At 34.9% G+C, this 144,179-nt stretch overlaps 2 protein-coding genes across 9 annotated transcripts; both read right to left on the bottom strand.

The window, feature by feature from the left end:
• Positions 1–24,585: 24,585 nt before the first annotated feature.
• On the bottom strand, positions 24,586–38,441 carry FASLG (Fas ligand). Of its 2 annotated transcripts, none has more exons than XM_031936906.1 (5): positions 38,220–38,441; positions 35,562–35,635; positions 34,762–34,807; positions 27,460–27,513; positions 24,586–25,832 (listed from the first exon to the last, which is right to left on the bottom strand). In XM_031936906.1, the coding sequence occupies exons 1-5, from the start codon at positions 38,305–38,307 to the stop codon at positions 25,438–25,440; spliced, it is 657 nt and encodes a 218-aa protein (XP_031792766.1). In that variant the 5' UTR covers positions 38,308–38,441; the 3' UTR covers positions 24,586–25,437. The 2 variants fall into 2 exon arrangements, with proteins under 2 accessions (XP_031792766.1, XP_003767469.1); XM_003767421.4 differs by having other exon boundaries at positions 35,562–36,245; positions 38,220–38,301.
• Positions 38,442–53,130: 14,689 nt separating this feature from the next.
• Positions 53,131–143,316, bottom strand: SUCO (SUN domain containing ossification factor). Of its 7 annotated transcripts, none has more exons than XM_031936901.1 (24): positions 142,894–143,316; positions 109,118–109,226; positions 107,125–107,235; positions 97,137–97,291; positions 95,180–95,356; positions 94,892–95,033; positions 92,037–92,160; positions 90,537–90,661; positions 88,709–88,776; positions 83,984–84,091; positions 83,046–83,151; positions 80,865–80,885; positions 80,552–80,607; positions 79,986–80,077; positions 77,195–77,260; positions 73,713–73,787; positions 71,698–71,782; positions 68,728–69,909; positions 66,179–66,266; positions 63,261–63,365; positions 61,280–61,434; positions 58,350–58,441; positions 55,682–55,737; positions 54,795–55,238 (listed from the first exon to the last, which is right to left on the bottom strand). In XM_031936901.1, exons 1-24 carry the CDS (start codon positions 142,953–142,955, stop codon positions 54,795–54,797), a joined length of 3,804 nt encoding a protein of 1,267 aa, XP_031792761.1. In that variant the 5' UTR covers positions 142,956–143,316. The 7 variants fall into 7 exon arrangements, with proteins under 7 accessions (XP_031792765.1, XP_031792761.1, XP_031792759.1 ...); XM_031936899.1 differs by having other exon boundaries at positions 55,682–55,734; positions 142,894–143,040; XM_031936903.1 differs by lacking the exon at positions 54,795–55,238 and adding an exon at positions 57,330–57,431 and having other exon boundaries at positions 142,894–143,040.
• Between the last annotated feature and the right edge of the window lie 863 nt (positions 143,317–144,179).

The raw sequence follows: 144,179 nt of genomic DNA, 5'->3' as shown, positions 1-144,179 counted from the left end.
TGCAAATGTTTCAAAAAAAATTGATAGAAGCCCCAAGAAGTATCCCCCAAAAGTGCCAAACTTGTGAGTGAAGATGCAAAAGAGTATAGAAAAACACCTCATCTTTTACAACTGCCATCCTGAAGACATCAAATAGAAGTTGGATCTTTTTTTTTTTTACTAGAAACAACAGAATTAAAATATATTATTGATCAGGTGGGAGGGAATAGAAAAGATGGAGAGACTATGGCTCTCTCAGTGATAATGTGTTGGTATGTTTATTACCAAGAACTTTATAAACAGAAATAGAGCATAGAAATGTTCTACTCTTTCTGGTCACAGGGGAATAGCTACCCCAATCCCTCCTCTGTCCCAAATCCATTGCTAATATACATAATTGTCACCACCCTTTGGGAAGGGAGGGATTGTAAAATAAAAAATGTTCACAAAAATATTTGTTTCCCCTACTTAATTAACAGTATAGTGTCATTATTGGTATTTTATAGAATCCCATGGATTATCAGTCACACTTAATTAGCTTTTTAAAATAGGTACTTACTAAATTAGGATAGTGAGAAGTTGGTATAAACTCTTTACAAAATTGCTGGATTGAAAAATGAGTACCACATAAGAACAGTTAATGATGTATTTTCATTTGAATTTGCATGAGCTATGCATGAGTTATGAGTTTCCGGGAGTTCAAATCACTTTCTCTAGAAGATCATAGGATTACAAATTTAGAACCAGAAAGGACTTCAGAGATCATTCAGCCCAATCACTTCATCTTTCATCTTTCAGATAAGAACACTGGGAGCTAGAGGTGGGAGCTAAAGAGATAAACTTACCTAAGACCCCACAAATACCTTAGGTAAAGGCCAGAGTCAAGTTTCAATTGTACCATGTTGCCTCTATACTAAAATAGCATTTGAGATAATAGGATCACTATTTTAAAGCTGAGACGAAATACGTCATTGAATCCACCATCCCCTATTTAAAGAGGAAAACAAATTCAGAAACTATGAGTACTTTGGCCAAAGTCACACAGATAGAGGGAACACTGCCCTGATGGCAGAGCCAGTGCTCTTTCCATTTGAATGGCATGCTTCTAAAGAGCTTTCCTCATCATTATAGCCAATATTTACATATGACTTTAAAATTTACAACGTTTTAAAATACATTATCTCATTTCTCATTAAATCATGTGTTTCTCATAATGATCAAAGAAGGAAGATGATGTATCATAAACTCAAAATTTATAGTTAATTTAGTGAGTTTCATAAAAGTTAAATAGAATGTTCAAAATCACATGATTAAAAAGATAGAACATGAATCCAAATTTTGTGATTTATAGTGAGATAAGAAATGAGGAGAAATATGCAGATGACTCTTTTATTTCTTTTCATCATGATGAAATTTTCCATGGCTTTTTCCCCTTGTGGAAGGTTATGAGGGTGACCATGGCTAGGACTCCCCATCATGGTGCTCTGAGTTAGGATCACCATAATGCATGATTAACTGTCCCAACTGTATGTGGCATACTATTTAGTGAAGGAGATAGGATGTGATTTCGTTGAAAAACAGATTGAATGAGCAAAAAAACTTCATAACATGAGGGAAATAAATGGTTCTTTTATCATAGTCACCAGGAAACCTATGATCCTCTTATCCCATGTGATAGCAAGAGGCAGATAGGGTTGTAAGCCAGTGGGATTTAATATTTAAACAGGGACTTACACTTTAGTGCTCAGAAACTTGAAAAAAAAAAAGAATACAAAGATGAGTATTGAGAAGAATTTTAGGAGAAATCGCTGTAGGGTTTAGCAGGGAAAAAGAATAATATTATAGAGAGAAAAGGGTTAGCATGGTGTCATGAGGAATGTGGGTGGGGGAGAGACCACTTTGGAAACACCACATTTGGAATCAAAAAGACCCAGGTTCAAGTTTTCTTTCTATCATGTGCTATGTGACCTTCAGAAACACAACCCAATTTTTCTAATATTTCAGTTTCCTCATCTTCAAAATATGAATGTACTACCTCTGTTCACAAAATTTTTATGAGGTTCAAATAGGAAGATGTAAAAGTGCTATGGAAAATATAGATGTCAGCTACAAACTGATTGAAATCCAGGCAAGTCTTCTTCTCTTGCTCACTGCTTTCTGAACTTGAATCCTCTAGAGTCTCCTGGATATGAATGTATGAATTTCGTAAACACCCTCAGCAGGAAGGAAAAGCTTGCCTGATTCTTCTTGGCCATGCCCACTACAATCCTGTTTGACAATTTAAAATTTGTAGTCTCTTTGAATATAGGTAGAGTAGGTAGAAGCTGGATCTGTTTCTATCTATATGTGTGTGTAAGATGCTAAGACTGGTCCAACTTAAAAGGAGATTTGAATAGGATAAAGGGGATAAAGCTAGAGTTCATTCCACTCATGAAACTCACTAGAAATCAACAGTATGCAAATAATAGAGTATATGTTAGCTCTACCATATGTAAGCCTGTTATGAAATATAACATAAATATACATGTGATTCATGTACAGTCTATGTTATATTAAGTACCAAAACTGTTAGTGTGACCAATGAATTTTGCAGAAAATATGTTCATCTACACCCTAGAGGTGTATACAAAAGGCAAATGTTTCTACAACAGTCCTCTTGCTTTGGACTCAATGTTTCATAATGTTAATTAGAGAGTGATAAAAATGCTCTGTCTAGCGATATCCTTAGAGATAATACAGTTAGCATGGAGAGGTCCTGGAATTCTTCATTCTTTCCAGGGTAATAATCTCCTTAAATAACATTCTTAAGAACCTAATACTGATCTAAATAAATTCTGGGATGGGAAGTCAGACACTGACTGACTTCCATATTTTCTTGGCTACCATGGAAACCTTCTGGATTCTGATTGTGTAGGTGTGATGACTGCATTAGCACCCAGGATACCTTAGAATCAGCCAGAGTCAGGATAAGCAAAAGTCCTTAGTCTTTATTCTTGGTCTTTAGGGGTAGAAGTGAAGGGGATGGAAGCAGGATCTCTGCAACCTCCTTCTTCCTCATCTACTACCAAAGTGACCCTGGCTAGTCTTACTCCACCCCCTAGTCTCGCCTACAATTCTCTGTATGCACCAATCATTGAGCCAGCACAGGATAGTGGGAAGGGCCATTTTCCAAGCATATGTCCATAGAGTATTGTCCAATCAGTAGTTAGCCTCAAGTGCTCAGCTGTCCTGCTGATCTCAGTGTATGGACTCAAGAGTTTCAGCCCTCTACAGGTAGGCCTGTGTATTCCAGACAATCAGTCACCACTAGGTTCATGTTCATGTTCTTCTAATCTCCTTCCAGAGACAAGATTTTTATGCATCTCAGTGTAAAGGTTTATTTTCCTTCTTCCCCTGTGCTTCAAGTAATTAGTTTGAGGCAGTAGTATATTCCTCTTGGCCTAGGTATTCAAAATATTATGAAAGGATATCATAGCTATGAATCCTACTCCACTTTCTACTCCTAACCACCAATAGTAAGATTTCTTGAAAAGCTGTTTACTTTCTTTTCTCATGGTTGATGTTAAAGATATACATATTGAACTGGGTTTGACATTAAGATTGCACATTGGAAGGGTAGGGAAGATTGATTCAGGGCTATACAATTTATTTGTCCTGAATATGTGCTCTCTAGACTCCAGGCTCTTGTATATCCTTTGCTGTGATAATTTTATATATCCCACATTACAGATATTTTCATGTTCTCCATGATAACCAGGTTTCTGAGATTAGGCTCTATAAGGCAGGGAATTATCTCTATTAACATCAGTTTTTTTTTTTTTTCTGGCTGGTAATATATGTTGAATTCATAATTGGCCAAACTGGCTACACTTTTCCAGATAACCAGTTGAGCATTTGTCAGGTTATAGGTTAGTAGTTTATTGTCCATCCCTAGTTGAAATCAAGCTACAAATAGGAAACCTGAGAGCCTTATAGTGACAACACCTTCAAGGTTAAGAACTATAGTTTGTGGAAATGAGTGTGTCTTTTATATCAAATTGCTGGCCTGGTACAAAAGTGTCCTTGGAAACCTAAGCTAGAATAGTATGACAAAAATGACTTGCTAAACCAACAAAAACAATATAACAACTCTCTCAAATCTCAACCTATTATCAATGTCATAAGAAAGAGGAATTATTTTGCTGCTTAGTCATATGCATCACCATCTCTCCTAAAGAGATTAAATATGGCTGGCAAATTAAAGAGAGCCAAAGCAAAATATTTTATTAATTGCTTGTTGTACATGAGTGAGAAGAAGACATTTGACTTCCTGAAAAACCACACTAAACAGCTCCTTCATCTTGGGGAATCTTCCTGCAGTGATACCAAAATGTTACTGATTTTTATCAATATTTAGCATATATATGCACCAAATGGCACGACAAGCTTCTAGAGAGCAGAAACCATTTTTGTTGTTGTTGTTGTTTGTTTGTTGGTAGATTGGTTTGATTTTTTAAAAGTATTTGTTTCCTTTGTATCCCCAACATTTTGGAGTATGTATAGTGCATAGAAGATCCTTAACAAATGCTGATTGACTTGACTTGATATAAAATTATTTTTTAATACTTAAAAACCCTTGCTTCATCTCTTCCAGAAATTCTAACTGAACTTATGCCCAAGCTTTGTTTTTCTCTGAGGATTTCATAAAGTCTAGATGGTTTGGAAACATTCTCTTCTGAGTTTATGTCTTAAAAGTCCTTGTCACCTTAATAGTTCTTTATGATAGGATTCATTTTGTTTATTCATTCTTCTTGCTGCTCTTTCTGATGTACTTAGAGAAAGCTAATAGATAGTTAAAGATATGACAATGGATGTTAGATCTGAATAAGTAGGTCTGAGAATCATAAAGAGATATAATAATTGAATTCATGTGAATTGCTAAGATTATCAGGCAAATAATATGATCAAGCAATATTTATTAAGTATAAAGCACCAAAGATCCAAAAGAAGCAAAAGATAGTCTCTGCCCTCAAAAAAGATTACACTCTAATGGTGGAGACATAAATATATATAAAGCAAGCTATATACAAGTGAAATGAGAAATCATTAACAGAGGAAAGGCCAGTGAAGTCTTCTTGCAAAATGTGGTCTTTTAGTTAGACTTAAGGGGAGGTCAGTAATTGATAAAAGAGGAGGGAGAATATTCCAGGCATTAGGGACAGTCAGAAAAAATGCCCAGAGCCAAGAAATGGAGTGTCTTGCTCTTGGGATAGCCCTGAGGTCAATATCACTAGATCAAAGAGTACCCATTGGGTAGTGAGGTGTAAGAACACTGAAAAGACAGAAGAGGACTGTATTATGAAAGTTGTCAAACTCTGAAAATAAATGATCAAACAGTCATAGAGGTTATGCAACTGCTGTTAGCTATGAAAAATAGCAAAACTCCCAGAAGTAAAATCCCAACTGTTAACTCTGAAAAATGAAATAAAAATAAAACCAAATTGCTAGCAGTGGTTATAAGCAGAAAGCATTTTTGAAAAGAGAATTTCACTGGAGAATGGAAATTAGAAACTAGTGCCAGGGGCCAAATCTTGATACATATACTAGTGACTAGCCAAAACAAACAAACAAACAAAACAGGCAATGAGCTTAGCCACAGCAATGAGGGGATAATAATAATATGGCAAGTTTGCCTGCTGGGCTATTTGACTAGAACAGGTATTAGTCTGTAGATGCTTGTCTGAGCTCAGGTACCACCTGGGGCTAGTGTGGAAAAAATTCTAAATTTTTAGAAGTTTAATCTAATCTAATTAAATTTAATCTAATTAAATCTAAATTTAGAAAAAATAGTAGGAGAGAGACAGAGAGAGAGAGAAGTGATTAGAAAAGGGTGATCTTGGTATGAGAATCCTGGCAAGGGCTTTGAACAATATACACAGCATTTTGAATTTAAATCTGGTAGTAATAGGAAGTAGAGGAAAATGGCTGAATGGAGGATAAATTGAAGGGAGGAGAAACTTGAGGCAGACAGACACAACAACAAGCTGTTGTAATAATCTAGGGAGTGAAGTAATGAGGCCCTGTATTGAAGTGTTGGCAGTCTCAGAGGAAAGAAGAGGATATACTTAAGAGATGTTGCAAAGATAAAATCAATAGACTTTGACAACATATTGGATATGGGGAAGGGGAATAAGAAAGAATGAGGAGTCCAGTAATATAAAGTGAGAAGAGAGCCTAGGACGTACTTGAAGAACATAAATGAAAGTGACTTCGTTGAAAATCTAGCAAAGGAGACTGAGTCAGACAGGTAGGAGGAGATTCAGGAGAAATCAGCGTTATGAAAATTTAGAGAGAAAAGATCAAGAACAAGAGAGTGAGTGACAATGGCGACAGCTGAAGCAAGAACAAGAGAAGGAATATTATGAAGGAATTGAATAAATTGGGCAATTAAATCACTGGTTACTAGTGGAGAGAGTACTTTCAATTGAATAATGAAATCAGAAGCCATATTATAGAGACTTAAGAATAGATTAAGAGGAAAGAAAATGGAGGCACTGATTATAGAATACCTTCCATTCCATAGAATGGAAGAGAGATATAGGGCAATAGCTATTGAGATGGACAGGATTTTGTTATTGAGGATTTTTTTTGGGGGGGGGAGGGTCATTATTGTTTTTGATGGGGAGAGACTTAAATATCTGTAGGCAGAAGGGATATAATCTATTGTTTGACGATTGGTGAAAAAAAGTAGAGATCATAGATGGGGCAATCTTCCAAAAGATAGAATAGAGCAGGATCACTTGTCCATGTGAGAGGTTAGCTTCTGACAAGAATGTGAGAAACTGGGGAAGATGGAGATATTAATAGATGAATGTTGTGATATAAGAAGGAAAGGATAAGGGGAAGCTCAAATGGTCTTATTTTTTCAATGAAATATAAGGCAAAGTATTTGAGTGTTTTGAGAGTAGGAGAGGACTACAGAAGGTTGAAAGAAGGATGAAAAAGTTGGAATAAGTGTGTTAAGGTGAATACTATTGTACTGTAGAAATGACAATCAAGTTGAATTTTAGAAAAACATGGAAAAATTTGCATGAAATAATGCAGAATTAACAATCAGAATGAAGAGAATAATAAAAGCATACAATAAAAGCCATATTGATTGAAGAGTAACTGCATGACAAAGCTCTTCTGAGTAATATGGATATTCAGATCAACTAAAAAAGAGCTGTGAAAGAAGATGCTATCCAATAAACTGGGAAAATATTTTTACAGTCAAAGGTTCTGATAAAGGCCTTTTAAAATATAGAGATTTGACAATTTATAAAAATCAAGCCATTTCCAATTAAAATGGTCAAAGGATAAAAAGACAACCCGATGAGGGAATTGAAATATTTCTAGCCATATGAAAGATGCCAAGCTTTATTAATCAGAAATGCAAATTAAGACAACTCTGGACCCTACACACCTGTCAGACTGGCTAGAATGACAGGGAAAGATATCGGAATGTTGGAAGGGATGAGAAAACAAGGAACTAATAATTGTTGGTGGAATCCAATAATTCTGAGAAAATTTGGCTATGTCAGGTTATCAAACTGTATACCCTTTTATCCAGCAGTGTTACTACTGGGCTTATATCCCAAAGAATCATAAAAAGGAAAAGGGACCTGTATGTACACCAATTGGCAGCCCTCTTTGTATGGCCAGAAACTGGAAACGAATGGATGCCCATCAATTGGAGAATTAATAAATTGTGGTATATGTTTAGGAATATTATTGTTCTGTGAAAACCAAGGAGATTTCAGAAAGGCCTGGAGAACTTAAAAACTGATGCTGGAGGAACAGGGGCCCAGAGATCTTATATACTTCAAATACTATATAATGACCAATTCCATGGACCTGGATCCTCAGCAATGGATCAACAAACATTTTGGAAATTGGAACCCTAAAGAAGAAATTGAATTAAAATCATTACATTAATTCCCAATCCCTATTTTTGCCCCCTGCATTTTGGATTTCCTTCAAATAATTGTAAATATTTCCAAGTCACTTTTTTGTAAAAAATAACTTTTGGTCATTATTTATTGTGTATCTAATTTATATTTTAATATATTTAATATCTATTTCATCCCCATCTAGGGGGGGTTGGGAGGAAGGAGGGGAAAAATTGGAACAAGAGGTTTGGCAATTGTCAATGCTGTAAAGTTACCCATACATATAACCTGTAAATAAAAGGCTATTAAAATAAATTTTAAAAAAACTATATCTTGAAATTTCTGGGAAAAAAAAGAAAGAAGATGCTATCTAGATGCAGAAGAAGAATTTTTATCTGGGACTATTATTGAATGGTTTCATATATATATGTGTTAATTTTTAAATTTGACCCTCTAGGCAGGTTGGGGAGAAAAAGAAAACAGAATTCAAAAGTAACCGAAAGAAATTTAAAATTAAAAAAGGTGTGATGAATGGAATACTGAACCAATTACTGTTGTTGTTGTGTCCAACTCTTTGTGACCCTGTGGACCATACTGTCCATTGGGTTTCTTGAAAAAGATCTGGGGGAATTTCCATCTCAGGGGACTGAGACACACAGAGATTAAATGTCTTATCCAGGATCATGGAGCTAGAAAGTGTTTGAGACTGACTGAACTCAGGTCTTCCTAATTCCAACCCCGGTCCTCTATCCACTGAGCCACTTAATTGTCTTAGTGAGCCATATAGGGAGATATGAAAGCATTGCCTTCCTAAGGTGAGGGCCTGATTCAGGTTGTATAATAATAAATGTGCAGTGGTCCCACTCATCACGGTTTTGTAATTTTCTCTGGCCTCGTAATTCAAGACTGAGGCCTGACTGATTAGGACAAAGGATCTAGGAAGATGAAGACAGGGTAGAGTTCAAGTGGTTATCCAAGGAGTCAAGATGACGAAGGGAAGGAATTCAAGGGTGATGGTGTGACAAAAGAACTGAGAAACAAAGCATTTGTGAAATCCAAAAACAGGTTTTGGGGAATTTTGAGGCAGAAGGATAGGTCAAATAACAACAGACTGATCAGATATGGGAATTTCAGAGTTTCAGGAACATGGAAGTGAAATTCTTATGAGTGATGGCAAGATGAAGTGTATAACTATCTCTGTGTAGCTAAGATTGTGTAGAGAAGTAAGTCAGTAGAAATAAGTGAGCACCAATTTGTCTGTTGAATTCCCCAAGAATGAGGGCAGGAGTCATTTCAAAGGGAAATGATGAGATCATCAAAGGGGACTATAGAGACTATTCCAGTACAAAGATTTAAGTGTCAATCACATTCAGGGAAACAGACATGGATAATGCCTCAAAAGAGATTGAAAAGCAATCATCAGAGAGGTAGAATAATGTCACAGAATTCAATGGAAGAGAGAGTCTCCAAAAGAGGGAGTGGTATTTTTGCAGATATAATCTAGAGTTGGGATTTGGTAAAAAGTAATAAAACAAGGGATCAGGAGATATGGAAAAGATATGACTGAATTTATCAATTATAGGGTCAAGACTGTGAAGGGAGTTTTGTCCAGGGGTCTTGATTAATAAATATTTGATGTCCATGTATCCAGGTCCAAGCTAAATTCATACCAACCTCAAGCCTCATAATTTCACTTCAAAATGACAGGGTCTGATGCATACTTAGTAAGCACTTGATGAATGCTTACTGATTTTACAAATGAGGGAGCCAAAACTGGCAGAGATTAAGTGACATGCTCAGGATTACACAACTAGCAAATATCTGAAGTAGAATTTCAATTCATGTCTCTGTGACTCCAAATCCAGAGCTCTAATCACTTTGGACCTATCATTAGAAATCCCAGGTCTTCTGAAAGCAAAAGTAATAAGAAATCTTCCCTTCAGGGACAAAAAACCAAGGAGCTGAATGTTGTAAAATTGGGCAACACAGCATCTGTATCACAGGATTATTGTCAAGATGAAATAATAAAGTATGTGTAAAGCCTTTTATAAACCTTAAAGCTTTCTATCAGTGATGATGAGCAGATATGAAGTTGGATAGAGAACTGATAAAAGCTAGTTCACCCACCTCCTCTTTCCAGAAACAATCTTTCCACAGCTCTATCAAAAAGTTTGAAGGATCTGATCCAACAGTCCAATAATATTTAGGAATAAATGAAAATGAACCCGTTAACTCTTGTGAAACTCTTCTGAATGGATCTCATGCCCCTACAATGTTTTGTGATGGTAAGTACCACTCAGAAAGCTGACTGTAGTTTACTCAGCTATAGAATGAAAGGATTGGACCAGTCTCTAAAGTCCATTGTTTAAAGGATTGAAAAGAGTTGAAGAAGTCTTCATACATCTCCAGCATTTCTTAGAAGTCAATACATCTGTTGCCCTTTACCTTCTCGTTCTTCTAATGTCCTCCCCACCCCAACCTCAATTATGCACAGTTTGAGAGTGACTGATTTCTGTTGCTCACACATTAGAATTCTGTTTAACACCTCTGCAACTCAGTTTTCAGTATCTAGGTCAGATTAAAGCTTTTTACTCAGTGATCTGTACCACAAATGGGTTTGTTTGACAAGAATACCAGAATACATAATTTTCTATTTTGCTAAAACCATAGAGATTGATTGAGGTGAGAAATGAACATCTACTTGTCCTCCTTTGCCTCTTGGGGTCTCCCATTTCCCAGCCACAACCAACTTTAACATCTTCTTCCAGGAAACAAGCTACTTTTCACCATTAATGTATAAGATGAGAATGGAGTAAAATATATAGCCTTGTACCAACCTATACGACCCAAAGAAAGAAAAAATTTTAAAGACACTGACTTATGGAAACTCACGTCTGTCAACCAGTCCCTTTCCTTGGCAAGAATTCCCATCTGTATGTGAGATGAAGTGCCTCATTCATGGAAACATTTGGATCTAGTACTTTAGACAGGTACTTTATACATTTATCTTTGAAGTGGTTTTAGTGTTCAAAGAGGACCCAGGGTATAAGAGCCAGGCTTTTCTAACTCTTCTGTGGCAAGCAGTGGTGGAGGAGGGGGGATCCCCTTGGGTGGCTAATAATTCATAAGGAAATAATAATTTCAATGAAGTTAAATCTATGTATTTAGCATTAAAAATATGGATAAACATAAGTATTATGTATCAAGAAATTAAACATGGTTATTAACAACTTAACATTTAGATGGTACTTTAAGGTTTTCCAAAAAATTTGCACATTTTATCTCATTTAATCTTAAGAACAACCTTAGGAGGTAAGTGTCATTATTATTCCTGTTTTATAGGTGAGGAAACTGAGCTGAGAGACATTAAGGGATTTAGGTATACATAGCTACTAAGTTTCTGAATAGGGTTCAAACTCAACTCTATTTTTATTTAAAGGACTGTTCACTTTTACCAGCGAGATCCTTTAATGTTTATATCCACATGTATACACACAATGAAGCAGTTTTCTGTCTCATTGCCTGCTACCTATCTTTCTCTCAGAATTTTCCATATCATGTATACCAAAAAGATGTTATAATGTGAAACCAAGTAGCCTCTAGGAATTAAGGGAAACTGTCAGAAGTTAAACTAATGTGAAATATTCTGGCAGGATCTTTTGAATGTAAACCTCCTCTCCCTTTTACTGTTGTTACCTACAATCCCCTTAACATTTTCTAGAATATAGTAATAGTTTAATATTTTAATCATTAATTCACAGCCTAATACATGTATTAGTTGTGTGATCCTAGGCAAGTCTTAAATCCATCTGTCTCAGTTTCCTTAGCTGTAAAATGGAAATAATAATAGCACCTACTTCCCAGTGAGAGCAGCTCAAGGGTTTTGTCAAGGAGAAAGTATGACACAGGACAAGCAGAAACTTCGATTAATGAAGTTCATTTATTGATATGAGAGCCAGGGCTTATATACCTTTTTTGCTAGTGTTGCAATAACACCAGGTGTTTCTAAGTTACATAATGGATATTCCACTGTTACATTATAGCTGAACATTAACATTAAACAGTAACTAGCAAAAACAATCTCTGTACCACAACAGAATCATAACTTTAGTTTATGATGCTTTGTTCCTGTTCCATGCATTCATCATCAAAGTTATATTGAATTTATATCAAACATGTTTTCCTGATGCTTGCATGTTCACATAGGTATCTTCCAGATTAATTACATCTTTGTGCTAGGAGCACTTGTTTGATTTACTAGATCAACATGTCCTATTCTCAACCTTGGCTGTGGAGGAGTGGTGAACCTGCTGCACATCAATCTATAGAGTATGCTAACCCCTCCATAGTTTTTTAGAAGATCTGCTTGTTGCTAGCCCTCGACATCCCAAGATTGTTGTGAGGATCAAATAAGATAATAATTATAAAGTGCTTTGTGAGCCTTAAAGGACTATAAAAAACTAGGCTAGTTTTTATTACTATCAGCCCTGTTTGTAGTGGCTAGAAACTGGAAAATAAATGGATGCCCATCAATTAGAGAATGGTTGGGTAAATTGTAGTATATGAATGTTATGGAATATTATTGTTCTGTAAGAAATGACCAGCAGGATGAATACAGAGAGGATTGGAGAGACTTACATGAACTGATGCTGAGTGAAATGAGCAGAACAACCAGGAGATCATTATATCCCTCAACAACGATACTGTATGAGGATGTATTCTGATGGAAGTGGATTTCTTCAACAAAGAGAAAATCTAACTCAGTTTCTAATTATCAAGGATGGACAGAAGCAGCTACCCCAAAAGAAAAAACACTGGAAAATGAATGTAAACTGTTTGCATTTTTGGTTTTCTTCCTGGGTTATTTCTACCTTCTGAATCCAATTCTCCCTGTGCAACAAGAGAACTCTTCGGTTCTGCACACATATATTGTATCTAGGATATACTGTGACACATTTAATATGTATAGGACTGCTTGCCATCTGGGGGAGGGGGTGGAAGGAGGGAGGGGAAAAATCGGAACAGAAGTGAGTGCAAGGGATAATGTTATAAAAAATTACCCTGACATGGGTTCTGGCAATAAAAAGTTATAATTGTTAAAAAAAAAATTACACAAAGAGGAAAAAAAAGTGGTAACAATAGTAGTAAAAGTAACTGCACTACTAATAATAGGAGAAATAGTAGTAGTAGTAGTACTGGAAGTAGTAATAATAATAGTAAAAATAGTTGTATCAATAATAATAGGACTAGTGCTAATATTAGAAGATATAAATATTATGTAATATGTAAATTATAATTTGTAAATTGTAAAAAATATGTAAAATGTAATATGTAAATATTAGAAGATGTAAAAACAACTTTGTCAGCCTACTTCAAAGCTAAATGTACTATACTGAACTTCTTAATATTTGCTATATGCTATAAGAAGGAAGGAGTAATTACCAAAAAGGATTATGATTTAACAGCATTGAGTTGTAAGGATAGTTCCAAAAAGGTTAAAGATAGTCGCCCACTTCCACAGCATTTTCAAGTATACAATATATTCTCCTCACAATTGAGAATGGTAGGGTATTATTCCCATTTCACAGATGATAAAATTGAGACTGTGGGAAGTCAAATTACTTATCTAAAATAGTATAGATAATAAGCAGCATAGCCAGGAATTAAAGCCAGAATTCTTGACTTCAAATTCAATATTCTTTCCACAATAAAATATGGTCTTTCTGAGATAGATAAAAGCTATTTATTCCTCATCTATACTGTGCTAAGCTTTAAAAATATCTCATTTTCATCTTTATGATAGCCTTGGAGAATTGGTACTGTTATTAGTCCTACTTTACAGATGAGGAAACTGAGGCAGACAGTGCTTAGGTGAATTGCTCAGGACTACACTGGCCAGGTTGTATTCGAGTCTAACTCTAAGTTCTTGACTGTATCCACTGTGATGAATAATACTAATGTGAAGATTGTTGGAAGATACTACACATAATAAAATAGATTTGTTAAAAATATGTTTGATGCAAAAAATTTAACAAACTTTTATTGATCAACTACAATGCTAGACACTTGAGGGAATACAAAATTCAAAATAAGGTATCCCTTGCCTTCATGAAAGGTTTGAGGAAAGTGCTTGATAAACCTGAAATCACAGTGAGAGAAGTGCTTCATAAACCGGAATGCATCACAGAGAGAGTTGTTACTATGAATACGGCAATATTCACAAATTGACTATAAAATTGACTATATATTTACAAACAGGAAATGAGTAGATACCAATAAGTAGATACCAATCAATTTTCCTTCTACGGTCAGATCATTGATTTGTTAGAGCAAAGATCAGACTCAAATCAGATAAGAACAAAGAAGATGAGGGATAAAAACTATGATATGCAATTAAAACAGGCCCAATATAATACATTTTTACCAAGTGGTTAACACCAAAAATAAAAAAAAATGTGATATGAATAAAGCAAAATGTATTGACAGACAACCTGATAATTTATCATAAAAATGTAAATCAAATTCCAGAATATCAGAAGAGCCTAGAAATTTCAAACAGCAGTAACTTGATCTCCTTGCCAAGGAGAGAAATAAAGCAGCTAGGGAAATGCTATACAAATTTTTATTTGGGAGGATGGTAGAAGATGCTAAGAAGGGTTATTTCATAAACCAGAATATACTGACTGTGTATATTAGGATTAAATTAAGTACAGAAAAATAAAAAGATGAAAAATAGAAAGGATCTGTTCTTTTCAATAACTGTTTTCTGCATCAATGAAAGTAGAGCCACTATGTTTAGAATTTAAGATCAAAGTCTCCAGTGTACTATATAAGCAAATAGAAATGGAACCAGAGCTCAGAAACTAAATGAGTGATTGATACAGAGCAAGTTTATATACAGGAGGTCTGAGGTAAAGGAAATATAATTTTGAGGGTATTCAGGAATAAATTCTCAAGCTTAAGAGGTATGGGTATTCTTTATGTATACATATGTTAGCCTTTTTTATTTTTTTTATTCTGAGCTTAAAAAAAACAACAAATATTTTCACAATATTAGACTAGGAAAAGGTGATTGTACATGAAACTGTAACATATGTCTTCACCTTGAGAATTTATACTGTGCACTGTGTAGAATATGGGTGAGGATTAGGGGGAAGGTAGAGGAAAAAAAGGGAGGTTACGATATCCTTATTGTTTTTCAGGGCAATTTTCTACAATTCTACTCCCACCTCCACTCTCCCTAGATCTATGTTTAGTTTTGGAGGAACTAGATACTAGAAAGGACCTAAGTGACCAGAATGGTGGAGGACCTTAACACAATGCCATCAATTGTAGGATCGGTTAAAGGAATTGGATATGCTTAGGAGGCCCATTAACTTCTTAGTATCTAATCAGGTCGATCAATGGTCAAACATGGAGTTGCTTCTGTCCGCTAGAGACAAATAAGAACAATGAAATGTTGTGAGTGATCTTTTCACAAAACAAGATGGAAGAGGTGCTATGGGATCTGGAGATAAAAATGATAATTCTCATGGAGTTATTGGAAGGATCAAGTGAGATGAATCATGTGAAATGCATGATAACCTGAAAGCATTATGCATTAGCCATGGCTAACACTGGAAATGAATCCATGGTATTCTGGTTTTCTAAAAAGGGAAGTATAAATTAGTGAGTTTGCTGTCTATTTCTGGAAAAATTCTAAAATGCACCACTACAGGTCTATTTTGTATGCTAAGCTAATGCACTGAAAAATACAAATGGAATAAAATAAAAGATTTTTGTCAGTCTAATGCTGAGACTAAATCTAATTAGATGAAATGTCATGAGGGTAGATGTAAATTCTTACACTTGACATTAAAAAATCAACAGGAATATACTGCATGGAAGAATCATTACTAATCACAAATTCATTTGAAAAATACCTAAAAATTTTAGTGGAGTTCAAATTCAATGTCTTCAAGATGATATAGAACCCCAAAAAGTTAATGTAATCTTAGGCTACCTCAGTGAAAATATTGTATACAAAATGAAAAATGTAATCCTGACAAATATATTCTGCCTTGATCATCCACATCTGGATCATTGGAAGGAAAACTTTTCCAATAAACAGAGGTGCCCTCAAATTGAATGTCTTTCATGAAAAATATGTAAATTCTTTATCATGGGAAGTACCTAAATGAGATCTGATGGCTTAGTCAGGGACTGTAAAAAGCATAGAGTAGAATGACCATGAAAGTCCCATCCATTTTGTGTGATTTTGTGGTTACTTGAGTAATTTAACAAAACGAAAATACTATAATCCTTATTCTGCCTTTCTATGTCACAAATATATGTGATATAGAGCAAATACATGCTTTTATGAATAAGTCAAATAAATAAAAATCTTCAAACCATGGTGGGAGGGGAAGCAGGGGAGAGAATTTAAGACCTGAACACTCAAGTTTTCAGTAACAGCTTTAATGAATGCTTTGTTTGCTAAGGTCCTAGGATTCAAGAGTGAGTGAATGTTTTCTAGGGAAGCAGATTTCTCCACTCACCATAGCTATACCTATCTTGAGATGAGAAACCAGATACCTTAGTTTTTTATCTTGGCCTTCACTCCATCCCACCCTTCGCTCTTCCCCATGTGAAAGGAGCAGAAATTCTATTTATGGGGAAAAAACCCTCAAGAATACAATGTGCATGCAGAAGTATTGTCAGACCCCGCCTCTACACACACACACACACACACACACACACACACACACACACACCACACACACACACACACAAGCACACACAGACACCACTGCCATTGTCACCATCACCACCATTACCATCACCACCATCTTCGTTTAATATTTCACTCAGACTTTTGTGGAAGGTTATTTCTATGAACTCAGGCAGGGAAAATCACATAATAATTTATTGTTCAGTCATTTCAGTCACATCCAACTCTTTGTGACCCGATGTGGGGTTTTCTTGGGAAAGATATGGGAGTGGTTTGCCATTGCCTTTGCCATTTCCTTCTCCAGCTCATTTTAAAGATGAGGCAAACAGTTCCAATAAACTTGTGATGGAGAGATTCATCTGCATCTAGAGAGAGGACTATAGGGACTGAATGTGGATCACAAGATAGTATTTTCACCTTTGTTGTTGTTTTCTTGCTTATTTTTTCTCTCTCATTTTTTCCCTTTTTGTGCATCTTGATAAGGGTAGAAATATGCTCATGTTTAAACTACATTTAATTACTTGCTGTCTAGGAGGGGGGGGGAAGAAGGAGAAAAATATGACACAAAGTTTTGTAAGGGTGAATGGTGAAAACTATCTTATGAAAAGCAAAAAAAAAAACTATTATAAAAAAAATAAAAATAAAGATGAGGCAAACTGTTAAGGAATTTACTAGTGATTTGAGCCAACATTTGAACCCAAAATGAGTCTTCCTAACCTTAACCTCAGTGGTCTATCTGGACCTAAAGTCAAAAGACTCTGAATTCAAATTCAGCCTCAGACACTTATTAGTTGTATGATTAATTAGTTAAATAGATGTAATAAGAGAAATGCCTTTGGGCATTCATGGCCTTTATATTTCCACCTAGGCTCCTATCAATGGATCTCATGAGCTCTTTTTATTGAAATCTTTTGTGTTTACATTGCCCTAAATCTTCCCATCCCTTTTGCTCTTAGAAAGTCATCTCATGTTTTTTTTTTTTTTTTAATTTTATTTGAAAAAATAAAGTAAGAAAAAAAGATAAGAAATACAAAACAAAGCAAAGCAAAACAAAAGAGAACTTTGTCATGTGCCCCACATAACATTAGGGTGGATTCAAAATATATAACAAATTATCAGAACAAGAAAAAAAAATATATATATATACTACACATATATACATATATTAGTAGAAGAAATTATATTCATGAATGTGCATTTTTCTTTACCTTCTTGTAAATTGTTCTTTGGTTCTCTGCCGCACACCTTTTTTACTTTATTCTCCCTCCCTCTGCTTCATCACCTCAACCACCCCCAACCAAGCTACAGTTAGAAAAGGTATATTTATGTGCATATACGTAGATATATACATACTTACACACATTTATAACGGCATACAGTTCACATACATACATGTCTTTCTGCTCCATAATTTGTCTTGCTATTTCTTAACCTCCTATCCAAGGATCCTTCCCTTGTCTTCTTTCCTCACCCTTTGGTTCCCCATCCGCCCCATCCTTCCTCCCTTATTTCTTTTTAGATTTTGGAGAGTACTATACCCTTCATAGTATGTGTGTAGCATTTTGCCCATTGAATCCATTCCCAATGTGAGTAGGTTTTCAGAACTCAGAGCTCTCCTCCCCTCTCTAATGCCTCTTTGTCTATTCTTCCTCTGTACCTCATTTGTATAACATGATTATTATTTTTACCTTAACTCTGCCAATCATTCTTTTGAGCTATCCTATTGTTGACGTAAATCTCAAACATGTCATAAATAATTTGTCCATGTTTAAATTAAGTTCCTTAAAATTGATCTTGCATATTGGCTCTTATATGTTAAATATCTTATATGTTAAATTTTCTATTAAATTACAATTTGGTTGATAGAAAGTTCTAAAAATCTTCAAGTTTGTTGAATGTCCATTTTTTCTCATTCAAAATTATAATTTTACTGGATATGATAATTTTGGCCCAGGCCCAGTTCTTCTGATTATCAATAAATATGATTCCAGAACCTGCGTGGTTTTTTTTTTTTTTTTTAAATTGTAGCTGCTGCTAAGTCTTGTACAATTCTAATAGTGGCTCTGGCATCTTTGAAGTGTTTTTTTTTTTTTCTTTTCACAAAATTTTATCTTTAATCTGGGGTTTTTTAAATTTCGGAATAATATTCCTGTATGTTTCCCACACAGGATCTTGTGATCTTTGTAATCAGTGGATTTTTTCTATTTCTACTTTCCCCTCATGTTCTATCACTCCAGGGCAATTTTCTTTGATTATTTTCTGTATTATTGTGTCAAGGTTTTCTTTCTGGTCACAACTTTCTGGCAGTCTAGTTATTCTTATGTTTTCTCTTTTTGATCTGTTCTCCAGATCTGATATTTTTCTTATGTTTCACATTCTTTATTTCCTCATTCTTTATAATCTGTTTTGTTATTTTTCAGTCTCTCATAGCTTCCCTGGCTTCCCTTGCCCAATTCTAATTTTCAAAGAATTATTTTCATTTTTGAGACTCTATACCTCCTTTTCTAATTGGGTAACTTTTTTTCATAATCTTCTTGCTTTTCTTGGATGGTTTTTATTTTTCTTTTTAGTTTTTCTTCAATGTCTCTCAGTTGTTTTTTTATTATTATTATTTTTTTAGTTCTATAAATTCTCTGGGCAGGGAGCTATATTTCATATTACTCTTTGGAGTAGAAGCTTTTTTTAAATTATTATTAAAATGTCTTTCTCTGAAGATAAACTACAATCTTCCCTGTTCCCATTCAATGGTGAAGTTCTTTCTTCTTTGTCATTTCATAGGATGGCGTCTCAAGTTTCTCTTCAGTTCTCCCCTCTGACCAGGAACCCCAGTCCAAGAGCTCCCGGCTCTTGCAAGTGCCCATAGCCAGCAGCATCTTTGCCCCGCTGCTTCTACACTCACAGTTGGTCCCTTCTCACTTAGGGTCACAATTCTGCAGCACAACTAGGTCTGATGTTTCCAATTAGCTGAGATTCCCTCAGTCTTCCAGAACTCAGGTCTGATTAGACAAACAGTCCGGAAGGTGAAAGTGTCTGTGGTTTCTGCTGGGGCTCCAGCCACACCTAGTCAGCCTGAGGGGTCCCCACTTGGTGTTTCTGCAGAGTTAGCCCGGAGGTGTTTGCACTTCACAAGGGTTTAATCCCTGCCTGGGGTCTTCAGATCCTGTTGGGGTGTACCTAGAGGATCCGGGTTCTGCCTCAAGTCTTCTTGATTTTTCACCAGTCTATGTTGACCCTGAAGCACAAATTTGTTCTACTTGTGGGGTAAATCTGGAGAGCTTGAAATTTACCAACTACTCCACCATTTTCCCAGAATCCTCCCCCGCCCCCATATCTTTTTAAAAGACTGTTTTTAAAGGAGGAAAAAAAAAAAAAGAGGAAGAAGAGAAAGAAAAGTCTCATGTTATCTTATTCAACTTCAAGGGTAACCATTGACTGTATCTGAACCTTGAGGTTTTAACCAGTGTTGCTCTTGCTGCTAATTAAAGCCCAAGTATTCAGGCCTTGAGCTCTTTTCACCAGGTATAGTTTAATACTTTAAAAAAAAAAAAATCTGATTTTAATTGTTCATAAAAATCTCTTTGTGTTATAGAAAGATTGCATATAGATTAAATGAGATAATACATGTAAAGTGCTTTAAAGATCTTAAAGCACTACATAAATACTAGCTGTTATTACTATTTTTGCTAGTTTTGTTAAACTACCCCCATGAGAAGGATTGAAGGAAAACTTTGTGTCAAAGAGGGTTGGTAAGCAAGCCAGGAAGAAGAGATGTGGCTGGTAGCTTTTGAGCTAATTTTTTTCCTGACTTAGTGTCAGTTTTCTTTTACACAGCCTTCTCTGCCCTCATCCTCCATCGCAGAAACCTAAGCTCCCTTCTCATCCTGGAACATCTTTCTAACCCTTTGCCCTCTACCACCAATCTCCTTCTCTTACTATGGAGTTACTGTCACGACTTTCATTTTGGGGAAGCCAAACTGACCATCCTTCATTCCCCTCTCAGCTCTGTTTCATACTATCTCAACTTTGCTACCCTGCCCCCCCCCCCCCCCCCCCCCCACCTCCCCATAAGGGTACTTTTTTTTCTCCTGCGAAAGAAATCCATGATGAAAAAAAAAATGGCTGAGAGCATTTGTTTTAGCTGAATAAATATCATGGATTCAGGTATATTCTGGTCTTCTCTTCTATCTAGCATGGGCTAAATCAGTCTCAGTTTACTCCTGAGTTTGTAGATCCTGAAGATAATGGAGTTCTAATTCTATTCTTTCATAATCATCTTGGCCCTACTTTACAATAAACCAAACCTCTTATCAGAAAAGGAAAAAAAAAAAAGGAACAAAATTGACTTAATCAGCTTTAGGGCCTACATAACATAGTGGGTAAAGGTAATATGGTACATTGCTCTTCATTAGATTGTCAGTACTCCTCATTAGACTGAGGACCATGGTATTTCTAAGAGATAATTTCCTAGCTAGTTCTATTCATTCTCACTCCAACCTTTCTCTGTACTTAGATATATTTCTACATTTTTAGTCCCCATTTCTTTCTGTCTCTGTTGTTTTGTTCCTGTCTGCCTCTGTCTCTCTCACTCTCTCACCCTCAGACATACCCCATTCCCCACCCCCTAGCCTCACATGAATAGCAAATGCTCACAGCAAATTTCCTCTACCTACACAGTTGTGGTTAAGTCAAAGCCTACTTTAGAGAGCATAAAAATTACCACTACTGGGGGGCTAAAAAAGGAGGTGGGTTTTTTGGTGGGGTTAATCTTGGGTGTGTTTTTCCTTCTTTGGTTTTTCTGATAAAATACAAGTTGCTGAATAGCTTTCTTTCATTATTCCATTTATTAATTTATTGCTTTGCAATGACAAGGAGTGATAAAAGAAAGAAAGAACAGGTGGAAGAATCAGGGTAAAGAGAAAGTTTGAGTAGCCTGGATAGCATGATATGTTCCCTGCCTTTGAATCACTGTTGGAGTGAGAGAAGATCCTTCAGGTTATAGTACAGGGCAAACTTTTCCTTTGTTGAAACTTGCTCTTCAGAGGGAGAAGGGAGGCAGTGTGATATAGTGGGAAGAAATCTTGATTTGGAATCAGAGGGCCTGGTTGCAAATCTTGCTTCTGCAACTTACATCACTTTTGGACAAGTCATTTAATCCCTGGGAAAGGTTTCATTCAGAAGGAAGGATTTTAGTAAGGCAAAAGACGGAGGTTGGGGGTTGGGGGAAATGGAGGGAAGAGACAGACAAGAAACAAAAATATGCAGAAAGAGACAGAGATTGAGAGAAGAAACAGACAGAGACAGACAGAAACAGAGACAAAAATTAAGAAACAGAAAGAAGGAAAGTTAGTTATGGGGAGCAAAGACCAGCAGGTAAAAGATGCCTGGAGTTGAGAGATGGGAGTTGTATGGGAAAAGCAAGGAGACCAGAGTCACTAGGTCAGAAGGTAGGAAGAAGCAAAGAATATGAAGACTGGAAACATAAGAGGGGCTCAGATTGCAAAGGGTTCCTTAACTCTGCCAAACCAAATGATGGTCCTAGAGAGTATGGACTATACTGAATAGGATGGTGACATGGTCAGACCCATGCTTAAGAAATGGAGAAAGACTTGAGATAGTTTCCTCAGAAGTTTTCCTCTCCCTCACCACACTCTTTTTTGGTAACTGGGATGTTGATGATATTTATAAGTTCATGTTGGATTTCTTCCCTGTCTGAAAGCCTTAATACCTTTATTTTCACAGATCACCAGTGAAAACTAGAAGATACCATCTAATTCAACCTACATTTGATCAAGAATCCCCTATCTTGCACAACCACTGGTCATTCCAGCTTCAATTAAAAACCTTTAGCAAGGAAAAATCTATCACCTGAAGCACCCAATTAAAATTCGTTTTGATAGTTCTAACTTTTAGGAAGTTTATTCTTTCTTTGAGCCAAAAATCTGCCTCTAGACAGCTTCTTATGGATTGCTTGTTGGATTGCTTAAATGTGTTCTCTAAGGCAAGTCAAGGCAGCTAAGTGACCCAAGGAGTAAAAACAATGGATTTCAAGTCAGGGAGGTATGGAGTTTGAGTGCCAATTCAAACATTTGCCAGTTGTGTGACCTTCAACATCTGCAAAAAGAAGGTAGTAACAGTACCTACTTTGAAGGGTTTTGTGAAGATGAAATGAGATAATGTATGTAAATGCTTTGCAGGCTCATAATATTATGTAAATGTTAGCTATTGTTATTAAACACAGAACAATTCTAATCCCTTCAAGTAATTAAAGAAAACATTCATGTCATCCATAAATCTTTCCATTTGCTTCTTTTTTGGCACAGTTACAGATCTTTGCCCATCCCAGTCCCCTTCCTATGGGAGCTTATCAGCTCATCTTAATACATGCTGTTCCAATTTGAATACAATGTTCCAGGTGTAAACTGAGCCAGGTAGAATACTGCAGGAATAACATGTGCTTTGGATGTCTCCTTTACTGGATCCTCTTCTAGATATTGCTAACTGGAGAGATTCTTCAGAGTTCTGACCTCTCTTCTCTTTATGCTACTTCACTTGGTGGTCTCATCAGTTCCCATGGATTTGATTAAGAATTTTAGAACTGATTGTGTGATATGGGAAACACTGGCACAGGCCAGCATGGAATGCCTTCATCAGAGAAGGTGCTGTGCTTCTTGAGCAAAGCAGAATTGAATTTGCAGGAGAAGAACTGCAAGATGCACAAAGTTAGAGAATCCACCCCAGCTGTTCAAAGGAACTCTGTGTCTGACCTGTGGCAGAATATTCTAAGCTCATATTGGTCTGATCAGCCATACTCGGACACATCTTAACTCCAATCTAATACAGTGATGTCATTTTGCTCCTTTTCAAGAACAACGACCATCAACTCCCAAGGATTTAATTGCCATCTTTATGTAGATGATTCTCAGATTTACCTAATCTGCCCTAACCTTTCTACTGACTTCTTATCTTATCTCTCCAATTCCCTTTCAGATGTTATAAACTGGATGTGCAGTAGACATCTTAAACTCAACACATCTAAATAGAATTCATTATCTTTCCCCTTAAACTCTTCTAGCCTCCTACCTTCCCTATTACTCTTATCTTTTATCCCCCTATATCTAATCTGTTGTCAAGAGCTATTGATTCCACCTTGTACAAGACTACAGAATTGGTAAGGCAAAAAAAAAAAATAAATAATAATTCAATAGGTTGCTACCCACAACTACTTATGGTCGAAATGATGGTTGAGGAACTATGTGCAAAGTAGTTAAAATGGTTCCACTTGCAGATGATACAATGGGAAGGGGAATCACCCATATCTGAAGATCTTTCTGATCCATTAATGGGGAAATTAAACTCTTCCTATTTAACATTACAAGTGTATGAAGCAACAAACATACCTGAATATGTTCACTGGTTACAAAGTAAGATATGTTTTTGAAACACAATTAGGAAAGGAAGATTTGTTATTTTGTTGATTTCTTCACAGCAAGAGAAATATGGATTTTTAAAAAATGAAAATTATATAATGATGAAGAATTTCACTGGACCCCACACTGACAGAGCTCCATTAAAGTCCAGATGAAACACAACCCGACAATCTATAATCTTGGCTACCTAGGATCTCTTGAATTAAAAAGTTCTGAGATCCAGTGGGCTAAGCCAACCTGGTATCTGCACCAAGTCTGGCATCAAGTTAGTCAGTCCCTGGAGGTAAGGGACCACCAGGTTGCCCCTGACCCAGATGAGAAACTGAGCAGGCAGAAACTCTTGTGAAGATGGAATTTGTGAACAGCCCCTTGACTCTCAATCTGGAAATAATGAGACTCAGTCTTAAAGAATATTATCCTAAGGAATAGGGAGCTATGGATTGTTGACAGATTAAAAGAGCTTTTTCTGATGAGTAAAATTCTACTTTCTACTCACTTCAAAATAATATTTCATGGCCATAATTATACTGAAAATAGTTTTTTTTTTATTAAAAGTATCTCTTAATAGAAAAACATGCACATATCATGTATAAATATTATGGAAACAGGACAAATAGCTTACATTAATTAAAATTTTCTGAAAACCACAAAACATCATGCTGTTGTAAACACTTTACTAATAAAATTAGCTCCTTCAGAAATTTCAAGATTCATCACTTAATGTTTTCCAAATTTTTCTGATAATTTATCAGAACTCAAGAGTCCTCATATGGCCCTCTGCTTAGAGAAAACCCAAGTAAGTATTTTATCTTTCATAGTGCTGGAATCAGCATACACACCTGTAAACACACAGCAACAATTGCACTGACATCCTTTCCATGTGGAATAAAAGATGGTTTCTCATGCAAGAACTTTCTTGTCCTCCTTGTCAATACAAACAAACAAACAAACAAAAAACCTATGCTCCTGGAAATGTATCTGAAAGTGTAGATACTTCAATATGGTAGGGACCCTTTTCACATACATGTGTACTTGTGCACATACACACAACCCCACTCATCCCTTGCCATTAACATTCAGGAATATTCAGATGAGGACCAGTTTCCTCTGAGGTAGCAAACTTATCCATGAAAGGTAAGTTTTAAATGTGCTTGTTACATGATTAAAAATCCAAAAGACAAGCCAAGGCTTTTCAGAACATTCTTGGTAGCCACTTGCTTCTATATCCTCACCCATACTCAATGGACTCCACTGGCTCATGGACCTTGGATGAAACCCAATGATTCTCATGGTCCACGATTCTTGTGGTATTCCCTTTGGCTCCAGACTGGCTCCTGAGCTCCTTATTAAGGCAATATCTTCGGCTGGACACCATAATAAAGCAGATCCTATCCTCTTTTCTTTAGTTTCCCTAGAGTTTATATAAGCCAAAAAATGTCTTGGATTCCTCAAAATTGACCAATGAAAATGAAGAGACGTTGACATACAAACTGTCGGCACTAGTGAGATTGAACACGGCCCCCAGGTAGCTGCTTTGGGCCCACATCTGCTTGGAAGTACAATAGTTCATCTTCATTTCTTCCATCAGTACCAAGTCTTTGGGATAGGTGGGATTCCTTTTATAAAGTATATGTTTAAGGGGCTGGTTGTCACACTTCTGGCCCCTGAAGTATACCTTGGAGTAGACAAAGTAAAGGCCAGTATCATTGATCACCAGACTGCGGTTCTTATATTTGACTCCAGAAATCAGGGTAAATCCATAGGTGTCCTCCCATTCGAGGGTCATGCCTTGTGATTTAGGCTTGCCTAGAATCAGAGAGGAGCTTTAAATGAGGGGCATTTGCACATCTGAGCACATTGCTTCCATATCCCAACTTGCTATAGCAAAAAGTCATCTCCAGAATCACTTAGAAATAGGAATATACCTTGGTGCAGTAGAAAGAATATGAGACTTAGAATTAGGAGATCCGGATTTGAGACTCTTGGCAAGTTACCTAAGCCTCAGTCCCTTTATCTGTGAAAGGAGGAGACTAAATAGGATGATTTTCAAGGTCTCCTCCAACCCTAGGAGTTTATGAGTTATTGACACAATATGAAATACAACAATGAATTCAATTCCTGAACCCACTGATAACTCCCTTTGTGACTTAGATTGAGTATACTTATTCATCCCCTCATTGTCTCAGAGTGCTAGTTTATAAATTGGAAGTAATACTAATACTCCTTTGTCAACTTCAGCAGGCTATCATAATTATAGATAGATAGATAAGTCTGTCTATCTATCTATCTATCTATCTATCTATCTATTTAATGATGAATCTGTAACTTGCTTTGATTCAAGGGTCAGGATGCCAAGACCCAAAAATAAAATGGCCCCAAAGGGGTGATGTACTAAGAAATATCCAAATTCCTAAATTACAGATTACTGAAGCTGGTTGAGTCTCTTAAACTCATATAGGCTAAGCGCCCATCTGATTCAGAGATCTTGTCAGCAATATAGGCTCTGAGACCGAAGGAACAAAATACTAGAGACTATGCTACTATACTAAGCTCCTACAGAGAACAAATAGTGGAGGGAGGATTTGAACCCTTGTTCTGTGACTCCAAATGGACTTTGCTATCTCTATAATGTATGCTGTCTCTGACACATGGTCATCCAGACTTTATATGAAGACTTTTTAAATTTATTTTTAAATTTTAAAAAAATTTTAGTAATGTCTTATGTTTCCAAATACATGCGAAAAATAGTTTTCATCATTCACCTTTATATAAAACCTTTTGCTCCAAATTTTTCTCCCTCTCTCCCCATTCCCATTCCCAAGACAGTAAGCAATCCAATATGGGTTAAGCATGTACAATTCTGATATGAACACTTTTAAAGGCAGATAGCATACTACTTTGTGAAAAATCCTTATTTATTATAGTTGTGGTAAATTTGCTCTAGGAACTCTATATTGATATCAAATCATTTGTATCCAGTTAATGATGACATTACTTAGTGATACAAGGAACATCCCTACCCCATGTCTGCCTTCCCCCTTGTTTGCTTTTACCCTATTTCTTTTGCCAGGTACTGCAGACTTGCTAGATGAGGTCATAGATTAGATCCCACCTCTTTGCAAATATAACCCAAAGTCAATGGCAAGACATTTAAGCCTAGACATTTTAAGGTTCTTTCTCATTCTATAGAAGAAATGACTAATCATAGCTTCCAAATAACTATAATTGGAAAATAAAACCATCTCTGTGTTTTTATAATAAGACACCAGAGTTTTTCAAAGGTATGTACAACCAATTCTGTGGGTTAATCAGGAAGGCTTTAGAAGCTAAGAAATTTGGGGGGAGTTCTCTTTCATCTAACTAGTTTGCCTGAGAAGCCCCTCCTTTCTGTCAATGGTTCCCCCTCTGCCCACCCTGTGCCCTTGTTACAAACCTGTTAGATGGGCTGCTTTCTTTAATGCCTTCATTTCCAATGTGTTGGGGTGACCTGTATTATTTTTTTAAAAGGAAAAAAAAGTTCTTAAGAATGACATGCAAATTAGTTCATTGGTACAAATATAAGCAGGGAATCACCACATGAAAAGAAACAATTTAGAATGAGCAAGAGGCAGATATGAGATCATGTGACTCTTCGTGGCATGGTATTTCAGCCACAGATAGCTAAGTATAAGTATATCAAATTATATGGAAAAATTTTAGGAAGATTAGGATTGATTAGGTTAGGAAGGAAAAGATGTGACAGAGGGAGGGAGTTGACTGAGATCATGTTGGTCATACATTGAAATGCTAGAGTATATAACATTGAAAAAGTTTTTAAAAATCACTACAATGACTAAGTAAGAATGTAGACATGCACAATAAAAGCATGAATGGAGGCTACCTTGGATGTGGTTAGTCTCCGAGATCTTCTCTGGTTTAGCATTCAGATGAATTTTATTGTAATAACATATGAGCTAAGGAATCCAGATCATTTCTCTCTACTCAACTATCCAGATTTTCTGCATTTCTTTTGCATATCTGTCAGTCATAAAAACCTATTCCTTCTGTGCTATATTTTGACTATCAAAAAAGTCTCACAATTCCCTCTACAATTATGCATATTATAGTCATGGAAATGACATAATCAAATTATCACAGCTAATTAATTGATTCAGGGAACTTTCCCTCCTCTTTAGTGGTGGTGACTATAGAAGCTCAACATGGTATTTCCTGACAGATAGATTCCTACATCAGTTGGTTTTCTTTGACTGTTTTTGACTGGTAGGAGTGAAGGAGGAAGAAGAGGAGGTGGAGGAGAAGATGAAAAGAGTATGACTGAGAAATCAGCTCAGATCAGTCAAGTTGTGGTGGTACAATGAGAATCAAACATGGTATAAGAAATTGCCCAACTAGGGGCAGCTAAGTGGTACAGTGGAATGACTAGATTTTTAAGAGATTATCATTTTGAGAACAAAAGATGGCACAATGGATAAAGCACCAACCCTAGAATTAGGAGGACCTCAGTTCAAATTCTATCTGAGATCAGGCCTCAGACACTTAATGCTTTCTAGCTATGTGATATTGGACAAGTTACTTAATCCTAATTGCCTCACACACAAAAAATGATGTTATCACTTTTTCTGGACCCTCAGTCCCCACTTATGACCATGAACAACCGAAAGCCAGTGAAGAGAAAAGCATTAACAAATTCTCAGAGAGCCATTTGCCCCTGCTCCAAGCACAGTCATTGTCAATGTGGCAACTGGTGTTGCTTATAAAATGCCTCATGGAGCTATTTTATATTTAACATGTGTATATCTTCTTTCTCACAATGGGCTTGTGAGTTCCTTGAGAACAGGGACCAATGTGCACATTTCTTACATGCAAGGAAAGAAGCCTTCCTGAGAGTCAGGAATCCTCTACTGGAGTCTCACCTCTGACACTACATTATATAACTTCTCTGAGCAATTTCCTCATCTACAAAAGTGGATTCCAATTCTTTTTCTCATTGGACATTGAGGAAATTGCTTTGCAAACTACAGAGTATTAAACAAAACAGTTGTTAGTATATAGAAGGGCTGGTTTAAAGCTTGTCTGTGATGATGGCATTCTGTCTGATATTGGACAAATCAATTAACTTTCCAGCTTGTCCTGCTTCCTCAACTCTAAAATGAAAGAATTGGACTAACCAGCCTTTAAACCTCTGATCCTAAGGCACAGCCTTCATGTCACCTTTTCTTATTCCATATCATTCTTCTTTAAGTTCTCTATGCTGCAGCCAAACTGGACCACTCTCCATCCCTCAAACACACCCTATGTTACCCGTGTTGCTCCCAACTCATGGAACATCCTTATTTTCCCTTCATCTGTTAAATTCCTAAAGCCAATTCAAATGCCACTTCCTCCATGAAGCTTTCTCTGACTTCTTCCTATTTACATTGAACTTACCCTTTATATAGTCCATAACACTTAATTTTAGACTTCTTAGATGCATTTGCCATAGTGTGTTGTATATGATTGCTTTCTCTGCTTATGTTTGATCATTCTACTAGACTATAACCTAAAGGAGAAGCATTTAGTTGGCATAGTGAATAGAGCACTGGGCTGGAATCAGGAAGGCATAAGTTCAAATCCTGCCTCAAATATTTCCTCGCTGTGTGACTCAAGATGTCCCTTAGCTCCTGTCTGCCTCAGTTTCCTCACCTATAAAAGAGGAATAATCATAAGTACAGGTTTCCCTAGGTTGTTGTGAAGCTATTGAGATATTTGTAAATTGTATGCTTTAAAAAGGATTTTATTACTACTTTTATCAATACTAATTAGTAGTATTATTATTATTACTAAAGATAGATCTTAACTAAACTTTCTATCTTGCCCAGTCTCAAATGTAATACTCTGGATGGAGAAAGAAGATACTTAATACATGATTTGGGGTATGTATCATTCATTGAAGGATTACAATAAATATTTAATGAATAAGGCAATTAATGAATAGGAATAAGAAATGGCTTTTTGACACTGGTAAAGACTGTTACATGTACATAAATGAGACTTTGATCCTACAGTTCACACTCTATGTGCCATTCACATTAGTAGCGATGACATTTTCTTTTAACTTGACAAGTGATGGAATTTGTCAAGTCTGCTCAAGAACACCTCTGCAGCAAAGTGCCCGAGTTAAATGGGAGCTATAGGACATACAGGTATATACTTGTATGTACCCTCTTGCTTTATCCATATATATATGCATACATACACATATGTATATAACATTCTAATGAACCTCTCATATTCCCCATTCCTACCTCAGTCCACCATATTGGAAGAAAACTAGGAAATATGCTATGCATTAGGAAAAGGGGAAGAAGAGAACAATCTTGTAGATAATTCATTTTAGTTTAAAGCAGTGACATTTTTAACTAATCAGTAGAGGAGAAAATGGGGAGAGAGTCCAGGAAAGCTTGCATTTTGGAAAGGTAGCAGAACCCCTAGTGGCTAAAGTTAGATGGGAGGGGTTAAAGAACCCAGGAGCAAATTCCTTAATGAAACTCATATAATTGGCACTCATGGGCCAGAGGGTACTTTTCTGCTAAACCTTGCAATTCATTTATATATATGATTATATCATCGGCATAAATGAGTCATGGTGATTTATGAATTTGAAGTGTTTTTTCAGTTTATTAGGGTCCTATACTCTGGTTTACTTGTATTGGGCATAAAAAACCAAGCCTATTGGTGACTTGTCTGTGATATGTCTGACCACCTTACATACTGGAAATTTATACTAAGTAGGTGATAAGGACTGAGAAGTAGAACTGATCATTTCAAATTATGAAACATCTTAATAATATTCATAGCAAGCTCCAGATAATATCTCGTCACTTATATAGCAGTTTACAAATAATCTCATTTGATCCTTTTGGGAAATAGATATTATTATTGTCACACCCTTTTTACAGATAAGGAAACAGAGGCTAAATGACTGGTTTAGCGTCATATAGTCATTAAATACTTGAGACTGGATTGGAGCTCAAGTTTTCCTGAATCCTAATCCAGTGCTCTATCCATTATACTACCTAGTTGCCTTCTTACAATTGCTATTAGTAATAACATTCCTCACTCCATATCAGTGTTTCATTGCAGTCTGGAGGTAGTCTTGCTTCTTCCAAGACTGAACCTGAAAAATAATTTCCACTATGTTCTATCTTGCTTACACAACTTCAAGTACAGACCTGGTGATAATCTGTATGTCTCATCAGGGAACCAGATGAGACCCATCACAAATTGGCCAGGGGATGACATTTTTCAGCTACTGCAATTCTATCTTAATTTTAAAAAAATTTTAATACACATTGCTTTTTGAATCATGTTGAAAGAGAAAAATCAGAGGAAAAGGGAAAAACCATGGGAGAGTTAAAAAAAAAACCAGAAAAAAGAAGTGAACATAGCATTTATTGATTTACATTCAATCTCCATAGTTCTTTGGATGCAGATGGCATTTCCTGTCCAAAGTCTATTGGGATTGCTTTTGATCAGTGAGCCACTAAGAACCAAGTCTTTTATTGCTGATCATCAAGCTACTACAAATCTCAAAGACCATATATTAAGTAGCTGAAAGGTTTTATTTTATGGTGATAGAAGAGGTAGCTGGACTGACTAAATCTCACATTGTGAAAGTTCAAAAATCAGTAATGAAGTATTGACTCTAATATTAGAAACTCATTTATTTATTGCTATATGTGATATGAAGCATCCTAAAGATGTTATCTTATTTGATTAAATGAGCCCTTTTTCTTAAGTCCTCTCAAAGTCTGGTTTGGTTCCCAGTCTGACTATATCATTTTTATTTCCTCCTTCATGGACAAAAATCAATCATCAATTAACCAATGAACCAGCAATATAAGCTGTTCCACCAAGAATTAGGAGCTTCTCAGAAAAGATCACTAAGATCCCTACATTTAGATTAGAGGTCTTCATAATACATATGTGTATTATGTGTACACACATGTGTATGTACAACACATACACATAAATACATGTACATGCAAATAATATACATAAATATAATGTCTTTATATTGATAACTGACTTTCAACATAATCAGTTTTCTTTGAAAACTATGGATTTTATGCACATAAAAAAATTATTTGCCTCAGTTTCCTCATTGTAAAATGATTTGAAGAAGGAGATAGCAAACTACTCTAGTATCTTTGTCAAGAAAACCCTAAATGGAGTCAGGAAGAGTGGAACATGCCTGAAACAACTACACATACTATTCTGAGAAGGGGTCAGTAGGACTCATCACCTTGCTAAACAGATCTATGACACAGAAATGATTAAGGCCCCTCTCCCAAGCTCATTTCCTGAATAGTTGAAGCACATATTTATTTATTTCCCTGATCCAGCCCCAATTGGAGATTGTAGAGGCTACTCTTCACAACCATATATGGCAGTTCATTGTGTGATTTCTACTTTGTGTAAGAAGATAATCCAATAGAGCCATCTACACCCAGAGAGAGAACTGTGGGAACTAAATGTGGCTCACAAGATAGCATTTTCACTTTTGTTGCTGTTTGTTTGAATTTTATTTTCTTTCTCATTTTTTCCTTTTTAATCTGATTTTTCTTGTGCAGCAAGATAGTTATATAAATATGTATGCCTATATTGGAGTTACTCATATTTTTATCATGTTTAACATATATTAGATTACTTGCCATCTAGGGGAGGGGATGGGGGAAAGGGGGGAGAATGGAACACAAGGTTTTGCAGTGATTAATGTTGAAAAATTATCCTTGCATATGTTTTGAAATAAAACACTTCAATAAAAAAATAAACAGAAGAAGAAATAGAAAAAAAAAAGTAGTAATCCAATGGACAAATAAATGACTCACTGTTTCTGATACCCAAGATCCAAGGAAAGCTCAATTCTAGCTATATTATTTACTTATTCTGAGCTTCAGAATTAACTCAATTTTCTATTTCCCAGTGGAAGCCTCTTGCTCTGATAGCTACTTGCTCACTTAGGAAAAGAAAAAGAAATGCTTCACAAGATTCATAATTACATTAGTGTTGGATGACCCCCCCCCCCCGCCCCCTTCAATCCAGATTCCACATAAGCCTTCTATGCCTTTGTAGATAATCCTTTCTGTGGCCAGAAACAATGCTATCACCCATGGACCAAAGCTCTGGTTATAAACTTTTCTATTCCTAATGAAGTTGATCTTCAGATGAAAGACATACAATCCATTATAGAGTCCATGTATGAATCCTTTCTACTTTTACAGGATCGCAAGATACTGTGCTCCATTGGCTTAAAGAATTAAGGATCGTTTCTATATCATATGTGGCATCCAAATAAGATGTTAGTGATTAACAGTGTAAGTTAAGGAAACAAAGTTCAAATTTCACAAAGCATTTTATAACTAAAAGACTGGGTTTAATGCAATATAAAATCCTTGTTTCACACCTCTCTGTTCTTCACATGTGTACCTATCTTATCTTTTCACTTACAATGCAATCTCTTTGAGAGAAGAGATCATAAAATCATAGATTTTGAATTGGAAATGACCTTGAAGAACATTTAGTTCAACTCCAATCTTGAGGAAACTGAGGCTCATAGTAATGAAGTAACTTGCACAAGATCACCTAAGTAGTAAACAGTACAATTAGGATTTGAACTGAAATTCTCTCCTTCTAAATCCAAAGTTCTTTCTGCAGTACCATGTCACCTGTCCATGATGCCATGTTGCTCAGATGTTTCAGTCTGCCCTAATACTTTCTTCAGAGATGTTTGTTGAGTTAAATAGAATTATTGTACTTCTAACTCTCTTCCCAACTCCCCCACATAATCCCATTCCTGTTTTATTAATACATAAGCCTACCATTACACATTTGCAATTATTAAGATCTGAATATTTAAAAACCCAGTTTAATTTGATCACTGATAACATGCTGTGTCACTAACTAGTTAGTAGAATATTAATGAATGTGTGGGTGTAAGACATGGCATAAAAGAATTAGTAAACATCTTTATACCTGGAAATGAAGGTAACCCAATCATAGAGTAATAGTGAAAAACAATAGATAAATTTCTCAAGAAGTACACTGATATCCACATGATACTTAAAGAATCAAATGGTCTATAAGTTATTGTAAAAGTATTATTTGGAAGAATTCTATGAAAGCCCATGATATCAAGGCATGGAGGTTTGGGAATCTACATACAGACTGACCCAAGTATCTAGTCATGGATTCAGTAAAGATTTAGTAACTGTCAACTAATCTCTAACACTGATTATAAGAGAAAGCATAATTGCCTCCAAAAACACACACACAGCCAAATCTTAGTCATCCTTGGAAATAGGAGGGAGTCTACCTACCTCTTCCAACATCTAGTTGATTTATAGCTATTAATAGAATTAACTCAAAAGGGAATTCAGATTGAGATTGTGTATATGTGCATGCATCCCAAAGTCAAATGTATTCTGAATTTTCGATACTTTTGTCTTATTCTACTTATTTATACCTTTCATTTGCAAAGACATTCAAGACTACAAATATGTAATCTAGTAATATGAGACTTAAAATAACCACAATGACCAGCAAAAGAGTTAGAAGTAGCCTGCAGTACGTAATCAGTAACTACCTCACAGAGAACAGAAAGGAAAGGGATGAAAAGAGAAGTTCTTTCATAAATTTGATTGCTTGCCCAGAATTTACATAGGATGCTTCATACACATGTATAAATATGACTCACCTATTTGTTGCTCAGGAGATGAAACTACCTCCCCATCGTTGATAGACTGGCAAAAGAAAATATATAAATGTAAGATGCATTTAGTCTAGCCAATAAAGGGGGGGGGTCTTTCTGTCAAGCCTTTAAAGTCCTAGTCAAAGATCTAAACAAATCTCATATCCTCTTCTTAACTACCATAGATTCAGAAAAGGTTAACATTCTTTGTGTCTCAGTTTTACTATTGGAAATGTCCTTGATCTGTTAAAATCAAAAGCTCCTAATTTCACATTCATGGATCTTGTTTCTATTTTTTTCTACACTAATAAGTAGCAGGCACTAAACTGCTTTTTTTTTTTTGGTTGGAATCTGATTCCAATTTGGCCCCTGATTCACTTTCTGATCAAAGAACAATTAAGTTCAGAACTGGAACCTCAGAGATCGTTTTGTCTAGCCTAGGACCTCCATCCCTCAAGTTTCATTTTGCCCCTTTTACGCCTCTGTCTCTCTGTCTGTAGAATGGGCTGATTAGTACTATCCACTTCACAGCAACCAGAAAAAAGGATCAGAAAGTACTTTGTGGAGCAACAGTGAGATAGTTGATGTGAGGAATATGGACAAAACAAAATCCTTTCAGGGCAAGGATAGGTAGTAATTCAATTGACCAAAATTCCTCAGGGAATGTCAAGCCAGGAGGACTCTGGAAGCTCATAGGAGTAAAATTGTCAAGATGGAAAGGAAAATGAGTTGTCTAAAAAGAAAGTGAGATAACTGATAGTTATCTCACATAGATAGCAATCAACTAAGAATTAGCTTAGGCTTACCTCTCTGAGTTTAGCTATCTCCTCCTGCAGGTGGAAAAGTTGAAACATTCCCATTCCCAGTCCAGCCAGGGCCACTAGAACCATAAAAAAGACCAGAAGAAGACAGAGACTTGTGTTGTTGGTCCTCTTCTTTACAGATGAGTAGGGTAGAAAAGGGGGAGAATGGGGTAGTGGTGGTGATGGAGGAGGAGGCGGAGGTGGCCTCCTCAGACCAGGGGATGGACAGGGAATAGTTGTCACTGGAGGAACACAGGGAGGGCTAGCCCTGCTGTCCACCCAGTAGATTTGAGGGTAGAGATAATTCAGGTTCTGCTGCATGTCAGACAAGTAATAAGTACCAGAGGACTGGTTCTTCTGGTGTAGAAGGCACTCTTCTCTTGCTTTTTGAAGAACCGATACTCCTTCAGTTGAAGTAAGGGATTCCTGCGGGGGCTGTTCGAAAGAAACTCAAGTCTATCTTTATATAGCCGCAGAAGCCCAGGGAAGCCTTCCTCTTGTTCTCAACATGTGCAGATTCTCTGAGACATATCTACTCTCTGAGGAAGCCTCAAGAAGCTTAGAACAAACCTCTAAGAGACATCTACTCTCTGAGGAAGCCTCAGGAAGCTTAGAACAAACCTCTGAGAGTTTCCACCCACAATCTTCTGACGTAAACTTTCAAAAGTCTCAGGCTTCTGTCCCTGCCTAGAGGAGAGAAAACTGGACTTAGCCCTTAGATCTTACCAGAGTAAATTTAAGTCAACAAGCATTTAGTAAACACCTCCTGGATACCAGGATTATTCACTGATAGATCACCTCTGGACATTCCAATTTTAATCTTGCACTTCCCCTGTAGGGAAGACTCTCCTATTCCCCTCCTCCAGATCTTTCTACATTATAGTAAATACCTGGTCATTTTGTCATGTGCCTAATTTTACATGCCTACATGGATGCTAGTAATGAGAACCACACACGTTACTTTTATTATCTAGAAATGTTAACTTTAAACTTTATTTGAACAAGTGTTAAACTTTTCGGGGTTTTAAAAACCCAGAGAGAAGAGAATATAAAGGAAAAGAACATGATTGATGGTGTCAAAGGCTGTAAAGAGATCAAGAAGGATTGGGATTGAGAAAAGTCTATTAGTTTTGGCAAGTAAGACTTGATCATTAGTAATTTTGGAATAAACAGTTTTGTCTGAATGATGAGGTCAGATCGCAGCATTAAGAAAATAATAAGAGGAAAAGAAGGGGAAGCACCAGTTAGAAACAGCTTCTTTAAGGAGTTTAGACACAAAACAAAGAAGAGTTATGAGGTGAAATACCAGGCCATCGATGGACAGTCTGAGTGAGGGTTTTTCAAGTATGTGAGAAACATGGAGTCAGTGGGGAAGCAGGCAGTAGAAAGGGAGAGACTGCAGATAAGTAAGAGAGGACATGCTGCTGGAGAAGACAATATGGAATGGGAACACTTGTATATACAGAGAAGTTTGCCATGGCAAGAAGGACCGCCTCATCAGGATAAATAGAGGTGAAGGACAGAGTGAGAGAAAGCATCTGAGTGGGTAAGATAATGATGAGGGGAAATCAGGAAGCTCTCTGTAAATGATCTCGACTTTTTCAGTGAAATAACATGAAGCAAGGCTTTCAGCTGAAAGAATAAAGGGGAAGGACAACCATGGGAGGTTTGAGAAAGGATGATAAAGTTTGAAAAAGCTATTGTAGTGGGTGGAATAGTCAGTTACGGATTAAAGGGATTGATTGCCTTGCTGCACTGGGGACCAAGCAGAGATTATGCAACAAATTTACAGTGGACCAAAACCAGCATGGTTTTATAATTTACTTCAAGTTTAATTATTCCAATTAGTAGCATATGAGTAGCAATGAAGGCAATGGGTGGTAGGAGTGATTCTGGAGAATTTATTAGTGAGAGGAGCAGCTGAATCATGAGGGAAGTCAGTTCTTAACTGGGCCAACACTGGCAGTCAGGTTCAGAACTAAATGGGCTATTATGTAACATTCTGCAGCAGCTTTAGAACATCCAGTCAATGCAATCCCTCAGTCCTTTGCAAGACATTAAGATGAGACCTATTTTAGAGCTGATCCAAAGGTTTATATATACTCTAAATTGGATGCAATAGGTTTGGCGCAAACCAAACCTATTGTGATTTGGTCCTGGAACCTTAGGAGAGCAAATGAAACTTTGTTTCCAGGAAGTTTTCAATGAATAGATAACCAAGAGTCCCAGAATCACACCAGTAAAAAACTAGTAGAAATGGAATGATGGGGGAGAATGGACTGGAGTGAAGAAGGTTGACTAGAAGGCTAGGATATAAACACAAAATTGAGATAATCCCTGCCCTCAAGAAGTTTATGATCTAAGTAATCTAGGAATTTTAATAGCTGATCATTGCAAAGGATGGGGAAAGAACAAATCACAATGTAATCTTGGAATGAACAGTAGTAGGGGTAATATTAAGTGGGCATTCACTCAGAACTTAGCAGATTCATTAGCTAGGTCAGTGAAAGTATTTATCTTTGAGGTTGCTTAATTATCTGATAAAAATTCAGTTTAGATCTGTACAATAAAAAATAGCACCAGAGTTGATTTTCCTAGGACTCATCTGATTCTATTTCATCCCTGTCACTATTTCCTTCTTCACTCTTCCTATCCACTCACCTGTGTTCATCCAGTTCCATAAAATCATCTCCACTCCTAGGGCCCTGAGGTCAACCAAAGTATCCCCACTTCTGGGATCTGGGATCATTGTTGCCTCCTTACATTTCTGCTTCTATTCCACTCTCCAAAGCTGCTGGCACCATGATCTGTAAGAAATCAAGGACACAGAGTTTAGCCTATCTTCTTCCTGGTCTACCCTGAAAAAAACTTCAATCCATTCTTTCCCTTGCAGGTATTTAAAATCAGTAGCAGGGCCTACTAACTAACTAACTAAAGAAGCCTGAGAGCTCCAAGGAAGAAGAAAAAGAAGAGATATTCTGGAAATGTGACCTGTTATGAAAGAATGCTGTCAATCACACCACCGTACAAATAGTACTAAGCAAGTGTGGGTGAATTCCATTTTAGCTTTGAGCATAAACTCAAGGGCAGCCAAAATGAGGAAGTGGTCAGACTCTCAAACAGGAAAGGTTTCCTCTAACAGAAGGTGTCCTGGTAATTGGAGCTAAGAGACATAAGCACAGGAGTCACTGGGCTCAGAGCAGTACCTTCTGAGCTCTGAAATGTCTGATTCCTTCCTATCGCCCCCTCAGAGTCTGTCAGTCAGTCAATAAACATTTGTTAAGTGTCTATCATGTGTCAGTCAGTGTGCTGAATAATGGGGATTTTTTTTTTTAAGTAAAAAGACAGTTCTCATCCTAAAGGAGTTCACAATCTAATGGGGGAAATATTAAGTTAACATGCCCTTCTTTTAACAAATAAAAAATCCATGGATTTCTCATAAACTGGGATATAGACCTAGAGCTCATTCAAGATGTAATTCTACTTAAAGTTCAGAGAACATTTTTATGTCCTGTTTTGTTTTGGGGTAATTAATCTTAGAAAATTGCTGGATCTTTATCCGGCCCACGTTCTCTAACCATGGGTGTCTCACAAACTTCTATCTTGGGCTCTTTCTCTTCTCCCTCAACACTATTTCATTTGGTGATCTCATAGGTTCCTATGGATTTAATCAACCGGCTCTCTGTTGATAATTTTCAAGTCACCTTAAATCCGGCTTTAACCTAGTGCTGACTGGCATTTCCAAACAATTCAAATTAGATGTCTCATAAACATCATAAATATAACAAGTCCCAAACTGAACTCATTATTCCCTAAACACTTCCCTGTCCCTACCTTACAGTTAAGGACACTACTATCCAGGCTCATTACCTTGGTGCTCTCCTTGTCTCCACTGCCACCACGCTGGTACAGACCCTCATCCCCTCATACCTGGACTACTGCAAAAGCCTGGTGGTTGGTTCCCCCTCCCCCTACAAATTTCTCTCCACTCCAGTCGATCTTCTACTCAGCCAACAAAGTGATCTTCCTCAAGTTTGAGTCTGACAATGTCACCTTTCCATAAACAAACTCAGTGGCTCCCCATCACCTCTGTAATCAAACTTAAAATACTGTCTGGTATTCAAAATCCTTCTTAATCTCAACCTACCAAGTACCCTACAATTCAGTAACATTGGTCTTATTCCTATTCCAACTCCCAACACCAGGAATTGTCACTATCTGTCCCCTATGCCTGAAATATACTCAGTCCTCATCTTTGCCTTCTGACTTCCCCGAGTTCCTTCAAGTACGTGCTAAAAGCTCCATTTACTGAGAGCCTCTCCCAATCTCCTTCAATTATAATGCTTCCTTTTATTGACTATTTCCAATTGATTCTATAAATAACAGAGTTATTTGCATAGTCTCCCCTTGTTTGTACGGGTTTATTTGCATAATCTTCCCCCATTTAGACTGTAAGTTTCTGACATAAGAATTTTTTATTTACTCTTTGTGTGTATGTGTGTGCATGTATATATATCTTCAGCACTAAGTACAATAAAGACACATATTAATTAGTTATTTAATAAGGACTTGTAGATTGACTAATAAGGACTTGGAGTTGTTCCAGGAGAAATTTCTTCTACAATGCCCACAGGTCAATGTCCAACTTTCAACAATATTACATATACAGCCTACTTCATGGAAATAATGAATCCCCTGAAGGGTCAAATCATTATAATTTGTACTATATACATTCATTGAACTGGACTCAAGTATTCAAATTTTATCTAATTACAAATTCAGGAGACAGGACTACTCAGCTGTAGATTATACCAGAACAAGACCCATAAGCTCTATTAGATGTACCTAGCATCTAGTGTTTCTTTACTAGGAAACTAGAAAAAAAAAGTTTGCATGGTGTATTAATCATAACAACTTATTTATGGCCTATGACATGAGTATTCAAAACCTGTGTTGAGGAAATAGAATTTTTATGTGTAAAACAATTATACCTAGTAGTAAGCCCTTAATATTTGTTGCAGGCACGAAAGGACATTCAAATGTACCCTTAAACATGCTATGTGGACAAAAGGCTTCAGTGAGGTAAGGGAAGAAGAAAAGTAGCAGGTCAAAGCCCATAGCTTCCTAAGGGGAAAAAAGGCCCTACTAAAATATCAAACATCAGTCCCCACGGTTAAGAAAGTCTGTTTCCCACCTACTAACCTTCCACTGGGTTGTAATATGAGAACATGAAACCCCTCCTGACCACCTTTCTCCACTATCAACTCCCACCATGTTTCTCAGTTCTTCAGGAAATAACTTTGAATTTCAAGACACCCCCTTGAAGATGCCTATTTCTACCCACTGGAACTCTTTTTCTAGTTCTTCTGCTGTAATACAGGATCCATATTTCCCTATTTTCATGTTAATCTCCAATTCCAATACTTTTCCTTTTGGTTAGATTCTTTTTCTTTCCTATCTCTCCCTGACAAGCAAAGGAGAGATGGGAATTCTCTTTCAGCAGTGTGCTCTGGTCTGTTTTCAATGAATAGTTGGCTGGTTTCCTTCTCCATTGGGCTCCTCCACTGGACAACAGAGGATCAAGGCTTAGAGAGAAGGAGTCGTTCCAACCAAAGATGTGAGCAGGGGAGCTTGACCACAGCTGCTTAAGCTATGGGCAGATGTTCTAGGAGGCAGGACTACATCAGAAAAAACTTCTGAAGTGCCTTAGTTTGCTAGAATAAACTGACAGTCTGTGAGAGATCTATTCAGGAGGCAGCTTAGCATGGAAGAGAATATGGCCCTTCTTCCAGATGAGTAATAAGGACCTACCATTCTCAGCCTAAGACTATGAATAGCAAAAACATGGAAACAAAGTGGGTGGCCCTCAAGCGGGTAATGACTGAACTTATCATGGCACATTAAGAAATGGTGGTTTTGAGAAAAACATGAAAAGACATAAATTTATAAAGGGTGAAAGAGGTAGATCCAGCAAAATTACATAATATTCTAAATGCAAATGAAAACATCAAAAATTAGTTGAATTCAAATTAAATGCCAGGCCCAATATTGATTCCATAGCCTAAAGATGAAACACACCTTCCTGCTCTCAATGCTGAGTCACCCAGGAAATGACTACTGATGATAATTGTTCTAGGTAGAGTTACTATTTTGCTTTGTTATAAAGGATAGTGAGGAGGGGGAAGGGAAGAAAAGTTAGTATTATATTTACATAAAGAACAAAAAGCATCAATTAAACTCATTTAAAATGACCATGCAAGGAATTAAAGTCTGGAAGTTTTTAAGTTCTCTTAAGGTCTTTTAGTTGGCTTTCATTTGTTTATTCGTCAAACCTTTCACAGATCATGAGGCTATAGATGGATAAGATCTCCTGGTCCATTAAGTCACTGGTGTCAAACTCAAATAGACATAGAGGGTTGTGAGGGTAGGGATTGTATGTAGTGGAAGGAAGGAAGGAGGGGCACATAAGGATCTTTGCAAGCTACATATTGACTTTTAAAATGCAATGCTGTCTTTATCTTATTGTAATTTTGTTAAATATTTCCCAATTACATTTTAATCTGGTTCAGCTCTATTCCCATAGGTTACTTTTTTTGACACTTATACTTTAGGCCATACAGAGCTTTTTCAAGGTGCTAAAGAAGTGCTTTGAAGCTACTGAATATTGAATATTACATTAAAATTCAAAAAAAATTTTGAAACTGTTTTGTGGCCAGGCTCTCGTTACTGACATTTTTATTACCATCTAGCCATCTGGAATCTTCTGTGCTTTCTAACAAACCCAGCCATAGTTGTCTGCTCATCAGAAAAAGGAAATGGTTGCAGACACAGTCAGTTCTCCTCACTTACACAATATTGATGTGTTCCCTCCTCCCAACCTCTCCCCACTATTAATAGACAGAAGAGTTGATCTTCAAATTCCTCTACTATCTGTGCGTTCCATCCATTGGCTTTTCTTTCTAGGTTGGCTACAAGTTGAGTCCCTCTGACACACCTTGAAACTCAGGATTTCCAAAGATGAGAGAATGGTTTGCTGATGTGATTATAGCCCTTTGTGGTCTGAACTGTTCCAGGACGCAGTGGAACATGTGTACAAGTTGCCTGAAAAAAAAAAAAAGAAAGAAAGAAATTAAGCTGTCATTTTGTTCCATGGAACCATATCTCATAATACCCATGGGTTTCTCAATCCCAATCAGCTCTGAGAAAATGATCTGGTCCCCAGTTGAGTGCACAGACTCTTTAAGGGGCCTCTCTAGGATGAGAAACAAAATTGGCAGAAGGGCCTAGACCGTCACAGAGCAACAATTAGCATTGTCTGTCATGAGCAGCTTTGGGTAGCTGCTGCTTATATATATATATATATATTGTAAAGACACATCCTGTTTACAGGTTACCTAGTGCTTCACCTTACAGAGTAGTCTCTTCTCATTTCTTTTATAGCTTACCCAGTTTGTGTGTGTTTGTGTTTTCTGAGTAAGTGACAGAGGTTCATGGTGAGAAGTTATATAGGATAATGAATAAAATGCTACACTTGAATCAAAATCAGATTTGTGGTTATATACTGCCTCTAATATTAGTTGAGTCATTTACTCTACAGGATTATTGCCAGGTAGCAAAGGGATAAGGATTGAGGCTGGATTTCACCGGAGATTTTCTTGGTTTTGAGAATTCTTGGGGGAGGAGAATCCCTCTAGTCATGCTGGCCAGCACCTTCTCTGCAGGTTAGTCTTCTCAAGGATGGCCACTGCTAGAGGCTGATCAAGTCTGTGCTTCTGATTCCTATCTCTGGTCCTAACAATGTGGTCCTTTGCTAAATACTAGGGATACCAAAAAAAAAAAAAAAAGAAAAAATACAATTCTTGCCCTCAAAAACCTCACAATGTAAAAAGGAAAACAACATGTAAATAACTAGGTATAGACAAGACACATAGAGTAGATAAAGGTAATTTGAGAAGGCCAAAGAGTGTTTTATATTTGATCCTGAAAGTCATTGGAAATTACTGAAGCAGAAGTGAGCAGGTGTCTCTCTCTCTGTGTGTGTGTGTGTGTGTGTGTGTGTAATACAATTAGATGTATGTTTTAAGAAAATCACATTGTTGGCAGCTGAGAGGCAGGATTGGACTGGGGAAGAGATGAAAGAGACCAGCTGAAAGTTGTCACAGTCCAGAAGAAAGGTAATGTGGGTAGAAATGACAAGATTTGGCAATAGACTAGTCAAGGATGGTACTGAGGTTGAAAGCCTGAGTAACTGGGAGTACAGTTTTTTTTTTTTTTTTTTAAGATCTGGGAGGTATTTTCATTTTTTTTCATTTTTTTATTTTAAAAGAGTGACAGAATTTATTTTTTCCACTATATGCATACTTTTATATTATTATCATATAATATGTATATTTATATCATTATTTTGCTGCTCAAGAAAAATCAGATCAAAGAGGGAAAAAATGAGAAAGAAAATAAGATGCAAGCAAACGACAACAAAAAGAATGAAAATGTTATGTTGTGAACTACACTCAGTTCCCACACTCCTCTCTCTGGGAGCAGACCTTCATCACAAGATCATTGGAACTAGTCTGAATCATCTCATTGTTGAGAAGAGTCATGTACAATGGCACTCGAGAACAAAAGTTCAAAATAGGGAGGGCTTGGTATGTGGGGGAGAGAAAAAGCATTTGTTTTTTGAACATCTTGACAGCAAAGGTGCTTGCCCACAAGTCATCCTCCAATTTGAGATGTCCAAGATACAATGGAAGAGGTATCAGCATATATCATCCTACAAAACATTTATAAATCCTAGTATAGGTGATAGAACAGACTAACCTGTAGGCACAGTAGAGAGAGTGCCATGAGGGAACGTTGAAATATTCCATCCTGTAAGCAACAAAAAGCAAAGATTACACCTTCTACCTTTTGCATAGAGATCATGGCAGAATATAGAGATCTCGGAATCACAGAGATGGTAACCACATAGAAATGATCACTGAATCCATGAGAGCTAATGAGGTCATCAAGCAAGACAGCATAGAAGGAAAATAGAAAAGGACAGACCTTGGGGGAAATCAATGGGTATGACCCAGAGGAAGATCCAAAAAAAGAGACTGAGGATGGAGTCAGATAGGAAAAAAATCAGGAGAAAGAGGTGGCCGGAAAACCTAGAGAAGAGAAGGTATTTAGAAGGAGGTGAGCAACAGTGTCAAATGTTGCATAGAAATCAAGGATACTTTGTTGATAACTTTGTAGGGGGTGGTGTCAATTGATACTGAAGCCAGATTGCAAAAGGTGATTGAAAAGAAAAGAGCGGCACCAGTTACAGAAAGAGCTCTTAAGGAATTGATAGCTGCAAAGTAGCAGAGACATAGCATGATAGGTAATAAGAAGGGTTGGAATATGAGTTTTTATGGAGGCGGAAGACTTGGTTTAACTTGAGAGGAGCAGGAAAGAAACCAGTAGATGGGAAGACACTGAAAAGAGTATGGGGATGAGAGTGGAGGTAATCTGATGGAGAAGCTGGGAGCTGATGAGATCACCGGCACAGGTAGGGTGGCTAATCCTTGACAAGGAGAAGGGCTGTTCATCTGAGACCAGAGGCAAAGGCAGTCAGTACTGACTGTATCTTTCACAAAGTAAGTATCTTTCCACTTCCAGAGTTCTCTTAATCACCATTATATTCTTCTTTGAAAGTTTGTGCTACCCAAATTTATCACACAATCAAGATCCTGGTGGCCATTAGCTATCAGAACCAACAACTTTCATGTTCCTTCTTCATTGTCAGTGCCAGCCTCATAGTCTTTCCACAATTCCTTCCCCCAAACTACTAGACTTCAGTAAGTAGAGTTTTCTCAAATACCCTGATTTTATAGTTATATTCCATCTACTCAATTCTCATGACCAAATCTTTTGCTCCACACCAGCCACAGATAAATGGTCCCACACTCTTGCACATTCATCTTTACCTCAGCCATTTTCTACCCTGTCATGAGTGTATTTCTGAATAAGTCCATGAACAGCAAGAGTCTGGACTAGGTATTACTTGAGACCTGCTCTCTGTTAGGAATAGCCATTCAAACTATTGGCTTACCATCTCCCTTAACAATTTTTGAAAGACATCCTTGGGATAAATTTAGAATAATCTTGATGGAGAATGCATGCGACAGGAATAAAGCATTACAATTATGTTATTTACAATTCTGTTTTGACAGATACCTTCCTATTGATAATTTCTGTTATTTACAACTCTGCTTTGACAAATACCTTGCTATTGATAATTTCTGTTACTAATGATCCTCTTATGATAAATATCTTGTTATTGCTAATTAAGGTGAATAGAAATGTCAAAGTACAGTATATGCATTAACCTTGGAAGGTAATTGTTGCTAATGTAACACAAATTTAAAGAGTATATAAACCCTGGCGCTCAGACTAATAAATGGATATTGCAAAGTATATCTTCCTCATGGTCTCAGATATTCATTCACGGTCTCGGTATTCACTGGAGCTGGACTCCAACAGATGGTCTCTTGAACAGGGACTTGAATGTCCTGGCAGGAGTGCCCTCTTGGTGGGCTCAACAATTAAGGTAAGAGGGGAAAGTAATTTACATGAGAAGATAAACTAAGCAAGAGATGATCACCAAAAGTAATTTATCACCAGGCTAACTCGAAAAATAAGATATAAGATATCACATATAAGATAAAATATAAGTTATAAGATATTAGCTATCAGATAAAAATGGGAGATACAGAATGCAAGATCAGATACAAGATATCAGATATCATATAAATTATAAGATATAAAAATATAAAGTATAAGAAAATTTATAACATTAATCCTTGTCCAGCTGATATCAATTTTGTACGCAAATTGAATCAGAATAGGGTGAAATCAATCAGGTAGCAGGGACAGAGAATATTATCTGAAAGTATTCTCCAAACTGCTTTGACACCTTTAGATTGGTACTCAGTAGCAAAAACCACCTCAGAAGGAGGAGACTATTTGATATGATATACAGTGTTTTTTGAGTATGAGTAAAAGTACCAGGAAAAATTGATAAAGGAACATCTTACACAAAAATCAGGGAAGGACCTGGTGAGACTTTTGCTAACTTTGTCAATCGCTTAATGATGGCAATCCAGTCTTCAATCAGCATGGGGAGGCAGCTTATATTTTATTGAAACAACTTGCCTTTGAAAATGCTAATATTGATTGTAAGAAAGTATTAACTGGGGAAAAACCAAAACTGTCTTTACAAGACATGATTCAAAGATGTCAGAATATTGGGACATCTACTTTTTGAGCTGCAGTAAAGATGGCTATGCTAAATCAGGCTAAATCTCAATCTCAGAATTTTTCAAATTCTTGTGGATGCCAATTGTGGACAACTGGCTCACATAAGAAAAAATTGCATTATTCAAAAGATTGCACTTCCAAAATGCAGAAAGGACAGATATTGGGCTTGTGAATATCACTCAGAATGATAGGGAAGGTAGTTTGATATCAGGAAACCATTCAATGGGAGCTGCACTTTCCCTTATTGAAAAACAGTACCTTTAAGTGACATGGTCAGTACAACATTCAATGCTTGCTATCCTGGGAAGTGCTGGTCTTGATTTGTCCCCCTCAGTGTCACACTGAATTACTGCTAATATGGAATATGTTCTCTCCCTGCTGGAGACCCACTCAGATAGGTCCTCTTTCTTCTGGTAGTCTGGGTCTCATTTTAGGATACAGTTCAAAGGCATTGTTAGGGTTTAAGGTATACCTGGAGTAGTAGATTCTTTTTTTTTTTCTTTTGGAGAAAATATGTATTCTTTGCTATGTCACTCCTCACAATTTTTAAAAAATAAAAGGTGTGTGATACAGTGGATAGAGCATCAGTCCTGAAGTCAGGAGAACCTGAATTCAAATCTGATCTCAGACATTTAACACTTCTTAGCTAGGAAGTGTGACCCTGGGGAAGTCATTTAACCCCAATTGCCTCAGCAAAAAAAAAGAAAAAAGGGGGGGAAGGGATAGCACATTTATTAATAATACTTTACAAAAAATAGGAAAAGCATAAATATTACAATAAATTAAAATTTTGGGGGTACTAAAGATTTTGGAGGTACAGGAAAAGAAGTATTCTGGATGTAATCTATCACTAATTCTAGGCCAATTTTAAAATAGAAATTAGAAAGGATAATTTAGTTATCTTAAATGGTTATCAGAAGTTGTTGAGGGATACTGATTGGATAAAACTGTATTTGAATTTGGGAAACTGACAAAATTATTCATAATTTTAAGAGGAGATTCTAACCCTAATTCAAAAAGAAGTTTGAGGATCAGTTACAAGTAGATAGAAAATATGTTGTTTATGTGGTTAGCATATAAAATAAAATATAAAATATAAAATATAAAATATAAAATAAAATATAAAATAAAAACTGTCCCAGCCCTGGACACCCTGCTAGTTAAGTGAGATTTTTTTAATATTGTTTCTATTGTTTAAAAGAATGGCTTATGTTTGCACAATGTTAATAACTGAAAAGTTTTTATTTTTCAAATTTATGGTCTTTGGCAAAGCTGGAACACTTCTTCCATATCATTTTTGTCTGTTTCTGTGTTTCTGCACAGAATGTCTGTGTCATATTTATTCTGTGAGCTAGATTTTGTTACTGGAAAGATTTCTTAACATCCTTAATTCTCATTTTAAAAAAGGAAATAGCCTAACTTTTTTCCTGTGGACCCCAGTTGTGGCCAAAATGGGGGCTGCAGAAAACAAGTTAGCTAATCAAAATTATAGAGCTATGAAAATGACAACAGATTCTTATGGTTTTGAGAAAAATTGGGAACTAGTCAAAACAATTAGGAAGATAGCAACTTTTTGTTAACCCCTCCTTGACCTTGTTTGGAGTCTTCTTCTATTCTATTGGGAAAGCACCCAAATGGGCTTAAGGATGAACCCTCTCTACAATCCTGATCATTCAGCTGCTCTGCTCCCCAGAGTCCTGAATGTATATCAATTGTAAGGATTGCTAACGAGATGGTTATAGCCCAAATCTCTCTGTTTGTTAACTTCTCTCATTTCAGATCAGATTAAGAAAAAAAATGTTAAAGTATTGTAAGGAAAGTAGCAACAGCCACAAAGACTCCATACAACCTTGCCCAAACACCTCCTCAACTCAGCTTGGGGGAATGGAGGTCAGGATCCATGGTCAGCATTCCCTAAGGCCTGGCACCTGAAACCACCATCAAAGGGAGATCCCGGCCCCAGTTACTCTAGCCTTCATCAGGTTTTGTCCAGAAACTGTTTGGGAAGACTCTGGGTGCCCCTGGCAGCACCCAGCATAGAGTGTGAGATAAGAAAGCCAGTCAGCCTCTGTTTTCTGGTAAACCCACCATTTGCTTTGTTACAGAAATGTATTAGTTAAGTAATTTATGGCAAATTATTTTATCTCTGCCCAGTTTTCTGATTTGAAGAGATAACTAATAATGATTGTTGTGAAGATTACATGATTGCAAAGTGCTTAACATAAAGCAAATGCTATATGAATGTAAACTGCTTTATTGGATAAAATTGCTTCATATTTGATAACTTTATGGGGTTTTAGATGTGACCAACATGCAATGCCAATGTTGAGAGAAATATTTTTTGGGTGTGTGCAAATTAAATCAAGCAAATTCAACTAAATGAAGTCCTCATCAGGCCTAGGAGGAAAATGCATAGAATAATCTCTTTCTCTTTCTTCCTTCTTCTCTGACTGGAAGAAGGGGTAAGAGGGAAAGAAAAATATACATAATTCTGTGAAGTTTATTATTTGAGATATGATAATAAAAGCAATTTTAAAGAGCTCTAATCAAAAGCCCACTAAAGGGATATGTAAATTGTAATCTATTTGCACTAAATTTAGGAAAGAAAAGCAGTTCACCACTACTTAAGAATTCTGCCAACAAAACAGCCTGTTTTTGTTATCTAGTCAGACATCTTAACTCTTTCCAGTTCACAAAAGAGAAATGATGTGTATGAATTGGAAAATATCTGAATGGCAATTCAGTTTGTCTGGAACATTTAATTGAAATTTAGGAAATCTCATGAACTAAATTTAAGTAAATTTTAAAATCTGTTCTATCTCAATTAAAAAAAAAAATTGTCTTATTTTCTCCCTAAAAGAAAAAATATTTAAGGGAATGGAAATCCTCCCTGAGAACTTCTCAGCTCAAGAGCTTGAAGACAGAATAGATTTGTCAATGAAAAGAAAGTAGAAAGTTTATTTATCCTTGCTAATCCTGTTTTATATTATTTTGTAAATATAATTTAGCGAATTAGGTATTTTCACTATCTCTAGAAAATTAAAAAGAAATTACTACTAAGACTATTTGGCTATTACTTAGGAAAATCTAAAATTGTTAACTAAGTTATTTGGAGCTATTGTCCTCATGTTAAACCTAAATCTGATACGCATGAAGGGTTTCACCTTATCAGTTCAACTTCAAGTACATTTGTACAGCACATAGCCCATAAAAACACTAAGAAGGGTTGGAGTCGGCAACAAGCTCAGCCCCTTCCCTGAGGCTTCTGTCAACTTGCCTTAATTTTTAAGTTTACCAGTTTTCTTGAAACCATCAGGGTAAGCAAGGTCATCAGCCCTGAGAAATGAACTGTTTCTATAGACCTGAGTCTATCTATAGACTTGTTTAATGATTAATTCTTTGCACCAGGATGAGTTCAAACATATAAAACAAGCTAAACAATCTCCTATTTGTGTAACTGACTCAGTTCCCCAGCTTTATCTCCTTAAATAATACACCTGATTATTCCTTAGTCTGACTATAAGATAGAATTATTATTATTGGATATCAAACTGAACTAAGGATGCTTTATTTTGTCATGTCAGGCTGGTTCCCAAAGAACCAGTTCTGATATTATAATCATATCCCTGTATTTTCCTTCTATAACAAATTTCTATAATCAGAGCAAATAGTCAACACAAGCCATGGACACAATTAAATTATATAATATCTTCTTGTTTTCAATCTGAAAATAGGTAGTCTTTATATCTTAAATAATTTGGTGATTGAGTATTTGCCGAGTCATCTATATGTTTTACATACAGATGTTTCTGTCTATATGAAATAAAGTCCTGAAAGGTTTTCAAAATAAGAACAATTAACATGATTGTAAGACCTTGCTAGTTAACTAGCAATAACGAGATATCTATCATAACAGGAACATCAGTAACAGAAATTATCAATAGCAAGGTATGTGTAAAAACAGTTATAAATAACAAATTATCAATAGCAAGGTATTTGTCAGAGTTGTAAATAGCATAGTTGTGATGCTTTGTTTCTGTCACATGCATTCTCTATCAAGTGTATAATAAATTTATCCTGAGTATTTCCTCTTTTCATAGAATATATCTTGGGAGGAGGACCTTTAAATCGGTCATCTCTGGACTCCAAGACTACACCCGCTCCTTTTATCCCATCTCCCTTTCCCCTTTTGCTCAAAGATAAGTAATTATATCAATAGTGCCTGTTGAAGTCCAGCTCTAGTGAATACCGAGAATGTGAATGAATATCTGAGGCCAAATGGAAAATATGTTTGCAATCTCCATTTATAATCTGAGTGCCAGGATTTATATACTCTTTACACTAGTGTTACATTAACAGCAGCTATCTCCAGATGATGCTATATACCTTCCAGGGTTAATGTAGATACCATTCTTTGATATTTCAATTCATCTTAACTAGCAAGGGGAAAAAAACAAGCTCTGAAAGAACATTTTATTTGAAGAATTATATACAGAGCCTCCTTCTAGCACTTCCTAGTTATGAGAAAATAGACTATTTACTTGGCCCTTCTTCTGAGGCTTGGTTCCCTCAAGAAAAAAAATAAAGTTAGAACTGGGCGTGTGACACCAGCAGAATCATTAAAAGTTTCTCTTTTTAACTACCTAATTAATTTTTCATGCTTGAAGGTCCTTAAGAAAGAAAATTTCTGGGGCAGCTAGATGGCACAATGAATAAAACACCAGCTCTGAAGTCAGGAGGACCTGAGTTCAAGTCTGGCCTCAGATACTTAATACTTTCTAGCTGTGTGACTTTGGGCAAATCACTTAACCCCAATTGCCTCAGCCAAAAAAAAAAGAAAGAATGAACGAACAATTCTTCTGTCTCATGTATAACAGACTCCTCAAAGGGTCTCCCCCATAAATGGTTCAAGCTATCCAAGGAGTTTGTGTGTGTGTGTGTGTGTGTGTGTGTGCGCGCGCGCATGCTTTCATACGGGAGGGAAATGTAGTACAAGATTAAAGAATTTTCATTTCTTCAGATTCCTTCAAGTTCTTTGTTTTTTTATTCTCATAACTATATATTTTAATAAACAGCAAAAATAATACTGTAATGGCCTATAAAAATATTTCCTTCACCTTCATCTCTTTAGTTTACTGAGAGCTCCAAGTATAGTTGTTCTATATATTTAAAAAACCCAAAGGAACTATAAGAAACACTACAAAGTATTAAATCATTCTTAATACTCAGATACTACAGGGATTAATGGCACTTTATTGAATCCTATCAGAGTACTTCAGAAAACTAAAAACAAACACCAGGTTGTTAATATAAACTTTTAAAAAGATATCTCAAAAATTGCTATTACTACCCAGAATCCCTGACTGCACTTGTGCCTCTATGTGGCAAAAAATGAACTTGCAATTCAGTAGTAAAACACTGAACAAATACTAGAAAGGTAATAGCTTCAGTATTTACTGTTTAGTTTCAACCCAGACCATCAGTTTGTCTGTAAATCACCTGATTGTATTGCTAGGGAAATATAATGTCACTAAGATTATTTTTGCTTTGACTTGGCAAAAAAGTATCGCTACAAATTTATAACTTATTAAACACCTATTTAGATTTTCTAAAAGCAAAATGTTAAGCTTATCATGAGTGTCTTTGGGTGCCTAAGAAAATTATAAACTTAGAGTGGAGAGGATCTCGGAGGACATTCATCAAGATCAACTCCTTCACTTATAATGGAACTGAAATTCAGGGAGACTGTGACCTGTCCAAGGTCACATGGTAAGGACCTCTGACTTCTGAGGCAGTGCCTATCTCAGTCATAGAAAGAGGAAAATGTGTATTCTGAGTTATATATATATATATATATATATATATATATATATATATATCTCAGTTCTATACATAATTGAGTTATGTATATACTAGAGTTTTTTTTGTTTTCACTTCTTAAAGGCTTGGTAACCAGCAATATCTTTCAACACATGTAACTAATAATTTGACATTATCAGAAAAAAAGACAAACCTAGAATTAAAATTATTTTCTCATTAAATATGTTGTTTAAAATGTACTTGGAGAAGCCAGGAGGAGGAAGATGTATACAAGGATCACACAAAATTGGAATATTAGCTTAATAATAGAAAACTTGAAATTGTTATTAAATCAAATCAACACCAAGCATTTATGTACAAGTCATATAAATGTCTAGCAGAATGAATGTTGGGAGTATATAACTTAAAAAAAAAGTTGGAGATCAATAATGAATTTATGAGTGTCTCTTAATAAAAAGAAGAAAAGCCATTAAATTAATAAAGACAAGTGTTCAGATTTATTTGGAAATTCACAGTTTCTAATGGCACTACAGCTCTGTAGTTACATAAGTCTTCTTTTCAACATGTTGAATGCTGCACTCAGATGATATTATTTTCCCACCCCTACCTCATTCTTACATTGGACCTTAATTCATTCTAATTATTAAAAAAACTCAGGCCCTCTTGCTCTGAATGGCTAAATGTGCAGACTGACCAACAAAAATTACATCACCCAAAACGTATTGGTAAACTAACACGAAAGCAGCAAAAAAAAAAAAAAAAAAAGATTTTAAATAAGTCACATTACATACAATACCCAGAAAAGGCATCAGATGGGTTTAAAAAAAAAAGGATATTACTAAAAGTGCTCAATAAGTTATAACAGCCTTACAAAGAATGTGAAGCTGTTAGACCTCAACACAGAAAGAAAATGCTTTCTCCAATTTCACTCACCATTGCACATTCATACCCCCTATGGAATAATTGTAATCCAAGTATACAATCGCTGCCAAAATTTTAAAAAAGACAAAGTATGAAAACAGACAAAAACTACACACATCCAAACATCCCGCCCTGCACATTTGTAACCAATCCTAAAGCAAACACATTATGGAAGCTTTCATTCAGACTTGACCATTTAGATAGACCAGGTTTGGCAAACTAATTGGCATGACTGTTTATATTTGGACTTTGCATCAATAATATAATTTTACACTATTACTGGTCATAAGTTTGGTCTTTTCCTTTGCCAAACCTACTTCTCCAAATTTTGTATGTTTCAAAGGATTGGTATTCATGGTGAACAATCAGAATTCAAGTGTAGCCAATAAGTAACCACAATGGTAGTTATATACACACTTAAGGTGAATTTATAAAAAAAAAAAAAAAAAAAAAAAAAGTTTGGGAATAATGGTCATCTGCAAGGTCCTAGGTGGTCCACTTTATGTTTATATCATTCAATTCCCAAAGATAAATGAATTCATTCTAAATAGAGGATGAAAACACCATTAACAGCATCACAATCCCCCTCAGAGGACAGACTTTCTGGCCCTGCAAATCTTTTATATTTCTGGGTGAGTTTGCTACACAAGAGGTATTCTAGGCAAGTCACATCTGATCCTCACTGCCTGATATACATGTACAGGCTGAGCTTCAGGCACAAGCCACTTGTAGAGCAATGTAGTGTTTACAGCTTCAAAAAGCTTATGTTACCAAAGAAATCAGATGACAGAAACAAGTTTCTCTTTCTCTCTCATCTTCCAGTGGCGTTATAAATAGACACAAGGCACATAAATATGGGAAGGTGCAAGAAATAGGAACAAAGCTGAAGGAAGAGCATTAGGCTTTCATTCCTATTCTACCCAGGGAACTGGGTTTCCAAATTACCTTTGCCCCAGAAATTAATCTATGAAAAAACATCTTTATAAAATATCTCCCATTGTCCAGGTAGGAAGTGATCAGCCTTGTAAAACTGCAGCTCATTAACCAAGATTGACACAATCCCATCTACTTAAAAAGGCAGAAATCATAATTTCTGAATACTTTTCCCATTAGTTTTTAATGCCTCCCTAACCCACCCCCCAACCCCTTCAAATACCACAGACTTCTTCAGTGAACAACAAAAGTCTCCAGTATGAAAAATTCAGCGAGTTTTTAGATGTGTCCTGAAACTGCTGTGACACCAAATGTTCCCACCGTGATCTCTTTGTTTCCTTTGATGAAGTCATGCAGGCTCGGCATCGAACCTGACTTAGTCTGAATTAGAGTTTTTATCAACTTTCCTTGGTCTTGAACTCTCGATCGCCTTCGTTTTAAAGCCCTCTTCTCAGTTTTTGTTTTTTGAGTCTGTCCATTACACAAACTTGTGCAAGCTGAAATGCCACAGAAATAGGATTCCTCAGACTGTGAGGAGGTTTCTGAGCTTCCTTCAGATGGAGGACCCTTATAAGAAGAATGATAAACCTCTCCCATATTAGAGAAATCTCTCTGGTTCGTAAAGGGCTTCTTTGCTTTAATGTCTCCATTGGCTATAGGATGTGATGTATCAGCTGGTTTAACAGTCTCAATTTTTTCAGTTTTATATTTGCAGCGTTTTTTCTAAAACAAACACACAAAAGAAATCTGCGATTAGAATTTCAAAAATTAGGCAGTTATTTATCAGGAAGAAATGAATCATTGTAGAATAAGTGTCATCTTTGAGTGTCTAGCACACAGCAAAGATTCAATAAATAATAAACAATTAGAAAAGAATACATACATACTTTTAACTATAATTAATATCCTTTTGAACTTTGTTGAACAAAAATCAATTGAACTTTAACTTCTTCTGAACTTTTTTTGAACACTAATCTTGTGAAAACAACAGATTTTTAAATATGTTGCTACCTCTGACAAAGATAACTACTATTAATTAAGATTAAGGTAACCACACTAATAATATTAAATCTTATAATCTATCTATACAACTAAGAACACACTGACTCTATTCCTTATCTACCACCTCATAATACCCCAAATGCACTGCATAAATGCAAAATTACCTTTTTTTCCGGTGAGAACTTGAGTGGTTCCACGATGTATAAATCATCTGGGTCTACTATACAAAGAAAAAAATGGCATAAATAAAAATGAGTCAATTGAGTTGCAATTAATCTAATCTTATACAACTAGAATTATATTAAGATTAACTTTGATATATTAAGATCTTTAGCAATCAAATTACAGTTAAAAATAAATATTTGTAATAACATAAAAAGCTGTTAATATAAACACACAATCACTAAAGAAAAGCTTCAAATAAGGCTTCCAATTCAATCAAGGCATTTTTCAAAATTTGAAGCTCAATATGCACAAATACTGTGACACAAGGAAGCACTGAAAGCACACCATCTTATTCAGGTTTTGAGAGTCAAAGACATTGCTCAAAGTAACTTTTCTATGAAAACTTGCCAATTTCACAGCTAAAAGTTTGGAAGTTAAACTTTTTTTTTTTTTTCAAATTAAAACTTTTTTTATTTTCAAAACAAATACACGGATAATTTTCAACATTTACTCTTAGGAAATCTTTTGTTCTAAATTTTTTTCCCTCCTTTCCCTCCACTCTCCCTCCCTGGACAGCAAGTAATCTAATATATGTTAAACATATACAATCTGAAGGAACTTTAAAAGGTCCAAGGTTCCCAACTAATTTAGGAATCCCCTTCAAGCATCCTATCAGGTTTTCTAGTTTCTGCTTGATAATAACAACAATGATAATTACTGTAAAACTAATGCTGGTGCTTTTAACTTTACAGTGCTTTAAATAATATTGTTTCATTTTATCTTCACAACACTACTGGAAAGTAGTTACTAATATCTCTGTTGTACAGATAAGGAAACTGAAGCAAACAGAAGTTAAGTGATTTGTCTATGGTGGTCTTGAAGTAAGGGTATGAGGCAGAATTTGAACTTAGGCCTTCTTGACCAAATTCAATATTCTATTTGCTGTGCCATCTAGATGGCTTGTGCCATACCTCTTTGCCCTGATTAAATATTTGTGAGATAAAGGAAAGCCCTTTCCTGTTATAAAATAGTTATAATTCTTTGGAAGTTTTACTTTACACTCACATCTACTCTTTCTTCCCTGTAACTTCCATCCAATAGTTTCAGAATAATTCAAACTTTGGGAAAAGTTTATCATTCCCATCCTATCCACACTGGGTCTAAAAATCAGATATGACTTTTTGTTGCAAACACAATCTTCCAATTTTATTATCAGTTGCCATATATCACTATAAAGGTGAATAAATTTCATTTTTTCCCACTTGCTTCTGAAATTAAAGCAAAACAAAGTCAATTTCTAAGTTCAGATGGGCAAGCAGGAATGTTTTAACATTCATAAGTATTGTGATCTGTACATATTGTGATCTGTAAGAAGGTACCAAAAATACACAAAACAAAGATTATCCCATACTTAATTACATATTCAGCTTAGTAAAATTTAAAAAGAAATCTTTAATTGTTTTAAGCCCAGAAAAGACATATTAATTTTACTTCTATTTTGGCAAATGTTATTTTCTACAGAATCACAAAAAATCTTAAAATATTAAAGTAATATTAAATTTCTTCACATGTTCTGTTGGAGCATAACTAAGCCATTACATACATCTAAATACGAATACAAAAATTAAATTCTATCCTATGACTGACTTTTGCCCTGTTGTTTCTCAGTCTGAAGATTGCCCAGTAGACTCCTGACTTAGTGAAATCCCTTTTGACTCTCTGCTCTGGAAGCTGAAGAAAAGAAAGAAACTGCTCTATTCATTATAAAAAAGTAGACATTTGCTAAATTACTATTTAGGCTTTATTAAAAATAACCACAAATGTTAAACAAAGAAGATATAGCATAAATGTCCATTCTCTCAGATTTTTTCCCACTAAAGAAAATTATATTTTATGGTCTGGCAAAAGTTAATTTAGTTGGGTATTACCTAAGCTATGTGCACATGCTAAGAGAATGGATTTGGAACATGACTATAACTAATAACCATTTTCTTATATAATCTTAAGGACATGAAAAGCAGCAATGAAAAGGTACAGGACTCACTTAGATTTGTGATATCATGCAAATAACAGACTTTTGGATTGGAAGGAACCACTGAGATGATGTAGTTTAGCCCAATAAATTTATAAATGAGGAAAATATGAGGCTCCAGTAGGTTAAATGGCTTGTCAATGTCAGTTGGCCAGTTAAATGAGAGACACAACTAGAACCTAGGTATATTTAAGTATATTGCAAGTATATCTGATTATATTACCTTAAATTTGTAATATAATTTGCATATATTTCAGGAATATTTAATCTTTGTATTTTTAATATGTAATTGGAAAAAATAAAATACCACTTGTATTGAAAAAAACCCAACAAAATTACATTTAATGAAATCAAACTTGCCCATCTACAATGAAGTACATGTGAAAAGCTGCTAAAAGAGGACACCTATTGGTGAAACAGTAAACTTGATGCAATCTCTTGACATGGGACAAAAATCAAGGAAGATAAGCTAAGCTATAAAAATGATATGGAAGTGATACAACATAATTAGAAACGAATTTAATGTCTAAGAATTCTTTTTATTTTAGAAATAATTATCTTACCACATAAGTAACGTATTTCATAAAACTTTTCTATTTACCACATACATACAAACTTATTTACACAAAGCCTACCTTCTTTGCCAGCTAATTGAAGAGATTTAGATCTCATAAGGGGAAATGAGGTTCTTCTTTTTAAGTTCAAATCATCATAAGAGGAGAAACACCTAAAGAGTTTTAAAAATCATTAGCATGTACAAAAGAAAATCACAAATAATCCTCAGAAATATTTGAACTAAATAGTAGTTAATAAAAACTCTACAGAAATTACATGAAGATAATGTCACATGAACAGAATACATTTAAGTTTTTAAAAAAGTATCTAATTATCTTTTCCTTGATTAACTCTTTTAAAAATTAATCAATCCATAAGCATTTACAATGTGCCTAACATTGTTCTATGTGCTAGGGATATAAGCACAAAAAATGAAACAATCCCTTCTTGCAATTAACATATTCTATTAAGGGAGACAAGCACATACAAAAATATAAATAGTACAAATATAGTTTTATCTGCATGCACACACACAGAGTAATAGTTTAGGAGACAGTAGGTAGGGGAAAATCAAAAAAGATTTTATGCTGAAGACGGCCTGAGTTCCATTTTAAAGAAAGAGAGGGACTCTGAAGCAGACATTAAGAAGGAAGTGAAATCATGGAATGAGGTATGGGCCCCTGGAAAGAAGACAGGAGATGAACTGTCATGAGTGAAAAACAAAGTGTGCATTATGTACGTATGGACTACAAGAGAGATGATGAGGGTTCAAATAAAGGGGGTAGCTGTGTGAACAGAGAGAAAAGGATGGATATTAGAGATGCTGTAAGGTGAAAATGCCAATATTTGGTGATTAGTCATATGCTCAATGAGGCTGAGTAAGGAGAATTCAGGTTACAAATCTGAGACCCTGTGAGGATGGCAATATGTAGATAGAATAAGGAATCTAGAAGAGTAGACTCTGTGAGGAAGATGACAAATTCAATTTAATCACCTCAAGTTTAAAATATCAGTAGGACATTCTATCTTGAAACAGGCAATTCATGGGCCAAGATTGAAGCTTAAGGGAGAATGAACATAGAAATATGGAAGTCATCCATTCAGATGAAATATTTAAATTTAACTTAATATTTAAATTCATGGGAGATGATAAAGGTACTAAAAGAGAATTTTCTTTTTTCCTAAGAAGAGGGTCCAGGACTGTATTATTGGGAACACTGCAATTGGGGAGTGGAATGAAGACAGTGAGCCTGCAAAGAGCCAGCAAAGATTATCAGAGAAGGAGCTAAAATAGGAGACCAACTAGAAAAGGGGAGTGTGATGAAACACAGAAATTAAAAATTATTTAAGAGAAAAGATTATCAAAGACTGTAGATAGACCAAGAAAAAAAAAATCATCTGATACAACATTTTAGGAGAGAGACAGAGAGAGAAGTAATGATCTAGGGAATCAATTAGGGAGGAATAAAAGGATAGTCTTACTTCAGTAAAGGTCCCAGTGAGATTATATAACATTTGTAACTTTGTTACAAATAAAATAACTTTGTTAAGTATTCTTGTAGTATATTTGTGGGATTTCCTTCAGTTTTGTTCAGCAGCTCTAAGTAAGAGTAGAGGAGGTAGATGGTGAAAATAACTCATGACTGATGTTTGTAAAGAGGATGAGGATGACGATAAGACAATACAGCAAGGAACTCAAAAGCAGAGGCAGTTAAGAATTGAAATGACTAACTACTGGTTTGAAATTAGAGATTGTAATGGGTCAAAATTGAAATTGGAGCAGGGGTAATTACCTGAAAAAAAACTAAGGGGTGGAGGCAATGAAAATCTCTTTGAAGATGATAAATAGGTATGTAAGAAGCAAAGTATAGGGATAAGTGGATTTATAAAAATTTATGGTCAAACAGAAATCAGAATTTCTAATCGGAGAAGTCAAACACTTATGGATGGATCATGGAAACAACTAGTGTACTTCATGGGCTGAGGTACAGTGAAGGAGTAGTTCATGGGAATTAAGAAGGTAGAGAAAATAGGAGATTAAAGGATTTAAGGGGCATCTATATAAATCTTAAAATCTCCTAGTATAAGGGTAGGGTATGAGAGTAAGGTAATGAACTAGATACTGAATTCCTTAAGAAAAGAAAAATAACCTGGAGATCACTTTATTAAAGCTATATAATTTTTATTAGGTGAAAAATTTAAATTTCAAGGACTTCATAAGAAGAAAAATTATTAAGTGAAGGAAGAGAAACAATCTGATTTCCCTTCCAATACCAGAGTGGCTGGGATTGTGAAAAAATAACAATTACAATGATAAAAGATAGATGGCATTTATATAAGATTGTAAGGTTTTTAAAGTACTTTACAAATATTATTTCACTTTATTCACACAACCACCCTGGAAAGTAGGTATTATTATTTCCATTTTGAGAATAAGGAAACTGAGGCAGGTACAGGTTAAAGTCAGTATTGGTCAATTCAATTATTATATATACATAGATGATTGAAAAAGGAAAGGAAAAAAAGACTAACTTTTAGTCTTATCACCAGTGCTCTAATCAAGCAGAGGAGGCAGAATCAAAACTAAGGTAAGGTACAAGGCTATCTAAAAGTGCTGACATTGAGAATAGGACAACTGAATTTACAGGACTTCAAAAAGGATTTGGAATACCATTTTTCCCCTTCAATTTCGTTTGAATAATAAATAGGGAAGAAATAAAAATACTTAATAGGGAACCCTCCCCTAAAAAAAAAAGTAATTTCCAATAAGTCATTCAATTCATATTAGAAAGGAAATTAGAATATTGTTAAGATAGAGAAAACTGAAACCCACTAGAAGTTCTATGTCTTGCCTTCCACCACAAAGTTATTAAATGTCTGTAAACCAGGATCTGAAGCCAGGAATTATTGATTCTAAGGCCAGTGTCTGTCTTCTTTATGCATATTACTAGAGCCAAAGGGTGTTAAACAGTGCAAAATAAAAACAAAATGAGACATAAAGCCACTATACCTTTTAGGACTGGGATAATGATTATTTTTAGGAAGCTTTGAAATATAATCTCCATCAAACTGAGAAGTATTCCTACACCGCTGCATACAAAGCATTAGTCCCAAGATGACACACAAAACCAAAGAAATCACAAGATAGCTTTGTCGATCTGAAACCTGGAGAACGGTAAGTAATAAAATATATTTTATAAATCAGTCACACTAGAGGGAAAAAATATGTGTATGTGTGTGTGTGTTTGTGTGTGTGTACACACATGCACAAGTACATTTACATACACACACAGATAGTCTATTTGGGGAACAGAACAAATATTTAAAGATGATGGCAAGCACTTCTCTGAAAATCTTCTTTCCATAATATTCATTTAGTATCTCAGCACTTAACTGAACTGAAACATTTAAAAAGAACTGGTAAAATTACTTAAAATATTACATACTTGTAGTTCTCAGATGTTAAATATCTAAGTACTGACAATGTGGTCTAGTTGTAAAATATCTATATTATCTATATGTAATATAAATATAGATATATGGCTATATGTATATATATAGTATATGTATAGGTACACATACACATATTTACTTAAATGCAGTTATAATCTCCTAGTTTACAAATCATTTTGCATCCATACTACTTCATCTAAGGTTTATAGCTCCCCTCTGAGATAAGTGCTAATACTACCATCCCCATTCTAAAGAGAAGAGGAGGCTCTTAAGAGATAAGATGACTGCTTTTGGATGGAGAGAGGACTTAACCTCAAGTCTTCCAGATCCCTGTGTTTAGCACAATGCACTACACCAGAAAAACACTGTTATTAGTTTTTGAGCAGTGTTTAGAATTGTGACCAGTAGTTAAATGATAAATTATGTTTCACTGAAATTTTTGTTTCAGTGAAATTTTTTTTTTTCAGTAAAAGTAACATGTTCTTTAAATAACAAAAAAAAAAAAAAAAAAAAGAAAGGGAGGTGCATAGTTAGTGGATGTAAAACTGGCCTCTGAGTCAAGGTGCTAGGTTTGAGTCCTGCCTCTGTGACCTCAACAAGTCACTCAACCTCACAGTGCTCAGTTTACTCTGTTAGGCTGGGATCCACATTAGTGTGCTAATAGAGCAGCACCTCACAGAACTGGGGTGTTTTGGTACTGCTTTTGGCAGGGAGAGCAGGGGAAGGAGAAGAGGAAGTATTTTATTAATTTAAAAAATTATTTCATAGACTAAGCACAAAGTGCTTAGGTAAAAGACCCCAGGAATACAAAAATAAAGCAACAGCTTGCTGCCTGATAAGGACTGAGAGAAGAGCCAGAAAAGATCTGCTGGGCTTTGTAGAAGGAGCATTCTTTTTTTTTTCTCCCCAAGGGGTTGGGGGAGAGTGGGGGGAGGTGTGGGTGCAGGGAAAAGGAGGAGGAAGTTTTGAAGAGGATGGGACTGAAGCTGGTTTGTCATGGGACAGGCAGCATGTGTGAAATGCACCACAATCCAAGAACACAAGACAAGATGGGGAACACAGAGGAACCCTGGTTAGTCACAACCCAGACAGGGTGAAAGATTTTAGCTTATGATAATGCAACTGAATTCAGGTTGAACAGTGAATAAATAGGCTGACAAATGAAAAAAGGGGGAAGGGGGGAAATTAGTTTGTTGTGGAGTTGCCTAGAATTATTTGGGGACATGTCAAGTTAAAGAAATGAAATATCCTTTATTTTGGAAACCAAATGTAGTAGTGATGTTAGATTTAAATGTTCATTTGAAGTGAACACAAATTATAAAAGCTTGTTAGCTAAATATTTGCTAAGATCTGGATTATGAGAATGCAAAAAAGCTAAAAAAGAACATTCAAAATTTTTAAATACTATCTATCCAGGCTTATGATACTATTATGTTACTCATCAAATAACTGATTTCTAAAAAACAGTTGTCCGATTCTTTGACTTTCATCTTTACAACAATTTTCAGCATGGATTATCTCATCATATTAATAATTACCTCACGTTTTAAGTCTGCTACTGTTGTGGATAAATTAGAAACTAGCTGTGTCATGTTGGTCAGCTGTGCCTGCAGCAACTGGATAGCTTCAGTTTGCCGCTGATCCTGTTAAAAGGAATGGACATTTTTGTTTTGAGTTAAATTTGTGGGAATACAACTGGAATATGAATATAATATGTAAAATTAAAAACTTAACAAGTTATTAGAAATCATTTTGTGAATTGTGAATTAAAGAATTGTGGCTATAAAATAACAATAACCCCAAAAATACAAGGAAACATATACTCTGGGAAGATAATTTATTTAAAAAAAAAAATATATATATATATATATATATATCAATCGTAACTGGTCAAAGGTATAAACAATTTTCAGATGAAGAAATTCAAACCATTTCTAGTCATATGAAAAAATGCTCTAAATCTCACTACTGATTAGAGAAATGCAAATTAACACAACTCTGAGGTACTACTACACATTTATCAGATTGACTAAGATGACAAGAAAAGATAATGATTAAGATGATTAAATGTTTGAGGGGATGTAGGAAAACCGGGGCACTCATACATTGCTGTTGGGAGCGTTAATCCAACCATTCTGGAGAGCAATTTGGAATTATGCACAAAGAGTTATCAAACACCCTTTGATTCAGCAGTGTTTCTACTAGGTCTGGATCCCAAAGAAATCATAAAAATGGGAAAAGGACCCACATGTGCAGAAGTGTAGCAGCCCTTTTTATAGTGGGAAGGAACTGGAAATTGGGTGGATGCCATCAGTTGAGGAATGGTTGAATAAGTTATGGTATGAATGTTAATGGAATATTATTGTTCCATACCAACCAACCAGCATGATAATTTCAAAAAAGACTGGAGAGATTTATATGAACTGATGCTAAGTGAAATGAGTAGAACCAAGAGAACGTTGTACACAGTAACAAGAAGATCATGTAATGATCAAATGTGATGGACTTGGATTTTTTCAATAATGAGCTGATTCAGGCCAATTCCAAGACTTGTGATGGAGAGAGAGAGCCATTTGTATTTAGAAAGAGGACTATGGGGACTGAATTTTAGTCACAACATAATATTTTCACCTTTTTTGTTGTTGTTTGCTTACTTTTTATCTCCTCTTATTTTTCCCCCCCCTTTCTAATCTGATTTTTCCTGTGCAGTATGATAAATGAGGAAATATGTTTAGAAGAATTACACAGGTTTTTACCTACACTGGGTTACTTGCTGTCAAAGTGAGGAGAGTGGAGAAAAAGTAAGGAGAAAAATTTGGAACGCAAGATTTTGCTAAGGTTAATGTTGAAAACTGTCTATATATTTTAAAAATTAAATTCTTTAAATGTATTTGTTTAAAATAAAATTTAATAGCCTCTATTAAAACCTATACTTAGTCTTGTTCTTATATTTTCCAAATTCAACTAGGCAGCAGGGTGTAATATAGCTGGAAAATCTGGAGCTAGCAAAATCTGGGTTCAAGTCTTAATTTGCAATTATTAGCTATTTTGTGTCACTATCACATTCTTTCTGCCCCCGTTTCCTTACCTGTAAAGAGAGGGGGCTAGGCTTGATGGCATTGTAAGGTCCCTTTCAACTCTATTTGATCTTGTGATCTTTCATGACAATTCCTTTTCCTCTTCCTCTGATTCTCTACAAAATCTGTTCCAAACCTCTTTTCTTGAACCATCTAAATACCCTCCCCTCCCATTCCTTCTCAGCAAACCTTTCCTTATATTTAACTGGGGAAAAAAAAAGAGGCCATGAGTCATGAACTTCATCTCCTCTTCAACTTCACATTTCAAATAACCAGGATATCATTTCCCATTCTCTCCTTTGTTTCAGTTTCAGAGAATGAAAGGGCTTACTCTGCCAGCAGTAGCCCTGATGCACCTCTTATCTCCACCTTGAACTTGCCTCTTTGATCCCCCTCTCATTTGTATTTGTATTTTTAGTAAACCACAAAAATCTCAAAGACTTGAATGAATCCAGGTGAATCTCATAGTTCTTAAAAGTATTAACCCAAGTGTTCAACTTGTAATATGTGAAGGAAATGTCTAATTTTTATGTCTCCTGTGCCTAGAACTTAATAGGAATTTAATGACATATTAAATTGAACTTAGAAATGTTTAAGATTAAAAACCCTGTTCTACAGATGCTTAGTCAGAATAGATTTATATATATATAACTCTACACTTCCTTATCTGGTTTAACTGAAATAATTTTTTTATCAGTTTACTCCATTTTTAATTAAAATTGAGACAAAAAAAATGCATCAAGTTTATTAAACAGCACTAGTGGTATCCAATAATTGGGAGCGGGAGGAAATTCTATGATTATATCAAATTTTCACAGTATTCTTACTTCTAAGAGGGGAAAGATCACCGTCTTTTACTAAATGTAACTATTCTCTTTGGGTTAGGTCAAGGAAAAATTTTAGCATCCAGAAGTCACTAACTTCCAAAACTAACATGCCAATGTTGTAGAGAACTTAATATAATGGTATAATAAGCAGCATTCCCTTCAAAAATTTCAGTTAGTTTTGCTAACCACCAAATATACTGACAAAATTCATTTGCATCATTATTCTTTATATTTTTCCAAATTTTGTTCTCTCTTCTTGCTGTATTCTAAGATAGCAAATTGAAAATTTTAATTTAAAAAAAGTATAATAATTAAAAAGACCCAAACCAATTATTTTTAGTCATAAACAGTATTCAAATGCTCTTGATCAAGATTATGAAGATATTACATTGAAGGAAATTCTTAATGCTGACAGCCACATACAGTCTACCAACAACAACAAAATACACCAACATAAAATAGAAGCCTTAAACTAGCAGAAAATATAATACCTTAATGATTATTTGGAGAAGCTTATTTTTAAAAAGTATAGTAGCTAGAAAGACTATTTACCTGTTCCTCTGCTATTCGAGAAGTATTCTGAAGTTTTATTATAGTTTTATTGAAGGCCTTTTGCATTTCTTCCATCTGTTTTCGATACCTGTGAAATGAATATACTTTCAATTATTTTCCATTTTCCCCTAATTTACTTATTATTACAACAAAACCTCTACTTTGGAGAATTTTATTATTGCGTTTCAACTCCTTCATTGATTTTCTCCATCAATGATAATTCTTTGTTTTCATTAACTGATAATTTATATAACTACTTACAAACATAAAGAAAAATGGTCATGGGGGACCTACTGATATATTTAGTGATAGTGACAACATCATATTCCTTAGTGGTCTACAATTTTGTTTTGTCTGAGATTTATTTGCAGGGTATGCTGGACAGGTAATGAGAGACAAGGAAAGGAGATTTTGAAACTCAGAAGGAAACAGGTAAGAAATGGGAAAGAAGTGACTACTGGGGTCTCACTCAATATAATTTTTCTTTTTCTTGGTCTACTGAAATCCTACTCTTCTACAATGGCCCAGTTCTAGTATTACCCATAGCACAAGGTCTTATGTTATAATTGTGGTCAGAAATTATCTTTTCAACCATGGGAAGAAGGAATGTTAGTCATATCCAAAACTGAATATTCATGTATCTGTCAACATGTATGTATCAAGAATTCTGTCTGTTAGGTGCTCTGGCCACATTTTCCCCCTTGAATGGCATTTTATTTTCCTGATTACATGTAAAGATAGTTTTCAATATTCATTTTTTTCTTCCTCCCTCCCTAATCTCCCTCCTACCCAGCATAGGAAGCAATCTGATATATAGCAATCTGATATGATAAATGAGGAAATATGTTTAGAAGAATTACACAGGTTTTTACCTACACTGGGTTACTTGCTGTCAAAGTGAGGAGAGTGGAGAAAAAGTAAGGAGAAAAATTTGGAACGCAAGATATATATATATATATATACACACACACACACACACACACACACACACACACACAATCATTGTAAACATATTTCCTTATTAATCATGCTGTGAAAGAAAAATCCATACAAAAGGAAAAAACCATAGGAAAAACAAACAAACAAAAAATGGTGAAAATAGTCTCCATATTTCTCTCTCTGGATGCAGATGTCTGGCCATATAAATTAAAAAAAAAAACAACAGTGGGGAGAGAGGTGATGAAGGAATACAGCACCCAATTATTTAAAAATTAACATTCAGCTTTGCCTTGAATCCCATGTTAACAATGTCATGTACAGAGGAAGTTATGTTTTCTTAATGTTATTTGCTTTTATATCAACAATTATTTCTTTATATACTCAGTCCCCATCTTGTGAGTTTTCTTTATAAATAAAAAGACAATAATTCATATACATCTAAAAAGCAGGTAACAATTCTGAACTCATAGTTCTCTGTCTTTCCAAAAAAAGGTGGGAGCTAAATTTGCTCATTTCCCATGATTGGGAAAAATCATATAATGAGCAGTACTATAATATATAAAAAATATGTAATATAATAAAAATATTATCCATATTTTATAGATGAGAAATGTGAAGCTAAGAGCAATCATGTAAAATACTTAAGTTTACTACCGTTAGTAAGTATATGAGGCAGGATAACTTAGGTCTTCAGTGTGCTATCCATGAACAAGTCTGTCCCCAAAGAAGAGACATCAAAAAGGTTATTTCTTTCACATTAATATCTGGCATTTCTGATCTGATGATTGGTTTTCATGAACTTTTTTTTCCTTCTCTTTTCTTCTCAGGTTGAGAAGGGAAATTCAGGTGATGTTTTAAAAAAAAAAAAAAAAAAAAAGATTAATTTTTAAAAGCCAAGTATCCCCCTTGCAATCTGGTTATCTAGTATTCACCAAAAATAGAGGATTAACTCATTTATCTTTATATTAAATTTCTTTCAAATGGTCAATAAATGGTTTAATTATGATTTCCAATGCCAAGATAAAATTAAGATCAAAATCATAAAACTCTTGCAACATATCCATAGGAGGCAGCTTAGGATAGTTTGATATCAAGGATTCAATTATTCACAAATAACCTCAAATCTCACTTCAGCCTTCCCCAGTGAAAAATAGCCAATCTGAGCTTAAGCATTAATTTACTTTTCCTTCTTGAGGCTCATGCAATAAAGTAGTCCAAAGTTGGACTGGACTTCCTCTCTTGTCTTAAAGAGAGGAAGTGAAACAATTTAAACTTGACACCCTCAAATAAACTTAATTTTCATAATATTAATCAGCTGTGGTTGAAGTTCCACAATTAAAACTTACCAAGAAATAAAAGGATACTACTTCATTTTCATCTATCATTCAGACAAAGAGAGAGAGAGAGACAAAGACACACACAGAAAAAAATACGAGAAAGTATATGTGTATGTATTTAAACTCTCTAGTTAAATATTGACAGATACCATTATAATAAAGAATTAATTCAATTCTGACCTATAGCATTTCTTTCTTGAATATCCTAAGGATTTCCCAGTCCTTGCCTTTCAGGTACGACTGACACCATTAATCGATCTATGACAATCTCACCTTTGGCTAAGTTCCTCTAGGTATCGGCCACTGAGAGACATGTTGACCTCTAGGGCTTTAATGCGGTTGTTAAGTCTCATGAAGACAGACTCCTTTTGGTTTGATCCATGGACGAGATTTCCATTAGCATACCCTAGGTCTGTTGAATTTTGCAATTCAGCATAAAAATCAGGGGCTGTCCTCTGCAACCCACCATGCACAGGGATAGCCAGAAGGACATCTTCGGCCGCTTGTTCTTCATCTCTCATATCAGAAACTGGAGAAGGCTCCCCCACGGGAGGGGTGAGGGGCTTGTAGGTGTCAGTGGTGGTGGTCACCTTGGCTTCCTCATCTTCATCATCTGCCACAGAGGGCGTGTGTTCGGGTGGCAGAACTGACTCTGAAGGCTTCAAGATCATCGGAATTGAGCTTAAATCATCCCGAAGGCTACTGTCCTTGACTTCGCCCACTGTACTTGTTTCATGGATCACAGCATGCTTTTCTGTCGCCACAATGCTCTCAGATTTTTTTTCTGTTTCTGTATAAACTTCAATGATGCTTTCTTGAGGAAAGAGCTGTGACACTGTCTGTCCTACTTCATTCTTAATAGGGTCAGGAATCTCTGCTTTTGAGGATGACTTGATTTCTGGAGTTGCATCCAAAAGGACTGACTGAGACACAGCTGGAGGGTGGCTGGGCTCTAGTTCAATAGCATCTCTGGTATGATTGACCAGCTCTTCATGAAAAGCACCACTCAGGTTGTGTGCCACAGCAGTTTCTGTATCTTTCTCCATGCCCTTACTGTCTAGTTCCTCACTCGGAGGCTGTGGCAGCAAAGTCTCCACTGGCTCAGGGGAGAGCGGTAGTGGAGTCTGGGCTGGGACTGGAGAGCGTGGCTCTCTGCTTCCCATTGTTCTGCTGCGCCTACGAGAAAGAGCAACTCTCACAGAACACCACCGCAGCAAATACTCTGAGAAGCTAGAGACGCAACATGCTGGTGGGAGCTCGCTGCAGTACGCTTGTGTCTCCAGCTCAGACCAGGCCGGGGACTCCTCTTCTTGCTCATCATTCCCCAGAAGAGTGACAGTTGATGGGCTTGGCTCCTCCTCTTCTTCTTGGACCAACTGTACAATTGGGCCTTCTTTGGGAAAGTCGGGGATAGGTGGCTCTATATCTGGTAAATGACCTTCAGCAGTTACAAACCTATGAATAAACATCTCCATTACAAATTGCCTTTAGATTTGCAGGATTTGAGAGTCACACAGTAAGCACTCATTTACATAACTGTTAATACTTTTAATATAATATCTGTTAAATTTGTTCAATATTTCAAATGTTCAAATACTGTTTTTTAAAAAAATTATTACATTATTTTTATTTGGAGACATTGCTTGATTAAAGGACCAAAACAGAATACCACTGCTGAAAAGCTTTATATATATAAGAATCTAGTTAACTAATTTTTCAAGTGACTAAGAATAGTATGATATCATACTAAATCATAATCTCTGACTAAAGGAGGCCTACCCAGCCCTTTTTGTAGTGGCTAGAAACTGGAAAATGAGTGGATGCCCATCAGTTGGAGAATGGCTGAATAAATTGTGGTATATGAATATTATGGAATATTATTGTTCGGTAAGAAATGACCAACAGGAAGATTTCAGAAAGGCCTGGAGAGACTTACATGAACTGATGCTGAGTGAAACAAGCATGGCCAAGAGATCATTATATACTTCAACAACAATGCTATATATGATGACCAGTTCTGATGGACCTGGCCATCCTCAGCAATGAGATCAACCAAATCATTTCCAATGGAGCAGTAATGAACTGAACCAGCTACACCCAGAGAAAGAACTCTGGGAGATGACTAAAAACCATTACATTGAATTCCCAATCCCCATATTTTTGCCCACCTGCATTTTTGATTTCCTTCACAGGCTAATTGTACAATATTTCAGAGTCTGATTCTTTTTGTACAGCAAAATAACGGTTTGGTCATGTATACTTATTGTGTATCTAATTTATATTTTAATATATTTAACATCTACTGGTCATCTTGCCATCTGAGGGGAGGTGGGGGAAAGAGGAGAAAAATTGGAATAAGAGGTTTGGCCATTGTCAATGTTGTAAAGTTACCCATACATATAACCTGTAAATAAAAGGCTATTAAATTAAAAAATAAAAAATAAAGGAGGCCTACCTATAATGACTCCCTCTCTATTTCCCTTCCCTCCCCCAGTCATCAAATACTTTCAATAATGATACAAAAATTAATTAAATTAAAGATACTACACTCTAACTCTGATTTCCTTAACACTTAAGAGGAATCTGTAGCATAAAATTTATCAACTGAGTACATATTGCTTGTTAATTGGAATACCTTAGAAATATCATAAGTTACCAGAGGTTATTTTTCTCATATCCCTATATATAGACCATAGGAACATGGAATGCATTTAATAAACATTTATCTATTTAGATTCATTTTAACTGGACAATTTAACAAATGCTCTGGCCTACAACTGTAACTATACTCAACAGAAAAAAATTTGCAGTAAGGAAAAACATTAGTGCCAAGAATACTATTTTTAGATCAAAATCATGTACACCTGGCATTTCTCGCCCCCCCCTCCCCTTTTGGTTTTTGTTTGTACCTACCTTACTATAATAGATCATCTATAACAAATGCCCTTTTATGTTTTGCTTGGGATAATCAAGTCTAAGATTTAATGTTTTAGGGAGTTAAAATATATATATATATATATATATATATATATATATATATTTTATATATATAAATATAAAATATTTAAATATATAAATATATAAAATATATTTAAATATAAATATATATATAAATATAAAAAATATAAATATATAAATATATATATATATAAAATTTTACTAGTAATATTTCATATTTCAGTGGCACTCAAATTAACACTGCTGCTTCTGAGCTCAATATTCTAGCACACTACTGTAACTTACTCAGGTGATGGAATGGGGCTGGGCTCTGAATCTGACATCTGAGAGGCTGTTGTGGCCGGGGCATTCTCAGATACACTCTTATTTCCTATTTTAAAAGAAATATACAAATCCACGTTGAGAGGTAATTAAGTAGAATATTTTCTTCAGCTATATCACATGCACCTTAAGAGAAAACTCTTTTCTTATTAAAATAAATACTTATTAGTAGAGCATACTATCCTTACAATAATTCTACTATCAGCTGTCTTAACAAAAGTAAAAATTCAATAACCAAAAACCCTAATGATATTTAGCATTTCCTCCCCAACTGAATTCACTGGTACTTAATGCAAAGCAAGTATCATATAAGCTAAATATATATAATCATATTTCTCTGTCTGCCCACCTCCCCCAAAACTGATAACCATAAAAACTGAGTAAAGCATTTAACTGGAGCTATTTTTCAATATATCTACTTCCCCTCTACCCCCAATCTCAGTTTAAGGCAAAAGACAAGAGTGTATAATAAGAATATGGTAACACACATACTGTTCTAACTTTCCTTCTATGTCTTCTATCCTACTCTAGAACTTAAGAAAGGGAAGAAGGAAATGAACTTGTGACTCTAATTGTGGCATTAATAATAATTAACATGAGATCATGTTGTCACAGAAGAGTTAAAATTACAAACAAGGTAAAGGGCAACCAAAAGATGGTGGATATATATAGGCTGCTGGTCACCAAAGACTACATAAGGAAAATGGTAAAAGACTTAATCGGTCTTTTAACAACATGTATAGCTTGGAAAAGAAGATAGTTGTTTTTTTTGGGGTTTTTTTGTTTGTTTGTTTTTTTAATTAACAGGATGAAAAGCAGCAGATAGACAATCTGGGTAAAACACTGCTATCTCTGAAACACAGAAAAGAAAGATCTCTAGAATACTGAACAGATCACATATGAAAGATTTATGGGAAAACAGATAAAAAAAAATCACAAGATTAAGATATGGGAAAGCTATAACCTGTATCAGCTAAGGATTATTATCTATAAGCTACTCATTATGGGTCCATTAAAGCAATAATCACATGGGAGTTTTATATATCAAACATTAAATAACTATTTTTTATTCTAGGAAAAGATCAGGAGGTTGGAAGTACACAAAGCTAAGCAATGACTTAGTCCATGCCCACATGGAATTTATGCTTTCATAAACTGATGGAACAATAGAGCAAATAGCTATAAGACAAATTATTAAGTATATTAGAGAATTACAAAATAAAATACCATGTGAGACACCTTCAGGAAAAGGCTGCCACTAACTATAGAGTTCAAGGAAGAATTCAAAGGTATGATGATAGCTTTTGAATTGGTTTTAATGATGGACGTCAACTGAAGAGGTAAAAAAGAGGGAGGAAGAAGAACTCACATTAGAGAATAGACTGGAAAAAGGTAGGTGTGATAATGTAAAGTAATCTATTTTGAAATAATATTGAAAAAGATAAAATGGTGCTATGTTGTAAAGGATGCTAGGGTTCTAAATGGCAAGAATATTAAGAGAAATGGGTAGCTGATTCCCTAAACAGATGACAATAATAGCTATTTTATTTCTAAACTCTCTTGGTAGGTCACTAGACAGAAAACCTGTTTAAGTAACAACTGAAGAATCAAAATTATCAATATCACTCTCTCTTGACTATTCAAATCAATTAGAACAATTTTAATAAATGGAATATTTAAGTGATAGATAATGAATATATGTGTTGTGCATGTGTGTAGCTATGTGTCTGCATCTGTGTAATCAAGGAAGAACCATTAATAAGGGAATGAATTGCACTTTTGTTAATAGCATCCTGCTACAAATGTAGAAGTTGTTAATACCTCTAAAAAGTATATTCTTAAGTATCTTATTTATATATTTTTCTTTCTGAAATCTAACTACTTTTCTGATTGGTCTTCCTAGGTAGGTAGAACAATAGGACAGATAATATTTAAGAAGCCAACCTGTGAAAAAAATTTTTTAATGAGTAGATAGATACCTTCTGCCTCAGCAAGGTCTTCAGTTTTTGCTCCCAAAATATTTGCAGCAATATTTACCATATTCAGAATGGCATCTAAACAGAATACACAGTCTCAATTATGGAATATTATGAAGGGTCACTGTTTCAAACAGCTTTTCAAAAATTATAACAAAAATCTCTATGTAATTCAAGAATTAGCCAATAGAGCCTCAATTCATAGCATACTTGATGATAATGGACAGTTTATTCATCCATAGGTGCAAATGTACAATAGATCTGTACACTAGGTGATCATAGTATGCCCAACCCCAATATTTTTATTATCAAAGATCCACATATTGATTGACCCACATATATCCATAAACTCCTGAACAGATAATCTTCCTTTAAACCAAGAGGGGAGAAAGAATGTGACGTTTATGTTTGTTATATTTCCTTAAAGAAATGTGTTAGTATGTATTAATATACATTTTCAATTCTTCAACAGAAAATATTCTATTTTCAACATCTCAACTGCATGCTATATATTTTTGTTTTCATTCTCTTTCTTATCTATGTAGATTTTTGTGATCTTCAAAGTTATAAGCATAGTTAATATCAGCTAAAACTAAATGATTCAAGAATGACTCATTGCTATAATCATTTTCTCTCTGTCCTTTTTGCTTTGCTATTTTATTCCATGGTTATCACACAGTGAGAAGTAGATTATCTCCTTTAGTACATATGATATCTAAGCTGCTGCTTAGCTTTGACCTCTCGTTTCTTATTCCTAAACCATGTTTTCCAATATTTTTTTTCCTTTTCTCTAATTCATGCAGCTTCTCTGTCTTATCCTCTAACAAAATATAAATTGATTTTAACTGGAACTTACTGGAATCATCATAGATAAACTTTCAATATCTTCTCATTATTTTACATTGGTGCCTAAAGTGTACCTATCTTTACAATGATCTTTTGCCAAATACTTACCATGCAATACAAAAGGATCAAGTATTTCATAAAATGATTTTTACTTACTTTTTTTTTTTTTAACAAATGATAAAGTCCATCTCTGCCAACACTTGTATTAGTTTAGTCATGCTTCCAATTAGAGTCAAATATCTTTTGTCTTCTAGTTTAGTTATAGTGAGAATGTCAATATTTATATGACTTGATTATTGAAAAACTACTCAAGCAGTGGATTAATGGATTAGGATTTCACTTAAAGTACTAATAGTTAATTGGGTGGGTTGGGGGTCAGGAAATTGGGGTTAAGTGACTTGTCCAAGGTCACATAGTTAGGACGTGTTAAGTGTCTGAGACCAAATTTGAACTCAGATCCTCCTGACTCCAGAGTAGATACTCTATTGCTAACAATTAACTTATTGTTTACTAACATTCTAAAAACCCTGTGATTCTTAGAATACTCATTTTGTCACTGCCTCCACCACTACAAAAGTTAATGAAGGCTATTCCAAATTTTTCTTTCTTTTATGATTTGTCATGTCCAAATAATGCATCAGCAAGTCTTGACCTACTGCTGAGCTTCTCTGTATTTTCTTCTTGGGGAAAAGACAAGTCTATTCTGGGAATATACTTGGAGCTTTTTCAACATAGCAGAATCTAACAAAACACTATTAGCTTTCACAAATCCAGGTTTCATACCACAACGTATTTTTGCAATGGATAAACCAGAGCTCCAAATGGAGTACAAGGGAAAACATAAATAGATTGGGAGGCTAGATGAACTCATCTCATTTCAGTATTAAGGACCTCTCCGTACCTGATATGTTAGACTAACTTAAAATCAATGATTATCTTTGACCTAAAAAAAAAAAAATGTAGCTGGAGAAAAACATAAGACAATTCTAACTTTTTAGAAGTGTTGAAATGAGTAGTTCTCAGAATAATTGTGAAACTCTTTTGATATCTTCATTTATTTATACAGAAAAATAGTGACTAAATGTAAATAATGTCTTATAAGCATATTAACTAGGCCTTGTATTATAGATAATTAGCAATAATCTGAACATGCAGCGTTGAATTCATAACATGTGAAAAATACTTTACTTTCTAGGTGTCCTATGAGGACATTCACTCTAGAATGAATGTCCTGCTTTTTTTCCTCTTGATTTGGCAGTGGGAATAACAGAGAACACTTTTTACTTTTCATGATATTTTATGAGTTTTTCCTCACTTATTAATTTCTGAGTAAAAACAAAGTCTTCCAAATCTATAATAATTCATTCTCATTCATTCTCTCTCTCTTTCTCCTATCTCTCACTTTCTCTCTCTCACACACAGACATACAGACACACTCTGTATGCCAATTTTAAAAATTAAGAGTGCTGATGAGAGATGGCATCTGACTATAATAACCTAAATCTCTCTCTAGTTTTACTTCTATGTTACAAGAAACATTGTCTTGTACAAAGTGGTGGTCCTTCTTGCCATAGCAAATCCCTCTCTAAGCACAAGTGATCCAAATCCGACATATTGCCCCTTTTATCATGTCTGCTCTCTTGCTTAGCTCCAATCTGTCATGGATATTTCTGTTATCAACATTCCCAAGTCTCCTCCATTCAAAAAAACAAAACAACGACAACAAAAAAAACCAAAACAAACTATCTTATAATATATCATCTCTGTATCATTCCATATCACTTCCTCCCTTTTATGATTAAACTCCTTGAGAAGACCATCTACAGTATCTCCACTTTCTTTCCTCCTTCTCTCTTTTTTAGCTTTTTACAGTGTGGTTTCCAATCTAATCTCATCATTCAATCCAAACTGTTCTCTCCAAAGTTAAAAATTAATTTTAACTGCCAAATCAAATGGACTTTCTCAAAATCCTTATCATTTTATTGATCTCTCTGCAACCTCTGACCTTGTTAACCATCTTTTCTTCTTGAAATTCTCTTTTCTCTTGGTTTTTGGGATACTGATCTCTTTCCTGCCTACTTGATCCTACCTATTTAATCACTTGTTCAAAAACTCCTCTACTGGATCTTTACCCAAGTCATGCCTGATAATCTTGGCTGTTCCACAATGCTTTGTCCTGGCCCTTCTTTGCTCTCTCTATCCTATTTCACTTGGTAATTTCATCAGATCTAATGGATTCAATTGCTGTCCTTTGGAGAAGACTCCATTTCCATTTTGACCAATATTCAAAATTATGATCAAAAATGAATACATACTACACTCAATTAGTATAATGGTACTTCACTTGCATCTAAGACCAGTTTTTTCCCTTTATATACACTGACATATCAATATTCTGGGCTCTTTTCCCCTTTGCCCTGTCATTCCATGTCATCCTTAATTATTTATTGCAATGACCTCCTCAAAATCCTAATCAATAATATTTTCTTCAAAGTTCAATTGATTTTGCTTCTATCAATTTTCATCAGATATAAGGGAATCAAGAAAGTGTCATAGCAAATGTTAGAAATTTCCAAATGAACCAAAGAATTAAAAATTTGGGAAACACTCATACAAAGTATCAGAGGAGAAATACTTACTTGTAGCAGAACCAAGAAGATTTTTTGAAGATTTGTCCTCCCCAGTACCATAATCCAAAGGATAATCTGTTTAAAATAAAGTAATTCACCATCATAAAAATTATGCCATGCCAACAACTGTCATATACAGAAACTAAAAATAAAATAACTGAGAATAATCAATCAACAAATATTTCCAAAGTATTTGCTATGTGCCAATACAGTGCTAAATTCTGGGAATATAAAAGAAAAATCAAACCATCCCTGGATTAAAAAGGCTAATGTTCTACCATGTATATATAAATGTATATAAAATAAATACATGATTATGAAGGGAGGGAACATCATCACTGGAGAGAGGACAAAAGGTAAGGAAACTATCAGGAAGATATGAGGCCAGAATGGCAATCTTGAGCTAACTTGTAAAGAGATTTCAAAATCAAAGAGAAAAAGAATATTTGATCCTAAAGGCAATAAGATGTCATTAAAGTTTACTGAATAAGAAAGCAATATGGCCAAACATATATATTTTAGGAAAATCACTTTTATAGCTATGTGGAATATAGAATGGAGGGTAGACTATTATAATAATGCAAATGAAATGTCATTTAGTAACTATTCACTAAGCACCAGCATACCAAGAAACACCAGTGCCAGGCATTTTACTAAACAGTGGGGATACCTCACCCAAAAAAGGCAAAAGACAGGCCCTGTCCTCAAGGAGCTCACAATCTAGTGGAGGTAATAAGGGACTAATATAACGAGACAAAGAGAGATGGGTAGGAGAGATAAAGAGATAGAAATAACAAGATCTCGTGAATGTTTAGAGATGGAATGTTTGGGATAAAGTTAATCAAAGAGTAGAGGATAATGCTGAGACAGCAAACCTAGGTGACTAGAAAGCAACTTGGAAGATGCAGAAGACTATGTTGGGCTTGGAGTCAGAAAAACCTGAATTCAAAGCTGTCATTTTGAAAATCAAACTCTATTTGCCTCAATATCCACATCTGTAAAGCAAGGAAGTCATAATAGCACCTACTTCTCAGGGAAGATGATATCCTTAACAAAAAGAAGGCAGTTTGGAAAGAAGTTAGGAGTGAAAGACTTTTAAGTTTGGCACTTACGGGATATTGAGCCTTAAAAGTCCAAGAGATAGCTGGAGATAGGTGAAAAACTCAAGAAAAGAGTTAGATAGACCTATGATTATATTTAGAAATGCTAACTGGTAAGAAACAGTAAGGTCACCAAGTAATAAAAGTGTGAAATGAAAAGAGAAGATGAAGCAGAACAGAACCTTGGGATAACAATTACAAGTAGAGGCTATGATATGGATAGTGAAAAACTAACTTTTTTGGGGTTACAAAAATATGTGTAAGCAGTGGAGCATTTAACAATTACAGAACTTAAAATTTAAAAGGGAACTTTCAGATCATCTGGTTTAATTCCCTTTTATTTTAAAATGTCATAAGTAAATAAAGATAATACTGCCCAATGAGGTTAAGTAGATAAGTGAAAGTTACAAAGTTAATTATGAAGTATTACAAATAGCGCATTTACAATTAAACTTAAGTTTCCTGATACATCACTGAGGATAGGGTTCAAAGTTAGGACTGCAGCCTTTGAACCCTATCCTCAGTGATGTATCAGGAAACTTAAGCCATAAGACTATGCATGCCACTTAATTTAGCTATACCTCACACACAGCTCATGAAAGAAAGTCAAGGAAGTAAAGAAATAATATTTAATATGCAAGAAAAAAAGCACTATTCAACAAAACACACCAGTTATACTGATCTTAAAAAAGGCCATTTTGAAGCCATACATTTTGTCTACATTCCAAAACTATAAAAACCATTATCACTAATTTTTTTTTTTTAAGTAACAAGGAAATGTTGTATTAAAGGAAAAGCAAAATGCTTTTGTTTTGTGTGGTTTAGTTTGATTTTTCCTGGTAAATTTATTCATTTTTAATATATATATTGCTTTATGAATCATGTTCGGAGAGAAAAATCAGAGCAAAAGAGAAACCATGGGAGAGAGAAAAAAAAAAAAAAAAACACAGAAAAAAGAAATGAACATAGCACGTGTCGATTTATGTTCAGTTTCCTTAGTTCTTTTTCTGGATACAGATGGCATTTTCTGTCCAAAACCTATTGGGATTGTTTTGGATCACTAAACCACTGAGAAAAAGCAAATCTTTCAATGTTGATTGTAGAGGGCTGAAACTCTTGAGTCGATGCACTGAGGTAAAGACAGCCGAGCACTTGAGGCTAACTACCGATTGGACAGTACTCTATGGGCATATGCTTGGAAATGGCCCTTCCCACTATCCTGTGCTGGCTCAATGATTGATGTATACAAAGGATTGTAAAAGGGACTAGGGGGAGGAGTAAGACTAGCCAGAGTCATTTTTTGCAATGGCCGGAAGGAAGTTGAGGAGATCCTACTTCTATCCCCTTCACTTCTACCCCTAAAGACCAAGAATCTTAAAGACTAAGGACTTTTGCTTATCCTGACTCCGGCTGATTCTAGGGTATCCTGGGTGCTAGTGTGGTCGTTACAGCTGATCATCGCACATTCTTGGTGTTTTTGTGTACAATGTATTCTGGTTCTGCTTATTTCACTCAGTATCAGTTCATGTAAATCTCTCCATGTCTTTCTAAAATCAGCTTGTTCATCCTTTTTTATAGAACAGTAAGATTACCACAGCTTGTTCAACCATTCCCCAACTGATGGGCATGTATTCATCTTCCAATTCTTAGCTACCACAAAAAGAGCAAGCGAAATGCTTAAATGCATCATTTATACTTACCATAGTCCTCATCAAATAACTCTTGTCGTTCAGACTGGTACTGAGAATCAGCAATTTCTTCATATTCTTCAACCATGCTAGTGCCAAATACCCTAAAAACATCAGACACATATGTATGCATATACTTTCTACATAATGATGTCAAAAAGATTTTATTAGCTTAAGAACATATTCTTGATAATTAAAAACTTTTGCAAGTTTTTTATGATTAAAATTTCACATCTATACAAAAATGCAAGATATTTTAAAATCTAAAATATTTTTAATAAACCAACACTAAAATTTCTTCCAAATCATATTTAATCAGCAAAACATAAATCTCATCCCAAAATTAATCTGACATTTCCAATTTTATGAAATTCTTCAAATTCTAGGTGTAACTTAAACTATCTATCTATAGCTACACAGCTATACATGCAAATATGAAAGAATTCTCTTTAAATAATGCAGTTAAAATAAAGTGCTAGGATTTTTAAAATTAATTTTAAAATATTTTTAAGGTTTTAAACTCTGTGAAATAAACCTAGTGTTTACTTTTCTCCCAGAATATGCATTTTGTACAGTACCTTATAAGGCTTAATGGACAAAAGTGTTCTGATCCAAAATGTGATACTAACTCCACCTAAAGAATAAAAGTATTTAAAAAATGGAAATCCAGAAATGTTCAATCTTATTACAATTTTAAGATAACAGATTCAAGTTTTATACTTTCAATATTTTAACAAGTTATACATTCCCAGAGAGAAAGTGGGAGAGAGGAAGAGGGAGAGGGGAAGGCAGAGAGAGGCTTGGAAACTTGTATTTGCCATGCATTTAGATGGTGAGCTGCAATATACCAAGCTCTATGCATTCAACATTCCAAAAGAGAAGGCCGCTAACCTTTATGTATTTGATGAACATCTGAAGCAAGAGAAAGGAAAAGAAAAAGATATCAGTACAAAGTCTAGATAACATGCTAAAAAGTAACTTCAAATATTTTAAAATTACACTTTATGGAGAAAGTATAGAAAAAAATGTATCATAATGGATAAAGTTGTAGTACTCTCAGATTTGGAACAGAAACTAAAACTATAGCTATTACTATTTATAAATATAATCTAATATGTCTTTATCATTTTCTAAAATCTCAAATGTTTGGTTGCTTTAGTTAAAATGATCTTTACTGATCAGATTATTTGTTAAAATTATTTATTTATAAATCTCATTAATACTTGTTAGTTGCACAAAATAAGTGAAAATGTGTTTTAATCAGTTAATAGAACAGAAGAATGAAATAATTATAACTAATCTCTTAATAGCTACTTTTACTACATTAGCTATATCACAAGTATACACATATATAGTGTTAAAGTTCGCTGTCCTAACATGAAAGATTTACACAGCTTGTCATTCTATTTTAAAGAAACAGTCTCAACCAAAGTCACAAAAGTCAAAGAAGATAAAATGCCACTTTTTAAAAATAAAGAATAACAAGTATCCCTTTAAAAATCATTTACTAACTGTAAATATTGGTGATGCTGGAAGATATATAACTACATATGCACACAAAAAAATGGTTTAAAAGAACAATTTTACAGGTTTCCCAAATTTGGAATTTGTGGTGGGTTAAAGAAAATTAAACGTGGTCTTAAAACTATAGATTTTTTGAAAGACTTCAAGTTATGAATTTTAAATACATTTTATAGATCAGAAAACTGAGGCCCAGAAAAGGGCAGAATAATGCAGTATTTGAGGTAGGATTTGAAATCAGGTGCTCTGACTCCAGATACAATGTTCTTTACACTACACAAAGTATACAATATAAGAAACTGATTAAAACAGAATGAGAACCAGAGTAACTAGTTCTTACAATTTAGACCCAATAACTCAAAAACACCAGTAACTAACTCATTCTGCAAAAATGATAAAAACCAAAAATGTCCCAAACTTCCCATAACGAAAAAGGGATAAATCTATTTAAGGACTAATCATCAACTTGGGTAGTAAATTTGAAACAAAACTATATTATTTATGTTCCTAAAAATGCAATTTTATATTTAATAACATAACCAATGAAAATAAATAAGCACATCAAGACTTTGCTTTAATTGAATTGTTGCTACAAAACAATATCCAAAGCAGATTAAAAAAAAAAAAACTTGGTAACTTTAGGCTATGACTATGAATACTACAAATTTACCCTTTTGAAGATGCCAACTAAATACATGCTAAGCAAACAGTAAAACCCCAGAAGATCATCAGCTAGCTATAAATTATTAAAAGAATAGTAGAAGTAATCAATGCAATTGCCATTCCAAAAAAAGTCACTAAATTAGCCATAACAAGCGATTTCAAAGTTTGCAGCTATGGACAGAAAAGGGGAGAAAATGCAAAGTTGTTATCTCAAATTAACTTCTAAATTTTACTTATTTAAATAGAGAATTTAAAAGGGACATTAAAAAAAAACACCTTTAAAGTTGAACAACAAAGGTAGGATTTCTACATTTAACATATTTCATTTGTATAAATTAGACCATGAGTTTTGCAACAATTTCTTCCTGCTTAAATGTAATATTTTTACTTTTTTAAGAAATCGTCACACACAATATCATTTCATTTAACTTATTACAGTAGGATAGTGCTCCAATGACCTTTAAATCAAATATCTAAAGAATTAAGGTGGAAGAAAAAGACACTTTAAAATCTTGCTGCTTTTAAGCTATTGCAAGAATCTTAAGTTTCAGGTCCTAATAGATTATAAAACATCTCCCTTATAATTAAGAGCAAAATATGTAGGAGTAAGATTGAGAGGAATTTAGATAATTGGCATTATGCAATGGTGCATAATAAATTTCCTTGGATAATTATTTTCAGATATTGATATAGGAAGCAGAACTATGAAAAGGCAGCCTTGGAAAAAAATATAAATTTACCACTTTGATAAGCTCAGAGATTACAAAATCAACTCATTTGGTGCTTTCAGTTTGCTCACAAAGCAGCAATAATTTTTCAATTAAATGATCAATACCTGCATACTTTGTCAAGTATACTAAATTTTAACATTCTATTACCAATAATTACCTTGACATATTTTGCATACATCTGTTCATCTAAAGGGAAACTCTGGACAGTCCTCTCATCTCTACCATGAAAAGTGCCCAATTTAATCCATTTGCTTGTGGGATATCTGGAAAACATACACATCCACCCAAATGGGGGAGGAAGTACAAATAATTATTTAGTATACTGTGTCATGAGTTATAGATCAAGGTTTTGTCATTGATTTTTTCTTCCCTCCAAGCTGACACTGATTGAGCTTAGTATAATCAGGCCTACTTTTTGTTTTAGAAATCTTCTTTTTGTATGTGTATAGTAGTCACTGCTAAAATCCTCATAACAAAGTCTGGAAAGTGTTCCTTTAATGGGGAAATAGTTCTTAGACAATATGAATTTACCAAATAGCTATAAAGGATGAGGATAAGCTAAATCTAGGGTCATTTAAAAAGGGCTGTGGACATTAAGGCGATGATGGGAAGAGTCAAGAAAACATAGGACATACTATTCTCTACCTGTAATTCTGTCTGGTTTCACCTGCACAGATGTCAAACCCCGTGGTATTCACACACACCCCTCCCCCACTTACTTCCTTTTGTGTGCAGTCTTCCCCCATTAGAAAATAAGCTCCTTGAGCTGAGCATATAACATTTTTCTTATTTGTATCATCAGTACTTAGGATAGTGGCTGGCACACAGAAGGTGCTTAATAAAAGTTTATTGAATTACATTGAAATGACATTAGCAGCATCCATGTTTGAGTAGATGTTTTTTGTGTTATATGTAACTATGTGAGAAGAGGGGAGAGAAAAAATGTTGAGCAAAAACAAAAAATTCAATTTATATATACTTTAGAAATAATCTTATTATGCAAAATAAATCATAATTATGACTTTTTTATAAAATGAGGTACTGGCCATGGAAAGCAATGTAAAAAGTGACAATTTAGGTTTTAAAAGAACTTACCTGTCACTAATAGACACCAGAAAATCTTTAGGAGTAGATGAAAATAATTCATAATTAGCAATATCAAACTGCTTTACTTGAATTGGCTCACAGAGTTCAATAACAAACCTTTAAAAAAAAAATTGAAATTATCTGAATGAAAGGATTATCAAAATACAATTAATATTAAAATAGCTTTAAATTTTAAATTTTTTCTTTAGAATAAAAAACAATTAAGTACACAGTTATTAGCAAGTCATTTTACCACCTAGAGCAACCAAACTGAAGAGAATTACTAGGTTGAAAGCTAAACAAGAACTTGAATTAATTCACCAAGTTTTTCTTAAAACCCTTAACTCTTTTTCCATGAAGTCCATTAATTCACAGGAAAAAAAATGCTTTTTCTTTTTCCTTGGAATATATGCACTAACTCCAGAAAATGTTCCTTAAAACAAATTTAAATGTGTACAGTTATTTACAGAATTAATTTTTAAATAGTTTATTAAGCAGGCTCCATTAATCCACTTTTGAAAATGCTAATCAAAACTCCAGATATCTAAAAATGTATGCAATTTCTATAAGACGTTCTTGGAAGGTATTTGAAAATATTTCTGCCATATTTGTCTTGCCTACCATAACAAAAATTCGACAGTATTTCTAACTACTTCCTATATGCTTAGCTATTATTGAGATAACATGTAGTATAAAAATAAAAAAATATAAAAGCATAGTCTTAGCCTACAGGAACTTATAATAAAATTACAGAAAAATATGGAACATGAGAATTAGGAAAGCCAGGAAGATCTAGACTCAAGCCCTACAACTAACACATTGTAGCCGAGAAACCCTAAGCAAGTTCGAATTTCTCAGCAAATAAGTTTCCTCCATCTTGGGTCATGGATGCTTTCAAGAGTCTGAACAACTGAGAAAAAAAAAATGTTTTTTAAATGTGCAAAATAATATACAAACAATTATAGAAGAACTTAATGATATCAATGGCTAATGAATAGACGCAATGGATGGCTAAATTCTAACTTTAAAATATGCTAAGTCTTAGGAATTACTGTTTAATATTTTCATCAATAATCTGAAAGATGAATTTATTTAATTTGTTGAAAATTTTAAAATGGTTATCACCATGAATAATCTCAAAAAATATTCAAGTCAAAATAACCCAATTCAGTAATAAGAATTACAGGATAATTTATATTGTAAAATAAAAAACAAACCATGTTTTTTTAAAAAAATGGAGCAAAGAATACTGTCACTTAAAAAAAATGTGATAGGAAAAAATAAGTTAAAGAAAACAAGAAGATTCAATGCTTTATTCTGAAATACTGGAACTTTTATTAAGGATACTTTATATTCTCTTTTGGGCACACAAATGAAACAAAATGATATAGCATATGAAGTAATTAGCTAATTGTCTCAATTAGTATATTTGCTAATTCCCTTGTATTTCTAAGATTAATAAATAGGGAATAGTTTTAGCTCTTCTTTAACTACAGTAAGTTTCTTTTTCTTACTGATATTGCTAGCATTCCAGAATGATATTAAATAATAGTAAGGACAATGGTATCCTTGCTTTACTCCTGTATTTGCTGAGAAAGCTTCTAGTATATTCCTATTACATATGATACTTGCTTTTCATTTTATATAATTTTTATATTAAAAAAAAGATCCTTATTGTGGGGTGTTTTTTAAAGCATAAATTGTTTTAAAAGGCTTTTCCTGTATTTATTTAATTATGTAATTTTGGATATTTTTTGTTTTAAATATTATTATGTTAATTGTTTTCCTAATACTGAACCATCCTTGTATTTCTGGTATAACCAAATATGGTCATAATGAATTATAATGATTACTTGGATAAAACACAGTAGTCTGAAAGGATTTTTTCTTTAAATTTTTCAATAAACATACATTTTTATTACTGATATATCACTTTCCTGTGTTTCAACTTTCTCCAGTTTATGTATCAGGACTATATTAATGTCATTAAAGGAACTTTGACAGGGTGTTTGCTTTCTCAATTTATGAGAATAATTTGTAAAGTAATGGTACCACTTGTTCTTTAAAAGTTTATAGATTCTGTGAAAACAAAGAAACTAAGTTTTTTCTTTGATAGTTTTACTATAGCCTGTTTTTAAAATGAAATTTAAGAATCTTTTGCATTGTTTTAGTTTAACTAGTTTGTATTTTTGAGATATTCCTCTATTTTTAGTAGCATATAATATAGATTATGATCACTATTTTTTATTTCTTTAAATTTTATTGTGATTTCACTTGGTTCATTTGCTGTTTTGTTAATCTGTTTTTCAATCCTCTTCAATAAAGTTGCAGGCTACAACATAAGCCCTCAAAAATCAAAACATTTCTATGTAATAACAAAATTGGATGGAACTTAGCAGAAGGGAAAATTCCATTCAAAATAACTACATCAGGCATAATTACCAGAGTGAACAAAATACTTGAATAGATTCAATCACAAAGTCTTAAAAATCTAAAGCTATACAATGTGTATATAAGTAAAGAACTTTAATAATTGGAAGAATACTACAGTGTTCATTACTGGCTATCACAACATAGTAAAAGTAACAATTACTACTTAAAAGTTAATTTATACTTTTAATGCTATACCAATCAAATTATCAAAGGGATATTTTATAGGATTCATAAAAATAATAACACAATTCAAATGGAAAAAGAAAAGCTCTACACTATCAAGGGAAATAAGAAAAAAGATATGAATAAGTAAAGAATTCAATGAAAACTATCTGATGCTTATTTTAAAAAAAGAGATTGAATAGATTACAGAAGGGAGAATCAGAAACAAAAGTATTCAACAACCAACCGTTCAATATACCAGAAAACGCCAAAATTCCCTGTTTAGGGAAATATATATATATATGTGTGTGTGTGTGTGTGTGTGTGTGTGTGTGTGTGTGTGTGTGTATCTATCTCATTGGGGAAGAAATCTTAGACCATGACATAAAAAACTTAGAAAAGAGAAGCAAATCATATTTTTTTTTTTACAGCTGAATAGATCCATTCTTAGTCAAACAAGAGTAAAGGCAATTACAAAGATAAAAGAGTAACTCCTTTTTTAAAAAAAGCTTTGATGCAAGTAAAATTAATGCTAAAGATAATCAGGTAAGTGGCTGAATAGGGGAAAAAAAATCTTAAGGTCAAATTTCTCCAATAGTGGTATAGTATGTACTTACATGTGTGCATATGCATGTGTATATGTGTATGTATATGTCAATATATGTGTATGTATGGACACAAGTAAATGCCATTTCCCAATATAAATAGTCAAAGCATATGAACAATTTAAGAAAATAATTTCAACAACCATATAAAAGAATGCTCCAAATTACTTCTATGAGAAATGCAAATCAAAAGAACCCTGCAGTTTCATCTCATACCCTGCAAACTGTCAAAAAATAATAAAAGATGGGAGTAGCTATGAAAAGATGGACACAATGCTGCATTGTTGACACAGATGTGAAGTGATACACAATTTTGGAAAGCAAATGGGAAATGTGCAAATGAAGTTACTAAAAAATCCATACCCTTTGATCAAGAGATTTCACTACTAGGCTTATATCCCAAGGATGCCATTGAAAAGAAGTCCACATGCATATCAAGATATATTTCCCATGACCGTTTTCTCTAATGGGAGCATAATCTACAGTAAAAATACTTTATATCAGAAATTTCATTTTAATAATCACTTAAGTACCAATTACGTACAAAAGGTTATGCTCAGCAATGGAGGAGACATCTGAAACTGAAAACACTGTCCCCTACTGGGCATTTATTCTACTTACTTATGCACACTAAATAAACTAAGGAAAATGGAGAAACAACTTGATGTTAATAATTTACACCCCTTACAAAATAAGAGACCTAGAGAAGTCTTTAAACCTGAAAACAAATTCATTCTTCAAAAGCAAAGAAAGTCAAGAGTGAAACTGGTACTCAATCTTATTCTCATCAATAATGAAGAAACCATGACTATCTCAGAATTTGTGACAAGACAAGGAGAAAAAAGTCAGGAATAGTTTGAAACAAATACAAGATCATGGAAGGCAGATTTCAAAAAAATATATAGATAAGATATCATGACCTATTATTTTTTCTAGGAAAGCCAGCACAGAATAGATGAAAGATCAAAAGAATGAAATTCTGAAGACCAAAGAGAAGTAATTCCAATGAGAAAAGAAAATGGGATATTGTCCATAGAAATCAGTGAAAATGTACATTGAAGTCACATACCAACTTAGATTTAAAAAACACATTTTAAAGAAGATGGAAGCATGTGCAGACAACTTAAAATGAATAAATATATGTGCCAAAATAATATATAGCTAACATATATACTATATAGCACTTGAAGGTATGAAAAGCAATTTAGGAAAACCATCTAATTATACACCTAGTTCCCTACTCTGGAAAGAGGGGAAACTTTTAAGTTATACATTTGAGTTTAAAAAAAAAAAAAAAAAAAAAGATCAGTATGTTGGGCTGACAATGGTTTCATACCAACTGGCAGAAAAACGTTTATCCAACTACAACTCTTTCTAGACTTAGTTGGACTGCATGAGCAATGTGATCAGAAACCAGATGAAATAGTTGGCCAGAATAAACCTTATGATCACCAAGATGCCTAACTCTGATGATAGGTCTAAAACTACAAAAATTTATTTATAAAAGAAATATAATTATGTTTTTCAAACTTACCAAATTTTGGTACTACATGGATTCAGCATATATAAGTCCATGTTTTCTATCAGAATTGCAGATGTGCTCTATATAAAAAGAAGATAATAATAACAAAAGGAATTACAAAAGGAAAATAAAGAAAAAAGTATTTTTGAACAGTCATAAATTTCTTGATTTTCCACATTTTAATTCCTCAAGTAGTTTAACCTCAGAAAGCATATTAAAATCTATAAAAATAATGAAATGAAACTAAATAAAACTAATAGGCTATATAAATACCTCAAAAGAAACACATAAGTATTTGTTCCTTAAACTCAGGATCAGCTTTGATTTAAAGAAATAATATTTCACATTTCCTTTAGACATTAAGGATTATAGCTTATAATGTCACCTCCCCTTTTAAAAAAGAAATCACTAAAATCTCATATGGAATTATCACTTACAAGTAGTGGTACAAAACAGGTACCATTTTGTACAACTTAAAATTGTACAAAAAGGTACAGCATCATAATTTTCAACGAAAACAAAAAACTTTGCCACTTTATCCTGAACTCTTATGTAAAAATAGTTTTAAAAGAATTATCTTATGTAGAAATACAATTATGAGTCAAGACTCAAATAGGTCAACAAGCATATTTATAAAACACTTATGTTTGTCATGGTCCTTGATGATAAAGGATACAAATACTAAAAAAAAAGTGATAATCCCTATCTGAAAAGACTCTTATCAAGGGAGACATGAATATATACATATATGTGCATAAAAATAAGTACATGCAAAATAAATACAATGTACTTTAGGATAGGAAGGCATTAGCAATCAAAGGAAATATGGATAAGTTTCATACAGAAGGGAGTCTTATAAGTAATTCTATAAGGCAGGGAAAGAAGCAATGTATAGTATTGCAAGTATGGGAGGAGTCAGGCAGTATAAAGGCACAAAGATAGGAAACAGGGTGCTGTTTATTAGGAATAGCAAAATCACAATTGCATAACTAGACTGCAGAATATGGGAAAGAAAATAATGATGAATCAAAAAGATAAGTAGTGAGCACCTTGCAAAGAGCTTTCCTTAACAACCAAATAGGAGTTGCTGAAATCTAAATGACATGATCTGAGCCCTGTACTTAAAGAAAACCACTTTGACAACTGTAGAGATGATGAGGAGGAATGCTTTTTCAAAGCATTTATATAGTGCTAATTATATGCCAGGCACTGTGCTAAAAACACCTTTTACAAATATCTCATTTTCTATGTCAATTAGAAGAGAGATTAAGAGTCTAATTAGAGGGGGACTGCAAAAGTCCAGTTAAATGTGTCAACAACATGAATAAAGGTACTATTTGTGTGAATAGTGAGAAAGAGATGTGAAAGCAAGGTGGAAGAAATACCAACATGTGACTACTGAGTACATATGTAAAGTAAGGAGAGAAGTGAATAGTGAATAATGCTGAGATTATAAACTTAAGGGAAAAGAAAGATGGTAATTTCCTGATTAGAAACAGCAAAGCTCAGAAGAGGTGAAGATTTGAAAAAAAAAGACACTATTTTCTGTTTTTGACATGTTCAGTTTGAGATTCCTATATAATACCCAGTTTAAAGTGCATAGGAGGCAGGTGGTGATGTGGGACTGGCACTCCAGATATAAATTAAGAATGAAATACATAGTGGAGAGAAAGAAAAAACTAAACATTAGGTCACACAATAGAGATTTGGACTGTAATAACACATGACAGGAATAAAAAGTAGAAAAGTAAGTGAATATCATATAACCACATAACTGTGTTAATTACTCTAAAAACTTAACCTAAAAGTCTAAGAAACTTAAGTTTCTCAAAAAGATTACCTTGGCTTCTGGGTTAGCTGCTAATATTTTGGCACCACATTCTACTGAAGCATAATTATTCCTGTTTTTCTGGACCTTCTTGGTTGAATGCTGACCACCATTGGAAGATGGATGCATTGATTGACCTGTAGATAAGCATTATTAACAGGTGTCTGGAAGACCCATGTTCATTTAAACCTCATACACATAATCCGTATGGTTTTATGGGGAGAGGGAATAGAAAGGGTGTTGAGGGGATGGGTATATGTTATGTTGGGGCAAATCATCGATCCCCTATTTTCATCACTTTCTTCATCTCTTTAATGACAATAATCTAATGGCATCTACCTCTTACCTAGAGCAAATGAATGTAAAGCTTTTAGCAGTGTCTAGCCCATGATAAGTTCTATATAAACGTTAGCCATTATTATCTTAAATAAAACAAATTCTACTATCAGGGAGTTGATATATAAGCTCTTCAATTTTTCCACTAGGAAGCATTGGATATAGTCTTTCTATATAATATTAACCTTTCACTCATGAGAAATGGTGCGGTTTACATGTGTGACCTTAACATCAATAATTTTCAAGGAATTCTTTAACTTAACACTCAGGCCTTTCTACTCTATCCATATAGCAGGAAAAAGAAAAATAACTATGACAATGAAAGTCAATCTTTATACATGCACTTCAGATTAGCTGATTTTAAATCAAAACTTTATCAAAACCATATCTTATTGTTAATTCAAACTGCAAAGTATGAGTTAAAGAAGGATTCAAGGAAGTAACAACTATGAAGTGAGAAAGAACTAGTCAAACGGGGGCACATACGTTATCGTTTTTATTCTTACAATATCTCATTGAATGAATGCAGTCTTCTACCCAATTCTAATGCCAAAGACTCATTCATGCTGATTGTATTACCAAAGTGGGGGAAAAAAAGGGGCACAACAAATCAAAACCCTAAACATATCTAGAATGAAATTCAACAATAACAAAATCCTATCAGGTCTACCTATGACTAGATCATATAACCTACACTTAACATGTCATAGCATATAAGAAAAAATTCTAATGCTATATATAAATGTGTGTATAACATCTCTTGATTTTATAAAATGTTCTGTACTACTTACTCAAATTTCAATGTCTCCTAAATAAGATTTCAGCAAAGCACAAAAAACCTAATTTTTGTCTGAATCTGTTTTTTTCAAATAAAAACCTTCCTGATGAAATGTCCGTAACATCTCTGAAATAGTTCAAATTTTTATTCCCAATAAAATTTAATAATTTTTAATAATCTAATTTTTATTTACTTGATTTATGTTATTAATATTGATTCATTGTTTAGTTAACAATTTAATAATAACTGTTTTATGCTAGAGAAGTACTTGTGAAATTCCAAAATTAAGATTTCTAAAAGCATAACATTATTTTAAATATTAGTCATTTTATGTAATGAATGAGAAAAAATATATTTAAATAGTCTCCACACAAAAAGATAATAAAGCTGTTGCTTACTTTTTTCTTTCTCTACTTCCATAACTTTTTTTTTCCATTCATCAAATGTTGGAATATCTCCTGGATCTTTGGGGCTTACAACAGATGTGGGGTCAATATCTCCAGCCTTTATATAATCTGCTACCTGAAAAAAAAATTTTTAAACATAAATTTGTTTCAAGAGGTATTCAATGCCTACTTTATAGTGTACTCTTCCAGGTACTGGGCATATTAAGAATTTTTAAAAATAGCTTCTGACCTCCACAAGCTCAAATCCTAGTAGGCTTAATAAAAAATATACACACACAATTTTTTTTAATTGCTTAAGTATATATTCTGTTAAGTACATTTTCTACAGTCAACTAGAGTGGCATAAAAGATATAAGTAAAGATTATATCTAGCTGAGGGGAATCTTGGAAGGTTTATAAGGTGTCTTAGGTCTTAAAGAAATAGATTTTAAAGAAGAATTTCAATGGGTAAAGATATGAAGATTTCAAGATAAGGAAGGAATAAACAAATACCCAAAAAATGGGCTATTAGTATAACACTGAAGAAGAGTTAGTTATAAAATTTGACTAGAGAACATGGAGTAGATGAAAAAAACCAGAGTTCAGCTGCTATAAAGACAGGCCATAGGAAGAAGGCACTGAAGATCAGATTATAAGTGTTTTCTATTTTATTAAGTAATGAAGAACAGTTTCACTAGTCTAAACTGACCCTAAGTAATCTGGATGAAGTTTTTTTTGGGTTTTTTTGTTTGTTTGTTTGGTTTTTTACTTCAAGGAGTAGATTTTCCTCATGTTCAACATTTGAAATATATTCAGTGCTGAGAAAATAAAAATCATATGGATGTATGAAATCATATCTGATGGCTCTCAAATATGGGGAATTCCAATAGTAGTCATCTTCCTAATAAAAGAATTTCATTGCAAAATTTCAGGTAAATTTCAAAAATAGACTGAAACAGAAGCAAACAGAAAATGATAAAGAACACAAAACTAAAGACCACAAGAACCAGGATTATAATCCCAGCTAGCTGTAGGGTGATTTGTGTGAATCACTTCAACGTTTTTCCATTTGGGTACCTATAAAACACACAAAGATCATCTTCAGCCATCCCTTTATAAGTCTTAAATTTTAGAGTTCTAAGGATACTAATGAAAATAATATTAGATCATTCTGGATTATCAAAGGTTTTTACTGAGGGAAAAAAAGTCAGGTTATCTATTTTTGCTTTATATACTTCTAGTACTGTGTTTATTATAACAGTAAAAGATGGTAACCCTACCACAAATACCAGACCGTGGCAACTAATACAAATGAAACATTTATTAAATTTTCTTTTTTTTAAAGATAACAAAAAATTAATGAGACCAATTGCTGGGGGGGGGGGGGGGAATATATTCAACACTTTAAAAGTTATATGGTAAAGTTAATATTGATATTAAGATTTGGATGTTGATTGAAGCATGGCCCTCCTTCAACAAATATTTCTACTTAATTTTTAGTTTCAAAAACTAATTAACTTTTAAAAACCAGATAAATATAAAAAGTATACAAATCAAGTTGGCCAATTCAATCAAATTATCAGTATCTGTTCAAAGAATAGCATTATATTTTAAATGTTACTTATATATCTATTAAGTAATATTGTACACTAAGAGAAAATGTGATGGAGTCAGGAAAGCTTAGGTTCAAAAGTTGCCTCTAACATACTGCCTTTGAGATCTTGGCTAAGTTGCTTAATTGCAGGACCCTTAGGCAATTCTTTAAAACTAAATTATAAAACAGTTGCCTATATGTAGTACAGGCAAATTCCTCAAATATACCAATTAAATCCCAGGTTTGGATTCTCCCTCGCCTTCAAAAAAGAAAAAAAATGAAAACACTAACGAAGAAATCAAAGAAACAGAGGAAGGAAATATAGATAACACCCAAGTGAAGGTCAAAAGTCAGAAAGATTAACTATGTCATCTGAGTATAATACAAATCATCCCAACAGAAAGAAGAAATAGATTAAAGGGTCTGTAAGAGTAACAATACAGAGAACAACAAACTGGATGATGGAAGACTGTCAGATTCTCAGTCCTCTGTGGTAACCCTCCCTTTTCCCCTTCAGAGTAATTAAATTTAAGGATAACTTCATCCTTGTAAAAAAAAGCAAAACCCAAAACAGTAATTTTTGCCCTTTAAAAATGGAGGGACTAATAACTGGGGGATGAGGAAATAATAAATGACAGGAGGTGACCACTCCCTTCTAAGAACCTATAACAAAACAAAACAAAACAAAACAAAAACCAGGCAGTCTGACATTACTGTTCAAATATGGGATAGCAAAGTAAGGAAGGGATATTAAATGCTTGAAAAATAAAATTTAAAAAAATTTTTCATATTAATACTAGTGAATTATAAGAGTGTAAAGGTACATATACAATTAGCAATTCGTTTAAAAAGATAATCTCTATCTTGATAAAGGTAACTACTTATTCTTGTGGAAAATTAATAAATAAATGTCAAGAAAATTCAATTCAATAAATATCTACTGAGTATTACCTACTGAGTAAATATCTACTGAGTAAGTTAGTACCTACTGTGAGCGGCAGTAAACAAAGATAAGAATAAACTATTTTCTTTGCTATCTATGTTCATAGTGCTGGGAATACAGTTTGTTAGAACTGTTAACTTTGAAAGTACTCTATAACACAATGAAGAAACAAACTTATCCTTGAGAGTGTCTCAGTGGCCTAAGAGATCTGTCAACCAATTCTCCTTCACTAAACATGTGGCAACAAGTTACTTGATGTTTATAAAAGCTGACTACGATCAAAAACACACCAGACACATCAATGTATTACAGGACAAAGATTTCACTTACCTCTTTTAAGTTCTCTGAAGCATTTAATGCAGATTTTTGATGATCTGCATCTTGCTCACTTGTTGAAACTGATTCAAATTCTGATTTAGTTATTCCTTTGTCTTGTGAAGAGGAAGCATTTTCTATATGCTGACCAACAAGACTATGTATATGAAAGCAAAACAAAATTTAAGAGACAAATAAGGGCTGGATCATATGCACTGCAATCTAACCATGAAACAAATATATTAAAATGACCAAGTTTTTAACAATAAAAATAGCAAATTAAGTACAACTTTCCATACTCACCTTTCTGGTGTACCAACAAAAGCTGAATGCTCAACATGATGGTCTAAACCGAGAGTCCCATGTTTTTCAACGTGGGGGTCTGAAAAAAGGCTCCCACCAATAGTACAGTCAGTTTCAGACTGCTCAATTTCAGTCAACGTAGCAAGTGGGATATCAGCACTGGAATTTTCTATTTCACTGAAGTTAGAGAAAAATAAAAATAAAAATATTCTGATTATTAAAGAAGACTAAACCATTGAAAATACAAATGTGTCTAGCACAATGCCATAACTAAAGGCAAGAGATGTGAGAAAGACAATGCTTGAAACAAATAATTTTTCAGGTATCCTTATCCAGCATTTTCTAGAATAAATATAAATATATTTCCTTGTTTTAATTCATATAAAAAAGATTCTAAATTTAGTTTGTTAATGTCTTTTCTTACTACAAATTTCACAAACAAGTATTTTAAAAGAAAAAACTATAATTAAAATAATCTAATTTCCATTGACATCATATTGGCAATAAGCAATCTGATATATTATGTGTACTAATTAACTTTGGATTGTCCATGTTTCTATGTCTATATCAATAAAATTTTATTGTGCTAAACTTGCCATAGTAGGAGAAATCATCTATCATTTTATAAAATAACACTAAATTTTGTATAACATTTCAGACTTTTATTTTTAGAATAGTAAACCGTCCTAAATTTAATTTCTTGGGAAGAACAAAGGATAATTAAATCCAGCATTATTTGTAGGAAAAGATTTTAGACTTACTAATTCCATAAAAAATCTTTATTTTACATATATGTGTTTTATGATGATGATGATTGGTAAAGATGATGACAGGATAGACAAAGGAACAGGTAACTAAATCTGTCATTTCAAAGACATATACAGGGAAATAAGGACACATTCTTTCCCCATGAAGGACTATACCTTCTCTGAAACTTAAGGTCCTAGAAAAAGTTGTGTAGGAGGCAGGTAGGTGGTGCAGTGGATCTAAGAGCACCATCCCTGAAGTCAAGATGACCTGAGTTCAAATTTGATCTCAGATACTTAACACTTCCTCCTGTGTGACCCTGGGCAAATCACTTAACCCCAATTGCCTCAGGGGGAAAAAAAAAAAGATGTGTAGGCCATAAGACATTTAAATGACTTGCTCAAAGACTCACAGCCAGAAACTGACAGATGTGGAACTCAAAACCTGATGTCTCAAACTATCCTCTATGCCCCAGCAATAAAAATATCTCAAATGTGTAAAACACTTGACATACATCATCTCATTTGATTCTCATAATTATCTTGTGAGATAGTTACTGTCAGTACTTCAGCCCCTTTTAATGGCTAAGAAAGATAATGATCAGGGCAGTTAAGTAATTAGCAAAGTCATGCTAATAAGTTCGTCGATAGCTAAATTTCAAACTCATATTTTTCTGACTCTAAAATCTATTTCCGTTCTATCCATTATGCATCAGTAAAGCAAATTATGAAGTCCTTGAGTCTAGGACCACGATTTACATAAATTCTTTTATTTCTCCTTAAAGGTACTGCTAGAATGATACCTTTAAAAAATGCATGTGGTATGAGAAACAGAAAAAAGGGGGAAATGTCTTAGCATTACTAAAATTAATGCAATCTTAAAACAAAATAAGATTGAAAACATATAGGATTGGAATATTGGAGAAAGACTGAAAATATATAGGAGTACAGCAATGGTATTTAATAGAAATGACCAAGGTAATTTACAAATTCTAAAAACTACAGTAAAGAGATTATTCACTATATTTCTTTTAGGGGACTTCTTCCTTTCATTTGAATATCTAATTTTTCAAATTATTAGAAAATCAAAAGATAAAGAAAAGACTGGCATTATTTGCCTAAATTAAATTTGTGGATAAGATTGCTTCATATCAAAAAGAAAAAAGATTTTATCTTTATTTGATCAAGAAAAAAAATTAAATTAGTTATACTTAGGTTTTGAGACTGGAGTGATCTCTGAGGTAGATGAGGTAGAAATATTCTCAACATTTTCAATATTTGCAGCTATACTAGAAGAATCTCCATTGATGTCAATTGATGGGAGTGTCTCAACTACAGGTGAACTTAAAATCCTGGACTGTGTATCCTGTTTCAAAAAAATATATATTATTTATATAAAATCACAATGTTAACTGTCATCTTATTTATCCATAATAGGTTTTTATGGAGAATATTTTCTACACTGACAATATTCATAAAAATATTTTTCCCATCAAAAACATTATCCTTTTCCACTTTACCAGACGATTTAAATCTTTGTAATTTCGCATTCTACTTATTTTCACATTACATTTTCAAAATTGTAAATTATAAAAAAAAATCCTGCACTATTTCTACTTTCCCAACTGTCCCATTTAATTTTCTCTAATCTATAATGAAGAATTTCCTCTTAACAAAACAATATTTATTGAATGATTTCTCTGCAAAGTACTACAAAATGGAAGTGAATATGGTGAGGGGTGGAGAAAGAGATGGTGTTACAACCAATCACCTTATAAACTGATCCTTGTTTACAAATTATTTAGAGTGCATTACAATTCTCTGCTTGAACCCTAATTTGTCAAAACCAAGAAATGAACATTACGGCCCACATATAAGATGCCTGAACAGCACAGTATACTTGTCATATCCTATGTAAATTCTGCCGCAATTTCTTTATTTGTAAAAAATTAAGGTTTTGAGGGGTGGGAAAGGTAGAGAAAATACTTGTTAATTGAAAAAAAAGTGTTTCATATAAAAAAGACTCAAAAGCATTTAAATTAATTTACAGCTCTAAACTTTACATTTACTATCTTTAATACAAAGATAGCTTTTGAGAATGAAAGAATCATTTAAAATTCAATTACTCACACTTATGACTTTGTGTTACATTAGAGTAAAAGCATAGCAAATTTATTGTTTTCCCCGAATGTTCAAAAAAAAAAAAAAAAGAATGAAAAAGGAAAGGGAAAAAAAAAGGTGGGGGACTAATTTTTGGATTGAACACTATTCTGGCTGTAATAATTTAGTCCTTTGTCATAAATGTCAAGGGTACTCTCATTTTCATTTTTACTCTTTCTACTAATTAAGTAAATATAGATTCAGATCTCTCAGTAAACTGATATACTGTACATAGGAAACTGATTCAGAAGTACTTTGATATTAGCAATAATTATTTCTCCTTTTTCTTAAAATATAATCCAAATTTTATTGTTTGCAATATTATTCAGAACTGCTCATATCAACTACCTCTTGATTCTCTTTTTGAAGAAAAGGATTCATGATCTACAGGCTAGATAAGACTTCTGGAAATTCTTTTGCCTTTTTCATTTCTTGGTCATATTTTCTAACACTTTTTTTTCTATGCTGACCTTATGCTCATATTATCATTAAACTTGTTATTAAAATGCAATGTTAATTTGTTTCAAAGTTCCTTGCAAAAGTTTTCTACAATCTCATCTATTGCAATAAATGCTGATACACAAATTACAATTATCTTCATAGCGGTCTTTTTGAAAGAACTAAAATTCTTTCAGGAAGAAGTGACCCATGAAATGATGTTTCTTGCTGTTTTTAAGCAACAGATATAACCCTGTCCATTTCTCTTTGCTTGTCCAAAGAGAGTTTATAAGACATCTTCACATTTCATTACAACTTTATGTACCTCTCCTTGATTTCATTTGAATGTCAAAATTGATGTGATTCAGTTCCTATATGATTCACTGGTCATGACACAATGATCTCAATTAAGAGTTCCAAAAGTTACTTTACGCAGAAAATACAAAAATGACGTGTTTCTTAACATTTCACTTTTCTGACACTGCCACCATTAGAGAAGCAGAAAGAGTTCACATAGGACTGGACTGCTTCTCTTATGTTACTTTTTAAGGGGTATATTGGCAGAAATGGAAGGAACCAGAAAAATAATTAGACCTCCAAAATAGTAATCACTGTTCCATTATCAATTTGGAAGGAAGTCTCCATTTAAGTACTCAAAGATTTATCATTAAGTTATCAAGTTGAATAATCACATAGCCTTTGACAATTTACAGATGACACAAAACTAAGACAAATAACCAAACAACTGAAGTATGGTGTGAGGAGTAAAAAAAAAAAAAAAAAAAAAAAAAAATCTTATGAACACCAGACTGAATTAAAAGTGAAATTTAATAGGAATATATAATTATGTATAGATCAAAAAAAACAAGTTCACAATTGTGACTTTGCCTAGAGTCACACAGCTAGGAAGTTTAAGTGTCTGAGACTAGATTTGAATTCAGGTCTCCTGACTTCAGGGCTGGTGCTCTATCTACTGCACCACCTAGCTGCCCCCAGTTTTTACATTTTTAAATGAAGTTTTATTGTTCGTAAAAAAAAAAAAAAAAAAAAATATATATATATATATATATATATATGCCATTCTTGGCTCAGGGACCATTCACAAACAGACAATGGGCCAGATTTGGCTCATAGTTCATGGGTTAGAACACACTTGGTTATTGAATTCTGGGTACCATGTTTTAAAAAGGTCAATCATCTCCTCGAGAGTCCAGAGAAGGATAATAAGAATGCTGAAGAGCCTTGAAATTATAATACCTTGAAATTATATATTTTGGGTTTGTTTAACTGATAGAAGAAAAAAAGACCAGGGAGTAGCAATGATGAAACTTCTTATGAAACATTTTTAAAAAGACTAACACAGAACTGGATTAGAACTTTCTTAGCTCCAGAGGGCTCAAGTAGAGCAATGAGTGAGTTGCACAAAAGTGAATTAAAATTTGATAAAGAAAAAATTTCCAAATAAATAAAGCTATTTAAAATGGCATGATGGAAGGCCTACAAGAGTAGTGAGTTTCCTATTACTAAAGGTCTTCAAACAAAGACTAGAAAAATCACATGTTGCATTACATAGAAGGGATTTTAAAAAAATAAGATGGACTTTCAACTCTAAACTATGATTTTGTATTTTTCATTATTAACTGGGTTGGCTTAGTCAAAGAACTCAACACCTACTGTTCAATTTGACATCAGTAAGCCTATGTGTACTTAAGTTGGTACTAATGAAGGTACTATAATTGAAACAATAGACTCTAGAGAATTTATGGTCCAATGACATAACCTCCAAGAATCAGGGTAATTATAGCGAAATTCTGAGAAGAGGGAACAGACTATCATGGATGATATTCCTTAGAGCATTATACTGTTACTAAATAAAAAGTAAAGATAATATAAGAATCCACTGTGCTTATTACTGTTTGTGGATTTCAAAGACATGTTTAAAATGATGGGACAAAATTTGGTAGCATTACAATTTGTATTCCAAGAATATATCTTCACTAATATGTTAGACAATCAGTCATATAAGATAGATTAAGAAAGATCCGATACCTTTGAAGATCAGTATTTCTTATTTATATCAAATTTATATTTATAAGAGAGGGGAAAATAGTCACCAAAAAGTTTTTGCTCATATGGAGGAAATCCAATACATAGTAAAAATGAAGATAGATCTTCCTGAACACGGTAACTCCTGTTTATGAATGTCATTATATTAACATTATCAAATTGAGAACACTGCAGAATTTCCTTAGAGATACAAAGGCATGTGGTGTACGTACATGTACGTACACAAACACACACACACACACACACAAATGTAGAATAATTTGTCTATATGATATGCAACAATAACATGCTAAATAAGCTGGTCCATTAAAATTAAGAAATTTAGGCTAAGAATAAAATGGCAGTAAAACAGGCAGTATGGCATATGGGAAATTAATTACATAGTACTTTCAATGAAAAAATTATATAGTACTTCCATCTTAATGTTTTTCAAGTGCTATATGGTGGCAAATCATGGATTAATTCATTCTCCAAGAAATCAAAAGTTAAAAAAAGAGAGTAGACCACTTATATTCGATAATAAATGAGTTATAGCACATTATAAAAAATGAAATGGATTAAAAAAGATAATGAAATAAAAAAATACCCAGAAATAGTCCTGTCATGCTTTGAAAACTAAGGAGAGAAAGCCATTCTATGTTCTACACCAGTGCAACATGTATCAGGATATCAGCAGAATACCCATCTCTTAAGGAGGGTTTATAGGGGGAAAAAGGCTGTAGAGCATTAGAAAGTATACATGTGTTATGATCTGTACCACCAGAGGGAGTACTCACATAAATAAGACTGAATCACTGAAATATTGAAGTATTTCTTAAGTAGTAATGTGCAAAAGATACTCAATAGTACCTAAAATTTTCTATTTTTTTTTTAAGTGCTGTTGCTGGTGATTACTGTACTAAGCACTGGGAATACAAGTTAAAAATAGTATTTCTTTCTAGTAACTTAGATTCTAATGGGAGGGAACATATAAAACAAATGTAAATCCTAAAGGGAAAAAAGCAGTAGCAGCTGAAGGGACTGAACCAGATCAAGTGTCCTGCAGAACATGGAACCGGTGAAGGTAAGAAAAAGAGCATTTGGGGACAGCTAGAGCAGTAGAAAAGAGTTGGAACTTATGTGAGGAAGGAAAAGTAGGCAAGTATGGCTGGACTATAAAATATATATAAAAAAAAAAGTAATTCGAAAGCAGAATGCAAAGACTGAAAGGAGCCAAATTATTAAATGGCAAACAAAAGCTTCTATCTTTGATCCTAGAGGTAACAAGAAGTTACTAAAGTTTATAACTAGAATTGAGGAAAAAGGTTATTTTAGAAGAGTTATATGCTCAAATCTGTGCTTTAAGAAAATCCCTCAGAGGTGGCTGGATAAAAGTGTGAAAGACTTGAAGCAAGAAGAATTATATTATTGCATTAGTTAAGGTGAGAAATGAGAAAGGCCTAAACAAGGTAGAGGGTATGTAAATGGAGAGAAGGGATTATATACAAGAGATGCTGTGGAAAAGTAAATAACAAAAATTTTCAACTGACTGGATTTGAGAGTGAAAGACCAAGAGTGATAATCTCAGAAACTAGAAGGTTGGCAGTACCCTAAGAGTATCATCAAGTTCAGAAGAAAAGTGAGTTTTGAGGGGAAGATAATGAGTTTCCTTTGGATAGATAGGATCTCTTGAGTTCAGAACAGGGAATAGAGCTGAATAGATAAATCTAGCTTAAACTGATACCACAGAAGTTAATGAAATCACCCACAGAAATTATTGCCTTCTAACTCTACTTTCTGAGCTATGTAATCATATGATCAAAATGTTAAAAATATTTGAGTTCTTACAGCAGGCTGTTTTAAAAACCATGATTGCTGGACTTGCAAATTACAAGCCACTTAAAACTATCATAAACCATCATAAATGTTCTGGAGAAACAAATCTTATATTGCTTCTTCCTACAGTAATAAGGCTGTTTTCCAGTTTACACCTATCACCATTTTTCTATATGATGGACTTTCAAAGCACTGGTTAGCAACACTAGTCAGTTCTGAGAACTCTTATGAATATGGCCAATGTGCCAAAGGAAGAGGAAAACAAAACAATCACATCTGAAAAGAAAACAAAAGTTGGTTTATATAAAACATTATTTAAGAAGAAACCTGTGCAATTCAACTTTTAAGTACGTTTATCATTTATTGCACTGCTTGTTAATAGGTTATAGGAAAAATATTTTATAGTATCATTAGATATTCATTTGTTAAAGTGACTAAAAATTTAAAAATGAATTCCCATCTCTCAGCAGAGAACTAGCAAAATTCTCCTATTTTTTATCACATATGTGTGATTATACAATCTTATTTTATTCTTGTTTCAAATCAAATAAAATATACAACAAGAATTAACACTGGTGTTGAGTCAAACATTGCAAACTGTTATTCAAATTAAAAAGTCTCACAATGACCATATTTTATCTTTTATTTGATCAAATTTTATTAAGAATGTTGTATTTAACAAAATTTGTAAAATAAAAAAATATTGCAATCTGTTATTCAAATTAAAAAGTCTCACAATGACCATATTTTATCTTTTATTTGATCAAATTTTATTAAGAATGTTGTATTTAACAAAATTTGTAAAATAAAAATTTAATAGGGAATCATATAGGTAATAATAAGCTTAACATATTGTTGGATTACTTCTTTTAATTTGAAAATGTTTGGGGTAGCTAGGTGGCTCAGTGGATATAGCATTAACCCTGAAGTCAGGAGGACCTGAGTTCAAATTTATCTCAGATACTTAACACTTCCTGGCTGTGTGACCCTGGTCAAGCCACTTAACCCCAATCACCTCAGCAAAAAAAAAAAAAAAAAAAAAAAAAAAAGTCACATATAATTATGACTTTTTCTAATTATAAGTAGTATATAGATTTATAAACACAAATTTTTATTTTGGAAATTTTACAGATGAAAGTTATTGTACGTATGGTAAGAATTTGATAAATTAATCTAAGAGATGGAAATAGTATATTAAATTACCCAAGCATTTGCTACACTTTTTTTTTTTAGAAAGGGGTCTGAAGATTAAAAAATGTAGAAAAGTATCATGCTAAAGAGAGGAGGTGAGACCAATGGAACATATAAAGAGAGTTCTCTTTGGCAAAATGAAAGGTCTACTTTTTCAGAGAGTGGATAAAGGAAAAGATAGTGAGGATGATGTCAGAAAAGAGATGAAATGAGAAGAGGGAGCTCAGAGCAAATGGCCTTGATTTTTTTATTATTATTATTATTTTTTTTTTTTTTGGAGATATGAGTTAAGGTTGAGGCCAAGAATGTTTTACAAGGCTTGAAAGGATTACATGTTTGGGCACAGTCACTACAAAGAGTAAGATAGAACCAAACAGGAAGAGTAGAAGTATTGCTTTATTGAATTAAGAACTCAGGTGAGACAAAATAAATTTGTACCAAAAAACAGCAGTTGATAGGAACAACCCGGAATTGAGATTTTACAGGGTATGACTGGCAAAAGGATGAGGCATTGAAGTAATTCATCAAGTGGATGAAACTGGGAATGAAGGACATTAGAACCAGAACTGAGATTGTACTAAGCCTGGGAAAGTACTGACAGGTAGAATTTTAAGGTGATGACAAAAATTCAAGATGATGACAACATTTTTGGAGTAAGGAAGCATAGTGATGAATGGAATGACAAAATGTATTAGGCAACAAAATTCCGATGTTCTTAAATATCAAAGTGGAAGACAAGAGTAAAAAGCAAGATCAAGGGTATTACTATTCCTGTGTATAATAGAAGTAGAAGAGAGGAATAGGTCTTGAGAACTTGACAGTGTTCTGAGAAACTGAAAAATTAGCCTAACTCAGTGAAAATATTTGTATTAAAAAAATCTAGTATCAAGTCAGAAACTGAGGTAGAGAGATTCTGAGCCAGACAATCATCTTGTTAAGAAAGCAGAAGGAATGTCCTAGGAAGATCACTGAGGTCTAGGTAAGTTGGTAATTTAGACTGAATGAAATTCAGAGGAGGAAAGGTCACTGAGTGATGGCAGTAAGAGAAGGCTCTGGTATTGGCAATCCCCCACAAATAGGAAGCATGATCTCTCAGACAAGCTAACCAAGTTAAAAAGATAATAAGGAAAATTACATTTTCCTCAAAAAGATTCCAAAGACAATGAAGTAATATCAAAAAAATTTACAGAAAGTTTCTCTGATAAAGAAATCTCATTTCTCAAATATAAAATGAGCCTACAACTGAGTCAAATTTATAAAAACAAGAGCCATTTCCCAACTGATAAATGGTCAAAGGGTATATAAACAGTTTTCAGAGTAAGAAATCAAAGCTAAGTATAGTTTCTTGAAAATATCTTGCCAATCATTACTGACACTGTTTAGTCATTTCTACCACATTTGACTCTGACTTCTGGGGATTTCTTGGCAAAGATAATGAAGTAGTTTGCCATTTCCTTCTCTGGTTCATTTTATACATGAGAAACTAAGATAAACAGGATTAAATGACTTGCTTAGGGTCACACAATAAGTCTCTGAGGTCAGATTTGAACTCAGGAAGATGATTCTTTCTGATTCCAAGACCAGGACTATCTGCTGTGTCATCTAGCTGTCCCCACTATTTATTAGAGAAATACAAATTAAAATAACTCAAGGTACCACGTCATACCTACCTTTTTATCACAAATGACAAATGATGGAGATGAGGAAAAACAAGTACACTAATGAATTGCTGGTAGAATACTGAAGTGGTCTAACCATTCTGGAAAACAATGCAGAACTGTGCTCAAAAGGCTATAAAATTGTATCCTATGACCCAGCAATAGCACTACGAACTCTATATCCCAAAGAGAGCAAAGAAAAGGGAAAGGGATCTATTTGTTCAAAAACATTTATAACAGCTCTTTTTGTGGTAACAAAAAAATTGGTAATCGAGGGGAAGCTAATCAATTGGAGAATGGTTGAACAAGTCATAGAATTTGTGATGGTGTATTAATGTGCTATAAGAAATGAAAGGAGGAGGGGAGGCATATGACATTAAGAAAAACATGGCAAGACCTATATGAACTGATGCAAAGTAAAGTAAGAAGACCCAGAAGATAATTATACATAGTAACAGCAAAGCTGTGACCAGATCAACTGTAAAAAATTTGGTTACTCTGATCAAAACTAAAAATAATCCATTCCAAAGGACTCATGATGAAAAAATGCCATCCACTTCCAGAGAAAACTGATGAACTCTGAATGCAAACAAGTATAATTTTCTCACTTTTTTTGTTTTGCTTTTGGGGGGAATTATGGCTAATGTGTAAATGTTTGGCATGATTTCACATGCATAACTGATAATATACTCTTCCCTTATTAGTGGGTGAGGGATGCGAGAGAATTTAGTTCTCAAAATTCTAAAAGGCTAAAAACAAATAAATAATAGAGTAGGGAAGAGGCAGGAACTCTCCCATGGAGATAAAGGATGGTACAAACAGAACAAGAAAGACTAGTCAACAGAACAGTAAAAGGTTTGAGAAACAAGGTCTTAGTGGATGCTAGAAGATGGAATGAACTTGGAAGATGAAAGAAGAGACAAAGTTTGTTTATTATGGATTAGAAATTTTAGAGGGCATCCTTTCCAGATCTAGAATGACAGAATGGGGAAGAAATGCTAAGGGAGATGAAAATTGATAACTGAATAATATAGTGGGGGAGTAGATGGAATTTGTTCTTCTGTAGTCAGGGTTTCAATATCATTAGGAGGGGTAGGACTATGTTAACCACTGAGGAATAAGTCCTGACAAAGTTAGAATGGATAGAAGGTGTTCTATTACGATTAGAAGGTTCAAAATCTTTACTGAGATAATAGAAGTTTAGTTTCCTACGAGGCAGTGCTACTGGGTCCCGAGGACTTTAGAAGCCTTTCCTTAAATCAGGGGGTGATGCTATTCTTAGGGAAGTTGGGAATCCCAGTTTACAAGTTTCAAAGGAAGTAATACTGATATTCCCATCTCAGTACCTCTGTATTGGCTATTCCTCATGTGGGACCCAGCTCAAGTGCCTCCTTCTATATGAGGTCTTTTCTGATGCCTCAGGTGCTAGTATCCTATTTTCTATTACATATATATGCATACATTGTTTTCCCTAACAGATAAAGCTCCATGAATCAGGGACTGTTTTATTATTAGTCATGTATTCCAAGTGCCTTTAAATTACTTAACCAGGATCCAATCAAAAGGTGGCTCCCACTATTTTATTGTAACTAGTTTTGTTAGCATTGGGCCTTTTCAAGGAAGTTAAATGAACATATCGGATCAAATGAAAAATATGGGGTGGATTGCAATTATAATATTTATATATTATTAGGGAGAGTAGGCATTGTCATATTTTTTAACTTTTTAAAATGCAGTATTTGTAGCAGCAGGTAAGCAATGCCATAAAAGCATAATGATAATAAAATCCAGTTACTAAACAAAAAGCTTAGAGGTAGAAGCAATCTTTGAAAAGACAGGTCTCTCAAAATCAAGATGATGCAGCTTTTACCTGTTCATCAGTGCTGCAGTCATCTACTAAGGTATCATGTTCTGGTGCACTAGGCATGGTTGAGTCTATATTTCCAAATAATTCTGTATTAATGGATTTATCAGTTTCCTCCTATATGATGAAAGAAAAAAAATCATCAAAAAATACAGGTTTTTGATAATATTCTTAACATGGATCTTCATTAATTACCTAGATATCTCACTTCCTTTCTCCTCATACTTCTCAAATAGTAAAAACTGTCTGTGTTCTACCGTTTCTTTTTAATTTATTTCCTCATCTCCTCTCTCTCATTTTTATACTGTTGAATAGTCTTTATCCTACATCTGTTTGCTATTCACAACTTTCAGGAAATTTTCACTGTCATTAGCTATCACACATTCATTTTCCTCCTTTACTTAAAGAAAAGGAAGCATTAGGTTGCAACTTCCTTTGGCAATTTTTTTTTCCCTTTAGAGACCTCATAATGAATTAGTCCTCAAAATCTGTTTCAAATTTAACAGCAGAAAGTACTAGTATTAGATGCTCAATTTAAGTTTTATAGATTGAATTTTTATGCTACTTCAATTATTTCATGATTGTATCCAAGATGAAGTTATAAGATAAAGGGCTTCACAGGAGCTCTTTAGGAAAAAAAAAATGCATTCAATTCATATTTATACCCATTTTATAGGAATGAAATATGGGTTACTATTTTAAAATTAGGTTTGCAGTGCTTGATATGTTTATATTTGTTTTAGTTGACAGCAAGTCAGGTCGAAAACAAAGCTCTCCACAATACTTTTTTTCCATGAGAAAATGAGATACATGTTATGGGACAATTTTCAAGGAAAGAAAGAAGTAAACAAGAATTCATCAAATGCCTACCATGTTGTAGGACCAGTTCTAAGCACTCTACAAAAACATCTCATTTGAGCCACAAAACAACCCTAGAAGAACGTCTTATAGGAAAAAAATGAGGACTACTAACATTGCCAATTTTTTAAAAAAAATTGGCTTTAGATTAAATATAAGCTTAAAAAAAACCTTTTAAATGCCATTTTAAATTTTGCAATAATTACACTAAAAATAATAGAAAGCCTGTATTACATGAAATACTACTTTCCCACCCCAAAGAAAATCTTCTTCTAAAAGCAATTCTTTGTTCTTGTTTACCTAGGAGATAGGTGACTTGAAAAACAAACAAACCCCAAAATCCCTCAATGTAAAAGCTGATTAAGTTTATTAAACTGGAATTACTTAAAACAGACCTCTCTGGGTGATAAGAATGCATAAATAAGCTTACTTTAATGGAAAAAATACACTATTTCAGTGGTTTGGGCACAAAATATTTGGCTTCCACTGGCTTTTATTATTAAAACTATTAAGGACTTAATACTGTAAGATAACAACTGAGAAGAGTTTTCCTAATTTAGAAAGCACCTTCATAGCTTGTTTGGTTAGTTTTGTTTTGGTTTGGGTTTTTTGCTTTTAAATAAAATTGGTATTTTATTAACCACAATTGCATTTGTACTCATTTGAAATTTGAATGATATGAAGAGAACTAGATAAAGTCCCCATCATACTGAAGGAATTCTTTGTGGAGGATGTGCCAAAAAATGTGGACAAGAATTATACTAGAGCAGTAGACATGGATGAGTTTCAATCTGTTATTATAAGGAGAACTCATACATACTGCATGAAGTCACAGATCCATGGAAATATCAAAATGTACATGAGGCATAACTGATTCAATATACAGAATTTTATTTATTATGACAAATTATTAAATGTGCCCTTTACAATAATTACAAAGCCTATTGGTTCACAACCATGGAACTAAAAATCTTTAACTGAGTCTTTGGATTACCCTAAAGTTAGCAGAAATACAAATTCTTTAATCAAAAACAGACTGCCTATATTTTTAAAATTTTACTTTCAAAGAAATTTTTTGTTTTTTTAAAGAAAAAAATCTCAGAAAACTGATATATACATAATTATGTTATTTTTACTGTACCTCTTTCTGGACATGTTCATCTTCATTTTCAAGTACACAATTGTCATTTTGAGAATAATATGAAGAAGGTGAAGAACTCTCTTTACAACACACACGCCAACTGGGAAACCTATAAGATAAATCCACAAAAAAAAAAAAAAAAATACTTCAAAACAAATCAGTACAAAAACCTAAAATCTTAATTCATACAGATTATTGATTTTCCTGCCTCACATTTATTTTCTCTCCAATCCATCCTGCAGAAATAACAAGGTATAATCCTGACTATATCACTTCCTTGCTTAATAAACTCCAGGGGTCCACAATAGGATCAAATACAAATTTCTTGAGTTAAACATCTGACTTCTCAAATTTATAAATAGATTACTCAGTCAAACCATCAATCCAGAGAACCAAAAGCATATGTAAAACATTTCGGGGGGGACTTAGCATCATAAAAGGCACTGGGGATACAAAGACAAAATGAAATAGTAACTATTCAGAGCAACAAGTGAACATACACATTCTTGTGATAGATCAAGATACTTTTTTGATGTTGAGAGACATTAGCAGTTGGAGGGATAAGTAAAGTGGTTCTTGAGGGAAATTTGGAATTCAGAGATAAGAGTACATTTTTTTCAGACAGAAAAAAACTACAGCACAAAGAGTTGAGACTAGTATTATGTAAAAAGGAATAATGTAAAATGAAGCTGGTAAGGCAGGTTGGGAACAGGTTATAAAGAACTTTAAAGGATAAGGGAATTTGTATGTAATGGTAAAATTATTAGCAAGTGCCTAGAGTTTAGTAAGGAATTTCCTGTATCCAAATTCACACATTCTAAGTTACAGCCAAACTGGCCTTCTTGTTGCCCTTCACATAACTCACCCTTATTGCTATCTCATGCCTGTGTATATATACAATCTCCTGTATTCCACAGACAAATTCCCTTTTCACCTTTCTCTCTCAAAATCTCTATTTTCCTTCAAAATTAATCTGAAGAGTGTCTCTCCTGGGTAAAGAGATCATAAAAGAGGGAAAAGGGCATACATGTGCAAAAATGTTTGTAGCAGCTCTTTTTGTCATAGCAAGGAATTAGAAACTGAGTAAATGCTCATCAGTTGGGGAATGGCTGTAAATTATGGTATGTGAATATAATGGAATATTATTGTTATAGAGCAATAAGTGATAAGCAGTGATAAGCAGATTTCAGAAAAGCCTGGAAACAATTATGTAAACTGGTGCTAAAGGAAGTGAGCAGAACCGGTAAAACATTGTAGATAGACAGTTAACAGCAAGACTATGTAATGATCAATTATGATAGACTTCCAAGGCAAAGGCAAAGGCAAAAGACATGGGATGGAAAATGCCATCTGCAGGCAGAGAAAGAAATATGGACAATGAATGCAGATCGAAGCATACTCTTTTCACTTTTTGTTTTGTTGTTTGTTTGCTTTTTCTTTTTCATGGTTTTTCCCCCCTCTTGGTTTTATTTTTCTCTCAACACAACATTACAAATAGATATGTTTGGAAGAATTGTATATGTAAATCTGGACAGCAGAACTTTGCAAAAAAATGAATGTTGAAAGCTGTCTTTGCATGTGTTTGGAGAGATGGAATACTATTGAGAATTTTTTTTAAAAAAACTGAACCAAAGAGCCTCTTTTAACACGAGACCTTCCTGATCCTCCAAAACTGTCTTATCTTTATTTTGTATTAACATTCTCTAAGTACACAACCCATCTAGGCAGAATGTAAGCTCCCTGAAAGCAGAGACTTCCAATATGTGTTTGTATGCCACCCAGCACAAATCTCAGCTAACTGTGGACACTTGATAAATACTTGATGGGCTATTATATTTGTGCATATTTAATCTGAAAGAATAAAGGCTAAAGGCATATATGTATATGTCACCTGTTAAAAATAACAAACAGTACCTACAAAGGTAGACTTGAATCAGTATTTGTCCTTCATACACACACACACACACACACACACACACACATATATGAACTTTATATGAACATACACATTCTGAGTAACACACACAAATTACCAGATCATAAAGTTTCATCTACTAAATGATAATAAACTATTATCTTTGAGGTTTAAAGTGTGTTCATTACTAAGCTCTCAACGGAGGCACATAAACAGACAATATACGGAGGCTTCATTGTTCATTTTACTACTGTTTAATCACTCTTCAAGAGGCAGGTTTTAGTCCAAGAGACCCAACTTCATCTCTCCAGCTGATCCCAGGATACAATAATAATGAACAAATACAACTTATCAAGGACTAAAACCCCTTCTAAACCACTCTGTGTTTAACAATTCAACAAAATAAAAAATGTATTAAATTTCAACTCTGTGCATGGCATGGTATAAATTTTAAAATGATACATGTATATGTAAATATATGTGTGCATGCATGCTAAATGCTATACTATGAATTTTTGAAATCTATAACATGAAAATCACTTGTTTTATTACAAAATTCATTTTTATGATTTCAATGCAAATCAAATCTTGAAAGTGAAAATAAGTGATAGAATGGGATGGGGGGGGAGCGCACAATATATTGATGGAGACAACAAAATGTAATGGCTTCTTGAACCAGTAGAAGGGTCAGCCTTGGTAAAGAGTACAGCTACTTCAACAAGTGAGATAAAGATAAAGGAGAACATGACAGAAGCCATCAATTGATAGGGAATTAGGAAGAAAGAATTCACATCAAATGCCCTCAATTTCTTTTTGTAATATATGAGTCAAATTGTTCATGCTAAGAGAGTGACCATTTTAAGAAGGAATAAAAAAGTTTGGAAGAGCTGCTATGGAAAATGGGATAGTGAGTTGATAAGGCATAACTGCTTAGCATCATTGAGGGTTTATAGCAAACCTAGTCTGAACAGATGCATGGCTTTTTCTGTCTTCATCTATGTGTCTTCAGGTCTTCTTCCCATGCCCTTTGGTAGCATGCATACATGTAAGGGCAAGCAGAGGAGAAAGGGAGAGAGCAATGTTTTTGATCATTTGCCAAGTGCTTTTTGATGTGGTTTATTTTTAAAATTCAGCTAACTCCAAAATTTTGGATTGGATTTATATAGTCAATACAGTTTTGTGGAACCTGCTTTAAAAATTAGCACTTAATTAAAGAATTCTGAAATTGAAAGGGCACATTGAGAGGTCAATATAATCCAACTTCCTGCCTCATACAACCCTTTCATTTCCACTTCCTCCTGACAATTTTCCCCTCTCACTTCTCCCCCTGCCCCCCAAACAAGTAATGTGTATGTAGAGATAAGGCATATCAGAGAGGGATTTAATGCTAAAAAGCCCTGGATTCCAGTGATGGGGAACTCACTTCCTATCAAAACATTGTATTTCATTTGTTGAAAGTAAATGCTTAAACGAGGTTTCTACAATTCAATTTAAGTGCGTATTGTGTTTCCTACATGGCAAGATAGCGAAAGACCAAAACTAAAATCCTACCCCAAATGACCAAAACAGTTCTATTTCTAGAGTTAGTATTAACACTAAGTGGATTCATTTGGGACAAATTATAGGAAGCTACATCAATTTAAGAATTTTTCTGCCTAATTTTATGTATCAATTTATAAAAAAAAAAAAAAAGTTTAGAACTTCAGTAATACTACCACAGGAATTCCACTTATATATTTAAGGCATCGATAAAAGAAAAGGAAATAGTCACAACTACTCTTCCCCCTTCCCTCCCAATCCTATTCTGTGTCCCATAGTCTATATGACTTGGCGCTGTTAATTTATCTTATATATAACCATCCATTTATTCTTGGATTTATCAGGAGGTCTGATACTATTAATTGAAATAGTCATAGCCTTTCCTCATTTACTGCAATTAACTTGAAAAAAAAAATTGTAACTTATTTTAAATTTTTTTACTAACATAATTTATCATAAACAAACATGAACATTCCAATGATAGAATATTCCAGTAGCAAATAGCTAAAAAACCAAAACCAGAAGATTGTATGTGAAACTCTAAGTTTCTAAATTAAATACTTGGCTGGCTTGTCATTTTCAACAGTCATACTGGTTAATAATATACATTAAATTATACTAAATCAAGGTGGGTACAGCAAACATCTGTATTACCAAATCATTTCTGCCCCTGATTTCTAACATAATTATGGAGATACCTTGGAATACTACTTGAGTCCAGTGCTAATAAAAACTGTACACATAAAAGAATCCTATGAGGTGAAATCACAATGGTGAACAACAGCAAACTCTTCCCTCAAAATTCTTTCTTTTTTTTTTTTTTTTTAATTTAATAGCCTTTTATTTACAGGATATATACATGGGTAACTTTACAGCATCTTGTTCCAATTTTTCACCTCTTACCCCCCCACCCCCTCCCCTAAATGGCAGGATGACCAGTAGATGTTAAATATATTAAAATATAAATTAGATACACAATAAGTATACCTGACCAAAACGTTATTTTGCTGTAGAAAAAGAATCAGACTCTGAAATATTGTACAATTAGCTTGTGAAGGAAATCAAAAATGCAGGTGTGCATAAATATAGGGATTGGGAATTCAATGTAATGGTTTTTAGTCATCTCCCAGAGTTCTTTTCTGGGCATAGCTAGTTCAGTTCATTACTGCTCCATTAGAAATGATTTGGTTGATCTCGTTGCTGAGGATGGCCTGGTCCATCAGAACTGGTCATCATATAGTATTGTTGTTGAAGTATATAATGATCTCCTGGTCCTGCTCATTTCACTCAGCATCAGTTCGTGTAAGTCTCTCCAGGCCTTTCTGAAATCATCCTGTTGGTCATTTCTTACAGAACAGTAATATTCCATAATATTCATATACCACAATTTATTCAGCCATTCTCCAACTGATGGACATCCATTCAGTTTCAGTTTTAACCACTACAAAAGGCTGCCACAAACATTAGTGCATACAGGTCCCTTTCCTTCTTTTATAATCTCTTTGGGATATAATCCAGTAGTAACACTGCTGGATCAAAGGGTATCACAGTTTGATAACTTTTGAGCATAGTTCCAAACTACTCTCAAAATGGTTGGATTCGTTCACAACTCCACCAACAATGCATCAATGTCCCGTTTTCCCCATCCCCTCCAACAATCATCATTATTTTTCCTGTCATCTTAGCCAATCTGACAGGTGTAGTGTATCTTAGAGTTGTCTTAATTTGCATTTCTCTGATTAATAATGACTTGGAGCATCTTTTCATATGACTGAAATAGTTTCAATTTCTTCATCTGAAATTTCTGTTCATATCCTTTGACCATTTTCAATTGGAGAATGGCTTGATTTTTTATAAATTAAGGTTAATTCTCTATATATTTTGGAAATGAGGCCTTTATCAGAACCTTTGACTGTAAAAATATTTTCCCAGTTTATTGCTTCCCTTCTAATCTTGTCTGCATTAGTTTGTTTGTACAAAACTTTTCAGTTTGGATAACGAAATTTTCTATTTTGTGATCAGTAATGATCTCTAGTTCTCTTTGGTCATAAAGACCTTCCCCTTCCACAGGTCTGAGAGGGTAAACTATCCTATGTTCCTCTAATTTATTAATAATTTCATTCTTTATGCCTAGGTCATGAACCCATTTTGACCTTATCTTGGTGTCTGACGTTAAGTATGGATCAATGCCTAGTTTCTGCCATATTAGTTTCCAATTTTCCCAGCAATTTTTATCAAACAGTAAGTTCTTATCCCAAAAGCTGGGATTTTTGGGTTTGTCAAAGACTAGGTTGCTATATTTGTTGACTGTTTTATCCCTTGAACCTAATCTATTCCACTGATCAACTAATCTATTCCTTAGGCAATACCAAATAGTTTTGGTAACTGCGACTCTATAATATAATTTTAGATCTGGTACAGCTAAGCCACCATCATTTGATTTTTTCATTAATTCTTGAAATTCTTGACCTTTTGTTTTTCCATATGAACTTTGTTGTTATTTTTCTAGGTCATTAAAATAGTTTTTAGTCTGATTTTTATAAGCCTAAATAAATAGATTAGTTTAGGTAATATTGTCATCTTTATATATATTTGCTCCCTATCCAAGGCATTTTAATATTTTTCCAATTGGTTAGATCAGACTTAATTTGTGTGAAAAGTGGTCTTAATTTTGCTCATAAAGTTTCTGATTTTCCCTTGGCAGATAGATTCCTAAATATTTTATATTATCAGTAGTTACTTTAAATGGAATTTCTCTTGTAACTCTGACTGTTGGATTTTTTGTGATATATAAATGCTGATGACTTATGTGGGTTTATTTATAACCACAACTTTGCTAAGTTGTGGATTATTTCTAATAACTTTTAGCGAATCTCTGGGGTTCTCTAAGTATACCATCATGTCTAAAAAGTGATAATTTGGCTTCCCATTGCCTATTCTTATTCCTTTAATCTCTTTCTCAGCTCTTATTGCTATGCTAGCGTTTCTAATACAATATTAAATAATGTTGATGGTGGGCAACCTTGTTTCCTCAGATCTTATTAGGAATGGTTGCGTTTGTCTCCATTACATATGATGTACTGATGGTTTTAAATAGATGCTGCTGATTATTTTAAGGAAAAGTCCATTTTTCCTATACCTCAAGTGTTTTTAATAGGATGGATGTTGGATTTTATCAAATGCTTTTTCTGCATCTATTGAGATGATCATATGGTTTTGTTAATTTGGTTATTAACATGGCCAATTATATTGATAGTTTTTCCTAATTTGACCAGCCCTGCTTCCTGGTATAAATCCTACTTGATTATAGTGTATTATCTTGGGATGATTTTCTGTAGTCTTTTGCTAATATCTTTTTAAGATTTTAGTATCAATATTCATTAGGAGATTGGTCTATAATTTTCTTTCTCTGTTTTCAGCTACCTGGTTTAGGTATCAATTACCATGTTCTGTCATGAAGGAATTTGGTAGGTCCTTCATTCCTATTTTATCAAATAATTTATATAGCATTGAGGCAATTGTTCTTTAAATGTTTGGTAAAATTCACATGAAATCCATCTGGTCCTGGGGATTTTTTCTTAGGAGTTGTTTAATTGCCTGTTCTATTTCTTTTTCTGAAATGGACTATTCAAACAATTTACTTCCTCCTCTAGTGTCTGGGTCTGTATTTTTGGTAGTCATCCATTTCATTAGGTTATCAAATTTATTGGCATAAAGTTGAGCAAAAATAACCTTATTATTTCTCTAATTTCCTCTTCATTGGTGGAAAGTTCTCCTTTTCATTTTAAGACTACTAATTTCTTTTCCTCCCTTTTCTAATCAGATTTCCAAAGGCTTATCTATTTTATTGGCTTTTTCATAGAACCAACTCTTAGTTTTATTAATTAGTTCAATAGTTTTTTTACTTTCAATATTTTTAATTTCTCCTTTTTAATTTTAAATTTCAATTTAGTATTTGATTGGGGTTTTAATTTGGTCTTTTAGTTTTTTAGTTAACCAATTCATTAATCTTTTCTTTCTCTGTTTTATTCAAGTAAGCTCTAAGGATATAAAATTCCCTCTTATTACGCTTTGGCTGCATCCACAAATTTTGGTATGATGTCTCATCATTGTCATTATCTTGAGTAATTATTAATTATCTATAATTTGTGCTACCAATCATTCTTTAAGATGAGATTTTAGTTTCAATTACTTTTTGGTCTATTTCCCCTAACTTTTTTTGGAATGGTTTTATTGCATCATGATCTGAAAAGAAGCATTTACTATTTCTGCTTTCTTGATTAATTTGAGGTCTTTATGTCCTAATATATGGTCAATTTTGAATAGGTTCCATGAACTGCTGAGGAAGGAAGTAATTCCCTTCTATCTCCATTCAATTTTCTCCAAAGATCCAACATACCTAATTTTTCTAATATTCTATTTACTTCTTTAATTTCTTTCTTATTTGTTTGTGGTTTGATTTGTCTAATTCTGAGGTGCAAGGTTGGATCTCCTACTATTACAGTTTTGTTGTCTATTTCTTCTTGCAACTCTTAACTTTCCTTTGGAAGTTGAGTGCCTACCTTTTGCATATATTTTAATATTGATGTTGTGTTGTTTATGCTCCTTTAGCGGATGTAGTTTCCTTCCTTATCTCTTTTAATTAGATCATTTGACTTTTCCTTGATCTGAGATGGGATGTACCCTTTTTTTGACTTCACCTGGAAGCATAATAGATTTTGCTCCAAGCCTTTACCTTTCTCTATATGTATCCCCTGCTTTAAATGTGTTTCTCGTAAACAACATATTGTAGGTTCGACTTTTGATCAGTCCTATCTGCCTCCTCTTTTGGGGGTTCATCCATTCACTTACGGTTGAATTCTCTGTATTTTGCCATCTAATACCCCAGATTGTGCTTTACTTAGTCTTGCCTCCCCAACCCTCTTTCCCCTTTTAAACTATGTCCCCTCTTGTATCCGATGCTTATCCTCTTTATAATCCCTCCCTCCCCTTTGGTCTTTCCCTTCCTTCCTATTACTCTTTTCTTTCCTTTTCCTCTCACGTTTTAATGAGGCGAGAGAAATTTTCTCTAAAACAAATGTCAATTATTTTTCTTGAGCCAACTCTGATGAGAATAAGATTACACAATGTTCCTCCCCTCTCTAAATTCCCTCAGATTGATAAGTTTCCTTAGCCTCTTTGGGGATGTGGTTTCTTTTTATCCCTCCTTCCCACCTTATTCTGCCATCATCCTTTTTCCATATCTACTTCCCTTTTTATGTTATATCAGTACAATCAAATTATACATGTATTCTTTTGTATATCCACAACAGAAATACAATTCTCAAGGTTATTTTACCTTTTCTGGTAATCCTCTTGAGTTCTTGCTTGAGATCAAATTTTTTGTTTAGTTCTGGTTTTTCTTCAGAAACAAAGGAATTCCATTTGTTTCATTAAATATCCATCTTCTTCCTGGGAAAATGCTCAACAGCTGGGTAGTTTATTCTTGGCTGCATCTCAGGTTCTTGTGCCTTTCAGAATATCATAGGCCTCTTTTTCCTTTAATGTGAGGCAGCCAGATCTTGTGATCCTTATTGTGGCACCTCGGTTATTTAAATGGTTTTGGCTGCTTGTAAATTTTTCCTTAATCTGATAGTTCTGAAATTTTGCCACAATATTCCTTGGGTTTTATTTTGGGTTTCTTTCAGAAGGTGTTGATGAATTCTTTCAATGCCTTTACCTTCGTTCTATTACATCTGGGCAATTCTCTTTGATGATTTCTTGTAAAAATAGTATCTAGGCTCTTTTCATCATAGTTCTTCAGAAAGTCCAATAATCCTCAGATTATCTCTCCTGATCTATTTTCCAGTCTGTCGTTTTGGAAGAAGATATTCATGGTTTTCAGTTGTCATTTTTTGGTTTTGCTTGACTGTTCTTGCTGTCTCAATGAATCATTAGTTTCTATTTGTTCAGTTCTAATTTTTAAAAATTATTTTCTTCATTAGCTTTTTTACTTCTTTCTGTATATGTCAATTGAGTTTTTAAATGTATTGTTTTGGTCTGTGGAATTTTTCCATTTCACTAATTTTTTTTAGTGAATTATTTTCTTTTTCAATTCACAGATCCTACTTTCTTGCGTGTTCTTTGTCTTTTCAATTCACAGATCCTACTTTCTAGTGAACTCTTTATTTTTCCAATTCCATTCTTACTTTCCTGATATTTTTTTTTTTTCAATTGTATTTCAGTAAGTTGTTGCTCTCTTGTAAGGCTTCTCTTTCCTTTCCCCATTTATCTTCTAACTCTCTTTTGAGACTTTTAATGGTCTCTTCTATAACATCATGTAAAGGAGGACAGTCTGATGCATTTTTGCTGTTTGAGGTCTCTTCAGGTTTGCTGACCTGCTCTTTTTCTCATAGAAGCTGTGGATCGTTCTTTTCATCTTTTTATTCATGTTTTAAAAGCCTGGTAGGTCTCCTAGGCAAGGGGTTACCAGCTTCCTCTGCAGAGCAGGGAAAGATTAAACCTATTTCCGGCTCCAGGTAGGAGTGCTCTGGTGGGAGTTTTCCCTTCCCAACAGGAAGTGGATTCAGCACTGGCCTAGCTATCAAACTGCTTAGTAGGGCTGAGTGGGTTAGCGATTGCCTCGGCTAGAGACTAAGGGTGAGAAAGTGTCACTGCCCCCAGGCCAGAGCCTCTTGTGGGACTTGGTATTAGCAGTTGACCGCAGACCACAGACCAGAACCGCCGGAACTCTGCCCCAGTGTCTCTGCCCAATCAAATCGGCCCTGGAAAAGCTCTGGCCCAAGCTGAGGCTCCCCACTGTCAGATTGGAGGCTACCCAGGCTGCGTCCTCCTGCGCAGGATCACAACTCCCAAAGGAAAAGCCCCGACTGTGGGTTGGGGCTGCCTTGGGTGAGATCTGTGCCTTCACCCTCGGTTTGAGACTCTCCTCGGAACCTAATTTCTCTCCCGTCTGGGATCTCCCCTGGCCCCCGGAACCAACCTTTTTGGCGAGACTGCCAGATTTTCTTGACCGGTGAGTTGTTCTACTTCTTATCTTTATGAATTGTAGCAGTCAAGACTATTTTTGAGGCTCGATATAATATTGATAAAGAGGGTAAGAGAAGAGCTTAGAAAGTCACGTGTGTCTTCTCCGCCATCTTGGCTCCGCCCCCTCAAAATTCTTTCAAAGGGATCCAGAAAATGCACAAGGACAAATTTTGATAAGGAAACCCAAAACAAAGCCATAGAGAGACCATTCCTATGTATCTCACCAGTGGATCAGCACAGGGAGACCAACAGAAGAAGTCTGTGGACACTGGAGATAAATACAAGACTGTTCATCCAACCTTAACAAGGCATCTGGAGCCCCACTGGAAGGAGTTGGGGGTGGAGAGTTCAATAGGAACTACTGCCAACTGGCAGTTTTGTCTCCTGTCCTCAGCCAGGGCAAGAGGATAATCCTAACCAAATTCTAGACTGACACCACATTTGTACTCTGGGAATTCTCATGCGGATGGAAGACAATCCAAGGAAAGGTTCTACTAAGCTCTTTTCAATGTAGGTCAAAAAAGACTATCCCCCAAGCCTGCCCACTAAGCCCTCATTTTTTCTCAAGCCAAAAGCAACATAGGAGGCTAAAAGAGATCTTAAAGAAGGGAAAGGAACCTGTATGTGCAAAAAATGTTTGTAGCAGCCTTTTTTGTAGTGGCTAGAAACTGGAAACTGAGTGGATGCCCATCAATTGGAGAATGGCTGAATAAATTTTATGTGGTATTATGAATGTTATTATAGTTCTGTAAGAAATGACCAGCAGGAGGATTTCAGAAAAGCCTGAAGAAACTTACAGGAACTGATGCTGAGTGAAATGAGCAAGACCAGATCATTATATACTTCTCTTGTATTTATCCCCAGTGTCCACAGACTTCTGTTGGTCTCCCTGTGCTGATCCACTGGTGAGATACACAGGAATGGTCTCTTTATGACTTTGTTTTGGGTTTCCCTATCAAAATTATATACTATATATACATATATACTATATGAGGATCAATTCGGATGGACGTGGCCCTCTTCAACAATGAGATGAACCAAATTAGTTCCATTTGTTCAATAATGAATAGAACCAGCTACACGCAGTGAAAAAACTCTGGGAAATGAGTGTGAACCACAACATAGCATTTCCAATCCCTCTGTTTTTGTCCACCTGCATTTTTTATTTCCTTTTCAGATTAATTTTACATTATTTCAAAGTCCGATTCTTCTTGTACAGCAAAATAACTGTATGGACATGTATTTAACATATACTTCTACATATTTAACATATATTGGTCTACCTGCCATCTGGGGGAGGAGGTGGGGGAAAGGAAGGGAAAAGTTGTAACAGAAGGTTTTGCAAGGGTCAATGCTGAAAAATTATCCATGCACATATCTTGTAAATAAAAAGCAAGAAGAAAGAGAGAAAGAGAGGGAGGGAGGGAAAGACGGAGGGAAGGAAGGTAGGAAGGAAGGAAGGAAGGAATAGAAGGCTAACCCAAAGAGTAGCTGCAGTGTGGTCAGGTGAGGGGGTGCCTACCCTAACAAAATCATATTCCCTTAAAGAAACATTCTAGCTTTTGATACATAATATCTTTAATTCTCCCACAGTCTCTCTGGGATAGTCAAACACATCATCAAATCACATATGACCAGGTCTTGTCTGAGCACACACAGATGACCTGATATGGGGGTTCCTGTGTTAACAGGTCTCCCTGGGAAACTACAAAGTCCTTTCCCCACATCCCTCCCATCCCGTGGGCTGGTATAGCCAGCAAAAGCTCTGACCCCACTGAGAGCATCAGTGTCAGAGTGTTTGCCCAGAGCTCAGTATTCAGGACTTGAAGAGGTGGGAGGAAAAGGCCATCATTACTCTGCTCCCCTACTTTCTGCTCCAACTACAAAGGAGGCTGTGGAAGGAGTGACCTCCATTGACCTGGGCCATTGCACCCAGACCTAGGACACTGCCATCGGCCAGGCCAGCAGAGATGTATGGAGAAGCAGGGCTCCCGGGATTCACAGCTCTAGTGGGAGCTCTGGCCCTAGAGATGAGTTCTACCATGAACCCAAACACTGACCCTGAGATTGAAGGGATTCCGAGGGGAAGAAGGATGTGTTTGTATATTTGTTATACATATTTTGAAGTACAGATTCTTTTGTAAAAATTGGCAGGAATACCACAGGAAGGGCTAGAAATGAGGACCTAGCACCCCCAATTCTCTTAAGAACACCAGAAAACCATGAAAGAAAGGGATAAGAGGAAGACCACACCTGGCCTATACACTGGCTTGGAGGCCAGGGCAATCGGTGTTAACACACATGAGCATTCAACTCTATACGTTCATTTTTTTTTTTCTAAGCATATGCTTTTAATTCAACATCTTTCCTAGGATTTTGGAAATTCCAATTAAGTCTACAAAATATTGGTCCTTTAAAGCTTGATACTTTTTTGATTAAATGGGTGTTATACAAGTTATACCAGATTATTAATATTAATAATATCTAGCATTTATATAATGCTTTAAAGTTTGCAGATCACTACGGGTGTGTGTATAATCATTTAATCTTCATGACACTGCAGGAGACCAAGGTAAGAAAAAACAATTTTATTAAGTGCTGGCTATATTCCAAGCACTGTGCTAAGAGCTTTACAAAGATTACATCCTTTGATCCTCACAAAAACAAGAGTTGCTAAGCGACTTATCCAGGGTCACCCTGCTAGTGTCTAAGGCTTCATTTAAACTCAGATATTCCTGATTCTAGGTCTAGGTCTAGGACTCAAATCTATTTACTGACTTACCTAAGGTAGCTTTGATTATCTCTTCTCACCTTTAAATCTTCAATTACTGCTTAATCCACTGCTTAAAGAGATATATAAATATCAAAAGAATTGAGAAATTAGTCTCAAAAAAATCCAAAACCAAAAACTCACCAGCTTTTAATCACTGCTAATGAACAAAGCAACGGTGCCAAGTAATTTGTACTTGTGAAGCTCACATATTCATGCAAGGGCATGTTAAAATCCTTAAAAATTCATGTAAATCTGCCAAGATTTATACATCTTCAGACTATTAAAAAAAAAAAAAATCTACCAAAAAAATTATTGGAAGAATTTTTTTTTTTTACACTTACAACAAGACTTAAAAATCTTGTCCTCTTTGAGAGAGAATTATGATGAGGAATACATTACTCTACTGAGAAGCAGAATTGTTCTGGAATTAGACATTTACAAATGGGATGAAATACTGAAATATAGTATCATTACTTACTGACCAGACACATTTCCAGATGGAGATGAGTGGGACTACATGACACTTTCTTTGTTGCATATTCTTACAGTGTTAGGGCAAAGTAAGCCTCCTTTTGTTCAATGTTCAGTGACATACAAAGTACTTCATTTCATCCCAATGCTGAACATGAATTAATAAGACGGTGCACTGTTGTTAGAGCTGTACCTACAACCCCTTATAGACAAGAGATGGCCTTTTGGCCAACTGTTTGATAACAGTTGAGTTGGGGAAAAACCCTACAAATACAAGGATGGCTAAAGCAGAGGACAGGACAATGCCTGTGTCCCTATCACTCAAATCTTTCTTGTTATATATAAGGAGTTCTCTGTGGGACTGGCAGTAGAATGGGTAGACAAGGAAGGATCAGTTCAGGTGGTGAAAAAGGAGCCTACCCAGAATGGCAAAGAAAATGCCTAGGCCCCAATTCCTGGGAAGTTCTTGACTGCAGTATAAACTAGACAGTATAAACAGCATAGTTAAGACAAAAACTAAAAATGGATTAGTGCATTCAGTAACTAGATGCCCCAAACAGGAATTTACCCTATAGTCTCTGGCTCAGAAGTTCTAGTTTCTGCTGAAAGAAATCAAAAGTCTTGTTGTTAAGAGAAAAGACTTGGAAGAGAAAAAAAATTCCCACCCAAGGTACAATTCCCTGCTCTGAGAGAGCAAGTTATGGATAGACCCTCTCCCCCAAGAAGATGAGATAGTTTTTGCTACTGTTGCTGTTGTTTTAAGAGAAGTTCAAAGGGAAATCTGAGGAGTCCCTGAAGCAATGGTTCAAGAAACCTGGGTATCATGAAGTCAGTGTCACCAGTCTTTCTGCTGTGGACTTTCAAAACATGGGGAAAATCTAAAGTATTCCTTTCACAGAGTCAATTCTGTCACAGCCCCAAAGAAGGAATGCTCTTTTTCGGTGACCAAGATGCACCCTTGCAGTGCATGCAGAGGGTAAATTTTCCAAAGAAAATGGGTTTGATAGATTGTACACAGATGCCCTTCCCCAGACCCCAAGGCCTGCTAGAGAAAGAAAAGATAATTACTCTCTAGAGATAAAGGAAGCTCTGTATTAGCAGTGAGGGAAGCAAATGGTACATGGCAGATTGCACTGGACTACATGGAGCTAAACAAAGCCATTCTGCTCATCTCTACAGCTATTCCTGATCCGGTCAGCATTATAGATCAGATTGCCCAGGCTATGTTAAGTGGTATAGGATATCAATCTTGTCAATGCTTCCCCCATCCCAGTCCCCCCACCCATTGCTGTGACTGGAAATTTTGGTTTCACCTGTGAAAGAATACAACATACTTTCACCATCCTTCCTCAAGGCTACCTGAATTCTCCTTCAAATGGCCACATTATAATAGAAAGAAACCTTTAAGAGGTCCTATTCCCCTAGGCCAGTACAGTGATGAACAGATCAGATGAGAGCACAGTGGCAGAGACCCTAGATCAGAGTGCCCTACATAAGGGATGAGAAGTGGGAAATTAACCCTGAGAGAATCTAGGGTCCATCCTGCTCAAACGAACTCAGGAGAACATAGCAGGTAAAAAAAACCCTAGGATTCTACCACAATAAGCCATTGACTCTTTCTTCCCCACAATCTAAGGAAATTCTGAAATCTAGACTCTACATTTGGAAGAATACACATTCCCCATATAACCTGGATATATTATTGGCCCTCATTTACTAGTCACAAGTCACAAGAAGATATAAAATCATATTTGCCCGAGTGTCTCTGGTGTTCGTGCTCCTCAGAAAATGGGCAGTGACCATGCCCAAGACTGAGGTCTCCAGACCAGACCTGAGAATCCTGCCTTCTCTCCTGGACTAATGGCTTCCCACCTCTAAGAACTTGGCTCATTAGGAGTCTCCTCTTGCCTGCTGACTAGTGGCTGCCTCTGCAACAAGAGAACCATATGCATCTGGACTTCAGCAGCCACTACTAATCGAGTAACAGGAGACACCCTGGGGAGTAGGGTACTGGCAACACTGCCAACTGGCTGGGCTCCAGACAACATGGCTGGCCATGTAAGAGTAGTGTTGAGGGATGAAGCAATGAAGATCTTCTTCTATATTAGTTCCTGGGCAGTGGCCAAAGTCTCTTGGCCTGGAAAACACAAGCCTAGACAATCAAAAGCTCTTCCCCTTTTGGGTCAAGATCAATGGAGGTATTCTGCCCATACCTCCCACTACATAGCTATTTGCGGGCATCAGTAATCAGAGATGTATGCTAAATAATCACAAATAGCAAATGTTGTGGAGTTAGTACAATGTCAATTTGGACATTTGAGTAGTGATACCATGCTGTGATGTCCTAAAATGGCACTCCCATCTCAGAGCAAGACATTTGTCCCTGATATTGAACAATGGCATCATTATGCATTTGACAACCCTCATCTGGCATCCACCCTCTCAAGCCATGTCTACAACAAATCAATACTACCCCCAGAAAGGAAAAGGGTTCTCATTTCCAGCGGGTTTTGGGGAGTTTTTTTGTATCCAGACTCCAGTAAGAATTGCCTGATAAAAATGGAATTTTGGGACATTTCTGGTTGATCCTTCTTTTAGCCCTTCTTATTCCTTCCTCAGCACAGGATCTCCTTGGAATTCCTTCCTTAGAGAGGGATCCATACAGGTCTCCCTCAATTGGCAACTCTGAGATGGATCAGTGAACAAGTTGGGAAACCCAAGATGTGGCATTGTTTTGTCTTGTTTTTTAATAGCATGGAGAAGATGAAACTACTGCTACATATCTATATGGTGTGTATATATTTACCTAGAAGAAAGAGAATCCCTTGGGTGATGCTTTATAATAATTCAGAATCACAGAATGAAGCTAAGTTAGAGTCCTTATTTAGTCACTATGAAATAAGGGAGCAACTCTTCAACAGAAGCTTCTGGGGGCAGAGTTATTTGCTTCTTGCATATAATGATGGTGGTGTTAAGAGCTTGCACCCATAACGACCATTTGTGTTGACTGTAGCAGCACTTTCTGTTGTAGAATAGAACTAGAATCAAAGTGCCAAATCAATGAAAGAATGACTAAAATATAGTATATATGAATGTGATAGAATATTATAGAACTGTAAGAAATAACTAACATGATTTCAGAGAAAGTTGAAGACTTGTATAAACGGAACATGATTAAAGGGGCAGAACCAAATGAAAAGTTTACATGATGATCACAATGTTAAGAAAGGAAAGCAACTTTAAAAGACTTCAGTACTTCAAACCACACAGCAACTAACCAATACTCTAAAACATAATTTATTTAAGAATAAATTGTAGTTAAGTCTATATGGAGTCTAGTAACTGAATGTGGGGAGGGGGTCATAAAATTATGATTATCAGTAAATGTTTGATTCTATACCTTTTTTATATAATATATACCTGGGGTCATGTAAAACGTCTACATTTTCTTTTTTTGTATTTGTATTCCCTAACCCTTAACACAGTTTGCAGCATAAAGGCACTTGATAAAATGTTTAATGACTATTGAATTCTTCTCTTTTCTGAGTTTTAACCTCCTTCAGTTTTCATGTTGTGTTCTCTCGATGTGACCACTCTTAACCACTCCTCACCATCTGCATCCTTTTCCCTAATCAAAGGGTCCCCCTAAGACTGTGTCCTAATCCTTGTTCTTTTCTAAAATACCTTCTCTTTGATGACTCATTACAGATTCAATTAGATTTTACAGATGACTCCTATATCTACATACCCTTTTATCCCTAGTGTCAAAGCAAAAATCTAGTTCCTGATCACTCCTTGTCTACCAAACATCTTTAGCTAGATTCCTCATAAGCTCAACATTTTCACATAGGACTGATTACCTTCCAAATTTTATCTTTTTATACTTTCAGTCATCCAGGTTCACAATCTTAGTCTCATTCCTGACTTGTGCCCTTCTGTTCACTTTGCATATATAACTAAATTTGCTAAGTCCAGTTCTTGGAGAAAAAAATGGTATACTCTTTCATTTTTGCCAAGAAAATGCCAAATGAGGTCACAAGAGTTAGACATGGCTGAAAAAAAAAAATGGGGGGGGGGGAGGGGTGGATAAAGTTCAGTTATACATTATCCTCCTCTTCTCTCCATTCACATAGCCACCACAGATACACCATTTTTCACTTATCTATCACCTGGGCTACTGCCAGAGAGACTATATCTGATTCCTCCTCTCAGTGACCAAAACAATCTTCTCAAACAAAGATCTGACCATGTCATTCCTTGATCAAAAAATCAATCACTCATCATCCATAGAGAATTTCCAGTGGTCCTATTCCTATTTCTTCCACAAAATTCTTCTTCTTTTTTTTTTTTTAGTCTAATTACACCAAGGAGATACTAGAAGGGAAAGGGACCTGTATGTGCTAAAATGTTTGTGGCAGCCCTGTTTGTAGTGACTAGAAACTGGAAAATGAATGGATGCCCTTCAATTGGCGAATGGTTGGGTAAATTGTGGTATATGAATGTTATGGAATATTATTGTTCTGTAAGAAATGACCAGCAGGATGAATACAGAAAGGCTTGGAGAGACTTGCATGAACTGATGCTGAGTGAAATGAGCAGAACCAAGAGATCATTATATAAGTCAACAACAATACTGTATGAAGATGTAATCTGATGGAAGTGGATTTCTTTGACAAAGAGACCTAATTCAGTTTCAATTGATCAATGATGGACAGAAGCAGCTACACCCAAAGAAAAAACACTGGGAAATGAATGTAAACTGTACTTTTGTTTTTCTTCCGGGTTATTTTTACCTTCTGAATCCAATTCTCCCTGTGCAACAAGAAAACTGTTTGGTTCTGCACACATACATTGTATCTAGGATATACTACAACATATTCAACATATATAGGACTGCTTGCCATCTAGGGGAGGGGTGGAGGGTGGGAGGGAAAAATCGGAACAGAAGTGAGTGCGAGGAATAATGTTGTAAAAAAATTACCCTGGCATGGGTTCTGTCAATAAAAAGTTATTATAATAAAAATAAAATAGAAAAAAAAGTCTAATTACAACACTTTGAATTCCTCTAGGATATAAATTCCTTTACAAATATTTTTCTTTGCAGCCCTATCACAGTGCCTTGCACATAAAAAGTTATTTAATAAATTGTGTTACTAAACTAACCCTCTCCCCATTTCAGTTTTGGCTTCAGAGGTATTTTCTCAGAATACATTAATGCTAAAGATATACCTAAATAGCACTACAATAGATATTCTTATTTCTTAATTCTTAATTATTTTGTGTTTGTATTATAATCAATTTTTGCACTGCATTAATTATTTTTAATATAAACCACTGAAAATCCTCAGCAAAGAAAAAGAAAACCTGAAATCTCAACTTCACTGGCTGCTTGCATCATATATGTTTACTTTTTGAATGAATCATGTAAAAAAGGGGGGGGGAAATTAAAATGTATTAGTATATAAAATTAAGTAGTTAAAATAAGCTTGCATTGTTTTTTCTAGCTATAAGTAGTAACATATTTAAGCTAAAATTAGTGAAATTAAATTGTTAAAAAAAATTTCAGTTTATCTATATAAAGATATATTCTGAATAACACTGTTTTCTCTCCCATCTGACCCCTTCTCTCTAGTTGTACAGCAGGTGCCATGGTTCAAATTACTGTAATAAATTCAGTATTTTGCAGCCAGTCTCCCTGACTCAAGTCTGTCTTCATTTCAATTCATCCTCCACAAGTCCACCATGATTTTTGGCGAGCATAGATATGGCACAAGAACTAGAGTATTAAGCCTGGAGTCAGGAAGATATGAATCCAAATCCAGCTTCAAGATATTTTCTATGTGACTCTGGAGCAAGTCACCTAGCCTTTGTCTCAGTTTGCTCAATTGTAAAATGGAGAAAAATAATAATACCACCTTCCTAGGATTGTTGCAAGGACCAAATGAGAGAACGTTTGTAAAGTGTTTATCGGTGTCTTGCTAATATATAATATATACACACATATATATAAACAGATATTTAATAAACACATTCTCTCCTTTCTCAACTACAATGGCCTACAATGGCTTCTTTTTGCCTCTTATCCAACTTCTACTTCTCTTTCTTGCTTTGCTGGCCATTACCCCCCCCCCCTCCTCTGAACAATAAATTGGCCTTCTCTTGTCTTACACATGACTCCTTATCTCTCTTGCCTCTTTCCCCTCTCTGAGACTTTGCTCTAGCCATCCCACATATTCACTTACTCATTTACTTCCACCTTGGAGTGTCTTTCTCTTTAAGATAAAATTCAAGCACCATATTCTGTATGTAAAATTGTCTGATCCTCCCACCTGCTTTCCAAACTACTTTGTAATTAACTACATAGTATTTATGTGTATGTGTGTGTGTGTGTGTGTGTATATATATATATGTTTTATATATACACTGCACATCTGTATAGGTACTTTCAACTCAGAATATAAACTTAAGTTTTATTCTTTGTATCTATATCCTTAGCACACAATTCTTGACATACAGAAGGTATTCAATACTTGTAATGATTATTAATGCCTTCCTGAAATTCCTATATTGGCTTAAATCATTGTACTTTCACACACAGACACAGACAACACAAACACACAGACACAGATACAGACACAGACACACACACCACCCCTTTACACATATACTCTTCTCTAATTTCTCTTCCCCAATACTTCTAATAGGTGTTCTGTTTTAACCTTTTTATACTCCCTCAATCAGTAATTATCATGGCTTTAATTATCATGCAACTGGAGAAGACTGGCAAATTCTCATCACTAGTTCTTAATTCTCACCTACTCTGCAGAGTTCAAAATTTCCTACAGAAACATATACATACACAAAAGGGGGAGGAAATCAAGGCTTTTTTTAAAAAATTCACTTAATTATGAAAACAGAAAAACCTAAAGCAGAAACAAGCCACTGTTGTATAATTGATATTCACTTATAAAACAAGTCCAAAAAAGTTAGTTGTAAGGATTAACATTTTTCTACTGCTTTTCTACTGCAAATTCTCAAAAGAATATTTTCCATTCCTTTTTGAGTCCTATAATTTGTGGTAGTCTTATTATGTATGCCCAAAACTTCTTTAAAAATTAAATTATGAGTTAGAAACTCAACAACTGAGTTTAGGTTGCAAAAAATACATTTTAAAACCATTTTTTCAAGTAATAACTAATTTGTCTCCATTCACTACTAAAAACTGTTGAACAAGATTTAAGTTTGGTAAATATCAACCTGTCTATTTAAAGATGGAGAAACAAAATCTTTATGAGGCAAAAATTTTATCAATATGGATGTCAGATTACTCATAAGAATTCACTAGTCTTCAACGGGGTTAACATAACTGGGAAAGTAGGTTCTACAAAAAATATTTTACAGAATTCATGGAGCAACTTTCAAAAAAAAAAAAAAAACAATCACTAACTGCATCTACTTTTATTTCTATACAATCCTGTGATAATCCAGAAAGTTTTTTTTTTTTTTTGGTTTGTTTGTTTGTTTTTTTTTTTACAGTTTAAGCTTTCCTGCAGGATATATCTGTTCCAGATAAATTCTCTCCAAGTTTTGCAAAGTGTTTTGTAAGCTCTACTCTTCCTACTTTATATAATAGGAAACTGAAGAACTTTTGTAAATTGTAAAGTGCTAAATCAATGCAAGCTATTGTTTTTTACTATTGTAACAAATAAGCAAGCAGAATTCTTCTTTGTAGAAAATAAACTTTTAAGTGATATGCAGAGAAACAGGCTGAGGATAGGGAGTAATGGAATAGTTTCTAAGTTAGGAGTAAAAATACTGCACACTTTAGCTTACTAGAATCTATTATGTAAGCAATCACTTACCTACCCACCATACTTTAACTATTATATAAAAACCTAAAGATTTGTAAATAACACAGAACATAATGAATCAAAAGTAATAGGTACATTTGGTACAAGCAGAAAATCTGAGGATTTTAAATAAAGTTGAATAGTTACTTATTCCACAGAAATCCTATTCTTAGGCCTCATCATGGCTGGACAAATATGATTTGTCACTTGGACCATTCTAAAACCTTTCCATTCTGATAGAACCCAATGTCTCCTGACTCCCATTTTAAGATCTTACAATAATAAGGGAAAATCAAAGCAAATCAGAACAATCCTAAGCTAAAGGTCAATGACCAAAAAAAGAGAGAGAGAGAGAGAGAAGAGGGAAAAAAAAGGCTCCAGTGGTCTCTCAATCAATAATAAATGGGTAATTTTAAATGTATACAGAAGGGCAAAATACTGAGCTAAAGGCTGGTTCTTGCCCTCAGGAAGATTATAGTCCAATAGCGAAACAACATAAAAACAATTATGTACAAACAAAACTTGAACAGGCTGAAAGGGTGGCCAGAGTCAGCAGTGGTCAGAGTTTTACTTGGAGAATAAACAGACAAAAGTTTGTGCAATATTGTGGATACACAGAGGGGATTACATTGCAACAAGAATGGAAAAATGGGAAGGCACCAGGTTGTAAGAGAAAGAGCTCAGGAAACAGCCCGGGGGAAGACTTAATGAAAGACTGAAGATCCAGTAAAGGAGCTGAAGCAGCACAGTCACCTAGGAAAGGCACCATAAGGGAGCAATATCACCAAAACCTAAAGAGGAGAAAGCATTCAGAAGAGAATGTGAGGGTGAGCAACAGTAGTAAAATATTTATGGTAGTACTTTTTTGTAGAAGCAAAGCAAAGGAAACAGAAGATCTCCACCTTATGGAAAATAACTACACAGACTGTAGTAAGAGAATGTAAAAGGACATCACTGTGCTGGTCAGAAAAGATGAATACGAAGACACACAATGCAACTGAACAAGAATTGATATAAAAGTATTATACAAGCCTAGAATTTATGTAAAGTGCTATACACAAAGTCAGGAAAACTATGTATGAATGTAAACATCACTACAAAACAAAGATGTTTGTTGCAAAACTATTAAAAAAAAAAAAAAAAGGTGTGGCTCTAAAGAACAACTGGAAGATACCTCATTTCTTTTGTTGTTGTGGCAGCAATTGGGGTCAAGTGACTTGCCCAGGGTCATACAGCTAGGAAATGGTAAGTGTCTGAAACCAGATTTGAATTTCAGGCCTGGTGCTCTATCTACTATGCCACCTATCTGCCAAGATAGTTCATTTCTTTCTAATCTCTTAGAGATAGGGGATACAATGGGTGTGAAATATTGCATACAATGATTTTTTTTTTTTGGATGTACTAATCAGTTCTATGATTTTATTTCTCTTTTCCTCTTTTATTTATTTTTCTAACAAAAGTTTTGTTACTAGGGATGACTCTCTGGGAGGGGGAAAGGAATAATAATAGGTAAGGGATAATTAAGCAATTTCTTAAAAATATAAAAATTCATTTTTGAAAATAAAGAAGACATGGAAACTTCTTAATGGAGTATTTCTTTATCTCCCCAGAGTGTAATATAGTTTCTGGCAAGGAGAGTAAGGATTTTAACAAATGCTTGCTGAGTGACTCCAAATTCAGCATTCTTACAATATTACCAAAGAGAAAAGCATAGCTGCCAAGTATTTTGTCTATGGTGACCCAAGAAAGAGACAGAAAAATACAAAAAAAGGTTCTGAATTTTGCAGAGTCCATTTCTCCTTCCACATGACAACAGAGGAGGGAAAGAAAGCAAAAGACTGTATAAATACTCATAATGTTCTTTGATTATCTGGGAACATTTATCTGCTGAAGTTCGGTATTTTGTCTTTGTCCAATAACTACAGGATAGACGCCTGTATCACATGCATATTGATGTTGTGAAGTTAAGAGAAAAGGGTACAACAAAGAAAGCATCCACTTTGAAACCAGAAGCCTTGGGTTTATATCTTGCACTTTTACCATCAGTTTGGTAGTCAGTAATCACTTACCTACCCTCATGGCTCTCACATGTAAAACAAGAATCTGGACTAGTCAGCCCTTAGTCCACTCCAGCAGTACAACCTCACTGAGAGTGGAACATGAAGCAAAAAAAGGCAAAGTTGTCGGAGTTCTTATCCCATGCATAAAAAGACAACAACAATCATCATTTCAAGGGACATGAGATCATCTCTCCTCCTTAATGATGATTTTATAAACAAGCATCTTACATAAGGAAAATTATAGTTTATGTATTAGCATCTTTTCTAAGGGAAGGAGGAGGGGAGAAATTCTCTTTTTCTATTTTCTATAAAATGAAAGGATTAGATTAGATAGATGATCTCCAAACCTTAAGGTGCTTCAGAAATAGGAGTTAGGAGATCCTTGGGATAATCTCTGCTTCTTAGCTGTGTGTACTCTGGGTAGGAGCACTCTTTTAACAGGACAGGGGGTGGGCCAGGTGCTGTGAAGATTCCTTCTGGTTCTATAATTATTAACTCACCAGCCTCTAATCTTAACCCTACCTGCTTCTGAACAGCTACATTAATAGCAAAAACAATGCTAAGGATGACTTCAGACCTGATCTCAATCTAGGTTTTATCAGAGCAAATAACTTGGAATCAAAAGATCCGGGTTCAAATTCCTGCTCCAGTTATTAACTGTGGGACCACAGGAAAGTCACTTCACCTCTGAGAACCAATTTCTTCATCTATAAAACAGTGATTACTTCAATGTACCTATGAAAAGTAAAACAATTGGAAAATGCTAAAGAACTACTTAAATTCAGCTATCAAATGGTAAGCTAAATGCTTTTTAAAGGACTATATAAATATAAGTTGTAATGAACACAAAAACATTTTAAACAGATTTATATGATTGACATGCAGCCTATATATTAGAGCCTTTAAATAGCCTACACTCTCCTCTCCCCCAACACACACAATCATCTTCTTCTTTTCCTCTAACTTTCAGTTTTTCCCTATCTTTTGGCCCATTCTTTACTGCCTACATTCTGTTTTCCTTCATTCTAAAACAAACAGACACACACAAAAAAAACCCTAGACTTTATATTATCCTATATAATCAATTCCTCCTTTTTTTTACAGCCCAAAATCTGGAACAAGCATAAAAATCCCTTGCCTCCTCTCACAATTTTTTATTTACATTTCATTTTTATTATGAACTTAAACATGAACATTTCAATATATAAAGAACGCAGGCAGCATATGAAACTGTGAGCCTTTTTTTTTAAACATGATTATATTCATATCAAAAATTTTTAAAAAGCACATATTTAACATAGTAGTGATATGGTGACCTAGTTTGAACAGGCTTCTTTTTCTTTTCTATGTGCTTTTAAAATATTTTATGGATTCAACCCTTCCATTACCAAAATAGAAGTCTTTTTCTTTCTTTCTTTTTTGCTAGGCTATTTAAATGCCTTGCCCAGAATCACATGATAAGTAAGTGCTAAGTGCTAAGTATCTGAGATCTAATTTGAATTCAGATCCTTCTGATTTCAGGACCAGTGCTCTATCCACTGTGCCATCTAACTGCCCCTAGAAGCCTTTTCTTGTAACAAATATAATCAAGCAAAACAAATCAACATATTGACCACATCTGAAAATGTCTGTCTCCTATATATCCCTAATATATCAATTAATAGCATGTTTGATCATTAGTCTTATAAGGTCATGAATGGTCAATACCTATACCAATCAGAGTTCTAGTGTATCAAAACTGTTTTCCTTTATTTACATTGTGATCGCTGTGTAAATTGTTCTAGTTTTTTTTATTTCCTTCTGTATCAGTTCATTCACATCTTCTAGGATTCTCTAAATTTTTTAATATTTAAAAAAAAATTATTGTTTAACAGTATTCCATCACATTTGTACACTACAATTTGTTAAATCATTTTTCAATTAACGTCTATCTTTCACTTCTCAGTCTTCTGTAGTCTTCCAATTTCAATCAAATTTCAAATCAATTTCTCCAAAGTGACCAGTGACCAAGGATCTTTTATTTGTCAAATCCAATGGCCTCTTTTCAATCTTCAACCTTCTTGACTTCTCTGCATTTTAGTGAATAGAATCCTGGGCCCAGAGTCAGGAAACCCCAAGTTCAAATCTAGCTTCAGATACTTATTAGCTGTGTGTTCCTGGGTAAGTCTCTTAACTGTCAACTTCCTCATGTGTAAAATAGGCAGAAAGAAAAAGCAAACCATGGCAGTATCTTTGCCAAGAAACCTCAAATGGGAGATCATGAAGTGTTGGACATGAGTGAAGATGCCTGAACAACAAAGGGATGTTGTGAGGGTCAAATGAGATAATTAAGTGCTCGATATAGTATCTGAAAAGGGGAAAGGAGAATAATTTTAATGCTGATTTACTTTCTCTCCTTCTCCCCCTCTTCTTTCAACCTTCAAGACTATTCATTTATGTCCTATGTTCAGCAATAAATTTACTCCAAGATTCTGAAACTTCTCTCTCCAAAGTTACATCTCCTAATTGACACATCTGATGTCCTTTTCTCAATTTTCACATTTTTTGGTAGCCTTCAACACTAAACTAAAACCACTTCTTTTTTCCTCTCTTCTCTTTAAATTTTCTTCTCTGTCCTGATTCTCCTAACTGACAGCTCTTTCTTGGTTTCCTTTATTGATCTTTATCCAGAGGTCATGTTCAATAACCATGGCCAATTTGGGTCCTCTTCTACTATTCCAATTCATGGTGAATAACGTTGAATTTTATTGTCATGTCTTTGTTTCTCAAATCTACTTAGCCAGTGCTAACCTCTCTGCAATCTCCCAATTCCAACTGCATATAAGACAACTCAAACATAACATTTTCAAAATGAACTCACCATCTTTCCTCCCAACCAAACCCTCTTTCTGTTCCTGACTTCCCTACTATGACTGAGGGAATCACCATTCTCCTTGTCACAAGATTACAACCTGGATGTCATGTCCAATTCCTCACTCTCCCTCACTTCCTATACCCACTGTGGTAAACCTTAATTCTCACATATGACCACTTCTCCCCTCTGACACTCCCGCCACTCTTCTTCAGGCTTGGTCTACTGAGATAGCCAGCTGATTACCCCCCCTGCCACAAGTGTCTTCACTCCAGTCCACCCTCCACTCAATTGTCAAAAAGATCTTCCTAAATTATAGATCTAGCCATGTCACTCCCAATCAATAAACTCTATTAGCTCCCTATCACCTCCAAGATCAAATTTAAATTCTATCTGGTGTCTGAAACCCTTTGAATCTTAATAACTTGCCCCTTATACCTTTCTAGCCCCAACTAAAATCTCCTTTCTAATAAGAAGTCTTCCCCAATTTCTTCCTCTCTCCCTTAATTTTAGTGACTTTCCTATTAATTATTTGCAATTCACCCTGTATATAGCATATTTACACATAGTTATATACACAGACAAAACATATTGTCTCCTTCAACAGACTTGAGATCCTGGAGTGCATAAACCATTTTTTGCCTCTTTTTTTTTTTTTATCTCCAATATATATTATAGTGTCTGGTACAAAGTAGGTGATTAATAAATGTTAATTGACTGAGTAGGTCTCTCTTGGTGAACTCATTAACTCCTATTGGTTCAATTATTAATCTCTATAAAGATTATTACTGGAGGGACAGCTAAGGGGCGCAGTGGATAGAGCACTAGCCCTGAAGTCAGAAGGACATGAGTTCAAATTTGACCTCAGATACTTAACATTTCCTAGCTGTATGATCCTGGGCAAGTCACTTAACCCCAATTGCCTCCGACAGGGGGTGGGGGTAATTTACTATTGGGACTACAAATTCAGCCCTAGGTTCTCTTTTGAACTCTTGCATCACTAACTACATATTGGTCATTTTCAACTAGTACTTTCAATTTAACACTAAAACTGGATTCATTACCATTCTCTCAAAGTAATGTTCCTTTTAAAAACTGCTCTGGTATTGTCAAGTCAAGAAGAATTTATTCCTTTTAAAAACTGCTCTGGTATTGTCAAGTCAAGAAGCAGCCACTGTGCCAAGCACTGGGAATACAGAGAAGCAAAAGAGCTCCTGCCTTCAAGGGGCTCAAAATCTAATATGGAAAACAACTACGTACACATAAGATATAGATCTACAGATATATCTACATATGCATCTATTTATCTAATTTGACATAATTTCAGAAGGAAAACTAATGCTTTCCCTAAGAGGGAATCAAGAAAAGCTTCTTGCAGGAGGAGAAACTTTAGCTGAGATTTGAAGAAAGTTAGGAAACCCAGGAGGTGAAGGTAAAGCAGGACAGCTTTCCAGGCATGGAGAAAAACCAGTGAAAATGTGTTTGATGCCGAGTGAAATGAGCAGAACCAAGAGAACACTGTACATAATAACTTGGATCTTTTCAAGACCATTCTAATAGACTTGGGATGTAAAGTTCCATCCACATCCAGAGAGAGAGAACTTGGAGACTGAATACGATTTGATGTAGATCAAAGCACAGTTATTTTCACATTGTTTTTGTTGTTTGCTTATTTTTCTTTCTTGTGGTTTTTTCTCTTTTGATCTTTTTTGTTTGTTTTTGCATAGCATGATGAATATATAAATATATTTAGAAAAACTGCAAATGTTTAACCTAATTCTATGACACAGATTGCTTGCTCTCTGAGGGCAAAAAGAGGTAGGGGCGGAGGGAGAAAAATTTGAAACATAGTTCTGCAAAGACTGAAAGCTATCTTTGCCTGTATTTGAAAAAAAAAATGCTATTGAGGGAAGGAGGGAGGCAGGGAGGGAAGGAGGGAGAGAGGGAGGGAGAGAGAGGGAAGGAGGTAGGGAGGGAGAAAGGAAAGGAGGGAAGGGAGGGGAGAAGGGAGGGAGGGAAGGGAGGGGAGAAGGAAAGGAGGGAAGGAGGGGAGGGAAGGAGAGGAGGAGAGGAGGGAAGGAGGGAAGGAAGAAGAGAAGGGAGGGAGGGAAGGAGAGAAGGGAGGGAAGGAAGGAGGGGAGGGAGGGAGGGAGGAAATGATGGAGGGAGGAAGGAAGAGAGGGAAGGAGAGAGAGAGGGAAGAAGGGAGGGAGGAAGAGGGAGGGAGGGAAGGAGGAAAGGAGAGAGGGAGGGAAGGAGGAAAGGAGGAAGGAAGGACTGATGAGTACAAAGAACAGCAAAAAAGCTAGTACTATGTTCTAGCTCCCTGGATCATTAAGAGTAGGTAAAAGGGAGAGTAAAATACAAAAAATCTGAAAAGTGGTTAAGCAGAACACCATCTCTTTCCAGTTACTCAGGTTCACACTCTTCAATTCATGCTCCACTCATTCTTCAACAATATTCAATTATATCCAAGCATTTGCCAAGTCTAATCCATTCCACTTCTATCACAGCTCTCACATCCATCTTCTCTTTATTCACATGCTTGTGCTTTTATTCTAGCTTGACCTCTTGACTAGACTGGACTAGACAAAGAGTCTAAAAGAATTTTTTAAAAGTTTATACAGAAAACAATTAGGAATCTCCATTTCATACTGCTTGTTTTTATTAAAGTATGTAACATATGTAACAAATTCTACATGTTATCCACAAAATTGTTCTGTTTGTTTTTGCTTCCATCTGACTTTCCTTTTGTTCTCTTTAGTGTATTTTTAAAAAAAGTTTCAATAGCTCTCTTATTTTTGGCATCCTAATCATATAATTACACATTTAAAAAAAAGCCAAGAAAAGCTCAAAAAATTCAATTTTTTTGTTTTAACTTTCTAGTTATTTTCCCCTATGATTTCACATCTCAATGTTTGACTAGATTATGAGACTTCTCAAAGGCAGAAGGCAAGCAAATAATGGAAATATGGGTATATAGTCAATTTAAGCTTTTCAAAAAGCCTAATCAGGTCCACTAAAAAATACAATAACTCAAGTACCATGAGATTGCTGGTGATATATTATACTCAACAGCCAACTGATTTAAAAGCAAAAATCAACAGGCAAAAATAAATATTTTCAAGGAGGCTCAGGATTTGGGTATTTATTAGCAGGATGGTAGTAGTCAGCTTCAAAAAGCTGGGGGGTTCCTGCACAAGAAGATATGGGGTTCAAGTCCTACTTTTTGCCCATACTGATCCTATGAAACTTTGTCATTTAGCCTCTTCGATCTATAGGTAATTTAAGACTATAAATTGCTGAAAAGACACTGGATTTGCACTGGTAATGAAATCACAGATCCAGCCCATATTCCCTTATTTAGTATCTTTACAGAAATACGTGAAAAGAATAAGTCACTAAAATTCTGGCTAGTTTAAGCATCAAAGTCATAAGACAGAAAGCTCTAAAAATAAATAAATAAATGAAAACTAAAACAACCTAAAAGTGGCAAGCAAATTTTTGATTTCTAATGAAAAGAATGCTAGATTTGGAATCAGATGATGTGTTAGTATGATGAGTATGAATAACTGAGTGACTCTTAAGTATTTTCCCCTACTTGGGCCTCAGTTTCCCTAATAATAAGATGAAGGGACTGCATTTAACAATCTCTAATATTCTTCCAATCTAAAATATTTATTCTATGACACAGGAAGATATTTATCAATTTTAAAAATGTATACACACACAGAGGATTCTCTGCCCACAACTAATAAATTTCTAATAAAGTTTTGAAACCACAGGAAACTGAAAATTCTATATGAAGGGGGAAAAAAGAGGAGGAAGGGAAAGAGTTAAGATTGTCATAATAGCTCACATTTATATATTACCTTTGGGACTTACAAAACTCCTAATAACTACTGTAAGATAGATAGTAAATTAAGTTAATTTTCCTATAATCACACAATTAATAAATGTCAAAGTTGGATCCAGAATTCAAGTCTTCAGACACTGAATCCAGTACCGCTCTTTCTTGTTGCCTTTCCAAGAAAATTAGGTTCATACAAAACATAAGTATATTAATAAGGATACTTCATATTGTCTGAATACCATACATCAAAAAAAAAAAAAAAGTGCAATTCAATAGAAATTAGAATAGAAATAAAGAAAAGGTTACCCTACCAAAGACATCTCTCTCTAAAACATTATGGCTCTTGGGGCTACAGGAAAAACTTTGAGTGACTAAGTTTTAAGTCACAAACTTTCTGGACCTCATTCATAAAATAAGAGGGCTAAGATGGTCTCTAATCTAGCACCTATTTCTCTGTGAGAGGAAACAATAAAAATGAACAAGATTATGACATGTATAAACAAAGAACATAGTTTTCTTTTTCCTGCAAACTGTTATCTGAAATTAGTTTTAAGGGGAAAGTTCTATGACTTCTCCCAGTGGGTAATACTGTATCAAATTTATGTATCAAATCAGTGGTATAGGCAGAAAATTAAAAAAACAAAAACAAAATAAACCAAGAACATAAGATTTACTAAGAGAAATATTTGTTATATGCCTTCAAAGCTGTCATCAGAAAGTACAAAGTCCTCCAATAACTAGTTCTTTGCAGATTTCATGAACCATGAATATTACTGGGAATGAAACTCTGTTTCTCTCTTTGAACTCAGGAAAAGTTTTGGAACATTTTGCTCTTTTTTTTTCTTACCAAAACTCTGTATATTTCCTCTTCTCTCCCCAAAACACACTGGGAGACAAACAAGACAAAACAAATAATAATCTGAACAATCTTTTATTCAATGGTTCTATAAGCTTAAATAGGGTAATTTGTTAGGTTACTATAAAAGGATGGTCAAATTGCTTGGTAACTCCCAATTTTGCCAATCCAAACAAACAAACAAAAATCTCAAAACCTACCAAATATTTTCTTTTGCCAATAAATTTTTATGCCTTTACTTAAAATTTTAATTCAAAACTATTATTTTTTATAGTTTAATGGAAACTTCAGAAATATAGAAAATAGCATTAGTGGAAAAACTCAGTTCTTAAATTCCAGGCCAACTTTTCTCCTGCAATCTAGCAAGCTAGATCTCCTTCTCACTATAGTTTTTGTGCATTTTGGAAATAAATTTTAATAATGGCAAAAGAAAAAGGAAATTAAGATTTTATTAAATGCTAGACTATCCATAAATATGAGAGGATGATTAATTTAAGTCTGAAGAGGATTGGAATAATTTTGACTTCGTTATAACTCCCTTAGTTATTCAAGTTTTTTTGTTTTTTGAAGTTGTCTTCATATCAAAACTGAAAACTGAATTTCGGCTCGTCTAGCCACCTATTTTAGAAGGCAGTAATTGAGTAGCAAATTGACAGAAAATAAAGGGCCTACACAACCAACAAACTAGGTAATCAGCCCATGAACTGATTGGGTTGGCTATAAATGATTTTTTTTTAAATGGGAAGTGCACATTTCTAGATATAGAACTACTAAAACTTTGATTATGAAATATCTTCCATATTCACTGATAGCTCTCTCTCTCTCCCTTCTCCCCACCCCCATCTCCCTACCCTTCTTTCCCTCTCATTTTTAATGGGGGGGGGGGGGTTAAAAACATAGAATAAGATTTCCAAGAACACCAGAAAAAAACTTGTACATTTAGTTGAATCTAGAAATCAAGAGGCATTATTAATTATCAAATATTTATTATGTGTCAGGCACACTATTATGTGATGGACAATACAAAGAAAAAAGCAACATGTCATAATATATATAGACATACTATAAGACTTTTTCAATGAGATCTGCAGCTACTCGAAAGAGACCAGTCTAACAATCTACACAGGAAAAACTAAATGGATGATGAATAATTGCTATAGCCCACATTTTGAGATGCCCTGAGATCAGAAGCCCACTGAATGAAATCTTAATGAAAATATTTTGGACAAACATTTCAAAATAGTGCTGGGCTAGGAATTGAAGAAAGACAACAGAAGAACTTTATTACAGAAACTACATAATTTTCTCAACAATACCAATAAAATCCTCCATGCAACCTCTCATTTCATCTTTTATCACCCATATTTCCAATGATGCCATATTATAAGAAGGCATGACTGAGCTGTGTCCTATTGGGGAAATATCAAAAATTAATGAGATCCTAGGCCCACTTAAGTATTCAAGCACAGCGGTACATTAGAGAAAGAGTTCTGAGTATGAAGCCATTTAATAGCTAAGTGATCTTGGACAGAAGCTGCTAGATGGCGCAGTGGATGGAGCACCAGTCCTGGCCTTAAGAAGACATCTTCCTGAGTTCAAATCAAGCCTCAGCCACTTATTAGCTCTGGGGCTGGACAAGTCACTTAACCCTATTTTCCTCAGTTCTCTCATCTGTAAAAATGAGCTGGAGAAAGAAATGGCAAACCACTCTTGCACCCTTGCCAAGAAAACCACAAACAGGGTCAAAAAGAGTAGGAGGTGACTGAAATCGATGAACAACAATGACCCTGGGTCACTTGAAATCCTAAAATCTCAGTTTCCTCAACAGTCAACTGAAAGAATTGGATTTGATGACTACAATATGAAGTTTCCCTACTTTGGTCCTATGAACCTTATCTGATTAAAATACATACATACATCATAAAAGGGCAGTATGAGTAATGGGAGCTAGAAAAATTATTGAATGAATTTCGAGTCATCAAAAAGTATGATCCCCGAAAATGGGAAGCCACATAAATTAGCATTAAGGAATATTTCCGAAAATATTCCTTTCCTTCACATCACACCAAGTGTCACTTCTGAACTAAAAAAGCCTTTCGGGACAGAAAGTAAACAAAGATTTTCCCCCAAATCGCCAAACGCTACAAAAACACCGGGTGCCTCGTATTTAACGCCCATGACAGCGTCTAATCTTTAAACCTCCCATCCGGATTGTGGACAAGTCAACAAGCCTTGCTTATTAAGTGCCTACTATGTGCCCGGCACTGTGCTGAGAGCACACAAAGAAAAACTAAGACCACGCTCCAGGAGGGCTGCTGCGGGAGGAAAGCCCCCGGGGGCTGGAGACGCCCGGCAAGGGGCGCGAGCCGTCCTCCGGCAGAGCCCGGGGCCACGCTGAAGCACTTTCCGATTCCAGTTCCCCAAGGACCCCCCCCCCCCCCCCCTCCCCCCCCCGCGCCCCAACTCTCCTGCCCGGGAGACGCACGCACGGCATCTCCGCGCCCAGCCGCCGGGGCGGAGCGCGAGGGAGCGGGGAGGCTCCCGGGGGCAGTCCGAGGTGTGGGGCTGGGGCCACTTACCAGACCAGGGAGCAGAGGAAGAGGCAGGAAACCAGGGCCAAGGCCCGCCGGTACTTCTTCATCTTCTCCTCCTTCTTGCCCCGGCCGGAAGGCGGCACATCGTCTCCGCAGCCTCGGCTGCCGGGGCCAAGATGGAGGAGTCCGAGCCGGAGCCGGAGCCGGAGCCGGAGCAGGAGCCGGGGCAGGAGCCGGAGGAAGGGAGCGAGAGTGCCGAGGGCGGCGGCGCCGCCAGCGGCCGGGAGAGGCGGGAGGGGACTGCGCCCGCGCCGCGCTCTCCCGAGGACTGACAGGCACGGACCGAGGGGCCGCTCAGGGCAGGGGGCGTCGGGGGACGGCCGCTGCTGGGACAGAGGCTGCTGGGGCCGCTGCTGCCGCCGGCTCACCCGCACCCGCCTCCTGCCGCCGCCGCTGCCCCATATCCCCCCCGCCCGCCCAGAGCCTCGCTCCGTGCTGCTCGCGACCAACGGCTGCTCCGTAAGCCGCTCGCACCAGCCAATCGCCAGCGCGGCCGTGACACCTCACGCGCCGCTGAGCTGGAAGGAGACGCGTCACTCACCTCCGCTCCCACCTCCACCAACCTCAGCGGGGACCACGCCCCCTCGCACGTATCCACTCCTCCCAGAGAGGGGGCGGGGCGGGGGAGGGAACAAAGAGCCGAGTCGGGAAACGTTACCCATCGCTCCGCCCATCCCCTCCGTCGTCTTCCGTTATTGGTTCAAATTCAGGAAGTCCTGGAACTCTCGGACTCGACACTCGTTTTTCTGATAACGTCCGGTCCGTCTCTACACCGCCTCAGTTTCCGCGCAAAGCCTGCTGGGAGTTGCAGTTTTCTTCTTCACCCCTTCGCTCCATTTCCCAGCGGCTGGAATGCACGGTTTCGGCGTCTCCCTTTGTATCCCTTCATCCCAAAGAATATGAAGAAACTTGCCAAATACAGTTTCCATTTTGCTAATTAGTAGATTTCTGATCAATTTTTTATTTTTGCTAATTCCTTTTGCAAGAAGCAGTGAAACCAACACGAATGCAAGCTTAACTCGAATAGCTAATTACTGTTTATTTCTAAAAATTAAACTATCCTGAAGGGCAAGTCCGTCGGGCTGAGTTTTGATTGGCTGGCAGAGGGAGACGTCACACGAGATTATCCTCTCCTGATTGGGTAGATGGCATCGAGGTTTGATTCTTACTTTGACCGGACCTCGTGGGGCTCCCGAGGCTGCTTCCCCGCTCCCTCCCGTCCTATCTTTTTATCCCACGCATTTCACTTGATAGTCGTGGAGGAGCCAGTG

The sequence above is a fragment of the Sarcophilus harrisii genome, chromosome 4 (genome assembly GCF_902635505.1).
Source record: "Sarcophilus harrisii chromosome 4, mSarHar1.11, whole genome shotgun sequence".
NCBI classification, from domain to species: domain Eukaryota; kingdom Metazoa; phylum Chordata; class Mammalia; order Dasyuromorphia; family Dasyuridae; genus Sarcophilus; species Sarcophilus harrisii.
This window is presented reverse-complemented; position numbering and strand designations above follow the sequence as displayed.

What these genes read in the sequence shown, in the direction of transcription:
- FASLG (XM_003767421.4), bottom strand. Translation starts at nt 35,879, where the DNA reads ATGCAGCAGAACCTGAATTATCTCTACCCTCAAATCTACTGGGTGGAC. An exon ending in AGATAGCTAAACTCAGAGAG is followed by an intron (nt 34,808 to 35,561) that starts GTAAGCCTAAGC and finishes TTCTTTTGCCAG; the next exon opens with TCTATCAACGATGGGGAGGT. An exon ending in ATCTCCTGAGCAACAAATAG is followed by an intron (nt 27,514 to 34,761) that starts GTGAGTCATATT and finishes AAAATAATACAG; the next exon opens with GTCACCCCAACACATTGGAA.
- SUCO (XM_031936901.1), bottom strand. Translation starts at nt 142,955, where the DNA reads ATGAAGAAGTACCGGCGGGCCTTGGCCCTGGTTTCCTGCCTCTTCCTC. An exon ending in CCATGTAGTACCAAAATTTG is followed by an intron (nt 84,092 to 88,708) that starts GTAAGTTTGAAA and finishes TTTTTTTTAAAG; the next exon opens with GTTTGTTATTGAACTCTGTG. An exon ending in TGTTCATCAAATACATAAAG is followed by an intron (nt 80,608 to 80,864) that starts GTTAGCGGCCTT and finishes TTTATTCTTTAG; the next exon opens with GTGGAGTTAGTATCACATTT.